Source organism: Cottoperca gobio, chromosome 7, assembly GCF_900634415.1.
Source record: "Cottoperca gobio chromosome 7, fCotGob3.1, whole genome shotgun sequence".
Classification (NCBI taxonomy): domain Eukaryota; kingdom Metazoa; phylum Chordata; class Actinopteri; order Perciformes; family Bovichtidae; genus Cottoperca; species Cottoperca gobio.
In genome coordinates, this window is record NC_041361.1 from 883722 (window position 1) to 1004932 (window position 121211).

The 121211-nt window shown below is 41.3% G+C and overlaps 5 protein-coding genes and 3 long non-coding RNA genes across 12 annotated transcripts; 1 reads left to right on the plus strand and 7 right to left on the minus strand.

The window, feature by feature from the left end:
• Positions 1–16821: 16821 nt before the first annotated feature.
• On the minus strand, positions 16822–23699 carry mrgbp (MRG/MORF4L binding protein). The gene is made up of 5 exons (XM_029435231.1): positions 23456–23699; positions 22379–22500; positions 22199–22280; positions 18086–18160; positions 16822–17089 (listed from the first exon to the last, which is right to left on the minus strand). Exons 1-5 carry the CDS (start codon positions 23595–23597, stop codon positions 16860–16862), a joined length of 651 nt encoding a protein of 216 aa, XP_029291091.1. The 5' UTR covers positions 23598–23699; the 3' UTR covers positions 16822–16859.
• A 1297-nt stretch (positions 23700–24996) lies between these two features.
• hm13 (histocompatibility (minor) 13) lies at positions 24997–38570 on the minus strand. 3 transcript variants are annotated; one of them, XM_029435203.1, is made up of 12 exons: positions 38125–38568; positions 35406–35441; positions 32871–32969; positions 32687–32769; positions 32499–32587; positions 31665–31750; positions 31110–31235; positions 30455–30512; positions 30187–30307; positions 29979–30081; positions 29397–29482; positions 24997–27715 (listed from the first exon to the last, which is right to left on the minus strand). In XM_029435203.1, the coding sequence occupies exons 1-12, from the start codon at positions 38341–38343 to the stop codon at positions 27643–27645; spliced, it is 1179 nt and encodes a 392-aa protein (XP_029291063.1). In that variant the 5' UTR covers positions 38344–38568; the 3' UTR covers positions 24997–27642. The 3 variants fall into 3 exon arrangements, with proteins under 3 accessions (XP_029291063.1, XP_029291064.1, XP_029291065.1); XM_029435204.1 differs by lacking the exon at positions 35406–35441 and having other exon boundaries at positions 38125–38567; XM_029435205.1 differs by lacking the exons at positions 24997–27715; positions 35406–35441 and adding an exon at positions 27748–28370 and having other exon boundaries at positions 38125–38570.
• Positions 38571–42870: 4300 nt separating this feature from the next.
• On the minus strand, positions 42871–45454 carry LOC115010572 (C-type lectin-like). The gene is made up of 4 exons (XM_029435232.1): positions 45264–45454; positions 44463–44801; positions 44059–44156; positions 42871–43280 (listed from the first exon to the last, which is right to left on the minus strand). Exons 2-4 carry the CDS (start codon positions 44764–44766, stop codon positions 43137–43139), a joined length of 546 nt encoding a protein of 181 aa, XP_029291092.1. The 5' UTR covers positions 44767–44801; positions 45264–45454; the 3' UTR covers positions 42871–43136.
• Positions 45455–49343: 3889 nt separating this feature from the next.
• On the minus strand, positions 49344–51177 carry LOC115010582 (uncharacterized). Its single transcript, XR_003832493.1, has 3 exons — positions 51090–51177; positions 49560–49631; positions 49344–49438 (listed from the first exon to the last, which is right to left on the minus strand). It is a non-coding gene; the product is annotated as an uncharacterized LOC115010582 (long non-coding RNA).
• A 3552-nt stretch (positions 51178–54729) lies between these two features.
• LOC115010556 (dynein regulatory complex subunit 7-like) lies at positions 54730–79833 on the minus strand. 2 transcript variants are annotated; one of them, XM_029435193.1, is made up of 18 exons: positions 79698–79833; positions 69452–69585; positions 68765–68933; positions 65280–65405; positions 64921–65115; positions 64646–64786; positions 63680–63898; positions 63456–63593; positions 62573–62642; positions 61610–61738; positions 61344–61472; positions 60315–60529; positions 59861–60076; positions 59627–59737; positions 58968–59078; positions 57641–57835; positions 57039–57178; positions 54730–55623 (listed from the first exon to the last, which is right to left on the minus strand). In XM_029435193.1, exons 2-18 carry the CDS (start codon positions 69583–69585, stop codon positions 55536–55538), a joined length of 2526 nt encoding a protein of 841 aa, XP_029291053.1. In that variant the 5' UTR covers positions 79698–79833; the 3' UTR covers positions 54730–55535. The 2 variants fall into 2 exon arrangements, with proteins under 2 accessions (XP_029291053.1, XP_029291052.1); XM_029435192.1 differs by lacking the exon at positions 79698–79833 and having other exon boundaries at positions 69452–69818.
• An 898-nt stretch (positions 79834–80731) lies between these two features.
• Positions 80732–85581, minus strand: LOC115010584 (uncharacterized). Its single transcript, XR_003832494.1, has 3 exons — positions 85531–85581; positions 82634–82731; positions 80732–81123 (listed from the first exon to the last, which is right to left on the minus strand). It is a non-coding gene; the product is annotated as an uncharacterized LOC115010584 (long non-coding RNA).
• Positions 85582–97098: 11517 nt separating this feature from the next.
• On the minus strand, positions 97099–113730 carry LOC115010585 (uncharacterized). The gene is made up of 3 exons (XR_003832495.1): positions 113692–113730; positions 99064–99160; positions 97099–97167 (listed from the first exon to the last, which is right to left on the minus strand). It is a non-coding gene; the product is annotated as an uncharacterized LOC115010585 (long non-coding RNA).
• On the plus strand, positions 101485–117055 carry edem2 (ER degradation enhancer, mannosidase alpha-like 2). Of its 2 annotated transcripts, XM_029435195.1 has the most exons (11): positions 101485–101698; positions 107475–107585; positions 112400–112439; positions 112582–112687; positions 112774–112899; positions 113312–113523; positions 113712–113853; positions 113999–114123; positions 114200–114344; positions 115414–115535; positions 115900–117055. In XM_029435195.1, exons 1-11 carry the CDS (start codon positions 101607–101609, stop codon positions 116380–116382), a joined length of 1704 nt encoding a protein of 567 aa, XP_029291055.1. In that variant the 5' UTR covers positions 101485–101606; the 3' UTR covers positions 116383–117055. The 2 variants fall into 2 exon arrangements, with proteins under 2 accessions (XP_029291055.1, XP_029291056.1); XM_029435196.1 differs by lacking the exons at positions 101485–101698; positions 107475–107585 and adding an exon at positions 108171–108222.
• The last annotated feature ends 4156 nt before the right edge of the window (positions 117056–121211 follow it).

Consider the following 121211-nt stretch of genomic DNA (forward strand, 5'->3'; position numbering starts at 1 on the left):
CAGTTCTTCTGGACAATAATTTCTTTTCCTAAAAACACGCCAAGATATTTCAGGCCGTCAGTTCTCCAGGTGAGGCTCTGGGGAAGAACTGGGAGACTGCCACGCCACGCCACCCGACAGCGAGGGCCTCACTTTTCTTCCAATTTACCTTCGTTGCCAATGTTACACTAAAACTATCTACTATATCTGTTAAAATGTCCGCATCTCTCTGGCTTTTAATAAAAACAATAATATCATCTGCGTATGCGGATAAAACAAATCTGCTATTAAAACCAGGTAAAACCAGACCTTGTAGATTGGAGCGTATTTTGCAGAGGAGAGGTTCCAGGGAGAGCGCATAGAGCATCCCCGACAGAGCACAGCCCTGCCGGACCCCTCTACACACTCTAAAAGGAGCACACAGAGTACCATTAAACTTCAGCACACTCTCAACTTCACTGTACAACACCTTGATCTTGCCTATGAAACCAGCGCTGAACCCAAACTTCTCCATTACTTTCCAGAGGAAGTTGTTCTCAACGCAGCCTTTTCCTGGTCTAGAGAAATCAGACCAGTATCAAAGCCCAATGAGCTGGAGACCTCCAAAACATCTCGAATTAGGTAGACATTGTCTACCATGGACCTGCCGGGCACACAGTAGGTCTTGTCCCGGGGGATGACCTGCTCCATAGCCCCCCCCAGCCTGGTGGCCAGAGCCTTGGACAGACGCTTGTAATCCACACACAGCAAAGACACAGGGTGCCAGTTTCCGATGTCCTGCAGGTTTCCTTTCTTGGGCAGGAGCGTTATCACGGCCCTGCGGCAGGACATCGGCATGGAACCAGAGGTCAGACTCTCGTTAAAAACATCTAAAAGATCTGTTGCTAAAATGTCCCAATATGCTTTAAAAAACTCAACAGTGAGGCCGTCGATACCGGGAGCCCGCCATCCTTGCATTTTCTGCAGAGCAGCCTGTAGTCAACGGCCCCTCCAGCTGTGAGTTGGTTTCCTCGGCTACCTGAGGTAGTCCACCTAAAAACCCCTCTAAAAGCGTTTCCTCCCCCACATACTCACTCGAGTATAGGGAGGAATAAAAACTCACAGCCCGTGTTCTGATCTGGCTTGGTTCCGTTATCTCTTGCCCTGTGACTGAGAGCAGTGAGTGGATTACCCTCTTCTGTCCGTTCTTCTTCTCCAGGTCGAAGAAGAAGCTAGATGGAGCATCCATTTCGGTAGCGTTTTGGAACCGGGACCGGACCAGTGCGCCCTGGACTTTAACGTCTAGCAGGTCGGCTAATGCCATTTTTTTTTACTTTGAGGATTTCAATATATCCTCGATCTCCTGTGGACTCACTTATTTGTTCTAGTTCCACCATATCACCCTCCAGGTCTTTCATAGATCTGGTGATGTCATGTGTGACATTGAGGGTGTGCTGCTGACAAAGCATTTTAAGTTCAGTCTTACCATGGTCCCACCACTGCCTAAGACTGTTAAAATCACCCTTCCTCTGCCTAAAAACACTCCAGAAATAAATAAAAGCTTCTCTAAAATTTTTATCAAATGTTAAAACTGAGTTAAAGTGCCAGTATGCGCTTCTTGGCAACACATTTTTAATAAAAACATTACATAAAAGCAAAGAGTGATCTGTAAAACCAACAGGTATAATATTACACATTTTAAAAATGTTAAAATTATGTTTAAAACAATAAATACGATCTAACCTGGCAGAGGAAATCCTATTTTCTCTGCAATGGGACCATATGTATTGTTTAGCCTCTGCGTTCATCCTCCGCCATACATCCACCAGACCATGAGAGCGGACCAGCTGCCTCAGAACATGCTGGGACGCTGGATGCGGCTCTGCGTGGTTCCGATCTAAAAAAGCATTTTCTGTACAGTTAAAATCCCCCCCCAAGAATAAAAAATCCTACGAGGCACAGCTATTTAAAACATCATTAATTTTTTGTAAAAACAACTTCCTCTCTGCACCGATTGTTGGGGCATACACATTTATAAAAACAACATTAAAAAGGTCAAACCGGGCTTTTACTAAAAGCAACCTCCCCTCGATAAAATGCTCGACCTCCAGTGAGACTGGAGTAAAAGATTTGGAGAAGAGGAAGCCCACTCCTCCACTAAGAGATGTGTTATGGCTTAAAATGACTTCCCCTTCCCACTCCCTCCTCCAGTCTATCTCGTTAAAGCCGTCGCTGTGCGTCTCCTGTAAAAAAAGGACATCAATGTGTTTTAATTTTGCAGTTTCATATATTTGTGTCCTTTTTTTAAAAACTCTGGCGCCGTTCACATTTAAAACACCCATTTTAAAAGTATCCATGGCTGAGATGTTAAAATAAGAAAAAATAAAAACAAATAAATAAATTAAGACACCCATCATCACTGTTTATTTGTTTTTTTACTCTAAGCACAAGTTTTTTTAATCTATAAACCTCCTGCTCAATGAGGCCAGACTCTTTTTGGCTCATATGGAATCTGGTTGAGCTAATAAAAGCGAGTAAATCCAGAAAGTAATCCTCCACTTTTACTCCGTGTTGGTTTTTTGTGTGTTGGAGAAAAACTTTCAACATTTCAACTGGGTACATTTTTGTTTTCTGGCTGTTGCTCAGAGTAAAACCAGGGATGTCGCTGCTGTCTGACACACACTCCTCTTCACTAAAACTGTCTTCTGCCTGTCCCTGCTTCCTGCCTGTCTGTCCTTCCTCCCCGACTTTACTGTTCTTGGTTCACTGGATGCATTCTTACTTTTCTTTTTCCATTTTGTGGTTTTTGTTTTGTTACCTCTTCCTCCATCTCAGCCTCTTCTACCTGCTCACTCCACGGAACCTGTATTTTTTCTGTCCCCTCCCCTTCTACACCACCCATTTCCTCTACTACTACATCGCCCGCTTCCTTTACCTCTTCTACTCTTACCTCACTCACCTCCTCTGCATCTTCCACCTCCTTTACTACATCACTCACCTCCTTTACCTCTTCTACTCTTACCTCACTCACCTCCTCTGCACCACCCACCTCCTCAGCACCACCTACCTCTTCCACACCACCCATCTCCTCTACCTCTTCTCCTCCCATACCACCTGACTCCCCCTGCAGTTTCTCTCCCTGTTTTTTTGTTTTTTTCCCCCATTTTTTTTCCACCACACCAAGTGAATTAACACCACCTATCCCGTGTACAAAGCTGGACACAGCAGCTGCGCGTCTTGACACGGCGCTTGGAGCGGCCACCGGCCGCCCCAGCGGAGAGCCCTCCTCCGAAGCCGCGGCCCCTCCCGGCGAAGAGCCCCCCGCCGGGGGAGCGGCAGCCGCTCCTCCAGGATCAGGCGGAGCTGGACCCCCGCGCTTCGGACAGGCTCTCGTGGTGTGTCCCTCCTCCCCGCAACCAAAACATTTCATAACCGATGAAGTTGCAAATATCACGTATTCATAATCATCTACTTTAACGTGGAAGCGGAGGTTGAGCTCCGCATCTCAGTTATTAAGTATCATATACAGCTGTCTTCGGTGAGACACTACTGCTTCAGCAACTGAGATTTACATCCAGACAGAATCTTTTTTACCAGGGAAACATCTTTCCCGTGTCTGGATAGTTCTCTGCTGAGAAACTCATCAGTTATGAACGGAGGGACATTTGATATTACAACTTTGGTTGCGGGCAGAGTGAGTGGCATCACCTGCACAAACACTCCGCTCACCGTAATACCTGTCTCGATGATGCGGTGCACTCGCTCCACCTGGTCCAGGAAGATGACAACTGCCCCGTTCATCCATGCCAGAGACTTCACACTGCCATGTCCGACCTTGTCTCCCACAGCTAACCCGATCTCCTCAACGCTACACGGGAAGCCGGCTGATATTTTGATCCCGTGCTTCCTCGTGAGCTTGGTATAGTCTCCATTTGCCATGACGTCAGACGCTGGCCGGCAGAACACCGGCAGGAGAAAAACACCCAAGAGCACCCCGACTATCCACCAAAACGCACCAAAAAGTAAACTAAATCAAACTGTCACCAATGAACTAAGTTAAATCAAACCCATTATTAAATAAAGAAAGAAAAGGAAAGTATCGAAATAGCACCCGCTCAGCGTCTCACTCACACAACCAAACTCCCAGCATGCACCGAGAGAGAGAGAGAGAGACATAGAAAGAGAGAAAGAGAGAGAGACAGAGAGAGAGAGAGAGAGAGAGAGAGAGAGAGAGAGAGAGAGAAAGAGAGAAAGAGAGAGAGAGACATAGAAAGAGAGAGAGACATAGAAAGAGAGAAAGAGAGAGAGAGACATAGAAAGAGAGACATATAAAGAGAGAGAGAGAGAGAGAGAGACATAGAAAGAGAGAGAGAGAGAGAGAGAGACATAGAAAGAGAGAAAGAGAGAGAGACAGAGAGACAGAGAGACAGAGAGAGAGTTTTGAATAATGAATGAGTTGTTTACAGTCTAAAAGAGCTGGACCACACACACACACCTTCTCTTTTTGCTCCAAGTGGTGATGCATAGCGATAATGAAAAACAACCATCCAAATCATGACACCAACCTCAGTCTTTCATACAAAACACACACACACACACACACGTGTGTTTGCTCTGACACCAATAGTCATTGATGCGGTTCAGGATTATACAAAGACTTGTAGAGTTGTCTCTTCTACCAGCTAAAAAGACGGAGGCCCCCAGTGTGTGTGAGAGTGAGAGAGTGAGAGAGAGAGTGAGAGAGTGAGAGAGAGTGTGTGTGTGTGTGTGTGTTATTTGTCTTGTCCCAATTAGCCCTTAGACACACAACACGCATATAGTCAGCTGTCCTGTGAGGTTGTTTAATTTGGTTTTCATGTAAATCATTTTTGGTGTATTTTGTTTAAAAGCTCATCGTCTGTAATATAGAAAATCAAAACATAATCCATTAAAGTTTGCAACACTCGTAGTTTCCTTCTCGGTGTTTTGGGGGTTTTAGCGCTGCCTGAGATAATAAAATGGAGACATTCAGAGATTGGTTTAATAGAGGTCCAGGAAGTTCCTCCATCCAGTCAACGGGTGTTTTGAGGACTTGGTTTATGACCATGTTCCGTGTTGTGGCTGCAGGTACCGTGTGTACAACAGGTACATGGGGGCTTGAGACTAACGGAGTCCCATCGATGCATTAAAACATCCAAAAGGACGCAGAAAACTTACCATCGACACTCAAATCCGTGTTGAAATCCTCTCAAGCAGCGCGAGCCAACGTGCGCTGTTAGCGGCCGGTAACGGGGGTGCTGTTGACCTGCATTATGGTGCGTTCAAGCTCTATTCAGTAAAAAATGAGTATTGGCTGAAGGTAAATAAGTGTGTGTGTGTGGCGAAGGTACATTTTAAAGTCATCAAGATGTGTTTAAATAGAATCTTGTACATTTTGATTTGAATGAGAAACTTGAATAAATACAATTGTTTGAAGAAGATGTTTTTACATAAATATAAAATACATTTTAGAAAAAGGGATTATGACCCAAGGTAAACTTCCTTACTAAAACCAGTACGTAATACAGAGTGTGTGTTTAGGTACATGAGATGTATTGTTTTGTTCTTGACCGTGGTTGCGGATTGGGTCTTGAGAATCGTGGAATTTCACCGTTATTGGTATTAACCACTCAATATCTGTGCGGGACATCCCGAGCACTCATGGTGCACTCGGGCGGTTTGCAGCGTTGTTCTATAGTGAAATTATCGCTGCACAGGTTGTACAAAAAGACTGTTGTCACCACTAGTTGGCAGGACAAGCCAGATTATTCTCTCATTAAATGAACAGATGTGGAGTTCGTGTTGATGAAAACTTTGGAAGCTCTTGACTTCAGAGATATCGACAGACGACCATCTTTCAAGAAATTCAGAAATGAACTTGTCAAAAGTTCAGAGTCAAACTGGAGCAGATTGAGTCCCCAGCTGCTGAAGCTGCTCTGCTCATTAGCATTCTCTCTCTCTCTCACACACACACACACACACACGCACGCACCATCAGCTGTTTGACTCATTAGTGTGTTAACCACCAACCAGTGCACGTACACACAAACACACACAAGACCGTCTTTGTAATCATCGTATGCTACACAACAGGAGGCCTGGGACCCCGAGAGAGTGTGTGTGTGTGTGTGTGTATGTATGTGTGTGTGTGTGTATGTGTATGTGTGTAGGTGTGTGTGTGTGTGTGTGTATGTGTGTGTGTGGTTTGATTAAAAAGCCCTTTTGTGGTTTTGAGATGCTAATCTTTCTATTATCAGCAGGATAAAGAGGAGTTTAGCTGCTTAAAGACAAACAAATGACTTCTGGCACACACACACACCATACATGGCTAATGAGCGCTTTGTGTGAGAGCCTCTATGTGTGTGTGTGTCCGTAGATTTTTGTTTTTTTAACAAACTGACAGAGAAACGTCTAAATCTGCCTCAGCTCTCAGGCTTCACAACTATACGAACACAACACCTGAAGAAACAATCCCATCATGTCAGCGACAGGAAGCATTCATGACATCACTTCTCATGTCAGCTTACATCCAGAGGCCAACTGTGATGTCAGTGTTGAAGCTGAAAGGCAGGTCGAGTATGTGGCGCAAAGTCCAAACTCCTCTCAGAAAAACTAACTGGATCCAAAAAGCTTTCAGGAGGATGGATTTAGTGTTTCAGCCGCAACGGGCAGCTACTCAGCTCAGTCTGTTATTTCACACAAACAACCCTTTAAAACCATTTTTACTTGCTTATCACCAACTCTGCAGTTCCCCTCATCTCTACAAAACTGCTCAGCAGCAAACATCAGCCGACACTGTAAAGAGACCAGCTGGTGAATACAGTTTCTCAGGAGCCGGTTGTGACCAGACTGTATACAAAAAGTGGACGTAGTCGTCACCCATTAGTTTTTGAACTACGGTTTTTAAACCTCAAGTGGCATTTGGACCGTGGCCATCTTGTTTTCTTTTGGAAGCAGCAGTGACACGACAGGGTGGAGCAAAGTACATTTCATGAGGTGAAGAAACACGGTGAAAAGGGTTAAAGTTGTAAGACGATAAACAAGGACCAAACCGTGGTAGTGACCTGTCAATCACAAGGTAGCCCCGCCCTAAATCATACGCTGCTTTAACAAGCATTTTATTCTAAATGGGACAAAAATGGACCAAATGAATATCATGCTGAATAGAAGAAGACTTGAAACTAGAGATTGAGACATAAACTTATTAGGGAAATGTTTACCGAGGTTATAAATTTAGTAAAACGTCAGGGCATTTTCTCATAGACTTCTATACAATCTGACTTCTTTTTGCAACCAGTGGAGCCCCCTGTTGGACATTAGAGAGAATGCAGGTTTAAGGCTCTTCAGCATTGGCTTCACTTTTCAGAACCTGAAGGTGCCGCCTGGTAGAGACCAAGAACAGAGAGAGAATATCGGACTTGGATTCATCAGGTGGAAACAAAATGTAGGTGTATCTAGTACAACTTAGTTTACCTTAAATCTCTTAGAAATTGTGTCCACAGCCTTTATTTTCCTCAGCTGAGCAGGGTGCCAGCTTTTAATCAAGCAGGCAAGGCCTTTACTTCTAATTCACTGTGTTTAAAAAGTATATTTGCTCATGTTTTAGAATGATAACATTATGGCATTACGCCGTCAATACAAACTCAACACTTCCTGTATCCGTTTCAAATTAAAAGCCCTGTAGCGATGGACAAAATCCCTTAATATCCCAACAAAGCTTTTATTGTGACACAATTTGCAGGAATGTGTTGTTGACTTGCACACTTTCAATGAGTATTCTAGAACAAAAGTGTTGAAAATAGTATAATTATATTGTGGAATAAAGTGATGTGAATGTATATTATGGTTAGTTTTCAGCAGGAGTTTTTACGGACTTGCTTTTGTTTCCCTGTATTTGGCGCACCATCAATCTCACTGTGGGACCTGCCTATGTCCGATGTGGCTTCAGGTGCTGCAGAGCAAAGCAAAGATTCAAGAGTAGATAGTAACACTAACTTCATTCAGCTGGAAAGATAGTAATTCTGTCTGACTCACAACAAGTTCAGGTGAAAGCATGATATCAATCATCTAAATGGTAGTTAAATTAATTAATAGTTTTGGCCGTGCAACCGAGCCAGCGAAGAGGAAATGAAAGAGAAGAATTATGTGAAGAGAAGATGGGAAAGGAATGAGAAAGAGAGAAAGAATACACGTTATGTACATAAAACATGTACAAAAATAATCTATATTTTTATGTTGCATTCGAAGTCTTCCTGGTGATGAGTTCAGTGACCCGTCAACCACCAGAGTGACTCAGACCCGCATGGCTGCCCACTCACTGTAACACATATAGGAGCCTCTGCTAAATGCCCCCACTGTAAACATTATGTAATATGTATATGTGCCCAACCACACGGACTCTTACTGTGAAACCTGCTGCCTCATACATGCCTCTCAGTGTACGCTGAATGCAGCTGCACGTTCAGCAATAAACCCATGAAATTGGAGGACAAACCTGCTTAAATTTAAATAACTCATATTTGTGGAAAATGTACAACTTCTGTAACTAAAGAAAAAATCTGGTTCTAGCCCTGTGATTCACTGCCAATATATATATATATATATATATATATATATATATATATATATATATATATATATATATATATATATATATATATATATATATATATATATATATTTATTGACTGAATAACATTCAGTCAATCTAGTCTGAAAAGAAGCCAAAATATCACCTTGTTTTCAATGTTACAAATCACAAATAAACGTCTATAATATTCCATCTCCTCTTTCTTGTCAATGAAAATGAAAAATGTTTTTCTTTCAATCATTGTTGTCTCGTCAACATTAATCGATTTGACTTGAATGCTCAGACTTTTAGTCCACTATTAGAATCTGAATAAAAACTAAAACAGGAAAAGGATGAAAAACTAACGGGGACATTGAACACTTATTTAAGACTTAATTAACACTATGTGCCCGGGGATGCACGTCACAGCAGGTGTATGGATCAGGAGTGGGAAGTTGTTTGGAGCGACTGCTGGTTTTGAACGAGCACTGAACTGGTAAGATGGTTTTTGAGGTTTGAGGTCTGACACGGTCGGTCATCGTCCTGCACATGGATGTAAACAGGAGGGCAGAGGGTTCGAGGAGCTGCTAATGCTCTGAATGGAATATGAAGTCCTAAGTAAGTCTGTTAATGTCCCAGAGGAAACCTAGGAGGAGAATAATTCATGACTCTTCCACGTTATATCACACTCAGGTTCTCTGGGCGATGAGGACTTTCTGCTCCTCGTCCCAGCTCCTCTTTTCATCTACCCTCACTCTCTTCTTCACTTTGTGTTTCCTTCAGTTTCAGTTCAATTCCCACTAGGTGAGATGCACGTCCACTTCAAAGACTAAAACAGCATTACTATTCTGCAGGAGAGATGAGCAGACAGAGTTGGACAGACAGACAGAGAAAAATATGGAAATAAATGGAGAAAGGGTAAAAGGTGAGAGGCAAAGAGTAGGAGTAGGACGATGCCAATGTGGTGGGAGGATGTTTCAGAAACTATCCTGTGTTTCAGTGGGTGAAAACATCCCATCTCGTCCTGCAGCTCCAGGTCAACACCCACACAACACAAGTTTGCACACAAACGGCTTCAGAAGGCTTGGAGACATGTCCGCAACAACCACAGCAGCTGGTTTTAAAAAGGATCGGTTTACTCAAATTTACCCCCAAAAATGTCCCCGCTTACCCCGATAGATGCATCCTAGTAAATGTATTCTCTGTAGCGCCCTCAAAAAACATACGATGAAGCAACAAAGCAAAGTCCAGACACCACCGCTCTCTGCATTTATAAAATGACGATGATTCATATGTAGGGACGAGAGTGATCGGTCATATCGGCAATATTCAGGAAAATATGCGATCGAGAGATCGACATTAATACTTTCTAGTCGCTGAACGGCGATAAGAAACCAACGAGATTTACTTTTTGGGATTCTTTATTCAGTAAACTCACAATGGACGCACCATCTCATTATTGTGATGATGCTACATTGTGGCTAGTTAACGTTAGCTGTTAGCAGCCGGTGGGTAGCCCAGTCGTGCAGAGTTAAATAACTGAGCTAACAGCTAACAGCTAACGGAGGTTCCATTGAGTTATATTATGATGCGTTCAAGCTCTATTCAGTACAAATGAGTATTAGGTCAATTATAATGTTAATATATGCGTTTATATAATCTTGTAAAGTGTTAAGTTTGGCAAGAAACATGAATAAATACAGTTGTTGAAGTTGAATGAAAGGTTTTCACTTAACATCTTTCTTTTGGGACGCTGGTGAGAAAAGTTCATCTTGTGCTGTTTACCAGCTGCTAGAAACAAACAAACAAAACAATAACAAAAGGTATCAGCTGTTATTGGCATAATGTGACGGTGGGAACAGAAATGTGATCGGGCATCTCTGTTCATACGTGTCCGAGATTTAAATGTAGTGCTGACTGTAGTGAGTCTGTGATACTGAGCAGAGAACCACAGTTTGATTGACTCACAGTGAATATATTCATCCATTTCATTATTAACACTGAACTACAGGTGTGTATATGATTTATATGTTTGTGTATTTTGTGTGTGTGTGTGTTCACAGCGCTGCCTCGTACATGTTTATTCATAAATCATCTCATGTTTATTCATACTGGATTATGTAAACAAGTAGGCAGGCAGGCAGGCACGCAGGCAGGCACACACACACACACACACACACACACACACACACACACACACACACACACACACACACACACACACACACACACACACACACACACACACTTTAATTTAAGGTCTTTTTATTACATTGCATAAATAATATAATTTTCTTTAAAAAATTGCCACCTGCAAAACTAGTGGAGAACACTTTCTTGAAATCTTTTTTTAAAATAGATTCTTTAACATTTAAAACACCTTCCTGTCACACAAATATTCTAAAAATGATCAAAGCCACTTAAACTCAGAATACATTAATGTTATAGCGTTGAATCATTAGCTACATGTATGGATATAATATATTTATGAAGAATTTCAGTATCATAAAATATAATGTCTGTGTTTTAATCATATAAAGAATACATTTGAGTTTTGCCTTTGACATGACGTCAACACGCTTACCTCTTCACCTCTCAATGTTTTAAGTTTAAAATGACACATTGAACCTTTAAGGAGATTAGTTCCTTTGGTATGCAGCCGGTTTAACAGTCCTGCAGTGTGAAACCCTTCAACACGACGGAGAAGTGTGAACAACAGTGTGTGTTAGTCAGTCTTTCAACTCTGCTGCAGCCTGCAATACATTCACCACAGGCTCTTAGATATGATTTAAAGCACGACCAACAGTGGACCTCAACAATGTCCCCCGTACGCTCGCAGGTCCACGGTCAGTGAATGCCGAGGCGCACACACACACACACACACACACACACACACACACACACACACTCTCAGCGGTTGATGAATATTCATGTAGCATTTCTGTCGTTCGTTCTCACACTCGATCGTTCCGTCTTCCTCTCCGTCACACTGACGCTCCGGCTGGATTGACACTCGTCCCCACTAAGCTCTTCTTTCTCTCTCCTCCTCTACTTTATTATTTATATCCTTTCTTTTTCTTTCTGTTTGCTCCCACCAGGCTGCCATTACTTCTGGACTCCTTCCTCACTTACTGTCTCCACACTTTCTTCTGTATCTTCTCTCCTCTTTGCATAACTCATTTCCTTATCCCTCAATCCTTCCTCCTTCCTTATCCACTTCCTTGTCTCCTCTTCCCTATCTTCATTTTTAAGACCGTTTTTAGATTTTAGTATTTAGATCCTATACTTAATAAAAAGTACAGATATTATAATCCTGCATGGAGAATGTTTAAGGAAATGTAGTATTACCAGGAAATGGCCCCTGTGAGTGTATTAAGGATATCTTTCTAAATGGAAATAATAAAGAACAAATGTGAGTTCAGTACTTGAGTACATGTAGGCGACCAAGTTACATTCCACCACTGCTCCTTTTACAGCAGGCGATACCACTTCATCATAACAGAACATGGCACCTTGAACTTTGACCTCTGGCTCATATCTCTGCGGGGCAAAGGATTGTGGGGCTTGCATACTGCAAAATGTGACTGATGCAGCAGGACATCCTGGTATTCTTGGCATACTGCATGTGACATATGAAATCTTTTCTGGCACGCTAACTAGTGTGGTAGTATGAGTATAGGTGCGCAGGGGGTGCACGACTGCACATATCATCCGTTAGATATACGACTTACTTGTGTCAGCTCACGCGTGGATACAGATCCCTTTTAAAAACCAAACATAAGCAAAGATTCATCATCAAAAAGTACCAATGCACACAAACCTACACTCCCCCCTTCCACACAGCTGGAGACACAATGCGACTTGATAAAAGACGTTATAACTTCATCATAAAAGCCCTTCTGCAAATTAGCATCTATTTTAATCTGTGCATATTGTATCTGTCCCTTATTAAATAAAACATGAATAAATGATACAGGCGCTTAGTTTGACAAACAACAACAAGTAAACTGAACTTGGTGTCTATAATTGGTGGAGTTGCCCTTTTTAAAAAGGGGGTTTCAAAATAAAAGTTCGATTTTATATGGAAAAAGTTATTTTGAGAGAAATGTCAGACTTTTTACTAATTGGACAGCTGTTATTTAAGAAAGGATAAAGACACACACAAACATCCCACAGTAGGCTATTACAGTTAGTTATTAAAGCTGATGACGTTTGACAGCAGAGCCAGAAAGAAGTCAGTCAACAAACACACACACACACACACACACACACACACACACACACACACACACACACACACACACACACACACACACACACACACGTGACTCACTTTATATGACGCTGAAGCTCTTTCTCTTCACTTCCTGAAGGTCCAGGTCACACAGTGTTCTACTGAAGCTGTAGTTGATATAGTCATTTAGAAAATAAGCTAACGGCTGCCTGAAACTTTAAATGCCTTGGTTAACTTTCTCTTTCTACAGTGTATTTGGTTCAAGGTTTTGGTTTAAGTTCACATTAATGTCCAGTTGTTCTCGGTTCCTCAGCAGCAGTAGACAGAGACCGTCTGACACCTAATCAGAGGTGATTAACTCCACCTGGCGTCTTGTTCTGCCTCGCTACTGTCCGGGTGTAATACCCTGACTCACCACTAACTCACACTGTCATTCACCAGCATGTAGAACTGAGGGGGCGCTGTTTCACTGCCTGCTACAAATGTAATGGAATAACTGTGAATAAAGACAATGAAATAATAATAATAATAATAATAATAATAATAATAATAATAATAATAATAATAATAATAATAATAATATATATATTATTATTATTATTATTATTATTATTATAAAATTATAATAATAATTATAATAAGAGCCAAATATTATAAATTAATCGATTTTAAAATCCACATAATAATCTTTTTTTAATAATTCATTAATTAATAATGAATAATTAATCATTCTTAAAGCAAAACTCACCGTTTTCAGCTTCTTCTTTTCTTTTTAACCTTTTTTTTTCCAAATTAGAATCAGGTTTATTACCAAGTGGGATTTATGGGTGTTTGTTGCATAACAATAAGTAAGAGCTAGTAAGAGAAAAGACTAAATAAGTACTGCAAAACTCATGAATAATAAATAGAAATATGTAATAAAATGGATGTTTTTTAAATGAACTGAGTTGTACAGTGTTTAACAGGAAGATTACAACTATGCAAAAATACACTATACTATACAGTACACTATATATATTAAAATAATGAATCTCTTGGTAATTAGAATCAGATTCAGAGAATCAGAGCTGTACAGTTGTTTGTTTCTTCTGAATATGAAGCTGTGAGTGTGTGAGTGTGTGTGGGTGTGTGTGTGTGAGACACTGAAGAGAGGAAAGATAAGAGCTTTTTCATTGTGTCATTTTAATTAATGTAGCAAACAAATTATCTCTGTACATTTAAAATGTCCCCTTTGAAAATACAGCCAAAGTTTTTCTGAGGAAGAATAAAAGACGACATCAAAAAGGCTGTACAGATCAAATCTGGACTCCCGCAGTTTGTTCCTCGACTGTGACCTTCACCTGACCTTTATCTGTCGGACACGTTCAGACTCCAGCGTTACATCCTTCAGCTGCTGTTTGCTCATTTGTGAATTGCTGAACCACAAATTGAAAGAAATCAACACATTGAACACAAAGTGAAGATATTTTGAAATGGTTGTTTTTCTGTTGCTGATGTTAAACAGTAGTTTCGTCCCACAGCAGGAGGACAGCGCCCCCCTGTGCTCACATTGACGCACTGCAGCTTCCTATTCGTCATTTTATTGTGACATTTGGTTTCAAACTGTGGAAGCTTTCATTTATAAGACAATAAAAGTCGACTGGAATTGTTCAGATTTTGACCTGACAGCACGCTGAGAGCAAAGTCACAGGAACATGAACATATTGTTTATTCCACATATTTATATTTCATTAGAGTATTTAATATCCTGTGTGTATAGTTTACTTATTCCTGCATTATATTTGCACCTTTTTCATATCTTAAGTACACGGTGTGTTGCATTGTTGCAATAAAGACTTTAAATAATAAAGACAATAAATACAAAACCGTACTCTCTCACTCAAACGTATTCAATAACAGATCCAAACAGGAAACCATAAACGGACCGGAAGTGTTAAGAAAAGGGAAACCGGTGCGCAGTGTCAGTTTGTTTCTTCGGAAGTTTATAGCATTTACTTTTTAAACTTGTCTTTTGAGCGTCTGTGGAACAAATCTTTAACGTATGAACAAAGTAGAGACATAAAAACAGAAGTAAAAGTCCTCGATTGAAAATGTAACAGAAATAAGTTATATTTTATATTAGTTATTGATGTGTAAACAAATTGTTATTGCTCATTTTAACTGCTTTATGTACATTTAAGTAGTTAATCAATACAAATGCATCTTTGAAATGATGGTTAGCAGGCAGAGAATGAGTGAAGTGAGATGAAGAGCATTCCATATAAAGTAGAATAACATGGAAATACAAAAGTGGTTCAAAACTGTACAGAAGTAAATGTACTTAGTTACTTTCCACGGCCGCTGTCGAAGCATGAGAAGAGGAGACGTTACTGATCATCTTTAATGACACAAACATCAGCTCATCATACATCAATAAATTAACATGTCGCTGAGAAATTAAAGGGAACATTTTATTTGAATGGTCTGAAGATGAAACCATCAGCGTGTCATTCCCCCGTTTTGCTGAGACTACACAAAGAAACTGAAATACTAAATATATATATCGAGTACTTTCAACATACCGCGACACCGACGCTCTGCAGTCACGTGACTGTCGGCGTCAGACTGCACAAAATAAGACCAAAAGGAAAAGAACAGGAAAACAGAAAATACTCAGTAAGCTTACAAAATGTTATAACATCCATGTTGGACAAAAGTAATACGGTAGCTGAGATTTATTGCATTATATTTAACAGTCGGACGATAAAAACCTCAAAAACCGCCAAATGACCTTCAGTCAGCTGCTGACCGACGGACTTTAGATGAACCGAGTCTTCCCTCTAGTCCCAAACAAACCCGACCTGCTCCAGCTAACGTTATATGAAATAATAATAATGACAAGAATAAAAACAGCATTATTAAAGCACCAACATTAAAATGCTGTTTGGTTACCTTGATAAGAGACCTCGGAGATCATGCCGACGTTGCACCTTTAATACAAACACAGATCTCTCAGGATGCTGTTTGCAGCATGTTTTTAGAACATCAAATGTAAATAAAAACATATTTCATGATTTCTTTCACATGCACTGGACTTGTCTTGTGTGCAGGCTGCATACAGACACGACCTGAAGGAGGCGGAGCCTGTGTGCAGGCTGCATACAGACACGACCTGAAGGAGGCGGAGCCTGTGTGCAGGCTGCATACAGACACGACCTGAAGGAGGCGGAGCCTGTGTGCAGGCTGCATACAGACACGACCTGAAGGAGGTGGAGCCTGTGTGCAGGCTGCATACAGACACGACCTGAAGGAGGCGGAGCCTGTGTGCAGCCCGACACACCAAATCCTTGCTCTTAAAAAAGGAGAATTTCACTGATTTTCCACCTCAGTGTTTCCAGGTGTTGGGGAGCTCTACTGCAGATGTTTTATAGCAGTATAAAGTATTTAGTGTCTCCAGAGGAGTCTGATAAATGTCCTCGAGTGAGGAAGACGTTACACGTTTGAAAAGCAAAACAATCTGAGAGAAAGAGGGGCGCTCACCTCTGCAGCTGCTCCTCTGTGCTGCAGGCCAGAGGCTCCACGACACATTAGCCGCTACTAGCACAACACACCTCAAACCTTGCAATCTCGAGGTGCATTGTGGGTAATGTAGGCAGCAGGTTTTTTTTGACAAAAACAAGAACAAGCGAGGGATAAAAAAAGACTCTCTGACTCTGCAGCGGGAGTCCGACAGTGTTATAGGAGTGCAATTCTGAATCTTTTAAAGCTCATTGCTGTGAGCGCACGGTAAAAAACTGAAGGCGACCCAGAGAGACTAAATCAAACACCCTGGTCTAAAATAACAAATGAATAAAAAGACAAAGAACAACTGAGACACATTTTGCTGACGTTGGGGTCAGATATCAGGCAGCATCATGTGGCTGCACTGAAGCGTCTCCTCCAGCGTGTTGCTGTTTGCAGCGAGTGTCTCGCAGGTTGGATTCCTGTGGCGTCAGATTCTTCTTTACTTCTTTTTTTGTCATTGTTACTGCAGCTGTCCCCCCCCCCCCCCCCCCCCTCTCCTCCACACACACACACACTGTGTCTCTCTGTGTCCACCTCTCAGGTGCGTCTCCTCTTGGCTCCTCCCGGACTCGCGGGGTTGGAAGACGACAGCAGTTTCTCGGCCGCTCGACTCCTCTTCCTCTTCTCCGCCTCCTTCCCTCCGCCTCCCCCTCCTCCCCCTCCTGCTGCCGCTCCTCCTTCACTGCCTCCCTTCTCCTTGTCTCGCTCTCTCTCCTTGTCCCGACTGCTGCTCGTTCGCTCCGAAGTCTTCACTGATGAGTTACTGCCTGAAGACGGAGAGAGAGAGAGAGACAGGAAGTCATATCAACCTGAATATTAAAACAATGGATCTCAAGAACATATTTTATTTTCTGTAAAGCTCTGATGCAGGAATCTAACATGGACAGAAGTCATTCAGCTGAACCTTCAGCTACAGGCTGCTGCACCTGACGACACCATAAAGGAAGGCAGACAGACACGCAGACAGACACGCAGACAGACATGCAGACAGACATGCAGACAGACACGCAGACAGACACGCAGACAGACACGCAGACAGACACGCAGACAGACACGCAGACAGATATGCAGGCAGACATGCAGACATGCAGACAGACACACAGACATGCAGACAGACAGACAGACACGCAGACACACAGACAGACACACAGACATGCAGACAGACAGACAGACACACAGACATGCAGACACACAGACATGCAGACAGACAGACATGCAGACAGACATGCAGACATGCAGACAGACATGCAGACACACAGACATGCAGACACACAGACAGACATGCAGACACGCAGACACACAGACCTGCAGACACACAGACATGCAGACAGACACACAGACATGCAGACAGACACACAGACATGCAGACAGACAGACATGCAGACAGACATGCAGACACACAGACATGCAGACAGACAGACATGCAGACAGACAGACAGACATGCAGACAGACAGAATTAATCCCAAATTGGGGAATTCTTGTGTTACAGCAGCAGTTTATCAGACTACTAAATATATACACAAACACTAGAAAGATATATCTATAGAATATCTATACAATACACAATATAAATACACTATACCAAACTATTACAACTAAAATATAAACATAGATTGGACGTACTCTATATATTGTTTTGTTCTTTAATGAATCATTTAAATGCAATGAGTTTGGGTTTACAGTATTAAACAGTGGAGTCTGTTTAAACTACACAGCTGGGAGGTGTTGTCGAGGTTACTGCTGTTGACAGAGAGACGAGTACCTTCTTCATGTGTAGCTGGAGGTTCCCTCTCCATCCTGAACTCCTCTTTGGTCTCCTCCTCTGAGCCCAGCTTCCCTACAGACAGAGAGACGATTTAAAGAGTCTTAAAATCCCCTACGAGTCAAACGCTTCTGACTCCAGGCGGTTGCATCAAAAGCACCGACTGTTAATCCTCTTTAAAGGTCCGACGTGAGCGACGTGTAGGGACAGAACTCCTCCAGCACTAGTTTTAGTTCAGACTGAAATGTGCTTCATCCCTCGTGTTCTCCTCTGACTTCTCTTCCAGCGCCATCGTTAAAGTACTAAAGTAGGAACGCAGGGTTTTATCTATCGATTCATTTATTTTTATTTCCTTCAGGGAATCAGAATTGTGTTTAAGCCGAACAGGTTTCCACATACAATGAATAATAATGTTTTTCTTTCTTAAAGCGAGAAACATTTTTAAAAACCGTTATAAAATCTAAAAATGTGAACAAGAGACATAAATATACAAACAAGGAAATACAATAAGAATCTGACAAATGACAATATAACATGTACACTATAACATGTACACTATAACATGTACACTATAACATGTACAATATAACATGTACACTATAACATGTACACTATATAACATGTACAATATAACATGTACAATATAACATGTACAATATAACATGTACGCTATAACATGTACACAATATAACATGTACGCTATAACATGTACAATATAACATGTACACTATAACATGTACAATAGATCATGTACACTATATAACATGTACACTATAACATGTACACTATAACATGTACACTATAACATGTACAATATAAAATGTACACTATATAACATGTACAATATAACATGTACGCTATAACATGTACAATATAACATGTACACTATAACATGTACACTATAACATGTACAATAGATCATGTACACTATAACATGTACAATATAACATGTACACTATAATATGTACACGATAACATGTACACTATAACATGTACACTATAACATGTACAATAGATCATGTACACTATAACATGTACACTATAACATGTACACTATAACATGTACACTATAACATGTACACTATAACATGTACAATAGATCATGTACACTATAACATGTACACGATAACATGTACAATATAACATGTACACTATAATATGTACACTATAACATGTACACTATAACATGTACAATATAACATGTACACTATAACATGTACACTATACAACATGTACACTATAACATGTACACTATAACATATACACTATAACATGTACACTATAACATGTACACTATAACATGTACACTATAACATGTACAATAGATCATGTACACTATAACATGTACACGATAACATGTACAATATAACATGTACAATAGATCATGTACACTATAACATGTACACGATAACATGTACAATATAACATGTACAATATAACATGTACACTATAATATGTACACTATAACATGTACACTATAACATGTACAATAGATCATGTACACTATAACATGTACAATATAACATGTACGCTATAACATGTACAATATAACATGTACACTATAACATGTACAATAGATCATGTACAATAGATCATGTACACTATAACATGTACACTATATAACATGTACACTATAACATGTACAATATAACACGTACACTATAACACGTACACTATAACATGTACACTATAACATGTACACTATAACATGTACAATAGATCATGTACACTATAACATGTACAATATAACATGTACACTATAATATGTACACGATAACATGTACACTATAACATGTACAATAGATCATGTACACTATAACATGTACACTATAACATGTACACGATAACATGTACACGATAACATGTACACTATAATATGTACACTATAACATGTACAATATAACATGTACAATATAACATGTACACTATAACATGTACAATAGATCATGTACAATAGATCATGTACACTATAACATGTACACTATATAACATGTACACTATAACATGTACAATATAACACGTACACAATAACATGTACACAATAACATGTACAATAGATCATGTACAATAGATCATGTACACTATAACATGTACAATATATAACATGTACAATATATAACATGTACACTATAACATGTACACTATAACATGTACAATATATCATGTACACTATAACATGTACAATAGATCATGTACAATATAACATGTACGCTATAACATGTACAATATAACATGTACACTATAACATGTACAATAGATCATGTACAATAGATCATGTACACTATAACATGTACACTATATAACATGTACACTATAACATGTACAATATAACACGTACACAATAACATGTACACTATAACATGTACACTATAACATGTACAATATAACATGTACACTATAACATGTACAATAGATCATGTACAATAGATCATGTACACTATAACATGTACACTATATAACATGTACACTATAACATGTACAATATAACACGTACACTATAACACATACACTATAACATGTACACTATAATATGTACACGATAACATGTACACGATAACATGTACACGATAACATGTACACTATAATATGTACACTATAACATGTACAATATAACATGTACACGATAACATGTACACGATAACATGTACACGATAACATGTACACTATAATATGTACACGATAACATGTACACTATAACATGTACAATAGATCATGTACAATAGATCATGTACACTATAACATGTACAATATATAACATGTACACTATAACATGTACACTATAACATGTACACTATAACATGTACAATATAACATGTACAATATATAACATGTACAATATATAACATGTACACTATAACATGTACACTATAACATGTACACTATAACATATACAATATATAACATGTACAATATATAACATGTACACTATAACATGTACACTATAACATGTACACTATAACATGTACACTATAACATGTACACTATAACATATACAATATATAACATGTACACTATAACATGTACACTATAACATATACAATATATAACATGTACAATATATAACATGTACAATATATAACATGTACACTATAACATGTACACTATAACATGTACACTATAACATGTACAATATATCTGAAAGAGCAGTTAGGGTCGAAGTGTTGTGGACAAATGTGCATATAAACGACAGGTGATTTGAACAGAAGGTACTGAGCGTGCCAGAGGGAGGAAAAAAAGATTGTCTGGAATGGAAACAACGAAAAAATGCTTCTAAAAAACGGTGTGTGTGTGTGTGTGTGTGTGTGTGTGTGTGTGTGTGTGTGTGTGTGTGTGTGTGTGTGTGGACCGGCCATCAGAGTGGAGAGCGACGCGAGCAGCTCTATGAGGCTGAGGCACAGCAGCACTTTGAACTCAAAGCCAACATGCTGAACACAACGTTCAACAACTTAGTTTAGTGTGTTGGCGTGCATTCACCAGTCAGCAGTAAACACACAGCACACGTGCGGCTGATGGGAACGCCATTAGTTCTGCAGGTATCGAATCATAAACCAAAGTATCGGACAGATTTAAACTTTGATCAGAGGAAGTGATTTCACTTCATCCTGAGGGAACATGAATATATATTGAAATATTTGCTGTTGTTGTGTATTGTAGTACACTGTGCACATTTTTACTTTGACTTCTCCATGTTTACATAAATATTTATTCTAAAATGGAGCAACTAAGGCAAAATCTAATTAGTTATTAATTACTTAATAGTTGTTGACATATTGCCCTCAAAACAGAAAGTGTCGACCTCATGGTGGCACAAGATGCCAAAGAGTCATCCCGAGGGGAACGAGGACCGACTGACGGCCACATGACGAACATGCTGTCAACAGCACTTACAACCACCATGTTTATACACACTGTATACACACACACACACGTCGGGGGTCTGAAGACGAGAACAGAGCTTTAAAGATGGTTGTGCTCCACACGAGAGAATACAAACAGCTCATGGTGTAGTGATGGCACCACATCCTCACATCTCACCAACTATTTATGTGTGAAAAGTATAAAAAACAGACGCCAAATTATTGTTATTGTTATAATAGAGATCCTTATTCTCACCTTCTTTCACCTCCTGGATGATGTCATCAGGCAGAGAGAAACTCTTCTCTGTGTTTGGGAACGGCAAAATCTCCGACTCGTGCTGCATGACACGCAGAAACACACACACACACATTCAGAGAGGATGAGCACAGGCAGCTCATGCACAGACACAGTGTGTGTATACGAGTGTGTCCTCACCAGAGCCTGCATGTCGTACATCGTTCCCAGATGATCCCAGATGACGGAGGAGGAAACCTGTCGTCCGATGTTCTGGCTGAACTTGTCTCGGATACAGATCATGTGGAAGTGACGGTTCACTCCTGAAGAGAGACAGAGTTACACATCTATGTGCACACGACACACTAACTGCATACAGTATAATACGCTGTGTGCACAGCACAGCTACAAAGTGCTTTATATGGTTGAACCAGGATAAGAACTGCAATGATACAAGAATAAAAATCAGAACATTTGAAATACAAGAATAAAAATGGTGTTTACTTTCTACAGCACAAGTTTCCAGTTAGTATACAAGACGTCAATGTACCATCTTACAATTATAGCAAATTACAAGAGAGACGCAGTGCTTGTGAAAACAAATGTATTTAATATGCACAACAACAAGTGATGTCAAATGGTATTAAAATTAGATTTTGAAGACAGGGCCTTGTAACTATGTAAAGGTTAGAAGCTGTCCTCACGATGTATATTGTACCTTAGTGGAGCATATTAATAGACAGAATCGAACCACATAGAAGTGTAATTGATAAAACTTCCACAAACTTGTATTATAAGTTAAAAACTTATAATATTGCCTGAGGCTTATAGGACCCCTGAGGGTCTGAGGGGGGGGGGGTTACCTTCAACTTTATATTTCTATTAATATCAATACAGAAACATCATATAATAGTAAAACACTGACAGGGAACATTTCACTGCACGACTACGCCAACTTTTACTTTACACACACACACAGCACATTTGGAGAAACGTTTGTAGTTAAGCATTAGGATGTGGTGGCGTGTTGTTGTTGTTGTTTTTAATGTAGCTGCGTTTGTCTCTGATCTGCTTTGTAATCAGTTTAAACTCCATTATGTCCAAGAAAACATCCAACTACAGAAATAACAATATTTTCGGGACCACTCAGAGGTACTTCGGAGACTCAAAGACTGTCCGTGACCCCCAGTTTGGGAAACACTGGAGTAAACTGGCAGAACTGGACAGCCGTTAACGGCTCTAGCAGCTAACATGCTAACAACGTTAGCTGTGTCTTACCGACGGGTTTGTGTCCGATCATCGCGTGAAACAGACAGACCTCCACCTCGTGGCTCCAGACCACCGAGTCCTCCCCGGTAACCAACCCCGAGTCTGGAGGCTTCTCGTCGGTCTGATTCAGTGTCACATCTGCTTCCCCCATTTTCAACTAAAAAGGCTAAAAACAGGCAGAAAGAAGCTAACAGAGCAGCTATGAACAGAATGCCGCCGGCAGCCGGAAATACGATACTACGTCCGGGTATTATTATTTCAGAATAAACGTCTAACGTCTCCGGCACATAAATCTGTCAGGAAACTTCATTTGGACCACAAGCAATTGTATGCAATTAAGTAAATATCAAACAAATGTAAATATATGTACAAATTAAAAAAGAAATGAAAGATTTGACACCCGAAAGTTTACCAAAACATTTGCGTTTTTTCAGAATAAAAGACTAAAAGTCCCTGGTATCTCATACCATCTGTCCGAAAGGTTAAGTTAGTTTGCTCCCTAGGCAACTAAATAAGTAAATAAAAGACAATAATATACAAACAAATAAAGGTAATAAAGGAAAGTCCGATATGGCAGCCGAAGTTATAATAGTTCTGGTCTTTCTTTCAGAACAAAACCATAATGTCAGAAGGTCAACAAATTAGAAAGTCTTTCATTGTGTGTAATGTAATATCAGCCATTCGTGGGTTATGTTTGGATCTTAAATCACTCGCAGAAGAAAATTGATTGATGGGAAATCTTTGCGTAATTGTTGGCTTTGTGATCTCGTGTCTTTTGTTTGTGAGATTTTTACACTATAATTTAGTCTTAATGGGACATTTTCTTTGTACAGACTTGTCATTAATGTTGGATAAGTCTATTGACATGGAACAATCTGAATTTCATCAAATTATTTGACAAATATTTAAATGTAAACTTTTTATCACTTAGTACTATTTTTTATTTTACGCTCGTCTGCAGTGAAATATATATATTTTAAATAATATGTAATGTTATATTTTTCTATAATTGCTCAGAACATAACCTGACATGATTGTTGTGGGTTCACTGGAACAGTTTGAGTGTTCAGTTGCAAGATTAAAACTATTATGGCTGTTATTTACGAGCCGCAGATCTGTAGGTGTGGATGTGCGTCGTCCCTGTTAAACGTGGAGTTACTCAGGGATCTATTCTAGCTCCTCTGTTGTTCTCTGGACACTGCATTTACTTTAAACAGACAAGTATACTGAAGAAAACCATGTCTGAATACTTAGATACTGTCATTATATAAAATGTTGTGTCAAAACAAGCAAAAATGCAATTTCAAACATTTTAGTTTTGCTGCTCTTTATGTAAAGTCTCAATACTTTAATTTATAAATCAAAAGGATGCTGAAAAACGAATTATTAAATGTTCCCAGAAACATTTAAAAGAAAATTGGGGATGCAGCTTTTTGCAATTATGCACCAAAGCAAAGGAGCTACACAAATAAAGCTTATTATTATTATTATTATTATTATTATTATTATTATTATTTAAAACTGCTGTCAAAAACCAGACTGACTCAGAGTTATGCTTCTCTATACGGTGATCAAAACTTTTATTGCAAATAAAACAGATACAGTTTGGGCCGTAAAATGACCTCCTGCACAAACGCAACCAGAGAGAAAAAGAAAGAAAAACATTTCAGGTACATTATATTTAAAATGGTGAGAGGCTACTGAACGTCACAGAGCTGAATATGAGCATGATACGTCTATTTATTTTAATGGTTTACATCAAAATACAAAACTGTGCATCTCTTAATAAAGCAACAACATCGAGAATAACAATGTGAGGCTGAACCGTCAGAGCAGCTTTCCTCAAGCATCCAGAAACTTAAACATCTGCTTTACATTTTCAAAATGTGAGCAAGACATCAAAATTAAAAACACACCAAATCTTTGTGACTACCACGTGGTGTCCTGGAGGAAAGACTTTAAATTAAATAAAAAATGCTTCTCCCAATGCCATTAAATAATAACTGTCCAATTAATAAAAAGTAGTACACATTGAGTTCTGTGATGAAGTCAGAAGAATGTTGAAAGAGAAGTCTACTGACGTTTAAAGAGTCTTTTATAGATCATCTCTTCTCATGTTATTTTTAACCATTTGTTTTTATGCGTCTCTTAACGTTACGGAAGTTTGATATTAAATTGCTGAAGAAGCCCTTTAATACCAACAATCTTTTAGACATAAAAGCAAAAGTGATGCTTGAACATCTGCATGAAGACAAACATCAGCTGCTGCTCGACTCAGTCCAGAGATGTTTGTCATGTCCGACAAAGTGTCGACTGTAGCAGATCTTTTGTTACTAACATTTTAGAACTCATGGAGTCTCAGATCGGATGTTGAACTCAAAGTGTCTCTGATGAAATCATGGCTTTCTAAAACAAGGAACACAAAAAGAAGAATGTGTTGATGAATAAATCGTTTGGTATAATGTCTTCTTTTGTCAGATGTCTATCATAACTGAGAATGCTTGTGGAAAAACACCTACGCTCCCGTCTCCTCGGCTCATTCTAACCGCTTATAGGATGAGGAGGCCACGGGGCCCCGCCCCTCGCAGCCTCTCCACCTATAAGATCAGAGAACGAGGACTGGAAGTATTCAGCAGAGGAGGTTCAGTTTCCCTCCTCCTCCCTTTACTCCTCACGTTCATCTCTCAGGCCAGAACTTTAAGACAAAAGTGCAGATTGTTTTACTTACATTTCTTCTGGTTAAATAATGAAGTAAACTCTGCAGACTAAGAAAAAGTAGCCGAGTGTGGGGGAAACATTTTGTCCCTTTGGTTCGCAACTACAGCTGAATTAGCGTGCATGCTCTAAAACATTCACAAAGGTCATGTATAACACTTACTATTTAGAGCACAACACATGTTCTGGACAAATGAACCATAACCGTGTTTTCAAACCATCATGAATTGGAACCAAAGTCTTCCAGGAAGGAAGAAAGGACAAGGAAAATAAAATCGAATACATTTCAGCCTATAATGTGCGTTAAAGGCTACAGCGACCAGCTGCTTTAGGAAGTTACTGAGGCTTTAACTAAATGAAACTAACTATATATCCGTGAGGTGTTTAAGATGTATGTAGCAACACTTTATTGGTTTGGATCTGAACATCAAATGTGTTTACAATAAGGGAACGATTAGTTGCTCGGCTTTAAGTGTAAGAAAAGAAAACTTAAAACAAAAAAAAGAGCAAATAACACAACAAAGACTGACTGATAATAAAATGACCTCCATCACTGAATGTGACGTAAAGCTGCAAATGGTCACTGCAGGTTTAAAGAGGACATATTAGCCCCACAGGACAAATCAGTGGGAATTATTTCCTGGCAGGCAGCTGGGATAGAGAACCGATCTCTACGTACAGTACAGCTTTGACAAAAGATCAAATAACTGGATACAATCAAAAACTTCTAACTGGATTTCATCTTAAAAATCTGGCCTTTAACAAAAAAACTGAACCGAACCAACAGAAAACACTGATGTGAGAAAGCAGAAGGCAGAATGAGAAATAAACCCAGAGACAAAGAACCACACACACCTGCATGATTGACAGGAGGAGGAGTGGTGTCGATTGGAGAAGTTACACCTGGATTATTCAAATGAAGGAGAATCGTGGTTCTTTGTTTGAAGGCTTTAAAAGAAGAAGAAAACGACAGAAGCACTTATTTCACTGGCTGAGTTTGTCCACTGTTGAGGCCGTTTGAAGACCGAACGCTCTTTCGAAACAGTGGAAGTTTAGTTTCCTGATCTATCTGAGCCGACAAGCTGCAAACACACGAGGAGGTCAGATGTGGTGATGCTGCGGCTGCTTCACATGCAGACTATGAACATACAATAAAACCAAGAGGACACTCTGTGGGTGTTTTTGGGAGAAAGCCGCGGAGGACTTGTGTTCCTGTGCGAGGGCAGCTGAGAGACAGAGAGAGGAATCACGGCAGGTCTGTCGTAACGCAACGACCTTTAAATTACAAACACCACCACAGGTAGCACGACAGCAGCCGTTACCACGGGGACCAGCGGCCGCTTCCACGGTTACCAGAGACAAACAACGCTGGCTACGTGAGCCCCGTTTCCCCCTGTGACGAACAGGAAGCTGGAGAGGTGGGAGCGGGCTGGATGAGAAGTGTTTGGGGGGGGGGGGGGGGGGGGGGGCAGCGATGGATGCTATTGGTCCTTCTTCTCTGATTCCGAGTCGTCTTCTTTAGCCTCCGTGTCCTCAGGAGGGGTCTCCTCGTAACTGTAGAGGGACACGACAGGAGATATAACCACAACAATCATAATGAGAATCAGCAGAACACATGGAACATACCCAGGATGCACCTCCCTTCTCGCTCACAGTGTCTGCAGCATCGTGAACATGGACTACTGTCAGCAGAGCGGCGTATCGTACAAAGGAAGACGCTGAATATTAAAGACTAAAAGATTTGCGTAAAAAATATTGAATACTGAAATAACTTTATATTTATTTATGTTATTTGGGAGTTAACTTGAATATATTCACTATGAACAAGACTTTGCCTGAAGTTTAATATTTAAAATGTAATGTTTGTAACAATCATTTCTGAGAACACACGGAGATAATTTAGTTTGATGGAGTGATGCAGTACATGTACATGTGGTGACACACAGAGCGACAGGCGGATGGAGCGACGACAGCACGTGTTAGCAGGTCGATTACCTGCCCAGGTGAGACAAGAGGAGGGGGAGGGGCAAAGAGAGAGGGGCGGGGCCTCTACATGGCGGTGGGCTGTAACCGCCGGCGACGGGGGGAGGAGCCTGTCACCGTAGAGACGGCATCCATGGAGCCAGCCAGGCTGGCGGGCGAGCCGCTGACGGTTGGGAAGGAAGTGAGCCTGGGAGAGCCAGGGAGAACCTCCTCTGACGACTCAAAGCTAACCACGGGGGAGACGGGAAACAGAGGGAGGGGAGGAAGAGAGGAAAGAATGGATGGGTAGGGAAAGGTAGCGGAGAAAATAAGAATAAAAAATATAGGGGAGGTAAAGAGAGGACGGGAAAGGTGATAAGAAAAATTAAGAAAAAAAGGGAAGAGAGAAAGAATGTGGTAAGTTTCTATCTTAAACTCTAACGTTAAAAACTACGACAGAACGACTAAAATATTTGAGAAATGACAGAGATGGAGAATAAAGGAGGAGACAGGACGAGAAAGAAGAGGTGAGGTGATGAAGGAGCCGAGGAGGAGGGAAGATGGCAAGAACAAAAAGGAAAGAGGAGGACGAGTGATGGGACTGAACCAGGATTAGGAAGTGAAATGATGAGTTCTGGAGAAGCAGGTGGGCGGGCGACAGACAGACAGACAGACAGACAGGCAGGCAGACAGGCAGACAGGCAGGCAGGCAGACAATCTGCTCTCAACATTACAAGCTCCCGAAAATAAAATGATGCAACGTCTCAAGTCCTCTGAAGGGAGGGATTTGGTTATTTCGGCACTTTACAGCAGCTGACAGCCAGTTTACACAAATGTTCCTCTTTTTGAGTTTTGGGCAGATAAATAGTTTATTGTTTTAAAAGAAAGTCAAAAGGTTTTCACTCCAAACAAACAAAGCAACCAGCTGATAGACGTCAGCGCAGACACCATTAAACCTGGTTCTATTGTATTTAAAATACATTTCATTATTTTAGTACTAAAAGCCAAGAAATGCAAATCTTCACATTGTTAGATATTTGAGGAAATGTTTTACAACATAAGACTTACGAATACAAAAAGAAGTCTCGATGAGGTTTGACTTTGATGCTGTTCTGGACAATAACAACGACGGGGTTTGTTCCAGAAGCTTCTCAGCGCCGCTCGCATCAAATATCTCACAACATGAACCAGTGAGACTAAAGTCTGGAGCCCAAACGCCAACAAACGAATCATCACATGGCTACCAGGATGTGTGGTTGCCGTGGTTACTCACCTGAACAGCTCCGTGAACTCTCCTCTGATCAGCGCTACGATGACGGGGAAGCCGATGCAGGCTGGGACCAGGTAGAGCAGAGCGGGCTACACAAACACACACAATATAAGCTCGTTATGAATTTTTATTACACGGCTTTGTTGAGTACTGGACTCTGATTGGTCCATTACGGCCGTCTACGGTCATTCTTTATGGAGTGGTCCGCTGGGGCAGCAGCATCTCGGCCGCTGAACAGAAACTGGAACCATTTAGTGAAAAGGGGCAAACGTCGGTGAGGCCACGTTGTAATGAGACAGGAAGCTTAATTACAATGCTTCATCAGTCTGGACAGCAGTCGAGCGTCGGTGTAGCAGCCGTGGCTTACGTTACGCTTCAGGTGCTTTTCCATGCAGACAATAAAAACAAACATCCTGCCCCATTACAAATCCAAGAATATTCTCTGCACAAAGACCTGTGAACATCTTTAAGGAGGGTGTTGGTCTGACAAAGGTTCCATCTTTGGTTTTCAGTGCTTGTTTGGACAAACACTTTCCATATGACCCCCACCTGGCAGTGCATGACCTCTGACCCCTTGCCTCGTACCTGTGCGTGTTTGAAGGTGTGCATGACGAAGATGGTGAGACCCAGTCCGAAGATGTAGGCCAGGAAACTAGAGTAGAAATATGTTCTGCTGTTCCTCTTCAGGCTGCAGGTAGAAAGACAAGTTTTAACAAATAAAAATGGAGATGAAGAAGACGACAGATCCTGATCCGTCATTATCAACAGTAGAAGAAGAGAGGGCGGGTGTTACCTGACGTCAAAGCGCAGCAGCAGGGCGATGAAGATACCTGGGATGACGATGTCCCCCAGACCCAGCATGGCAAAGTTACTGGCGTCAAGTCCTCTCTCCAGCAAGTCCTGAGGAAACACCACTGAGGAGACACACGCGTCATTCAATGAGCATAACAACTCTTTCTAAAAATAACCACACACCACGTGAGCACTGAGGCGGTGCCTCGTGTATGCAGACAGTCGTGCGGACATTCACTTAAAAACGGCCCACGATCTCACATGCTTACATTTGATTGGTGCTTCAAAGGACTTGGCGACGGTTACCATGACGTTGGTCCCAAACACCTGGAGAAGAAAGAATTTGAAAAGATAAATTATGTTGAATTTGTTGTGAACATCATCAGACATTTTAAAGTCCCTCTATTCCATACATGCAGAAAAGATGTATGGATAAATGCCAATATACAAATATTTGTATTATGTTGAATGAGTTAAATATTATTTTGGTTTCTAGAACATTTGCAGCTGGACTCGTTTCTGAATGGCTTCCTCCATTAAGGTTTGTAGATAAAGTACTTGTTTTATTCCTGGCAGCATCTTAGAGTATTAAACAAATTAAAACAAACACAAAACACATGGATTGTTCTGATTAAAATGAGCCCGTCTGGCTGGATGCATTTACACGATGACTCATGTTCATTAATGTGCATCGTCTCTTTTTACATGAATACAAAATAACTTAAATAAAAGGTTGGAGACCTGTTTACTGTATATATGCATGTGAGGTGGATGTAGTGCAACAATAAATGCAAAGAATACCTCACATTACTGCAGCTGCTGCTGTCAGCCAATCAGAGCATTCAGTTCTGAGTCGTTCTTAACTCAACTCATTTTCATTAAACTTGTAACGTATTGTAAGTGAATGTGTGAACAGTGTCTCACCCAGAACACGTCGTAGACGAACAGCCCCCCCAGCAGGATGCAGCCGGTACTGACGTTGTTCAGGTGGAGCAGCTCAACTCCATTCAGGGCAAACGCCAGGCCAAACACGTTATTGGCTATCCAGTGCTGTGATGTCACAAAACACAATCAATCAAATGTTATTTATATAGCCCAATATCACAAATTACACATTTGTCTCAGTGTGCTTTACAGACTGTACAGCATGTGACCCCCGTGTCCTCAGACCCTCGCACAAGGAAACACTCCCCAGAAGAAACCGCACAATTAAAAAGAGGAAAATGGAAGAAAGCTCCGGGAGAGACCGAGGAGGATCCTCTCACAGGACGCACAGACGTGCAGTAGATTAGACATTAAGACTGCGATGTGACCTAAACGTCTGTGATTGGTTACTCAGTACTGTGACATCGTAACACACAAATACGACACCGGCTCTGTGCAGCTCTGTGCAGCTCTGTGATGTCATGAGGACAGGTGTCACTCACAATCACTGAGATATTTAATCTTTATCTTTCAAGTGAACTCGTCAGACTTTACCTTTTTGAGCAGGTACCAGACTCCCACCAAGCTGCTGATGACCAGACACACCAGGTTCTTTGTGTCAAACTCATAGTTGACTATTTCTGCAGAGACAGAGAGGTTTGAGAGGTCAGATTAAAATAAATAAACTTTATTGTGAGTCAGGTCTCAGATATTTCTGCCTCCAACACAATCAGGTGGAAGTGACTTGAATTGAGTTTGTAGAGTGTACGGCTCTGAAAACAGATTTAAGAACATCAGCCGCGTGTCTTCACAGAAAGTTGAAAGAAGTCCTGATGAAAATGATCTCCTGTGTGTTCTGTGGATTATCCAGAGCAACACATACGTGTACGTGCACAAAACATTCCAGTTATTGACCTTATTCTGAAACGGACAATATTCCTACTAAGACTAATATTCCTGTTGCAGTCGTCGAAGGTTTCCCCCGGGAGCCGACGCGTTGCTGTTGCACATATTCAAAGAACCTGTTGATGTCCAAGTCTCTCTTAATGTTTTTCTTTCCGACCAGAAATGTGGACTTTTCTTTTGGGCATGAATCTCCACCTACATCTCCACCAGCATCTCCACCAGCATCTCCACCAGCATCTCCACCAGCATCTCCACCAGCATCTCCACCAGCATGTCCACCAGCATGTCCACCTACATCTCCACCAGCATCTCCACCAGCATCTCCACCACCAGCATCTCCACCTACATCTCCACCTACATCTCCGCTACATCTCCACCTACATCTCCACCTACATCTCCACCAGTATCTCCACCAGCATCTCCACCAGCATCTCCACCAACATCTCCACCTACATCTCCACCTACATCTCCACCAGCTCTCACCTTCTTTGGACTCTTCGGCGCCCTGAGTGAAGAGCAGCTGGTACTGTTTGTTGGAGAAAGAATGTGGAAAGATTCTGGACATCAGAGGACTACGAGACAGAAACAAGAAGAAATGATTAATCACCTAGAAGATCATTTAACTTGCACGTGTCATATTTCCCAACACATCCGTCTGAAGGTTGCTTTACCTCATGGTGTGAGACAGAGCCAGGACGCCCAGGCCGAAGAAGTAGACAGACAGCAGCATGTTGATGTACTCTTGAGAAAATACCTGCATGAGAACACATGACACTGAGTGTGGCTGTGGATGCATCTATCCAAACCCTCGCTACACGAGGCCCCTGCAGGAGGGCTGAGGAAACCCTGTGTTACCTTGAAGAAAAGGTAGAGCCCAAACAGAGTGCAGCTGGCGATGATGGGAAACCTGGCTGCGTCTCGACTGGTGATCGTTTCTGGCATGTCTGATGCATTCTGGGAGGAGAGAGACAGATAAATACGGCGATTAGAAAAGTACATGTGTCTTTGAAAGAGATGTTGTGGCACCCAGTGTTCATTTAAACAAAAACAAACGCTATTTTTTAAGTTAGTTAAACCAAGAAACGCAGTTAAATTGTGCCACCAAAAAGTATTAAAATAAACTCAGCGGAGGTTAGTCAAACACAGCTTCATGCATTTAACAAACAACTCTTTCTACTTTAACATGTAATATTTTATGTAAAAGGGATCATTGTTTATTAAGACTTAGTGTAATTTCTATAGGTAATAATTCTGTTAAATAAATAAAAATCTGGCAACAGAGCGACTTAATAAAAAGTATATATATTGATGTCCCAAGGGTCAAATAGTGAAGGAGCAGAATACAACTTATCCTCAACACAGAACACGCTCTATACTAATAATAACTGCTGGTGTTTCCCGTCTGACGTCTCCGTCAGTGATCGTCACGGTGTCCCCGGAGCTCATGCAGTGTTATTATTACTGCATGACGGACTACAGTGCAGAGTTTTAATCAACCAGAATGATCCTTTAAGTCCTGCTCCTTTCGTGAGGTGGATGGGAGCCTTGTATTGTGACAGCGATGGGACAGATCATGGATGTAGCAATGTAGCATTATTATGACTTAAAGAGGAGTACAGAGTACATACAGTAGAGTACCAGAGAGGTTAGCTGGCCGATACGCTGCAAGTCTTTCCCTCAGCCTCGTGCAGATGTGTGTCTGCATGTGACCCGCTTCTCCTTCCACGTCAACCAGGAAGAAGCAGGGAATTAAACTCCATAATGGCGCAGATGTAACCACGTTGAACAATCCTGTTTGTGTTGGCTGCTTCAGTCAGTTTCCACCAGAGCAGGGGGGCTAAACATGCGGCCCGCGGGCCAAAACCGGCGGGATGACTTTGCAAAGTGTAAAACTGAGTTTTGATCATAAAGTAAAATCCTGTTCCAGATACCTGTGACTACATGTGTCTTTGTAGACACCGATCTGTACGTTGTAACGCACGTGTGTAAACGATCAACTGATAATATTGTTGAAATGTAAACTTGTTGATAATGTTTTGTAAAAAGCTTGTACGTGTACTTTTGAAGGGAAACATTGTGAGTTGTTGTTATTTACAGGTCGTCGTGCTGTGATGTTACTGCTCCGGCCCACTTGAGATCAGATTTGACCCCCGTAGAGAGTCACTTATCAAAAATTCAAATTGTCGTTTGAATTTGGGGGGAAATAAAATGTAAGATTCAAACATTGTAAGACCAACAGAGCGTTTGAACTAGTTTGCACTATTGCATGCTCTATTGTCGGATCTGTAAACTAAACTAATCAATAAAAAAAGGACACTAGCGAGCAAAGCAACCCTTTTATTATTATTATTATTATTATTATTAAAGCGCACCTGAGCTGCTCACCTGTACAGCCTCGTCTGAGTACCGACTCAGGACACAGAGTGCAGCTGTTTGACGCGACACAGTAAAATATAAACCCGACTGTAGGGATGTGCCGCCTTTACTTTTAAAACATATGTTCCTGTGTTCTGTAGTCATTCACCTCAAACAAGTTCCTTAAGTTGAATAAAGTAATTCATCGTACTAAAATGAGTAAGTCTTTTATCAACGCTAATGATTAGAACTCGTCAACATCGACACATTCTTGTTATTGTGGTTACAGAAACGTTCTGTGCCGTCAGTTCGCAGCAAGCAGGAGTTTTTTGACCGCAGTGAAAATGTTGTTTTTGAAAGAATAAACTAACAAATATTGATCGACGCAGAATACTTTGTTAGATAAAAACATGTTTGATTCCATCTACCTTTAAATCAGTCCATTGTGACTTTTGAGCAACGCTCTGGAGTTATTTGAGATGTTTGGATCACACAAAACGGAAACAATTCTAATAATATTAGTGTAGCCTAATATTAATCTGCAGCGTCGCAGACACACTGAGCGGTACTGCTGCCAAAGACAAACAGACGGAGTGACTACAGCAGACTGACAGAGAAGTCTGAGAGTCACCTTCATCTATATTCTCCTCCATCTACTCCCCCGAGAGAGAAACTGGGACAGAGGAGGAGAGAGAGAAAGATGAGCAAAATGATGGGAAAGTTAAAAGGAGATGAAGACAAATAATAATTGCAAAAGAATCAGACCTGTAGCTTATTTAGGAACACATATGCAAGTGTCCCAAATCAGAATTAAATCCCACGTTATGAAAATAACAGATCTGAGTCTCATTAGTGCAGAAATTGTTTTTGATTTGAGCCACTTTTGCCTGCAGTCTGTAGCCAAAGTGTCCTCGAGCAAGGCAGGGCAGGGACTCCTCATCACTCACTGTTAGTGAGCTAAACACCTCCACTGTTATTTACTGTTGTGTTAGTGCTGTGTGTGTATTTGGTGCTCACAGCGGCTCTCATACTCACTCTGAACCCAGAATCGTAATCATTTTCTCCAAGCTCCTACAGACAGACAGACAGACAGACAGACAGAATGGATGGACAGACAGATGTGCACAGACAGACAGGGAGAGAGAGGGATCAAAGAGGAGGACTGGAAGCAGGGCCCCGACATCTAAATGAACAGGAAACATCTCGTCATTGTTGATATCCAAGAAGAAAACAGTTTAAATGATTATGTTTTATTGTATCTGACTTCATTATAGAGATGACTGACAGGAGAGAGAAACAGGAAGAATGAAGAAGAAGAAAAGCAGAAAGGATGACATGCAACAAAGTTCAGGAGCCAGATTTAAACCCAGTTACACCACACCTGAGACAATACCTCAGAACATACGAGACTATACTCAGATTTACTTGCCTTTTCTCAAACTGTGTCTCTACTGGCCACCATACATTCTCACTGCGAGCCTAACATATTACATTACTGTCAACAAGCCTGTAATCACTGTCACACTAAATATACATTTTCCATCTATAACTCTTTTTTAAATGCAAACTAATATTCTCATTCTGATTGGGCCTGTAAGAAAATGTAGAGGAATTACTGAAGACTACAAACTGACTGAAACACATTTGACACAAGAAGAAACAACTAAACTGCCTTCACTCAAAATGTGCTTTTACAATATTAAATCAAAATGTGTTGCAGAAATCAATGTGATGCTGCTGACGGCAATGTGTGAACTCGTTGTTCCTGTCAGACACAAAGTCAGAAACTAAATCAATCATATGCTGTGCACAAATAATGTGATACAGCCGCCATATTTTAGTTTAAAGAAGGTCTCCTTTACATATTCAAATAAATGCATTTAAAGCCAATGTATTTGAATGCATTTCACTAACGTGCAACTGAATCTCTACCAACACATTCATTCAGATTAATCAATTAACTGTGTGGTCTATAAACTGTAGTCGTACAACTCCTTGTGCAACATACAGTAAAACAAAATCTAAAATATATTAGATGTATTCTCACAGAAGACTAGGACAACTGCAAATCTTCACAGAAGCTGCAACCAGTGAGATGAAAAGTCACTTAAACGCTTAATAAATCCTGTCATTGATCAACTTCAGCTCTGGAGTGACACATATCATGTGTTAACACACCACAGGTGAATTTAATATTTTCAGGTAACTGGATTCATTTAAAAACAGAGGTTTTCAATAATACATTCGCCTCAAGCCTCAGAACTAAAGAGCTGAAGTCAATTCTCCTCCTCCAGCGTCACCGAGCGCGTGTGGCCTTCAGTGATCATCATCATAAGCTGAACTACCTGCAGCAGCTGCTCCTCTTAATGCAGTCAACAGCTGCATGTAAAAGATACATCCGTTTATTCCACACATTTATACATCATTACAGTATTTAATTCCACTGTACACTATTTAAAATGGTCTGTTTCATCTTATTTCTGCATTTTACTGGCACCATTAAGTCTCTTGCACTAGTTATAACTTTATTTCATATTGTATGCTGCGTTGCTGGAGGAGCCTGGCACTTAAGACTTCCAATACTGTCACAAGTCATGCCTTCAAACTCTTGCTTAAGTAAAAGTATATTAGTATTAGCATCAAAATATAATTTAAAATAGGCTACCAAAAGTAAAAGTACTAATTATGCAATATGCAGAAGCTCCCATTTCTCAACAATATAAATTATATTTTTGTTTTATAAATATTGATGCATTAGTGCGTTGGTAACTTTGTTGCAGCTGGAGAAGGTGGAGCTAATTTATATATCACATTTGTATACATTATAATAATTCATCATAATCTGCAAAGTTATTCAAACTAAATCTAGAGGAGGAAAAAGAAAAACATATTTGCTTCTGAGATGTAGTGGAGTAGAAGTATAAAGTGTACTTTCCATCTTCAAGTCATCACCACAGTGAAACCATCACCAACTCCATGCTGCAGACAGGATGTGGTTTTTTACTAAACTGCGCATGTCTGCAAAACCCCCCCAAAAAGTGCAAATAAATGCCTGATGTACACGTCACACACCTGAAGCTGTACAACTGCTCAGCTATCAGCCACTTTAACCTACTCTATCATGTCTTTAATGTCACACACATAACGGGATTTAAAAGTGATATGTTCCCTTCTCACTGTATATCGTGTGTTTCTGGCCGACTCCCTGCGAACCTGTCCAGGTGACTTCTTCTGGCCTGGTTCCTCAGCCAGGTAAGAAGTGTGACAGCAGGTAAACACCAGGGGACACAAGTGTAAATAGACACCTGGGTACGCGATCATCATCACCATCAAGAGTGACCATCACCGCACAAACCACCGAAAAGTACAACCACAAATAGTGAATACTTTTGTTTTTGTCCATTTAAAAACACCCTAAATGAACCAGCACACGGTCCCGGACACGACAGAGAACACGCAACAAGTTGACAATATAACCGTTACATTGCGCACAGTTGTAACGTTAGTTCGACCTTATTTCCGCTCATTTTTAATTATATTAATTACACTTTTAAATAAATATAAGGCTTTGTTTAGCTGTAGCCTTGGATTTGATCAGTGTTTAGTCAGAGCAATATTATTTAGGACATTTTGAATTAAGCTGTTAGCTAGCCGTTAGCTGAACTAGCTAGCCGGTGGAGGCTAACGGCAGACGGGCTGAAGAGAAGCCGCATCACCGAGGTCCGTTCAGGGGGGGGCTCCCGCTCCAAGTTACCTTAGATTTGGAGCAGGTGACGGACCGCAGGGCTCCGAAGAAGATGGGAAGCAGCGCCATGAACACCAGGCTGCCATATGCCAGCGCGGTGCCCTCCGGACTGGCCACGAATTTAGCCGTAGCGTTGAGCGCCTCGGTCCCGTTGGAGTCCGTGGCGTTCAGGATAGCGGCGGCGGCGGCCTCTGGGGCCGAGGCCTGGACTAGCTCTGCCTCGGACATGGTTCAGAAACGGGCTTCAGTGGCGGGCCGCGGGCAGTGCTGGAGCGGCGGCAGAGACTGACAGACGGGTGGTGGTGGAAGCTGCTGTGTGTTTCTCATTCATCTACAGCTGCAGCTGCTGTTAGTCTCCTTAAGGCCACGTTTCCTAAAACACTGAGCAGAGAGGAGGCAGCAGCGAAGAGGTCTCACTCTGCCGCTGTTTCCGGGGACCGTAAACCTCACTGACAAGCTCTTTACTTTGTCATATGCACTTTGTTCTCAGGCTTTCTCCAACAATGCTACTGCATTATGTATACAGATGAGAATTAGAAAAATAAGACATATATAGTGCAGAAGTAAAAACACAATACATATCATATATATTACAAAAGAGCTTAATGCAGAAGTTTCTACAATTATTTTAGGGTTATTTAGTTTTTATGGTCTTTAGTTTGTCTTAGTTGCTTTGTAGGTTGTAAATGTTACTGTATAATGCATGCACTTTTTCTAATCAAGACGCTGTGTTAGTTAACATATATTTTAAATCTGTTATAGCCGTGTATAGCCCCCGATTCTCAAGCTTCAGATGTCTTATCAGGGTGTCTCATTTTACATGTCTCCATTATGTCTAGTGATTGTACCATGATGATATAATAAACTATGATACTATCATAAACTGGTGTGCAGTAGTGATGAAATAAATAAACTGGAATATAGACAGGATAAAAACAAAATATACTGTGATGTGTGCAGATATAAACAGGTAGTAATATATATATATATATATATATATATATATATATATATATATATATATATATATATATATATATATATGTATATGTATATATATAGAGAGGTAGTAACATTAAGTCTGCTTTCATGCAAAATGTCAGAATCGGAATCAGCTTTTATGTTCATTGATACATATAAGTGAAAATGATGTTTATAACCTATATAAAGATATGAATAAATATAAAATATGTACAGTACAATGCGTAGTGAAATTATTTTGTGCCCAGCTCAAGAAAGCCACTATTAGAAGAAATAGACTAGAATAAGGGTAGTCATTTTACAAAATAAACAATAAAACAATATAACAGCACATTTCAGATAAATGTTTGTATAAAAAAAACTGAATAAATATTGAATGGAAGGATATGTACATTTTGTACTTTGTAATTTTGCTGATGAGTTCTCAGTCGTTAGTTTCAAGTCTTCTTCGATACAGCATGATGTTCGTTCAGTAAATGATGGTCCTATTTGAGTAAAATATACGATAAAGCAGTGAATGCTTTAGGGCGGGGCTACCTTGTGATTGACAGGTCGCTACCACGGTTTGGGTGCTCTCCGTGTTTTCTTCTTACAACTTTAACCCTTTCACAGTGTGATTTCAGTTCATAAAAGTTCATGATAACAAATGTATTTTTCAGTGATCGGTTGTACTTTGTGTCACTGCTGGTTGAAAAAAAAACAAGATGGCAACGGCCAAAATGCCAAACTCAAGGCTTCAATACAGTAGTCCAGTCCAGTATGCTACCTGGCTCAGGGTCGGCTGACCAATTTCCAATTTCATCGTCCAATAACCTTGAATGATAATAGTCTTGGTTTCATCAGGGTGGTGTCTGAGGCTGTTTCAAAGTTTCCTTATACACGGTCCATTCCAGTCATGTGACCACCATAGATACCAAATATACAAGATGATGATGTTATTTTGCATACTTACTCCTCCTCATGCCTGATTAATGGACTGTATATACTGTATATAAGGAAACCAGAAGTGGCCTCAGACACCAACCTGATACAGGCAATCACCTCTTTGTTGAATTAAACATGTAATGGAGAAGACTTGTGCAATTTGTTTGAATTCTTATGGACTTGTATTGAAGCTCGCCATGGTTTACACCTCGCTTTGTGTTAATACTTCAAATCTAACCATCAAAATGAACATGAACAGAGACAGTGGTGTTGATATTAAAATTATAATTCTCTTGTATTTGGTTTTGAAAAAGGTGAACCAGAACAAATCACTTGAAGAAGTCACCTTGTGCTCTGGGAAACCATCGCAAATTTAAAATATTGTACTTTCTATTCCTGTCCAATCATTGGACAGTTACTAGCTACTTTTATTTTCAATCACATAACAAAATATTAAAACACTTCTAAGTAAGACATGACAATAGAACAATATAATAATATTAATACATAATAATAACAGTAATATAACTGACATATAATATAACAATTCAATGAACCAAACTTTTATTATAGTTGTACACAATAAGACAAATGCGATAATATCATACAGTGCACTTACATCATACGTGCAACTGTATTTAAGTTATTAAGAATACATTTGAAATTGTTGAGCTTATATATATAAATATATCGTTTTTTGCTTTGCACATTCACATTCTCTCATCCGCTCTGTTTCACGAAGGGCGGGGGCTTCACTCCCGACACACACACACACACACACACACACACACAAACACGTGCGCACACACCTACAGTCACAGTCAGAGTGAACTAAAAGAAAATCCGCGCCACGCAACTGGCCTTAAAAAGTACAACATCCCACAATATGTAGCAGAGCAAAGCAAAAGAGTGAGGAGCAAATGTTGCCATTATATGATGAAATTGATCCCTAGTTGACCAAAAACTTTAAATAAAATAAAATATGGACATAGCTACTTCTATTTCTCATTGTCAGTTTAGCTTCGTACAAGGAACAGTTAAATAAAAGGACGTTTCAAGTCTGAGCTCCTGCTGGGAAGGTTGGGAATGTTTTTTGCACATGAAATAGTTATTTAAGACTGGATACTCAGTCAAACTGGACAAGTAAACGCCTTATTTCGACATTGAGAACTCAAGCGTGCCTGAAATCTGGAAGGCCAGATGTTTTTGTTTAGCTGAAGTTTGATACATCTTGCCAAAAATAGACGATCTCGACAGTCAGCGAGGAAGCAACGTTTCTTCCTCGTTAGTGGAATATGTGGTTCTCAGCGGCAGAACCACAGCAGCGCCTGCAGGTGCTGAGGAGGGCAGAGGAAACTCTCGATGATATATAACAGAGAATAGTTTGCCAAAAGATTTATAAAACTTTTCATATATCCATGTTCTTGCTGGATAAAAAGTCAATATACGACAGCTTCTGGCAGACAACAACAATGCCGACGAATGCGCAAAAAGGGGAAACGTTGCCATTATAAACACGAATAAAACGGACCGTTACCTTGATTAAAATACAGATTTCACTAGGTTTGAAAATTGTTGGAAATATTTGGCATCTAAGTACCTCATCAAAATATATGTCATAGGTCTCGTCGTTTTTAGACAATTTAAAGCAGAAATGTAACATATACCTTTACCATTAAAAAATCTCTGTTAATAACTGTGGAAGTTGTGGAATTTTAATTAAGCTAACGTTAGCTAACACAACAACAACAACAACAACAACAACAACAACAACAACGGACAGAGTCAAGTGAAAATAAGACATAAATGAGTGACTTACAAGAACTATTAAATATATATATTAAAGTATATAAAGTATTTAAAGCTGTACTCACCCAGTCCTACAGAAATTAACGGGTTTTGTTTGGAGGATCTTTTCTGTTTAGCTCACTAACGTCTCGAGCGTTGAGAGTACTCCGTGTCCATGGTAACAGCCTGACGTGATGACGTGTGACACGTTGCCTTCACGTGCTCTCAGAGATAATTAAACTTTATACACACGGTGTAGATAACGAGGACGTTCATTGTTTAAAGTCAGGAAAAGACCATTCTGGTATATTGAAGCTACAATATTGTGGAAAGTTTTCAATATTAAAAAAGATCAAGAAATAAATAATCATACGAATGAAATAAATAAATGAACCAACAATGTGAGAAATAATTTAACAAATCATTCAAACTCAATAACATTACTTTATTGGATATAGTTTTTATTTCATTATGACATTTCCCCCAAAGACACTTTCAAAACCAAAAGATATTTAGTTCATGATCATTTGTGACAAAACAAGCATCAAGTCTTAATATTTAAGAAGCTGGAACCAGCGGAGATTTAGCATTTTATCTTAGAAGATGTTACAGTCACTTAAGAAAAGTCACATGTTTGCATCTCTAACAAAGTGACAGCATAAGAATAATACATACAATTAATATTAACATTACAGGTCATCTTTTTTATTTATTTATTTTTTATTCTTACAATATTATCTTACCTATTAATTTAATCATATCTGATCTATAAAATGTCAGAAAATAGAAAAGTTCCCTGTTATAAAACCCCAGAAACAAAGCAGATGAATAATAAATGTCTTGTTTTAATCAGCATACATGTAATTATCTTTCTGTAAACTACTTTTAAGATATTCTGAGACATAACAGCGAGACAACACATTTGTGATGCAATATTACTCTCAAATTAAGAAATATTTATCTTCTCATGTAAATAGATTTTAAAGATTCTTCACAACGTCATCTTTTTTATTGGTGATTTTTCCACTGGAGTTGCCTTCAGTGAAATCTTATTTTATCTTATAGTTTCTTATCATATTGTATTTAATCTAATCATATAAAATGTCAGAACATAGTAAAGATGCCTGTCATTATATCCCACAGGTCAAGCAGATAAATGCAACAGTCTAAAGAACACAGACATGAAGTTCATGACCATATATAACAAAGAAAAGCATCAAATCAGAATAGTTGTGACTAATCGACTAATCAGCTGATTGTTCAGCTCTATTCTGAGCCGTTACATGACGACTTAGAGGAAAGAAAGAAAAACAGACAGAGATTCCACATTAAAGCTCATCCTTCGTCTTCTCCTCCTCCTTCGTCTTCTCCTCCTCCTTCGTCTTCTTCTCCTTGTAGAAGACTTTTCCATCAGGCTGCTTCTTCCAGTTCACTTGGATGTTCTCATCCAATCCTTTCAGCTTCTGTTTGATCTGAGATACAAAACTCCTCATCATCATCATCATCATCATCATCATCATCATCATCATCATCCTGATCATCACCATCCTCATCATCACCATCCTCATCATCATCATCATCATCATCCTCATCATTTTCATCATCCTCATCATCATCATCCTCATCATCATCATCCTCATCCTCATCATCATCCTCATCCTCATCATCCTCATCCTCTTCATCATCCTCTTCATCATCCTCATCATCCTCATCATCCTCATCATCATCCTCATCATCATCATCATCCTCATCCTCATCATCCTCATCATCCTCCTCTTCATCCTCATTATCCTCATCCTCCTCTTCATCATCCTCCTCATCCTCCTCATCATCATCCTCATCCTCATCTTCATCCTCATCCTCCTCATCCTCCTCCTCATCATCATCATCCTCATCATCCTCCTCTTTCTCATCCTCTTCATCATCCTCCTCATCCTCCTCAACATCCTGCATATGTATGACTGATTGTTATTTGAGCAGCGCTCTGCTGAAGTCCTGTCCTGTATTTGGACAAAGTGTTGTAATGTATAATGGAAACAGCTTTTCAATGTCATTTACTGAATGTTCTTATTTTGCAGAGTTTAATATGTTTAAATATCTCTTCATGTGTTTCCTACCTCTTCTGTCTCTTGTACTGCTGTAATGTGAATTCCCCCTCTGGAGATCAATAAAGTTTTATCTCATTTGAATTTGCTTTAAAGATTCATCTGGTTGTTCTGTTTCTTCATAAAAGTATAAAAGATGATTTACCGTCAGCAACATGTTCTCCAGCACAGCAGGGTCGTCCAGATCCACAGAGGAGCTTTTCTTCACCTTCAGTTTGAACAATTTCAACTCTTGCTTTGGAACTGAAGACACAAACAAACTTCATCAGTCACAACATTTATTGTTGGTTCTTTTTTCAGCAGACTCAGTTTTTCCATATAATTCTGACATTCCTCTGGATTTCATGTGTTTAAACAGTGACAGAGAAAATGTGGTATTTTCAGCATTAAGTCAAAGTGATCATCTGCATATGATCAACATCATTAGAGTTCAACTTTATCATCCAGAATTAGATATTTTGTGTTGTTTCGTTATATTATCATTCAGGACATTTGATGCTAAAGTGAAGTTTAATCTAAATACTATTTGAATCATGGGTTACCACTCACGTGGACTGTAGTAGCAGATGAACGGGTACTTCCCCTCACAGGGAACGTCCCACCATCGTCCAAAGGAGTTGAATCGTGCAACCACACAAGCCTCATTGTTCCCATTAGGTTCCCCAGCCTCCCAGAAGCTAAATGTAGAGTCACTTCCATCCGACCACTTCCAGGAGTCTCTGGAAAGTCCGATCCAGGCTGTGCCCCCAGCAGGTACCAGATCCTGTATCTTCTGGTTCTCTGCCATGTTCCTCACACTGGCCAGGTCTGTGTAGTTTGCTCTGCAGTAGCTCTGGGCCTCAGTCCATGTCATCGGGATGTTGATGAAGACAAATGTCACATTCGGTCCTGAAAATGGACGACAGTGAAGTTCTGTGTAGAGGCACCATAACATACAGCCTGCCATCAGTAACACATCTGTGGTGCCTTTATAATATATAATATATGATCTTTAAATCACTGATATATAAGAAATCACATCAATGAAGTCATTCATTTGTAAACATTAAAATGTAAGACATCATCTTAATAAATGTTATTGAGTATTTCTTATCAGTCTCTCCACATGAATATAAATATATTAATAATTAAACAAAGAAAAGAGGAGCGACAGGCAGCAATGCTAGCAGGTAGAGAATACCTTTGCTGCCATATGTTTACTTATTATTTGCTTCTCAGTCGCCTGTAAAGGACTTTGAATTGAACTAAACTGTATGAACTGATTGACTGATACTATATAGGCTCAAAATAAAATAAAATAAATGAAGAGACAGAAAAGAGAAGAGAAACTTCACAAGTTAGTATTCTCACCTCTGACATCTAAGCAGATTGTCAGACGAGATTCCTTCACAACTGTCGTCCCACCATTGTCCCAGATGATCAATCAGTGTGCAGTGTTCTTTCCCTAAATAGTTGTCTGGTTGTCCAGGAGTCCCACAGTCTGAACTCTGTCTCTCCGGGTCTGTAGAAACTTCTGTCTGACAGTGACCACCTCCAGCTGTCCAGGTCATCGTAAAGACCTATCCAGATGTGCTGAAAGCAATATTTCATTGTGATATAAAGAATTAGACCCTGCTCTAGCTTTTGTTCAATGCAACATATTTACATAAACTTTGCATTCACAGTCTTGATACTGCCCATCAGTCTGATCCTCTACGACTTTATTACAGGATTTCATGATTCCTTTGGCTCAACTTTCAAAACAGTTTCAATTTGAAAGCTCTTAAAGATCAGGTTCACATTCTTTGTGTCTTAAAACAATATTCAGGTGTCATATAAGATAGAAACATGTTCATCATTCCTCCTCTTCATACTGGACTATAAGAGACGCTCTTGTGAAGCACTTTAATGTAAGTGATGAAGGATAACGTCCACTGCAGCTCAAAAGGGAAACACTGTCTGGTGAAACACAATGAGGGAGTTTTATACTAAAACACTTTATACTTCTACTCGACTACATTTTAGAGACATTGTGTACTTTTTACTGCGATACAGTTTAGTTATTAGTTACTATGTCGGGTCAGATTTTAACCTTTCAGACCACCTGTCACCAACATAATTATTAAAAAGGACTTTGAAATGAAAGAGATAGAAAAGTGAACTCACACGGCCGTAACGTGTCTTTTTAATTCTGCTTAAATCCACCATGTTGTTCAGGGTGTTCACATCCTCCATGTTGTGTACAGTGACCAGGTCCGTGTATTTCTCTCTGCAGTAACTTTGTGCTTCAGTCATGTTCTTCAGATCATAAATAAAATGGAACTGACGTTCAGCATGTGATGAGACAGCACACAGCCCTGTAGTGACACACACATGCACATTGATTAGATTTAGGCTGTAACTTGACTTTGTAACATCACATTTCAGTGTATTCAGACGTGTCATTGTAACTCAGTGTGGAGTTTAACATTTACATTTTACTCTAGTACTTTACATACCAGCAGAATTGTTTAGTATTTAGTAGTATTTCTGTGTTATGCTGCTTCATACTTCTACTACAGAACATTTTACACGGAAATATTTTTAAGATTTTACCTTAAAACAAATGATAGTAATCTTAAAATACAGTTAATCATTCTGTATTAAACTTAGTTTCTCCTCTTCTTATATGAATCATCTCACAACGCCTCAGATCTACCAGGTGACCCTCTGGAGGGGCCTGACCCTCAGGTTGGGAACCACTGGACTAAACTAGCCAACTGTACACAAAGTAGTTAAAACTCCATCTGGAGCAGCTCCAACAGTAACGCTGCTCTAACATTGATCAGCATTAACAATCTAATGATGTCACATAGAATCAGATATCAGTCACTGGAGACATGTTACTGCTCAATGACTACTTTTACTGCTGATACATTAAGTACATTCAGGTACGTCAAGCCTGTCTTAAAACAATTCTCACAGGACAAAATGTACATCAAACAGGTTTTCGTGGATACAAGCGTCTGAAATGAGTTTGTCGGGTGTCTGGAGGAGCTCAGACCTCCGGAGGGAGTTAAGCTGCTCCTTTGAGACAAAAGAGGCCCGTTGAGGTTTTACATTGTTGTGTTGGTTATTTTACTAAAGTAAAGGATCCGAGTACTTTTCTACCACTGAGTAAGTTATCTTCAGATATGGGTGAAAGCCCAGATCTAGCATCAGGGCAGATCTACCAGGGGCCAATGTGCCTGAGGGCTCCTGCATTTAGAACAAATACAAATAGAATGAGGTGGTTCACTGTTGTTCACTAGTGCAGGTATAAATGGTACCTGTGTACATTTTAATTGATTTATCCCTCGTTTAGTTTAAAGGATAATGGAGAGCTGTGGATCCTGCATCTTTCAGACGGATTCAAGATCAGTGTTCGTCTGCACATTAATTATAATATAACTGAAGTGCATCACAATAGTGTTCAGATAAGAGTTCTGTTGCCACAATGATGTCTCAATGTACTGTAATCAAATAATATAAACACGTATAAAACACTTGCCTGGTGCAGCCATGATGAGCAGAAGAACTACGTCCATCGTTGTTTGCTCTCTGTTCATTTGATGTGTGTTGCAGCTGTTGAAAGAGTGTATTGTGTGAGACATACAAGGCTTAAAGTACGACAGCATCATTTGAATTCATGCAAATTGTCCAACAATGCACCTCACCACATCTAATGTTAAGACGACAGGCCCATGGACGCACAGACGGGTGCAAGTACCTTTGACCGGCAGCACGCCGCACAACAAAGCTCGCCTGCTTCCTTCATCTCAAAGGATTCACCAGCTGAGCTAAGAGCTGAGAGCTAAGTAGCCGTTCCATTCATGAACTGAACTTCCACTGGGCATAGTATATGATTTAGTATACATGAAGTTTACACGGCTAAGTAAGCATAGAACTGCTATACTGTTGTGAATGTATGTACATGTGTTGATTAGTTTGTTATTCCCTCAACTGTATTGTGTAATCTGTTGTATTGAGCTAATAGGTAACCAGAGGTTGTTTCAGCATGTGATATGTTAGTATTGTACACACAGACAGAGCATGAACACTAACCATCTTCTTAACCCGGCTCCATCACCATACACGTTACCATCTCACAGTAATTTGTGGATTTGTCTTTTTAACATCACGACACACACAGCTAAAGACTCAAAGCTCCCGCTTCATATGTTCCCTTTTGTTCTACACACGTATGTGCACACGTACGCAGAGCACGTGGAGACGGTCTCAGGACCGCACACGCATTATTTTCGGCGCCCTCCGGACAGGCACACACACTGTCTCTCTCTTTTACACACACACCCACACACACACTGTCTCTCTCTTTCACACACACACACACACACACACACACACACACACACACACACACACACACACACGCACACACACACGCACACACACTCTGTCTCTCTCTTTCACACACACACACACACACTGTCTCTCTCTTTCTCTCACACACACACACACACACACACACACACACACACACACACACACACACACACACACTCTGTCTCTCTCTTTCACACACACACACTCTGTCTCTCTCTTTCACACACACACACACACACTGTCTCTCTCTTTCACACACACACACACACACACACACACTGTCTCTCTCTTTCTCTCACACACACACACACACACACACACACACACACACACACACACACACACACACACACACACACACTCTGTCTCTCTCTTTCACACACACACACACACACTCTGTCTCTCTCTTTCACACACACACACACACACTCTGTCTCTCTCTTTCACACACACACACACACACACACACACACTGTCTCTCTCTTCCACACACACACACACACACACACACAGTCTCTCTCTTTCACACACACACACAGACACACACACACACACCCACACTCCCACACACACACAGACACACACACACACACACACCCACACTCCCACACACACACACAGATAAGTTCACACAATCTGAAAACAGAGAGAAGTCTTGATGAATTGAAGTAAATGGAGGCTGCGCTTAACAACAGCAAAACTGTATCAAACATCTGTTTACAAACTCTCACATAACTCGTGCAGTATAATCAAGTAGTGATGAGTAGTATAGTTTGTAAACTGATGTTTTGATATTTTTGCTGTTCCAGTGTTCCAGCACCAGTTATATGAGTCATGTGGACGAGCAGACTGCTGTCACGCAGCTCAGTTGCTCTGAGGGATCACATTTGACTTTCAAATTATTTTGTGTTTGTATGAAGTTAGAAAGACCAAACCAGCCATGGAAGTATTCAAATCCTCTTCAGTAAAATGAGCTGATCTAGTACAATACATCTCTTGTCTTCGTATGAGATACCACGCTGTAAACATACTCCATTACAAGTAAAAGTCCTGCGTGTATGTAGAGTTTAGCTTAAGAACATTATAAGGAGCTGCTCAGCATGTTCCTGGGTAACGCTCACAGCCCTCTCATCTCGCTCAGCGTGCCTCTGAGCAAGGCACCACACAACCGCGCCTACATCCTAAAGACACATAAAGAATGAAAAACAAAGCCTAAAGGATTTCAAATCAACATCGATGTGATGACTTTTCTCAGAGTACGATCGAGCCATTCAGAACTACACCCGGTTTGACGACTGGTACCTGTGGGTCCAGATGCACAAAGGAACCGTCTCCATGCCAGTTTTCCAGTCTCTGGAGGCCTTCTGGCCCGGCCTGCAGGTACAAACAGTACACTGAACTTAAGCTTCTGATAAATGCATAATGCTGGTAAATATTCATTTCCTTTGTGTTTCAGTCTCTCCTGGGGAACTTGGACAGCGCAGTGAGAACCTTCCAGAACTATTACTCTGTGTGGAGACAGGTTGGAGGTCTGCCGGAGTTTTACAGCATCCCTCAGGGTTACACTGTGGAGAGAGAGGGATACCCACTGAGGCCAGGTGTTACGCCTCAGACACAGGGAAGGAAGACTCATACGCACGACTCCGGACACAATGGTAAAGTGTAAAAAAAACAATACTTTACTTCAATAAAACAGAATCTTAACTGAAAGCTCTCACTAGGAGGATAAACAAAGTTCTCTGAAAAAACACACTGGTACTTGGCACACTGGCACACACATGCTATGACAAGGATAAGACAAGATGAACTGACACATGACAAGGGGTGACAGGACAATTTATACAAGAGGTGAGTGGGAACAGGTGGAAACAATCAGGGGCGGGGCATACGCTGACGATGGTGGGAAACCACACAAGGACAGGAAGTAAACACAAGACATGACACAAGGGAGGTGAACTCTACAAAATAAAACAGGAACACAAATCCAGAGTCATGACACCAGGTCAGTCCACCTACCTGTTACCCAGCAATGACGTGGAGAAGGAGGGAAACATATCAGCACACAGACACAGAAAGTCCCTTTAAATAAAGACGCTCTAGAGTCCTTGGAGGACAGAAACATCAAAGAACTTCCATAAAACTCTAAATTAATATTATTTTCTTACTTTAAAACCAACATCAGTCCTGATAATAAATACTAAATATTCATTTAAAAGTGTTAACCCTTTAAATGTGAGTTTGTTTACATAATACCTGCATAACATTCTTTATATTTTCTATCTACTAAATACAAGGGAAACCTTTCTTTAACAGTCTGGGATATTTCAATGATGAGCAACAACATTGATTTTGATCCATTGCATCAAACACATAATACAGCAGCAGTGCCCCTCGTGGAAACCATGGGAACAGCACGTGTTTGCTCCGAAGGGCAAACATGAGAAAACGGCTCAATTTGGTGGAAAACAGTAAAAAGTACAATTTTGAAAGCAGGGCTCCAGATTGAAGCCTGATATGATAGAAAGCATGAATTATTCTGTAATGGTTGTGTGTTCAAATATTGTGGTTTTAATGGGTTTCAATCAATCAAGGCTGTGAGTTTATTATAGACTTATTATAGGAGCTGAGGTTCAACTTCTAATTCAGGAAATAGAAAAGAAAACTCACACCTTTGCTAAAATGTTTGCCCTGCGCATTAACACAGCCAACATGATCAAAAACAAAAAATACTCTTAGTGAGGCATAAGGGTTAAGATACACTTTTAAATAAACACAAAGATGAACCACATTTTAACGTTGCATTAAAACTTGGACGGATTGTTGTGGTCCTACCTGTTCCCATGAGCTCTCTGTTGTCACGGTGACAGGGGCTGTTCTGGTCCTCACTCTTCCTCTCCGACATGAAGGCGCCGCCCTGAGAAGATGACCACTTCCTTCTACAACAGCAGCAGCAGTCAGTGAAACACAAAACTTAGACACAACTTTCCTCCAGCTGCTCATCCAGCTGCTGTGTGTGTGTGTGTGTGTGTGTGTGTGTGTGTGTGTGTGTGTGTGTATGTGTGTGTGTGTGTGTGTGTGTGTGTGTGTGTGTGTGTGTGTTGGTGTGTGGGTGTGTGTGTATGTGTGTGGGTGTGTGTGTGTGTGTGTGTGTGTGTCTGTGTGTGTGTGTGTGTGGGTGTGTGTGTGTGTGTGTGTGTGTGTGTGTGTGTCTGTGTGTGTGTGTGTAGGTGCGTGTGTGTGTGTGTGTGTGTGTGTGTGTGTCTCTGTGTGTGTGTGTGTATGTGTGTGTGGGAGTGTGTGTGTGTGTGTGTGTGTGTGTGTGTCCACACCAGTTCTTGTGGCGGTCTCGGGCTTCTAGCTGAGCTCCAACCTCAAAGGTGATTCCTGACCTGTCCGGGGGAGTCTTCATCTGGCACAAAGAGAAAAACAACTATTATAAATGTATTTTTTCTGTCTTATACATATTTACATGATAAAGTTTGTTCTACGGTTCGTGGACAGTCCTTCTTATATATTTTATATTTCATATGTCTGTTTGTTTGAGCCTGAAACACTTTGATTGCTCAAAAGTGTGTCTGGTGTCACTCTGTGTAAACGTTGTTCTTGTGCATTTAGGTAAGAGCTTTGTCATCAACATGAATCTGTCCAACAACACACTAAGCTCTGTCAGCAAAGAAGAGAACAATGTTAACTTTGCATTCTTTGCAATGTTTATGTTGCTTTAAATGCCAACATGTGCAGAATAGAGATCAACATAGGCCGTCTCGCTGACTTCAACAAATTCCCAGAGTCTGCAAATATAAATTCACAATTCATATTGTTATTTTGCCAAATACTGCACCTTACCCCATCTCATCTCATCTCATTCTTAAGTGGCAGACAAACCCTTTTCCCAGCTGTGATAGGCTCGCTAGCGTCGGGGTTGGCCGTTCTCTTCTCACGATGTCTATCTTGTCTTGAAAAGTTCGTCTTGAAAATGGCGTTGTAATGATATCTGCGACCACATCGATCTCTTCTCCTCCTTCAGCCATTGTGGGTTGAAAAAAACAGCTTGTAGAAATCTAGACAAATTAGCTCGTTCAAAGTTTGCTAGCTCTGCATAGCTCTGCCTCTCAATAGTGCGTATCCAATCAAAAGACGTGGACGTGCCGACGTTATCGTACGCCTGCTAGCTGACCCCGGTGTCCCCAACTCGACATCTGATTGGTTAACACCACAGTTTTGTCTCCGTTCACTTTAAGCTACAGGCGCCCGCACTGTAGCTTCTGAAGGCCTCAGGGCAGATCTCTTGGACCCTGGCAACACATCATGGCTGAAATATGATTGGATAAAAACTCTAACATAAAGGCCAGACCTCCAAATCTCCATCTGAGGCTGGAAGCAGCGCAACCAAGAGGAAAGCTATGAAATGAAGAGAATAGACTATGGGGAATAATTTAATACATATTTGTGGAAAAATATATAAAAATGAAATGTATATTCTGATGATGTTTAGGCCAGCAGAGAAGACCTTGCTGGCCCTGACGGCCCACCACTGAGTAGCTCTGTGAAATGTCACAGTGAAAGCAGCGAGTTCAATGTCGCCCTACGGGCTGTCATGGGAGCGGGCCCCTTTATAAAACTGTCCCCGCTGCTCAAACGTAATTATGAGCGTTAAAATGTGTCAAAATTAAATATGCTAAAATGAAGCATTATCTGATGCTAACTTTTGGTGAATTTAGGACAAATCTGCGGACGCGACTCAGAATAAGAATAATTTTTATTGCCATGTAGGTTTTCACCTACAAGGAATTTGCTCTGGTTTAGCTGGTGCATAAATATAAAGAAATAACAATTAACAATATATACAAAATACAAACAGTACAGATAACGTACAACACAAGGACAGATAAACAAAGTAAAAACTGTATTTTGGATGTTTTGTTCCACTAGCCCGACAGAAGACATGTTATGGAAGCAAAATAGCCCACACCCACAACATAGTTTACTGTATGTTTTTGAGCTTATATAATATATAATTATAATTTAATATTTTTATGTTTATTTATCCCAATTCTTGCTAAACAAATATTATGTTTATCTACTTATTTGAATTAATATTCTTGTTTCTTTGGACCATTATGTTGAGTAAATGTCTGCAATGTTTGTATATTTAGAGGTTTTCTTTTTCAATAAACATCATAAACATCTTTTATTAATTCTGTTCTGAAATCCAAAGTGTTTTAGAGGGTTGTGCGTACAAGTTCCTGATACGGAAACTTTTTCTATTATTGACAAAGCACATTCTGAATTTATGACCCCAAAGGTCACAGAAACCTATTTAAAAATAATTCATAAAGTTTACTAATTTGCAGTGGACCCTTGTACCTTTTGTAAAGAAACAGACGAAACATTAGAACACTTTGTTCTCATCATGTCCTGTGTTCATGTACTGGTCCACCTGCTGCTCACCCACTTCCACCTGAGAAATGTTACACGCTAAACATCCACACAAAATATAAGTAGATATATTGGCTAATACTAGCAATAAATATTGGCAATCTCAATTAAAAAATAGCATTATTAAAAAGTAATATTTGTAAAATCCCACTTAGTATGTTTCTTGTTCTCTTGACTTAATAAACAGCCAAGTCAAACTAATGTAGCTTTGCTAATTGTTCCAGAGGCAAACTGGGTCAAACAGCAACAGCGACTCTAAGAGGCTGAAATGTTTATTACGCTTCACCATTTACAGCCATGTCAAAGTCAGTGGATACAAGTCCAGACATGTGTTAAAGAAACTTTGCAGACTGTTCCCAGAGTCCAGTCTAAACACGGAGAAGCAACATTTAGTGAGAAACACTTCCAGAACATTCGTGCTGACTTTGAATACCTTTACACCCGGGTTGAGTTCTCATTTTATCAGTTCTTATCTTTTGTTTAAAAGTTATTTTAATTTGCATTTTAAAGTTTTATGCTTTATATTTATTTTTATTTATAAACTGACGACTCCTGACGTTTTATGGATTTTGCAAAACAATGACTACAGAACAACTGATTAACTGTACAATTAACCCAAATAGTGAACGCAATAACTGCAGGACGTTTGGGTAAAATGTTGCATCAGAGATGAGGTTTCCTGTTATTATTAGGTACTTTTAATACAATGTTCTGTCTGTATTATGTTTAAATATATATATATATATTTTAACACTTATAAATACTTAATATACGTACTTTGTTTTAGTTGTTTTATTCTGTGTTTTCTTCACCCTGATGCTCGACCATTCTTCTATTAGCTCTTTGGTTGTTTTAACTGTTCTAATGCTGGACGAGACTGTTTAGCACAACGACTCTGTGAATATAACAGACTGTGTTCTTCACCGTGTCTTTATCCTGTGAGGTTTAAAATATTAAATATTAATCCAGATTTAAAGATAACAATTTAGTTTTCTTCACAGAAATGAATGAAATCCAGAGATAGAGGCCAACGATGTGGTGTCTTATACCCCTTTAAATGAAGAATGCTTCACGACCCTACGAGATGTTATAATCTGATATATTTAGACTTTATTATTCTTTATACTGTGAACTTTTGCACATTCCTTGCAGAATGTACCTGCACAAAACTGTACAGCTCTACATTTTAAAAACAGATATATTATTCCAACGTTAAATCATTTTATTTGTTCATTTGTTCTTGTTTAGATTGATTTATAGTGTTTTATGTTTAAGGAGAAATAAACACGCTGACCTGTTGAAGAAGCTGTCAGTTATTTTATATCGATACATTGCTGTGAATTTGTTTTTAACTATCATTTGTTTAACATTTATTTATTTACAAGTAGTTTTTAATGTTTGAAGTGAAATAAAATACATTTATAAATACATGTGTGCTGCCTGTCTCACTATTCGGAAACATCCATAATGGAAGGCATTGAATGTCTGAATTCAATTCATGACGTTGTTGCATTTGATTCGTTTAGATTTTCTGATTGCTATTCTTATATATATATAAAGAAGAAAGGAATATAAAATAATGTGTCGAGCTCTTCATACAGCAGCTGCCTCAGATATGAGACTGTCCCTGGGGTACAGATAATAGAGATAATATATTTACTCCAGTCCTCCAATAGAAATATCTTTAATGTGCTTTGTAGCTCGACTGCACCAGATCAAGTTGCTTCTGCAGGTTTATTTGCACAGCATGTTGTGCTCCGAACACATGGGCATGTGCGAAGGAGGATTTCTAAATCCTTCTCTAGAGGAAAGTATGCACATGTATAACATTCAGGTGACTCAGCAGAGCAGGTGAGGGGCCAGTCGAGGGTCTCGTTTCAGCTTCCAATCAAGAGTTTGGTACTTTTGAGGAGCTGCTTCCTTGTGCCTGGAACAAACACACGTGAATAATCAGATACACACACCCTTTGCTTTTGGGCCAAAACGCTTGCCGTTAATCTTCTGCAGTAACAGCGAGCAGAGTGATGCTTTTTCATAATTATATGACTTTGAATGGTTAGAATGTTAAAAATAAATACATTTTATAGAGTGGTGCAGCACTGAGCATTTGACCACTTCTGGTTCTCTCAAAGTCAACGTTTCTTTTTATGGGTTTTTGGGTAGAGGCCTGAAATAAATGTGGTTAACACAAGATAAAAAGATTTTAAAGTTTTGTTCTTCAACATAAAATACGTCAGTAAATATCCCACTTGTGAATTTTGAAGCTTTTACATGTCTTACAGGTTAGGTGGCTTATGAGACTACACAACGTTGTGAACACGAGCCCTCCTTTAGTTTAGTGGTGGTGACGTGAAGTCATGTGACCGGTGTGCAGTTTGTTTGTAGCCTAACGTTAGCTTTTTACTTCTAGTGATTGCATCTACGCTTTAGAAATCATCAAAGTGGTGTTAATATGTGGAGATTATCCTGCTGAACTAAAGGTGTAAGTATAATAAACTTATTTTCTGCCATAATTCAAAGTCTAATGGAAAAATCCCTTTTGGCTTTTTGTCGAGGGAACCAGTGCGATGCTAACTTCTGGGTCGGCCTACAAATATGTGTGTGTGTGTGTGTGCGTGCGTGCGTGCGTGTGTGCGTGTGTGTGTGTGTCTGTGTGTGTGTGTGTGTGTCTGTGTCTGTGTCTATGTGTGCTTGTGTGTGTGGGTGTCTGTGTGTGTGTGTGTCTGTGTGTGTGTCTGTGTGTGTCTGTGTGTGTGTGTGTGTGTGTCTGTGTGTGTTAGTGTGTCTGTGTGTGTGTGTGTGTGTGTGTGTTTGTGTGTGTTTGTCTGTGTGTGTGTGTCTGTGTGTGTGTCTGTGTGTCTGTGTGTGTGTGTGTGTGTGTGTGTGTGTGTTGTGTGTGTTGTCTGTGTGTGTGTGTCTGTGTGTGTGTCTGTGTGTCTGTGTGTGTGTGTGTGTGTGTGTGTGTGTGTGTGTGTGTGTGTGTGTGTGTGTGTGTGTGTGTGTGTGTGTGTGTGTGTGTGTGTGTGTATGTGTGTGTGTGTGTGTGTGTGTGTGTGTGTGTGTGTGTGTGTGTGTTTGTCTGTGTGTGTGTGTCTGTGTGTGTGTCTGTGTGTCTGTGTGTGTGTGTGTGTTTGTCTGTGTGTGTGTGTGTGTATGTGTGTGTGTGTGTGTGTGTGTGTGTGTGTATATGTGTGTGTGTGTGTGTGTGTGTGTGTGTGTGTGTGTGTGTGTGTGTGTGTGTGTGTATGTGTGTGTGTGTGTGTGTGTGTGTGTGTGTGTGTGTGTGTGCGTGTGTGTGTGTGTGTGTGTGTGTGTGTGTGTGTGTGTGTGTGTGTGTAGTACATGTTGAGGTGTTTCTTGGCGGCATGTATTCGTAGTGTTTTCTCAGAGCAGTAGGTCTGGTACTCTTCCTCCTGCTGCTCCGTCATGTTGAGCTGCTTCTTGTGGTACCACTGCTGTTTCCTCTGCAGTTCCTGTGTCTCCTAAACAAAGAAACTACATCTTTAAGGTCTTTGTCCAGCATTGGATAAAAGATGCACAATAACGTAATAACAACTTCATCTTTAACTTTTACACTAAAGATATTAGTGTAGGCAGGTGGAGAGAGAGTTAATATTGTATCTTTAACATCAACACCTCCATATGGCCACACCCTCATTATGAATACATGGTAGAAGGTCACCTTCAGAAAAATGCTATGAACTCCAGTATATTCAACCTTTAGTCAAACTGAAACGCACTGCTACCTTGAATTAAAGATTTCTCTAAGTTTGAACTTTGAATATTGTTGGAAACATTTGGGATAATGTAAGTACACAATTCAGTAAAATATTTAACATAGATCGAGTCGCTTTTAGACATATTAATGTGGAAATGTTACATGTTATACGTTAAAGTTCCTGCAGTGAATAAGGGATATAATATACATCATGAGTGAACTTTACCTTTTCATAGCGTTCCTGAATGAGGTCGGCGTGCTCCACCAGTCTCTGTTTAAACTCGGCCAAACAGTCCTGGTGGAGCTGCTTGGCGTCTTCGGCGCTCAGAGTCTCTGTGTTGTCCAGCCGAATGAGGAGAGGAGCCAGGATGTCCTTCTCCTTCTCCTGCAGCCACCGCTGCTCCTCCGCATCCAGACGCTCCTGCAACGGCAGAGAAATGGTCGACAAAGGACGTCACAGACACGTGTTTGGCTTTCCTGAAGGTGTTAGCCTGCTTGGACGTATTCAACTCTACTTTTGTCAGAAAAAGGTGTTTTTTGGCTGTTGAAACTGAACGACATTGTCAAAGGCCATTTTAAATGTCTTTAATATATAGTAGTTATTCAGTTGGTAGGTAAATAGATACCTAGTGATGGAGCAGTAATACCACAGTGTAGAAATACTCTGTAACAAGTCAAAGTCCTGCATTCTTACTTCAAGTAATGATCTCAAAGATGTTCATCTCAACACATTTCTGTTGTATCTTTGGCTGAACGCGGCAACACAATGGTGACTGAGCCTCCGGCCCACTGATGAAGCTTTTGTATTTGCAGTGTTTTACGTCTGTGGCGACAAAAATCACAAGCAGCATCTCCAGGAAGTGAGATCCACAAACACCTGCAACTCCCACCAAAGAGAATTGCTTTGTGGATCGAAGTACAAAAGTATTTGCATGAAAATGTATTTAAAGTACCAAAAGTAAAAGTTGTCATTCTACTGAATAACACATTTCAGAATGATATATGTTACCGTATATCATTGAAGCTAAACATTGAGTTAAAGGACGACTTTATATACTGCCGGGGAGCTTAATCCATAATCATTTAAAAGGTGATTTATATTTTGTATTAATGATCTTGACATTGAAAAGTAGTCAATAATAAGTAACTAATGTTGTCCGGGAACCATCACCTTACCGCGGTGGAGAGGTTTGTGTGTCCCTATGAACCATCACCTGTGTTGTCTGGAGCCTAGTGCTCCTGGTAGGGTCTCCCAAGGCAAATTGGTCTCAGGCGAGGGGCCAGACTAAGTATGGTTCAAAACGACTTCATGAAACAGAGGGAAAGAGAAGGAGAGATAATAGTCAATAATAAGTAACTAATGTTGTCGGAGAAATGTAGTGGAGTCAAAAGTCCAATATTTACCTTTAAGTATAAAGTAGCAACAATCTGAATTAAAGTGCCTCACTCCACTCACACACCACTGGCAGGTTGGTAGGTAAGTGTTGTCTCGAAGGGAAAGGGTCAACAGGAAGGTAGGAAACAGTTGCTGTTCAATGGGAATCTTGTCTCACCATTTCCTGTCTCTGGCTGCGGGCCCTGGCAGCTCCGGTTGTCGTCCACGGGGAGAAGTGAAGCTGAATGTCTCCCTCCTCCTGCTCTCTGCAGGCCACGATGTCTCTCACCTGCTCACACATTCACGTCTTTAACTTGAGTGAAAGTAGTAAACACCAAGATGTATTAGAAACTCCAGCATCATGGACGTTTCCCAGGTGCATCACATTGTCAGCTCTTCATGAGGACCTGACTGTGATTAACTGGGAGAGGTTTGACTGAGGGAGTCTGCAGCGACTGCTGGAGGGTTATACTCTGGATTCTGCAGGTCACGCATGCTTTGTAACAAATGCAGGCTCACGCACTCCCCATTACATTTTATATAAATCTTTAGGATGGTCCTCTTATTGCCAAGACATTGTTAGGCAAACTACCAACTTCTATCTCTGCAATAAGGACAGAGGGTCGTATGCTGTACAGATGTAACTGAGACACATAGGGTTCTATAAATAACATGTGAGTGATTGATTCATCTCCATCCTTTAATCCCTTCTTATTACTATGGGAACCACACCGTTTCTTTTCCTTATGTGTGCAGGTGTCCAGAAACCATGAATATTATGGGATGAATTGGGACACCACTGTACTGTGACTCCAGCTGACACTGAGGACACGTTACCTCTTTCTTAGATTCCCTGATCTGGAGAAGCACCTTGTCCTCATCCTTCATCAGGGCCACCAGCATCTCATGTAGAGCCAAAGTTTTAAGAGGCTCCTCGGATGGATCCACCTGAACGCCCACACAGACACAAATGTTGTGATTGTTGGAGAGTGAGAAACAGGAACAGCTCTGAGACTTTTACTTTGAAAGGCTGTGAAACCTGCTGTATGTCTTAGTGTGTGTTTGTTGTACCTGGAAGCTGGAGACCATGTCTTGTGTGAAGTCCTCGGCCTTCTTATTTTCTGTTGACTCTCGCGGTTTGATGAAGCTTCTCTTTGAAGGGATGAATCTGTGATCCTCTAAGTGATAGGTCAACTCGATACGTCTTTGAGCCAATAGGAACACTCGCTCGGCCACGTCTTCGTTGGCCGGCTTGGATCTGTTCCTGTGGAAACGCTCCACCACTTTCTGTACACACACACACACACACACACACACACACACACACACACACACACACACAGTGACCAGCTGAGAGAAACAGACAGGACGTCAGAAGGAATGAAAGATGTTGGACTAACATAATATAAAAAACATTTCACCTGAAATGATTCTCAACTATCCTGAGCGACTGATATCATTTATAAAATGATGGTAAAATGACCCCAGTGTGAATTTGTTTTGCTTTATGTTTACATCATTTTACCTGAACTGGTCGGTCATCCAGATTAATGTTGGAATCTGGTTTTGAAAGCTGTGTGTCGAAGACAGCGTGCCGGTAACAGAGGAAGTCCTTCCGGCCCTCGAAGAACTCTGTCATTTCACCTGGTGACTCCACCCTCCGCACCAGATCTTCAACACCAACATTGCTGAACTCCATCTCACGCTCCGTGTCTGTGCTCTTGGATGTGTACCTGTGAACTGAGCAAAACCCGTAACACTGAGGGAACAACGTTTAAGATCAAAGGCCATCGAAGCCCAGAGGGGATTTTATTAAAATGATATTTTAAACTTGAAACTGAAAATGTAATTCCACAATATCATCATTGAGCGCTGTACATCCTGTCCACACGTCAGCAGGCCTAACATTGTGTTGTCAGGCTCTTGTTGGTTCTGTTATAAGAGCTGTCCCTCTTGTCTCTATGTACTACATGCTCTGTTTCTATCTACATTTATTTTGACTACTTTTATGGTTGATTGTATTTTCTATGCTTTTATTCTTAACGTCTGTGCTTTTACTTATTGGACTACAGATGAAAAATGTACTTTCTGGCTAACTCATATTTTCAGAAGTGTTATTACAGTGTTCCTACAGCTGAAGGCAAGTTAGACACAAATATTAATTATGTTTAATGTCAGAAACGAGCTCTATTATCCTGCAGAGTTTAAACACTTGCTTCACAAAGTACACCGTGCCTCACATACATTATCTGGTACCAGTGTCAGCCGTGCTGCATAATGAACATGAACAAATGAAATGAACATCTGTAAAAACGTAGCGAGCAGCTGCCAGATTGTGAGCACGCAGAGGAAGCTACGCACATGGCGGACACAGTATAACAACAGGAGGAGGAAAGAATGTCATTTAGTTATCCCACATAAAACAACCGTTACTGAATGAGGGTTGAAGACGCTCCATTATGTTTCAGTTTGTTTTGTTGTTGTTTGTAAACAGATGTGTGCTACAGGTCAGTTACATGTGTCTTTGGTTCAGTGAACTTTTAACTGGATTTACATAAAAGGTGGAAACGTTGTACACGTTTGAAGCTTTCTGTGATGAAGCTGTCGACCTCGTTGACCTCCCTCTCCTCCAGGTGGTCGTTTCTGTGCTGATACCACTCCTTCACCATGACGACATCAGTGCCTTCAACACACACACACACACACACACACACACACACACACACACACACACACACACACACACACACAGCTTGTCTCTTTGTGCTGAAAACAACTGAACTGTTCTTTAGAAGTCATCCGTTTCTCCTGAACACTCACAGTTCAGGTCTTTGTATGTAGTCAGTCGTGTGATCAGCCCGTCTGACATCAGGTTCGGTGCAAACTTCTCCAGCTTTGCTTTTCTGTACTGGGTCACCTTCTGTGTTCCCGGCCAGCAGGTCTCCAGGTCTGCAGACGAACGCAGAGGCAGCAGTTTGTGGAGGTTTTACAGCATCATGTGTTTGTGTATTTTATTACACCCTCTTGGAAATCCCACTGTGACGCTAACTCCCCCGGGAGAAACTGTGGAAATCTAAATGCAAATGATCTCCGTGTTTTCTGGGATTGCCCTGTTATTAAATATTTGTGGAGAGCGATACATAATGTCTATAATGCCCCTGGAGAGTAAGACCTTATTTTTGGGACTCATATCTCAAGAAGGATTTATTCATTTAATGATTAATTAAGGATTAATTCACGGATGGATATTACAATGGACATTTACAAAATGGAGAAGATAACAGCATATTTTACCCACAAGTGGAAAACTGTTGACTATGTAACGCTCCAGAGGCAAGCTTTCATTTAGCAAAAGTATGATTATATGGTGGAGAAACCATCACTCCCTAATTGTTTGTCACAAACCTTAAAATGGGAATTTCATACGTACAATAAATGGATGATGGACATACAATATTATAATATTTATGGGATTGTGTTTGATGCTGAATGCTATTTAAAAGATATACTGAGAAGACGTTAGAGAGCGGCTGGATATCAGCACTGATCTGTGTCTTTGTGCACTTTATTTGAATAGAAGTCATTAAGGTGTTTCATGTTTCTGTCTTGATGCTTTAATGTTTTGTCAGTTTTGTCAGCTGTGATCCTGAACATCTCCATCTTTATAGATGTCATAAAATAAACACTACGTTGCAAACAAACAGGTAAAGAGCGTACAGGGTGATGTACAGAATCAGCACACGGCACCATCAGGTAAATACTGCTCGTGTGGACTTCCTCTACCTTGTTTTGAGATCGGGATGTCACTGACCCAGGATCGTGGCATCTCAAAAGCTCGGGGCTGCTCCTCCTCCTTCATAAACAACAAAGTGTTGAACTTCATTCATCCTAAAATCATGTTTCAGTTTCATTTAGCTGTAAATTGTATTATTCTTTCTTTCTTGTTACCTATAATGACAAACAGGTGATAAGAGTGTGTTTGTTGAGGCCTGTTTGCAGCAGGACGGTGTGTGTGGGGTTGAGTCAGAATAAACTGCAGTGTGTGTGTTCATGGTACTGAAGGAACATGTCAGTGCAACAGTGAGGCTCACTGATGTGTTAATAGTTGTTGGACAGTAATGGAGCTCTGTGGCCCAGAGGAAGAAGAGACACACACACACACACACACACACACACACACACACACACACACACACACACACACAATACTTGTTAGTCGATACATTCACCGCTGCTTTCAATCTTTTAATGGGATTTATTGACACTAATAAAAATATCATCCTTATCTTCAAAGGTGTTTTCCTGCCTGCTGACGATTATTTTCTAGATTAATCGCTTGGTCTAATTTTATAAACTTGTGAAAAATGTCCATCCCAGTTTCTCCAAGTCCAAGATGAAGTCTTTAAATGTCTCGTCTTTCAGTCCAAACCCCAAAGATATTCACTTTAATATCATGTGGAAACAGAAAAACATTTTTGGCCATTTTTACATGAAAAGTTACTTTAACAATTAATCGATTAACTAAATAGTCGGTGCTTATTTTCCTGTCGGTTGAATAATCGCTGCAGCTCTACTTTTAGGTCTTAATATCCACTATCAAAACTACTACATAGGGTGAGGGTATAAACTCATATACACACACAGAGAAAAACACACATACACACACCTCCACATCATTGGTGATTTTGCTCATCAGCTTACTCTCCTTTTTCTTCAACACATCAAGAATCAGCTGCTTTTTGTAGGTTGCACCGAACAGGACTGGCTCCCATATCTTTAAGTCTTCCAGGTCATACACCATATCCTACACACACACACACACACACACACTTTCAGATGTATTGTCTCTATTGTTTCGGACGAGTGTGTGTGGAGTTGTCGTGGACTCACAGCGCAGCCGTTCCTGCAGTCCTGCATGTTGACGTAGTAGTTGAGATTGTTCCACACGCTCTCGATGCCCAGGAAGTTGTCATTGTCAGTGGTGTAGCTGTTCCCGGTCAGCGGGTCGATGAAGAAGTTCTCCTGGACGCTCCGACTCCCTGACAGCACCAGCACCCAACAGTGCACCCGCAGTCCTCGCAGGGGGTCAGCAGGTCGCTGCTCACTCTCCTGTTCATAAAGGGAAAGAAAAGGTCAAAGGAGGGAGAGTAGAGACGGAAGGCTTTAATATCTAACTTGAAGCTTTATTTCAGGATGCTTGCTCATGTGTGCTGCGATGTCAGAACAGTGCAGTTTGGCTTTTATTAGAAGTGTACGGAGCCGCCATTATCTCTATCTGTTCAACCAACAAGAAGCTCTTTCTCTGTGTCTGTAGTGGAAGACTGGAGGTGGGCCACTTTTATACAAAGTCACGTTAAATCAGGGAAATGTTGTATTTTTTAATCTAATATTTGCTTCAATAAATTATGAAATATATTTCCATCGTCACATTATTTGTGTACGTGTGTCTCTAGCTTTTATTACAGCAACAATATTATTAAACATCTTTTTGAATTATGATCAGCTGTGAAACACAATGTGATGAACTCAGAACTCCGGTTACTGTGTGTTTACTTTAGAGTCTTATTCGTTATTTGACACCATGCAGACTTCATGTGTCACCTCTTGTGGAACAGCACAAGATTACATTCTCTGTTCCTGACAACAATATGACTTTTTATGGTGTTTATGAATCTATTAATGACAGTCTAATGATTTATAATGTTTTAGTAACTATGCCACGAGAGAAATGATCGATATTTGAGAGTAATTTCAACTCATTCTCTGAGAACAAGGTCTGTGAATGGTATATAGCTCACACAGGGACTCACTGTCTAACTGTGGAGTGTTGCTTTACCAGTACAAACATCATGTTACCTGTAGTTTGTGTTTCTGAAACCTCGCAGCCTCTGCATCCTGTTTCTTCTTCTCCTGCTGCGTCACAAAGTTACTCTTCAGCTCCCTCAGAGGTTTCACTGTGTATTTGTTCTCCTGCGGCTCCTGCTCTGAGATCACACTCTGCACATACAAACACAAAGCACAAGCAGACAGACACATTCATATCTGTGAGTCACCGATCTATCTGACAAGCTGGTTACCGCTCTTTATATGTGCAGCAGTATGCAGTCATGAACACTGAACACAGCACTGACCTTGACCTCAGTGTCCAGCAGGGGGCACTCCTGCAGACTCTGGTCCAGCAGACACATCTCTTTGACAGCGTAGCCGCTGACACAGTAAACGTCGTAGTGGGCCCCGAGCAGCAGGCTGCACAGCAGGGTGGCACATTCAAAACATGTGGCTCTCTGACTCTGCAGAACCGAGCTGGAGGAGAACAAATACCTGGGCTGGGACAGCAACACACAAGGACAGATTTCTGAATGGGCCTGCTGGGCACAGGTTAGGGGGTCCCTGAGCCAGATCTTCTGTTTGAAGTTATTATTATTATTCCAACACCTACTTAAATAAGTGGACCAAATGATTATGTGGTCACTCGTGTTGCTCTTCTCACCAGGCCTTCAGGCGGCTCCAAAGGGTCCAGAGACAGGAAGTTAGTCACGAAGGAGGCACAGCCCCCCCAGGTGAGAAGTTCAGGGAACACTGTCGGTGTGGGCCGAAGCGTCATGGACACAAACTTCTGAATATTAGAAAAACCAACACTGGACTCAGACAGAGGTACATTAGTATATGGAAGGATGGTGATAAGAAAACACAATAAGTTGATGAACTTACATTCTCAGGATAATCGTGAAAATCTCAACAGTGACTTGAAAACGTCCAGATTGCTATCAAGGTAAAGAAGTGACAAATAGAGCCTGATATAAAGAAAAACATGTCTTCATGTACACAGGGGGTGTCACAGTCCCATCTGTATACCTAGTGTTTTCCGGTCCATGTTTTCCCTGTCTCTTTGTGTGTGTGTGTGTGTGTGTGTGTGTGTGTGTGTGTGTGTGTGTGTGTGTGTGTGTGTGTGTGTGTGTATGTGGCAGGGGCACGGTCAAAGACTTCAGCAGCTGATCTCATTCAACCCATCAACTCCAATCTGCTCACCTGTCTACAATCAACTCATCCCAGCACAGTTTATCTACCCCAGTCTTCCAGTCACTCATCGCCAGGTTGTTGTTTCTACTACCCCAGATCACTGCATAACTTGTCGCTCAACTTCTGCCTGCCTACCTCCCTCCCTGCCTGCCTGCCTGCCTGCCTGCCTGCCTGCCTGCCTACCTGCCTGCCTGCCTGCTGTACCATTATTCTCTACCATTATACTAACCAGTATTGCTTTAATAAACTATTTAAACTTACTCCGTTTCCAGAGTCTAGTGTTCTGCGCCTGGGTCTCCTCTGGACGTACACATAACAGAACAATCTGGCCAACATGAACCCAGCAGACATTGACTCGCTCCGTGAGGCTCTCGCTAACCAGGGTGTTCTCGTGGGTCGCCATGACCAATCACTCCGTGAGGTAATGAACAATATTCAATCACTATCTACCAACATGGCACAGCTGGGACATCAGCTGAGCCTGGTTTCTACTCACCTCACGCCTTCTGCTCCGACCAACCCTCTGGAGACTTTAGCCTCATCCTCCAGCACGTGAGCCTAACATTCCCACTCCCAATCGTTATTCAGGAGACTTGGGGACATGTAGGTTTTTTTGTTACAGTGTTCGCTAGACTTTGAGCAGCAGCCCGCTACATATGTTTGTGACAGGGCCAAGATAAGTTACATTATTGGGCTACTCACTGATCGAGGTCTAGCCTGGGGTTCAGCTATATGGGAGGGTCAGGGTCCTCTTTGTTTTTCACTCCCAGAGTTTTTATTGGAGATGAGGAAAGTGTTTGATCACCCGGTCAGCGGTAGGGAGGCGTCACAACGTCTTCTTGCCTTACGACAAGGGTCCCGTAGTGTAGCCGAATTTTCAGTTGAGTTTCGTACACTAGCAGCTGAGGTTGGTTGGAACGACTCAGCTCTCTAGGGAGTTTTTCGTACAGGGTTAGAGGATGCTGTTAAAGATGAGTTAGCGGTGAGGGACGAGTGAGCCAACTTGGACGACTTTGTGTCGTTAGCCATAAGATTGGACAACTGTCTTAGGGAACGACGCAGGGAAAGGGCTAGTCGGTCCTCAGGGTTGTCTTCTTCTCAGGTAGTTCCTCCTTCTCCAGCTAGACTCGGTGCAGCTCTTGTTGTTTACCCTAATACCAACCAGGTAGTCTCCTCTTCCCACCTATCTTCTGTGGAGCCGATGCAACTAGGCATAGCCCGACTCACTCCCGAAGAACGTCTCAGAAGACTCAAGGAGAGACTCTGTATGTATTGCGCTCACTCCGGCCATTTCCTGGCCTCCTGTCCCCAGCGACCAAAAGAGGGAGCTCGTCAGTAAGGATGGGGATACTGGCGAGCAAGACCACTTCTTCTGCCCCACAAGACCGAAGACCCCTGCAGGCCACATTGTTGGTGAATCAACAAGCTATCTCCCTGCCAGCCCTGGTTGATTCTGGAGCAGATGAGAGTTTCCTGGACGCCCAATTAGTGGTCTCGGCCGGTATCGCTACTCAACCTCTGTCAACGCCCCTATCTGCTGGGTTGAATGGAAGGTTCCTGGCCCAGGTCACTCATATCACTGAACCACTTCATATCATCCTGTCAGGCAACCACCATGAAGAGATAAGGTTTCATGTTATGCCTTCTCCCCACACACTCCTAGTACTAGGCCAGCCTTGGTTGAAATTGCACAACCCCCACATAGACTGGTTAACTGGTCAAGTCAAGAGCTGGAGCTCCGTTTGTCACTCCTCCTGCCTGCAGTCTGCACTTTCCCCAGCGGGTTGCACCTGACCCACATCCAAACGCGAGTCAGTACACTTGTCTGCAGTTCCTGCTGTTTATCATAACCTGGGAGAGGTCTTTAGTAAACAGCGGGCCCTGTTTCTGCCTCCTCATCGACCTTACGACTGTGCCATTGACACTCTTCCCGACGCTCCTCTACCTTCAAGCCGCCTATTCAACCTGTCCCGACCTGAGGCCATGGAGGTCTACATCCGGGACTCTCTCGCGGCTGGTCTCATAAGACCATCTTCATCCCCTGTGGGAGCGGGCTTCTTTTTTGTGGCTAAGAAGGACAAATCGCTTCGGCCATGTATTGATTATCGGGGTCTGAACAACATTACTATTAAGAACAAGTATCCCCTGCCCCTCATCAATTCAGCTTTCGAGCCATTACATGGTGCTACCGTCTTCTCCAAGCTCGACCTCAGGAACGCTTACCATTTGGTCCGCATACGGCAGGGGGATGATTGGAAGATGGCATTTAACACCCCCCTTGGTCATTTTGAATACCTGGTGATGCCATTTGGACTCACCAATGCACCCGCCGTTTTCCAGGCTCTAGTGAACGATGTCCCTCGAGACCTGCTGAATTGTTCTGTATTTGTTTATCTGGACGACATCCTGATTTTATTTTTTTCGCACTTTGGAGGAGCATGTACAACTTATGATTACCTTATTTAAGAATGTTCTGTTTTTAATTTTTTCTTTTTTTTGTTCACTGTCTAATTTATATAAATATATTTTATATTTAATGTTTGTTTATATTTTAGATTCTCTTTTTGTTTTGACGTGTGTGATTTTTTAAACATATTTATTAAGCGTTGTTGAAGAGAGCCTGAGATGCAAGAAGTTGAACTTCACTAAAAAGATGTTCTATCTGTGATGCAATAAAAATATTAGTTTGTTTCTTTACAAAATTCAATGTTAAGTGATTTCCAGTATGTGTTAGTGACTTTCAAGACTTTTATGCATATTTTGAGGATTATCAGGATAATGTCGTAAATCAGTTATTGTGGATAATGGTGACATGAAAAGTTTATATTGTCCCGTGTCTCCTATATGGGCTGTTTGAAGATGTAGGGACGGGGTGGCGTTTCTCTCCCCGAGAGAGGAAAAGAGAAGAAAGTTGATGCAGAAACTCGTCCAGTAAATTGAGATTGTTAGTTTTACCTTAACGCCACATTCGTTGACAGGGCAGAGCAGCAGCGGTTTGCGGTCGGGATACAAGTGTGAATACTGACGCTGGAAGTTGTCGCCGATGGCCAACAGTCGACTCTCGTCGGGGAAGTTAATTCTGTAGGACTCTGGACACAGCCCGTCTGCCTGGTCCACCTTCAGACTGGTGAAGGACAGCAGGAGAAGACAGTCAAATAAATCTAATAATAATCTAAATCATCACAATCTTTGATGTAATTAGATGCTGAATCATTTTAACCAGATCTGCACACCAGACATTTATAATTGGCCTGTAAACATTTCTTTACATTATTTTTACTCATCTCAGTACAAAATCTAAATATTAAGTCCATGTGAACTATAGTGAGAAAGAAACTGATGAAACTATTGACTTGATCGTCTTTTTACCTCATTTAATTTGTCTTGTAAAGCACTTTGAGCTAAATCTCTTGTAGGAAAGGTGCTCTTAAAATAAAGTTTATTATTAATATTATAAAACTATTTAGAGATTTAACTTCGTAAAATACTTAAATGACTAATTGTTACAGCCCTAAATGTATTAATATATATATTGAATGCAACAGTTAGTAGTTGTTTAGTCATTTGAAGGCACAGACTCACTTTGTATGGCCTCCTTCAGTGTGTGAGTGTGTTGTGTGTTTATAAGTGGTGGACACTCACAGAAGCTCCTGAGGAGCTGAAACATGGAGAGTTCCCTCCAGCTTCTTCGGCTCCTCCTCCTCCTCCTCCTCCTCCTCTCGTGTCTCTCCTCCTCTGACTTGCTCCTCACTGTCTGACTCCAGTACAGTCTCCATCTTTAATAAAAGTGTGAAATGTGAGCCACAGAACAGCCGGTCAGAAACAAAGGATGTTCTCATGAACCTGACGAGCAGCTCATGATGAATCATCACTGTCCTGTCGCCTACAGAGACTTTGCTTCCTGTGTTTGTGTGTCGTGGATGTTTGTTTGCTGTGGTCTTGTTTTTGTGCTGTTTGTATTCTGTAACTTTATATCTGCACTGATCAGGAGTTGTGCTCTTAATGTCGTTGTATTCTGTACAATGACAATAAAGGCTTTTTATCATATTTCTATTCTGCTTGTAAAGATATTTCAGGTCGTCTCTCATTTAAAGACACGATGGGGATAAAGATATGCAAAGATTACTTATTTTGCATTAAAGTGAAATTCAATATTGCAAACCCAACATGGAAAACACTTCAGCCAATTGTACATGTTATATTGTACCACACACCTGGTCCGTATTCTGAATATTTATCTGAATTCTCAGAGTTTTTATCAAATTTAGACATTCAAACATCCATCCATCCGTTCGTCCATCCATCCATCCATCCATCCATCCATCCGTCCGTCCATCCATCCATCCATCTGTCCATCCGTCCATCCATCCATCCGTCCATCCATCCATCCATCCATCCATCCATCCGTCGTCCACCGCTTATCCGGGATCGGGTCGCGGGGACAGCAGCTCCAGTAAGGAACCCCAAACTTCCCTTCTCCGGGCCACATCCTCCAGCTCTGACTGGGGGATCCTGAGGCGTTCCCAGGCCAGTGAGGAGATATAATCTCTCCACCGAGTCCTGGGTCTTCCCCGGGGTCTCCTCCCAGCTGGACGTGCCTGGAACACCTCGCTAGGGAGGCACCCAGGGGGCATCCTTACTAGATGCCCGAACCACCTCAACTGGCTCCTTTCAACGTAAAAGAGCTGCGGCTCTACTCCGAGTCTCTCACGGATGGCTGAGCATCTCACCCGATCTCTAAGGGAGACGCCACCCGTCTGAGAAAACACATTTCGGCCGCTTGTACCCGTGATCTCGTTCTTTCACATTCAAACAGTTAAAGTTATTATTGTAGATGACTTTAATGTCCATGTGACGTCGATAGTAACAGCCTTAATACTGTGTTTATCTCATTGTTGGATCTGATTGTGTTCAGTCAGAATGTACATAGACACACTCACTGTTTTAACCCTCGACCTTGTTCTGACACATGACATTGAACATTTGTTAGTCTTTCAACATAATCCTCTTTTATCGGACCATTTTATAATAACTTTTGAAGTCCTGTTCCTGGACTACAAGTTACTAGGCAACAGTTCCCACACTAGATGTCTTTATGATAGTGCTGTAGTTACATTTAAGGAAGTGATTCCATCAGCATTTAATTCACACCATGTCTCAATGTAACGGAGGACTCTTTAGTCCCAACCCCGACATTGATGGTCTTGTTGATCGTGCTGCAGGCTCACTGTGAATGACACTGGACTCTGTCGCTCCTCTAAAAAAGAAGTTAATGACACAAAGAAAGCTCCACGGCACAACCCCGAAACTGCAAACTGAAGCAGAAGTCGAGAAAACTAGAAAGGAAATGGCGTTCCTCCAAGGTGGAAGAATCTCTTCTAGTCTGTAGATAATGTTAAAACATCTCAGAAGGCTCTCCGTAATGCCAGAGCAGCGTATTCCTCATCATTAACAGAAGAGAATAAGAACAACACCAGGTTTCTTTACAGCACTGAGGACGACAGAGAGCCACAGCTCTACTGAGCTCACTATTCCCACATCCCTTAGTAGTGAGACTTCATGAGCTTCTTTAACCATACAATTATAATTATTAGAGACTAAATGAATCACCTCCTGCCCTCAGCCTGTACAGATGTATCTTCTACCAGCTTAAAAACAGCTGTAAAACCTGATTATATATATATTTAAGCAATAGCTCACGACAGGCCGTGGTATAAGGGGGTTGTCGATCTCTGCTTCGCGTCGGGCCGAACCACGCCCCTTAACTGTGATATAATGACCATATATCACGGTCTGAAGTGAGCTATTGCTTTTATAAAACGGTTACCAAGTGTGGCAATATGAAAGAAAAATACACACTCCAATTCAAATAGTTTTTATTATTAAATAATGATGTTCAAAATAAAATAGTCCCCCGTTGCCTGCTGCACAAAACATAGTGCGAGGTGGTTGCTATGCAACAACACTAACAGCTAGCGAACATATTTGCTCTACCTGCTCTTCAGTAGCTCTGCATGTCGTCTTTTAGGGGCTCTCTTCTCTGGAGATAGGCACTGATCGATCCACTCCTCCAGAGTAAAGCTTTGTAAGTTTGTTTCTAAACGGACCTAATTTAACAGCTGTAACGGTTGTAGCTTTTTCTCCGCCGCGGAGGGATACTGACTTGTTGTGAAAAGTAACTACAATTCTACCTGTGATATACGCTCATTATACCACGGCTAAGAACCAATCAGATTGCTTGATTTGACATGTCCGTTTTATAAATATATATATATATATATATATATATATATATATATATATATATATATAGACTGCTTTTCTCTCATCGACTTTCAACAACTAACTTCAACTTCTTCTTCTAAGCCATCAACCTGTCTCTTGTACCTGATTCCAACTAAACTGTTAAAAAACGTTTCACCCTTAATCAACACTTGTTTAAATGAAATATGATCCACCTGTCTTTACTATCAGGCTGTGTACCACAGTCAGTTAAAGTAGCTTCATAACAAACCTCTTCTTAAAAAGCCCAGTCTTGATCCAGACGTTTAAGCCAACTATAGATCAATCAAGAAACACCGGTAAAAATCACCGGTAGCGTTAATAACTGTGGAATGTGAATTAAGCTAACGTTACAATAACAAACTGTGTTAGCGTTAAGTTACAAGAACTATTAAATATATATATTAAAGTATATAAAGTGAAGGGTAGAAAAAGTAGAAGAACTCGGAGCTTGAATGTCGAATCAAAACAGCAATCTTCTGGTGCAATCGATATATTTATTTAACGTGATAAGTCAAACATAGAAGATATTCTCAGCTGAGGACACTTTTCACTTCGCCGTTTCCATAGACTGCATGGCTCAAAGAGCCCCCATGTTGCTGTCTCACGGCTCCGCTCCAAGTGTGCACAAAGAGTTGTAAACATCGCATTTAAAACATGGAGTAGGCGTTGACCTTCTCCTCATTGGTCCCAGTTTGGCGCCTACACGCTCCTTCGTCAGCAGTCAGGAAGTGATGGTTTGTTTGACCTGTTACTCTTAAAGGGGAAGTGCCCCTATTATGTTTGCAATACATTCAGTGCAGAAAATACATAATTGTGCAGAAAATACATAATTGTGCAGAAAATACATAATAGTGCAGAAACATATTCGTAGTGTCATAATACATATTGATTGAGGTAGACAAATACATGTGATAGTCTTTCCAGTGTGGATTAATACAAATCAGGATTAATTTACCTGACAATTCCCCCTTTACACACCATTTATGGTGTGTATAATCTCCAGTAAATATAAGGCACCGAGTGGTGTACAAATTCAGCATATGGTATACAAGAATACATTCATAGTGCACTTGTTTTTATTCCAGTCATAAAAAGTACCTTCTGTATAAAACCAAAGAACTTCATTTGTTATTCCAGCATAAAGACAATTAGCTTCAGTATAATAAAAAACACTTCCAGTAAAAGACAGTAAATATTAGTAAACTTTTAATGTCTGTATAAGACTGTAATATCTGTATACGACTGAGAGACTGTAACTACAGTAAAGTCAGTGGCTTCGGTATGGCAGCAAAGAACACTTTGTAGAGTTATTCACACGAAATCATCTTCCTCCTGGCTGTCGTGTTCCTGCTCTATATCATAGTCTATGAGTAACTTGGTTTGCTCTTGCATAAAAAACTGACCTTTCTCAGTTTCTTTCTCTTTGGTCAGGGCAGTGGTGATCAGTCTAGTGGTCAGGGTGTGGATACATGGAATGCAACAGCATCCACATAGGATTAGTATTCCTATCATTATCGGTATGAACAACACCAACATCTTATACTGACCAAACCAACGCTCCAGGGGGCCTGTGAAGTAATTCTCTACCCCACTGTTTGATGCTAGCTCTTTGCTGAGTCTGTCAAGTCCTTTCAAAGCTCTGGTAAAGGATCCATCAGGGGCTGTGTTATTTGGGATGAAAGTACAACACAGAGCCAAACAATTTGCAGACACCCCCTTTTTCAGCTAGCACCATGTCTAATGCAATTCCGTTCTGTAATCAGGCTAGTTCTATCAAATTGCATAAATCTGTGGAGAGGGGCTGATACTCGTGTACATTTGTTTTGTGATTGTGGAATCAATCAATCTCGTCATGCGGCTTCTAATTTATGGTATATAACAACATCCACATACAGTAAGTATTCAGAATCAGAATAATCTTTCTTGTCATGTAGGTTTTCACCTACAAAGAATTTGCTCTGGGTTAGCTGGTACATGAATATAAAAAATGCATAAATATTTACAAAATATAATCTGTGGAGATAATGTACAGATTGATATTGATATAGCTATTAATGCTGAAGATACCAGTGACATGAGAACTCTCCATCTCCTGAACCATCTTTCCATAGCATCACCAGACTAATTCTCTACCCCTGAATTCTCTGCTAATTCGTTATATAATGTTGTCAATCTTTGTAAGGCTCTAGTAACTGATCTCTCTGAAACAGTATTATTTGATATAATTGTGCAACAGGATGATCCAACATGGCACACACACACCTCCTTTCTCTGCTAGGAGCACTGTCTAAAGACATTCTATCATGTCAATAAGCTGGAAGCTGCTTGTTGTTCAGCTTGTCCCTTAACGGCATCCCTTGTAACAATTAATAAACCTCTGTTAGATGCAATGAATGTAATTAATCCACATTCTTATTGGTAGTTGCCCATCATAAAAACAATGAGTCAAAACCTGCTCCAATTTGATCTCTGGCACTCCCCGGGGGACTCCTACTGCATCTCTTGTATGCTGTGGAGCTGAAGCTCTCCCCAGGTGCTGTGTTTCTCTTCAGCCGAGTTCAAGCTCACAAGAGTTTGACCTGTTGTGGGCCAAACATAGAAACACTCGACCAGTGTCATCAATGCACATATTTCAGTCTTGTGCTATTGGTTCTGTGAGTTGGAAATCTCTTAATTTGCAAATTGGGCTGAGTGGTTCTGTTACACTGTGCATCATTGTTAACAGACAGGTTTACTCTGTTATTGGTCCGAGTATTACTGGGACTGGGCTTAAAGCAAGGAGGGGCCTGACTGGTACACACACACACACACACTATATTTACTGAGCTAGTGGTATACAGTTTGCAGTCAAGCCACATATTCTTCTCCACGCTATTCTATTTCTTACTGTAGTAACTTGATATCCTTTCCCACTGACTGCTTGGAGATTGCAGTCTTCTTGTTGTCTACCTTTATCCTAAAGTGTCCTTGTGGACCTGCTCCTAAAACCTCAGCTGCCTAAAACAAACAGTCTCTAATCTCTGGGATGCGATGAAACGATGGTGAGGAATAATGGATCACAATCATTTATTTTCTTACATGTCACTCCTCTCCGTGGCAGACGTGCTCCTCTGCCCACCTGATCTGTTCTGCATATTGTTAGAGGAGAGGGACAGGTTATTATGTCACAGAAATCAAATTTGATGTGGTTGTGCAGTCTCAGGTGTACAGGGCTATACTCACCCTCCTGTGATGACTCTGACCCCCATTTCACAGTCCCCTTCTAAAACTTCGGGTTGTTGAATCTTCACTGATGGTGAGACAAGCGCCCCTATGGGTACCACCTCCCTGTGTAGTCAGACTTCACCACGAAGAGGTCCAGTTTCTGCTTTATGGAGTCAGTGTCTCTCACAGGAGTGGTGATATATTTATGTGTCACCAGGATATATTTTTCTCTCCCTCTTCTTCCTTTCCCAATGGTGGTATATTTCTAAATATGGCTCTGATAGTTTTCCCGGCACAGATAGGGAAACTTGGCATGATCTCCGGTGTTCTTTTATACCATTAGTCTTTCACACTTATTTACATCAACACTGATTATTGTACCGTACATGCTCTTATTCTGTCTAATGTTTTATGTCTTTGCAGTGCAAGTACTTTGACCTGCAATTCTTACATAAAGCTTATTATCATCATTATTATTATTATCATCCTTTACACACATTACCTTATTTTACAGTTCATTTAGCTGTAAACACTTTAGCTACTGTCATAGCGTCTACTGTATGTGTTGGAAATACTTCAGCTCATTTTATACACGTCTATAATCGTTAAACTATATTTATTTCCTTCATATTTATTTAGTTCAGAATATCCATTTCAGCACATCTGCATGGATTTTATTGGAGTCGGCATTCGGCCTTTGAATCAAATGCTATGAATATACTCTATTAATATAATACTCAATATAATACTCCCCCTTTTGAGACATGGTCAAATACCGTGTCTCAATACACACATTTATATATGTTCTTGGTAGTACTGAGTTCTTCTCTGGTCAAGTATTCTTTCGTCAGTTGTCTCTGTCTTGTATGTAATTATTCTTAGTCCAAACGGCTTGTTCTTACTTTGTAGCTGCATTCTGCATCTCTTTCAATATCTCTGTCTTGTGTTCTGGTGTATTTGTCTTCTCATTTACATATTGTTGTCTACTGAAACTGGATCAGTTCTTATCATATGTGTTGTGCCTTTATATAAAGCAATATACTTTGGTAGCTGTACTGCCTTCAATAAGTCTTCTATTAGAGTGAGTAATATTAGTCAATTAATTAGTAAGTAATATTAGTCAGTCAGTCAGTTAGTCACTGTTACCCTACCGCTATTATGTACTTGTTGAGCAAACACATGTTGTTGAACATGCATAGTTACCGTCTGTGTAGATATCTACAACTTTGTCTTTCTTTTATCTGCACGTCTCTGTCAATGCTATCAGTTCTGCTGCTCTGCTGACAGATGATTGGGTAGAGCTTCTGCTTTTAATACGTCGGTCTGTGTCACTACAGAGATCTTGTCACATTCGGATCCTCTAGGTTACTTTACATGATCCGTTAACAAACATTTCTATCTCTGGTTCCTCTTAGGGAATGTCAGTCAAGTCTGGTCTTGGTGAAGTTCCTTGTCCGTCTCTGTCGTTTAGTCATGTGGTTCTCCGTCCTCAGCTGTTGGAAATAATGTAGATGGATCAAAGTTGTACATTATTCTATAGTCAGATGCGGTTGTGAAAACAAAACTGACACTGCATGTGTCACTGTTAAAGTCAATGGCCTGAATAACACTTGATGCAGAGGCCTGACCTGCCATTGAAGCTGCAGTTACTGCTCATGTGCGGTCAGGCATTGCCTTATCTACTGGGTCTAATTGTGAAGAGTAGTGAACCACTGGTCTACTCTTATCTCCATGGTTCTGTGTTAATACTAATGTCATAAAGTCTGCTGTTTAAATAAAAGGCTTCTTATAGTCTGGTATTTCTAAAACAGATGAGTTTACCAAAACTTTATTTTCTTAAATAATTTTTCAGCTGTTTCATTCCCTATTATCTTACAAACTCTCTTCACCATATTTCTTCCTCATGACATTTACGATCGGACCCTCAGGAGCTTCTAGCTCCCTACACTGTTTAGCACCCATACTAAACTCTCAGAAGATTCTATCTCCCTACTATTCGTCTGTCGACGATTATAGTCTTTCACAAAATGTCATGAGGTTTGCTTAATATTTTTGGGAGAGGTGGGAACGGACAGCCATCCAAGAGGGAATCACGCCGGCCTTTTACAGAGGGATACAAAGAAGCCGTGACCGTGTGTGTTAAATGGGTTATGCTGACACTTCTTGCTTAAACAGATACCATCTCTAATATGGCCTGATACTAAAGTCTTTTATTATTATTTTTTATTCTGAACGTAATCCATCATTAGCTGATTGTTTTTATTTTACGCTCTTTATTCTGAGTATTTTGCGGCTCTGTTCTGCTCTAATCATTTCTGTCTGCTCCAGAATTACACAAAAAGTTTACATATCTGTCATCCACACACTTATTAAACATGTTTTCTCAAAAACATATAAGAGACAGTTTTCTACACTTTCCAATTCAGCCTCCTTTAATTGACTGATAGTGTGTGTGAATGCAGATATACGACCTGGTTCCGGAAGTGTGGATCCCTGTTGCTGGGGAGTCATGTTCTCTTGTCAGTCCTTTTTCTCACGTCCGGTCTACAGTCTGGGGTTCTGGTTTCACATTTTTCTTCTCTTTAGCTTTCATCAATTCAATTGGATTTTTAATTGTAATTTACCAATTTGTCTGCTGGTGCACGGTTTTAAATTTAGGTGCGCTTTAATTGCCGTCCTATAGGTGGAGGTGTTTAAATTTTGTAAAGTTTCTATAAACTTTTAGTTGTAGTCTCAATTTTGTCCACCAGAGGCATTTAGCTATCAACCGGATGTGGGTCTTTTTTTTAATTCCCACCGGATGAAGAAGGATAGAAAATGGAGGTTTCTTTGTTCTAAATTTTCTCTCCTTCCAGTTTGGAGAACACTCGTAACATCAAGTAGGCGGAATTAGCGACCCAGCATCACTTGGCCACAGTTAGCTGGTCCTAATCTCTGAGGCCTTTCACAAAAACGTCTCCTTTCACGTTTTTCCAACTCAAAACTACTTCACATACACTCCACGGTTCTCTTTGATTTCACAACCGTCCACCAGTCAGTTTGAACAGTTTACCTGTTCTACAAACTCCAATGCATTAGCTAAATATCAGCGCTAGCTTAGCCTCGCCTTAGGCCTGCTTTAGACACACTTTACTCACAACAATACAACAATACAACAAATCTTAACATGTTTTACACTATGCTTGCCGTAAAGGAGATGATATACAACATCTGAGACTATGAGGCGATCGTCATCAGTTCTCACGTAATTCAGGATTATAATCACTATCCTCCTTTGGTAAACAACACTAGCTTCTAAGCCACGCTTCCCCTAAGTCTTTTAATTAAACTATACCTATCTGCCTTCCAAAGGACTTCTTTAACATTACACTAACTAAGCTTTCTTAGCTACCTTCCTTAGGTGTTTTCGTATTAAACTACATCAATGCAAGCTTACCATAAGCTTTATCCGGTACCAGACCGGACACCCACCTTGGGATTTCTTTGATTAATATGAGCTCTAGGCCCTAACCAGAACTATGCTGGAACCCTCCATAGGCTTTTAATAAATATCGTTAACACAATTAATATCTTCGATGCTTGCTCTTATCACTTGTATTTCAACATTCAGGATTGCTTTTTATCGTTTAACAGCAGTTTTAATAGCTATGACCGTCGAGCATTGTTGCTGGCATTCATTAATAAGTTTTCCTAGTCTACCTGCAGTGAATATTTGATTTAACCGGTGTTCACTCTCACCTGATCTTTTGCACGTGCAATGAATACCAGACAACGATACTCGGCGATCGTTCTTCACTTCTCCTTTCGGGAGCCCACCCAGGGACGCCAAATTGAAGGGTAGAAAAAGTAGAAGAACTCGGAGCTTGAATGTCGAATCAAAACAGCAATCTTCTGGTGCAATCGATATATTTATTTAACGTGATAAGTCAAACATAGAAGATATTCTCAGCTGAGGACACTTTTCACTTCGCCGTTTCCATAGACTGCATGGCTCAAAGAGCCCCCATGTTGCTGTCTCACGGCTCCGCTCCAAGTGTGCACAAAGAGTTGTAAACATCGCATTTAAAACATGGAGTAGGCGTTGACCTTCTCCTCATCGGTCCCAGTTTGGCGCCTACACGCTCCTTCGTCAGCAGTCAGGAAGTGATGGTTTGTTTGACCTGTTACTCTTAAAGGGGAAGTGCCCCTATTATGTTTGCAATACATTCAGTGCAGAAAATACATAATTGTGCAGAAAATACATAATTGTGCAGAAAATACATAATAGTGCAGAAACATATTCGTAGTGTCATAATACATATTGATTGAGGTAGACAAATACATGTGATAGTCTTTCCAGTGTGGATTAATACAAATCAGGATTAATTTATCTGACAAAAGTATTTAAAGCTGTACTCACCCAGTCCTACAGAAATTAACGGGTTTTGTTTGGAGGATCTTTTCTGTTTAGCTCACTAACGTCTCGAGCGTTGAGAGTACTCCGTGTCCATGGTAACAGCCTGACGTGATGACGTGTGACACGTTGCCTTCACGTGCTCTCAGAGATAATTAAACTTTATACACACGGTGTAGATAACGAGGACGTTCATTGTTTAAAGTCAGGAAAAGACCATTCTGGTATATTGAAGCTACAATATTGTGGAAAGTTTTCAATATTAAAAAAGATCAAGAAATAAATAATCATACGAATGAAATAAATAAATGAACCAACAATGTGAGAAATAATTTAACAAATCATTCAAACTCAATAACATTACTTTATTGGATATAGTTTTTATTTCATTTTCCCCCAAAGACACTTTCAAAACCAAAAGATATTTAGTTCATGATCATTTGTGACAAAACAAGCATCAAGTCTTAATATTTAAGAAGCTGGAACCAGCGGAGATTTAGCATTTTATCTTAGAAGATGTTACAGTCACTTAAGAAAAGTCACATGTTTGCATCTCTAACAAAGTGACAGCATAAGAATAATACATACAATTATGTTTCTATAAATCTCATATGAAAAACATTAAATTCACTTTAAAATATATTTTAAAGATTCTTCAAAACATTAAAGGTCATCTTTTTTATTTATTTATTTTTTATTCTTACAATATTATCTTACCTATTAATTTAATCATATCTGATCTATAAAATGTCAGAAAATAGAAAAGTTCCCTGTTATAAAACCCCAGAAACAAAGCAGATGAATAATAAACGTCTTGTTTTAATCAGCATACATGTAATTATCTTTCTGTAAACTCATTTTAAGATATTCTGAGACATAACAGCGAGACAACAACACATTTGTGATGCAATATTACTCTCAAATTAAGAAATATTTATCTTTCTCATGTAAATAGATTTTAAAGATTCTTCACAACGTCATCTTTTTTATTGGTGATTTTTCCACTGGAGTTGCCTTCAGTGAAATCTTATTTTATCTTATAGTTTCTTATCATATTGTATTTAATCTAATCATATAAAATGTCAGAACATAGTAAAGATGCCTGTCATTATATCCCACAGGTCAAGCAGATAAATGCAACAGTCTAAAGAACACAGACATGAAGTTCATGACCATATATAACAAAGAAAAGCATCAAATCAGAATAGTTGTGACTAATCGACTAATCAGCTGATTGTTCAGCTCTATTCTGAGCCGTTACATGACGACTTAGAGGAAAGAAAGAAAAACAGACAGAGATTCCACATTAAAGCTCATCCTTCGTCTTCTCCTCCTCCTTCGTCTTCTTCTCCTTGTAGAAGACTTTTCCATCAGGCTGCTTCTTCCAGTTCACTTGGATGTTCTCATCCAATCCTTTCAGCTTCTGTTTGATCTGAGATACAAAACTCCTCCTCACCATCACCATCATCATCATCATCATTATCCTCATCATCACCATCCTCATCATCCTCATCATCATCCTCATCATCCTCATCATCATCCTCATCATCACCATCACCATCCTCATCATCCTCATCATCATCTTCTTCATCATCCTCATCACCATCCTCATCATCCTCATCCTCTTCTTCATCATCCTCATCATTATCATCCTCATCATCCTCATCCTCACCATCCTCATCATCACCATCCTCATCATTCTCTTCATCATCATCATCATCATCCTCACCATCCTCATCCTTATCATCATCATCACCATCCTCATCATTCTCTTCATCATCATCATCCTCAACATCCTCATCATCATCATCATCACCATCATCCTCATCATCATCATCATCATCATCCTCATCATCATCCTCTTCATCATCCTCACCATCCTCATCATCACCATCCTCATCATCCTCATCATCCTCATCATAATCATCATCATCATCATCATCCTCATCCTCATCATCATCGTCCTCATCATCCTCATCATCCTCATCCTCTTCTTCATCATCCTCATCATTATCATCCTCATCATCCTCATCCTCACCATCCTCATCCTTATCATCATCATCACCATCCTCATCATTCTCTTCATCATCATCATCATCATCCTCAACATCCTCATCATCCTCTTCATCATCCTAATCATCATCATCATCATCATCATCATCATCATCATCATCATCCTCATCCTCATCATCATCCTCATCATCCTCATCATCATCCTCATCATCCTCACCATCATCATCATCCTCATCCTCATCATCCTCATCATCCTCATCATCCTCTTCATCATCATCCTCTTCATCATCATCCTCTTCATCATCATCATCATCATCATCATCATCCTCATCATCATCATCATCATCCTCATCCTCATCATCATCATCATCATCCTCATCCTCTTCATCCTCTTCATCCTCTTCATCATCCTTATCCTCCTCATCCTCATCATCATCATCATCCTCATCATCATCATCCTCATCATCATCATCATCATCACCATCCTCATCACCATCATCATCATCCTCATCATCATCATCCTCATCATCATCCTCCTCATCATCATCATCATCATCCTCATCATCCTCATCATCATCCTCATCATCCTCATCCTCTTCATCATCCTCCTCATCCTCCTCAACATCCTGCATATGTATGACTGATTGTTATTTGAGCAGCGCTCTGCTGAAGTCCTGTCCTGTATTTGGACAAAGTGTTGTAATGTATAATGGAAACAGCTTTTCAATGTCATTTACTGAATGTTCTTATTTTGCAGAGTTTAATATGTTTAAATATCTCTTCATGTGTTTCCTACCTCTTCTGTCTCTTGTACTGCTGTAATGTGAATTCCCCCTCTGGAGATCAATAAAGTTTTATCTCATTTGAATTTGCTTTAAAGATTCATCTGGTTGTTCTGTTTCTTCATAAAAGTATAAAAGATGATTTACCGTCAGCAACATGTTCTCCAGCACAGCAGGGTCGTCCAGATCCACAGAGGAGCTTTTCTCCACCTTCAGTTTGAACAATTTCAACTCTTGCTTTGGAACTGAAGACACAAACAAACTTCATCAGTCACAACATTTATTGTTGGTTCTTTTTTCAGCAGACTCAGTTTTTCCATATAATTCTGACATTCCTCTGGATTTCATGTGTTTAAACAGTGACAGTGACCTCTCTGGGAACCATCACCTTATCGTGGTGGAGAGGTTTGTGTGTCCCTATGAACCTGAGAGCTGTGTTGTCTGGAGCCTAGTGCTCCTGGTAGGGTCTCCCAAGGCAAATTGGTCTCAGGTGAGGGGCCAGACTAAGAATGGTTAAAAAACGACTTCATGAAAGAAAGGGAAAGGAAAGGAGAGACCCTGCCCGAAGGAAGCCCGGGGCCCCCGTCTGGAGCCAGGCCCAGAGGGAGGGCCCGACAGCGAGCGCCTGGTGGCCGGGTTTGCCACGGAGCCCGGTCAGGCACAGCCCGAAGAAGCTACGTGGTGCCTCCCATCCATCCATCCTGTGGGCCCACCACTCATGGGAAAAACCGCTGGGGTCGGGTGCGCTGTCACATGGGTGGCGGTGATGGTCAGGGACCTCGACGGACAAGACCCGGGCAGCAGAGGCTGGCTCTGGGGACGTGGGGGAAGGAGCCGGAACTAGTGCGGGAGGTGGAGCGCTACCAGTTGGATCTGGTGGGGCTTACCTCCACGCACAGTCTTGGCTCTGGAACCGTACTCCTGGATAGGGGTTGGACTCTATTCTTCTCCGGAGTTGCGCAAGGTGTGAGGCGTCGGGGATACTCACTAGCCCCCGGCTGAGCGCCGCTACGTTGGAGTTTATCCCGGTGGACGAGAGGGTCGCCTCCCTACGCCTTCGGGTTATGGGGGGGAAAACTCTGACTGTTGTTTGTGCCTATGCCCCAAACCGCAGTTCTGAGTATTCGGCCTTCTTGGAGACCCTGAATGGAGCCCTGCAGGGGGCTCCAGTAGGGGACTCCGTAGTCTTGCTGGGAGACTTCAACGCACACGTGGGAAATGATGGAGACACCTGGAGAGGCGTGATTGGGAGGAAGGGCCTCCCTGATCTAAACCCGAATGGTCGTTTGTTGTTGGACTTCTGTGCTAGCCATGGAATGGCCATAACAAACACCATGTTCGAACATAAGGATGCTCATAAGTGCACGTGGTACCAGAGCACCCTAGGCCAAAGGTCAATGATCGATTTCGTAATCGTATCATCTGATCTGAGGCCGCATGTTTTGGACACTCGGGTGAAGAGAGGGGCGGAGCTGTCGACTGATCACCATCTGGTGGTGAGTTGGATCAAGGGGTGGGGGAAGACTCTGGACAAACCTGGTAAACCCAAACGGGTAGTGCGGGTGAACTGGGAACGTCTGGAGGAAGCCCCTGTCCTGGGGATCTTTAACTCACACCTCCGGTGGAGCTTTTCAGCCATCCCTGTGGAGGTTGGGGGCATTGAACCTGAGTGGGCGATGTTCAAAACCGCAAGGATCCTGGAGGGGGCCTGGGAGTACGCCCATCCGGTCTACATGTGTTTTGTGGATCTGGAGAAGGCGTATGACCGGGTCCCCCGGGTGATACTGTGGAAGGTGCTGCGGGAGTATGGGGTGAGGGGGTCACTTTTGAGGGCCATCCAATCCCTGTACGCCCAAAGCGAGAGTTGTGTCCGGATACTCGGCAGTAAGTCGGACTCGTTTCCCGTGAATGTTGGCCTCCGCCAGGGCTGCGCTTTATCACCAATCCTGTTCGTGATTTTCATGGATAGGATATCGAGGCGTAGTCGTGGAGGAGAGGGGTTGCAGTTCGGTGACCTGAGGATCTCATCGCTGCTCTTTGCAGATGATGTGGTCCTTATGGCATCATCGGTCTGTGACCTTCAACAGTCACTGGATTGGTTCGCAGCCGAGTGTGAAGCGGTTGGGATGAGGATCAGCACCTCCAAATCTGAGGCCATGGCTCTCAGCAGGAAACCGGTGGATTGCCTACTCCGGGTAGGGAATGAGCCATTACCCCAAGTGAAGGAGTTCAAGTACCTCGGGGTCTTGTTCGCGAGTGAGGGGACAATGGAGCGAGAGATTGGCCGGAGAATCGGAGCAGCGGGGGCGGTACTGCAGTCGCTTTACCGCACCGTTGTGACGAAAAGAGAGCTGAGCCAGAAGGCAAAGCTCTCAATCTACCGGTCGATCTTCGTTCCTACCCTCACCTATGGTCATGAAGGCTGGGTCATGACCGAAAGAACGAGATCACGGGTACAAGCGGCCAAAATGGGTTTTCTCAGACGGGTGGCTGGCGTCTCCCTTGGAGATAGGGTGAGAAGCTCAGCCATCCGTGAGAGACTCGGAGTAGAGCCGCTGCTCCTTTACGTTGAAAGGAGCCAGTTGAGGTCGGTTCGGGCATCTAGTAAGGATGCCACCTGGGCGCCTCCCTAGGGAGGTGTTCCAGGCACGTCCAGCTAGGAGGAGACCCCGGGGAAGACCCAGGACTCGGTGGAGAGATTACATCTCCTCACTGGCCTGGGAACGCCTCAGGATCCCCCAGTCGGAGCTGGAGGATGTGGCCCGGAGAAGGGAAGATTGGGGTTCCTTACTGGAGCTGCTGCCCCCGCGACCCGATCCCGGATAAGCGGTAGACGATGGATGGATGGATGGATGGAGAGAAAATGTGGTATTTTCAGCATTAAGTCAAAGTGATCATCTGCATATGATCAACATCATTAGAGTTCAACTTTATCATCCAGAATTAGATATTTTGTGTTGTTTTCGTTATATTATCATTCAGGACATTTGATGCTAAAGTGAAGTTTAATCTAAATACTATTTGAATCATGGGTTACCACTCACGTGGACTGTAGCAGATGAACGGGTTCTTCCTCCCACAGGAAACAGTCCGCCCATTTTCCAGAGGATCTGAAGTCTGCAACCACACAAGCCTTATTGATCCGATATTTGTTAGGTTCCCCAGCATTCCAGAACCTAAATGTGGAGTCACTTCCATCTGACCACTTCGAGAAGTCTCTGGAAAGTCCGATCCAGGCTTTGCCCCCAGCAGGTACCAGATCCTGTATCTTCTGGTTCTCTGCCATGTTCCTCACACTGGCCAGGTCTGTGTAGTTTGCTCTGCAGTAGCTCTGGGCCTCAGTCCATGTCATCCGGATGTTGATCAAGACAAATGTCACATTCAGTCCTGAAAATGGACGACAGTGAAGTTCTGTGTAGAGGCACCATAACATACAGCCTGCCATTAGTAACACATCTGTGGTGCCTTTATAATATATAATATATGATCTTTAAATCACTGATATATAAGAAATCACATCAATGAAGTCATTCATTTGTAAACATTAAAATGTAAGACATCATCTTAATAAATGTTATTGAGTATTTCTTATCAGTCTCTCCACATGAATATAAATATATTAATATTTAAACAAAGAAAAGAGGAGCGACAGGCAGCAATGCTAGCAGGAAGAGAATACCTTTGCTGCCATATGTTTACTTATTATTTGCTTCTCAGTCGCCTGTAAAGGACTTTGAATTGAACTAAACTGTATGAACTGATTGACTGATACTACATAGGCTCAAAATAAAATAAAATAAATGAAGAGAAAGAAAAGAGAAGAGAAACTTCACAAGTTAGTATTCTCACCTCTGACATCTAAGCAGATTGTCAGATGAGATTCTTCACAACTGTCGTCATTCCATCGTCCCAGATGATTAATGAACGTGCAGTTTTGGTTCCCTAAATAGTTGTTTGGTTGTTCAGGACCCCACAGTCTGAACTCTGTCTCTCCGGGTCGGTAGAAACTTCTGTCTGACAGTGACCACCTCCAGCTGTCCAGGTCATCGTAAAGACCTATCCAGGTGAGCTGAAAGCAATATTTCATTGTGATATAAAGAATTAGACCCTGCTCTAGCTTTTGTTCAATGCAACATATTTACATAAACTTTGCATTCACAGTCTTGATACTGCCCATCAGTCTGATCCTCTACGACTTTATTACAGGATTTCATGATTCCTTTGGCTCAACTTTCAAAACAGTTTCAATTTGAAAGCTCTTAAAGATCAGGTTCACATTCTTTGTGTCTTAAAACAATATTCAGGTGTCATATAAGATAGAAACATGTTCATCATTCCTCCTCTTCATACTGGACTATAAGAGACGCTCTTGTGAAGCACTTTAATGTAAGTGATGAAGGATAACGTCCACTGCAGTTCAAAAGGGAAACACTGTCTGGTGAAACACAATGAGGGAGTTTTATACTAAAACACTTTATACTTCTACTCGACTACATTTTAGAGACATTGTGTACTTTTTACTGCGATACAGTTTAGTTATTAGTTACTATGTCGGGTCAGATTTTAACCTTTCAGACCACCTGTCACCAACATAATTATTAAAAAGGACTTTGAAATGAAAGAGATAGAAAAGTGAACTCACACGGGCCGTAAGGTATGTTTTTCATTCTGCTTAAATCCACCATGTTGTTCAGGGTGTTCACATCCTCCATGTTGTGTACAGTGACCAGGTCCGTGTATTTCTCTCTGCAGTAACTTTGTGCTTCAGTCATGGTCTTCGGATCATAAATAAAATGGAACTGACGTTCAGCATGTGATGAGACAGCACACAGCCCTGTAGTGACACACACATGCACATTGATTAGATTTAGGCTGTAACTTGACTTTGTAACATCACATTTCAGTGTATTCAGACGTGTCATTGTAACTCATTGTGGAGTTTAACATTTACATTTTACTCTAGTACTTTACATACCAGCAGAATTGTTTAGTATTTAGTAGTATTTCTGTTTTATGCTGCTTCATACTTCTACTACAGAACATTTTACACTGAAATATTTTTAAGATTTTACCTTAAAACAAATGATAGTAATCTTAAAATACAGTTAATCATTCTGTATTAAACTTAGTTTCTCCTCTTCTTATATGAATCATCTCACAACGCCTCAGATCTACCAGGTGACCCTCTGGAGGGGCCTGACCCTCAGGTTGGGAACCACTGGACTAAACTAGCCAACTGTACACAAAGTAGTTAAAACTCCATCTGGAGCAGCTCCAACAGTAACGCTGCTCTAACATTGATCAGCATTAACAATCTAATGATGTCACATAGAATCAGATATCAGTCACTGGAGACATGTTACTGCTCAATGACTACTTTTACTGCTGATACATTAAGTACATTCAGGTACGTCAAGCCTGTCTTAAAACAATTCTCACAGGACAAAATGTACATCAAACAGGTTTTCGTGGATACAAGCGTCTGAAATGAGTTTGTCGGGTGTCTGGAGGAGCTCAGACCTCCGGAGGGAGTTAAGCTGCTCCTTTGAGACAAAAGAGGCCCGTTGAGGTTTTACATTGTTTTGTTGGTTATTTTACTAAAGTAAAGGATCCGAGTACTTTTCTACCACTGAGTAAGTTATCTTCAGATATGGGTGAAAGCCCAGATCTAGCATCAGGGCAGATCTACCAGGGGCCAATGTGCCTGAGGGCTCCTGCCTTTAGAACAAATACCAATAGAATGAGGTGATTCACTGTTGTTCACTAGTGCAGGTATAAATGGTGCCTGTGTACATTTTAATTGATTTATCCCTCGTTTAGTTTAAAGGATAATGGAGAGCTGTGGATCCTGCATCTTTCAGACGGATTCAAGATCAGTGTTCGTCTGCACATTAATTATAATATAACTGAAGTGCGTCACAATAGTGTTCAGATAAGAGTTCTGTTGCCACAATGATGTCTCAATGTACTGTAATAAAATAATATAAACACATATAAAACACTTGCCTGGTGCAGCCATGATGAGCAGAAGAACTACGTCCATCGTTGTTTGCTCTCTGTTCATTTGATGTGTGTTGCGGCTGTTGAAAGAGTGTATTGTGTAAGACATGCAAGGCTTAAAGTACGCCAGCATCATTTGACTTCATGCAAATGGTCCAACAATGCACCTCACCACATCTAATCTTAAGACGACAGGCCCATGGACGCACAGACGGGTGCAAGTACCTTTTCTACTTACAGAACGTGTCGTCTGAAACCAGCAGTGACAGTTGTGCTGCGCGATGCGTCGCTTTGTGTGGTGTAAGATAGAGAGGGCCCTAAGAGTCTACAGTCAGGATAGCAGCTCTGCAAGGTTGAACTTGGGCTAAATGCTCACACGCTGATAATAAGCAGGTTTAGTGTTCACCTTGTTTACAATTCACCTATTGTTGGAGAAAATGTTCATCCAGCAAGTACTTTATACCTAGCATAAATGATAAAACTCTGCACTCACAGCAGGTCTGGAGCACGGTGACAATGCTGAATGAGCAGGTTCTTTTTAGAGGGAAACATTAAGTTACCAAATTAACCCAGACATGACAGATTTACTTTAAGACTAGAACTAGACCAGAACTTCAACAGTTTATAGGATTTAAAGTGTTCGAGGAAGAGGTCCAGACTTCACTTCTGGCCGGAGAAAATACATTTTCCTCACACTATTAGCATGCTAACATTTGCTTATTAGCACTAAACACAAAGTGCAGCTGAGGCTGATGGTAATGTTGTTCATTTTGAAGTTATTTTATCATAAATCAAAAAATTGGACCAAAGATCAAAAACATCAGTTCATCCTCTGGGGACCATGAATGTGTGCAGCAGGTTTCACATCCAAAAGTTGGTGAAGATGTTTCAATAAAGATCTAAAACGTCGACTTCATGGTGGAGCTAGTGGAAAAGTCAGAGGATCAACAAAGGTCTTAAAATGCCTCCACTTGGGACCCTAAATATCCGTAGTAAATGTCCTGACAATTGCTCTTATTGTTATCAAGATGTTTCAGACTGAACCACAAAAGTAAACCTAACTGTGGCTTTAGAGTAAAAGTCAAGGATTCACCAAAGTCAGTAGGATTCATCCTCTGGGGATCATGAATGTCTGAACATAATTTCCATCCAACACATCCAATAGTTGTTGAGATATTTCAGTCTGGACCAAAGTGGTGGACCAACAGACTGACTCTGCCTTCCCTAGAGCTGCTAGCATGGCTTAACATTAACAGAGAGGGAAATAGAAAAGATAAGAAAATGTATTAGTTACTTTATTCTCCTTTCTGCTTCTTTAACACAAGTGTAAGTGTTGGGATCCTCACAGCATTCAGATTGAGCTGTCGGACTGAATTTCTCATGATCCTTTGAATCAAGACCCTCCCTTGTTGTAGAATTATTTATTCGGCAAGTACTTTGTATCAAACATAAGATGAAAGTGTGTAAAATGACAATGATGTTCAATGTACATAGTCTTGTGTATGAAAGGATATACATGTATATCTTCATGGAGAAGCGGGGAGGGGCATATATGAGAAGTGTAGTGTAAGGGAGGAAGTGCAGATATGACGTCGTAGGTTCAGAGTAAGTTCATGTTTGAAAAAGCTCCGTATGGCAGAAACATGTGCTGGCGTATACGAGTCCAAATATGTCCAACTTTTCATCGGATCGGAAAAGTGAAGCGCATGTCTAACCTATTGATAGCGTATCACTTACTTATACAAAATGTATCAGACGAATGCCCAACGAATGCATAACGTATACAAAATATCGGCAACATGCTGGTGTACGTTGATATAAGGCATAAGTAGTATTCGTTAAGAGCAGGCGGTGTTACGCTGGGGTGCGTTGTTGAACGCTGAGGCCGTGAAAATGTTTTGAGCATGTTCAAAATGTTCGGACGTACGTGTGCTTCATAAGTTATGCAGACGTTAGACATAAGTTTGTTACGTTAGACATACGTGAATACGTGTTTCTACAGTACAGCTAGCGTTTTGAGAGCTTATTGGGGTTTGAATATAGTATGTAGGGTCCCTGTGAGAAGCTCATCCTCACTTCTTCACAGCACGTCTTGATAAATACATCAACCCAGCATCAGAGAGCATGGAGGATGCTGAGAGGCTGCGACAAGAGTACATTCTGTTCTCCAGCATCAGCATGATGTGCACCAATTGGCACTTTTCCAGCTCCGTTGGCCAGACGCTCTTATACCTTTTGTATAAGTAAGTAATACGCTATCAATAGGGTTGACATACGTATTATAATTCGTTATGTATACGTCAACAAAAACACAGCTGTGGAAAAGTTGGACGTATTTGGAATTTTGAGTTACTTTTCATATACGCCTGGCATATGTTTCTTCCATACGGAGCTGTGTGACAGGGCCCTAAGCACAAAATGGTGGAGGAATACTGAGGATGGGGTTTTGAGACTCTAGCAAAGACTGTACCGCACCAACCAGCTTCACGCTATCACGACATGTGAAGAATACGGCCTCAGGCCCCACAGATGCAGACGCTGAATCAGGAGTTTGAGAGACAGGTGGCGCTCCATGATTTATGGATATGAAAAAGTAGATGGTGGGAAACTGAGGACCTTATGACCTTTTATTTCCACGAGAGATATGGGGGGTATAAAGGGAAACACAGAACGTAAGAATTGTAGTGCTTTCAGCTGGCTGAAACCTATTTATGTAAGAATAAACTCTGTGTATTCAACTTGATTCTTCTTCAGTGAACTTAATTGAATATGTTGTAACTTTAAAGACTAGAACTAAACCAGAACTTCTACAGCTTATTAAAATGAAAGCGTTTGAGGAAGAGGTCCAAACTTCTTTTTGGCGCGAAGGAAGATACTTTTTCCCCCGACACCCTCACATCCTGCAACCTGACGTCACCTTTCACACGTAGGTGTGAAAACTCAGCTGATATACCCAAAACACAGCCATGTCTTCTTTCTCTTCCCAGGACGGAACATCCTGGTGCATCAGTCCAGTGGAAGCACAGCTGAAACAGCACAAAGACACAAGGACTCGACCGGCAGCACGCCGCACAACAAAGCTTCCTTCATCTCAAAGGATTCACCAGCTGAGCTAAGAGCTGAGAGCTCAGTAGCCTTTCCATTCATGAACTGAACTTCCACTGGGCATAGTATATGATTTAGTATACATGAAGTTTACACGGCTTAGTAAACATTGAACTGCTATACTGTTGTAAATGTATAGCAGAATAAACAAATGCCCTTTTTCTTATTTCTGTTCAGACATTTGGGACAAAAAGCAACAAGAAGTCCTGAGAACACAAAGAGGTTTTGTCCGGCACTTTTCTGCGTGGTTGAGACACAAAGACTGTATGTGAGCAGAAGACCAAGAATTGCTTTATATATTAATGTGTACCAATGTCAGAGCCTACAGGTGGTCAGAGCAAACTCTAAACTTTACTTTAATGAACCTCAGGGAAGCAAAGTAGGCTGTGTCAACCACATGAATACAGTGAGCAGAGGTATGCATACATTAACACAATAAACTGAGCTCTAAACAGACTAGTTACCAGCCCGATGTCAGTTCTGGTCTTTCACAGTGCTCTCAGTGCTCTCAGGGCTTGGCGGGCTGCGTTCTCAAACGTTGCGTCTCCTGCTAGTCGACTCAGCGTGGCGAACTCCAGGATGAAGGTTCCCACGCCGGCGGTACAAGTGACGGGTGTTTCGGTGGACTGACTCCGTTCAGCAGGTTCACCGTACCGTACGGCATGCCGGTGGGAGTCTGGAACGATGACATCATCAAACAACGTGTTATTGCTGCAGCAGATACAGCACAGGGATTCTTGTTGCATTTTAAGAAATGATGTAGTTACAGAGCACAACAAATGCAAACAAGCTCCAGCACACTTTCTTACTTGAAAGATAAATGTATCCATTTTGGTACTACACCTTTAACAGACGAACTTTAGTACCAACACTTTTTTTGTTGAAGTTTGACAGTGTTCAGGAGTTTATCTGCAACTGTTGAGCTCCTCGTCCCTCTCATACACATCTGTCTCATGAAAGAGATGTGCACAGTGTTTGTGTGCTCATAGTTACAGAGCAGACACAATAAAATACAATTAATGTAAGATAAAAGACAAAACAGATACAATGTGACTTCATAGGATATAGTTAACAGATGAGGGAAACATTATAGCAAGAAAGAAATAAAGAAACGTGTCGAACAGACGTGTCCTCAAAACAACTTCTGATCTCAGTTTAAATTTGCAAAAATTTGCATTTAGTTTGGTTTGGTAGCACATAAACAAATTGAAGCCTATTTGTTTATATATATATATATTGCACTTTAAAAATACTACATTACAACTAAAGGTCTTGCATAAAACCACTGGTCGTCGACTCGATTTGCAAAAAGACTGGAATCTCAGTGCACATCCAACTTTACACTGAACACCTACACCTCTACAAGAACGCTCTCTCCACCGCAAATACCTCCTACTACTCCAACCTCATCAGCACTGGTAAAAATAACACCAGAACCCTCTTTTTATTTTATTTAGCCTTTATTTATACAGATAAAAAATCTCATTGAGACACAGGGTTTCATTCTCAAGAGAGACCTGATCAAATGGCAACAGCACCATACAAGTTACAGACGTACAGGACACTAAACAAAGAGGCAACAGTCAAATAAAGCATCATAAAGAAACCATAAAAGTGCATTTTCAATGACAAGAACAAACACCGACAGCTGATTTCTCTAGATTTTTTTAAATGAGTTTAAAATCTCCTCGGGGTATCAAGCTGGACAGCTTAAGTTCCTGCTGAAGCGTGTTCAAGGTTGAGGGGGCAGAGTATGAAAAGGCCTTTTTTCCAAGTTCCGTGCGAATTGACAGAGTGATGTAGTTTTGAGATTGTAGCCCATAGCTGTACTGTTTGTGTGATATGTAGATGGAGGGCAGTCCAAGCATAGATGTGTAGATGAATTTGTACCAGTGCAGAAATCTGCACACTGATAATGATGTCCAGTTGACTAGAGCAGTGGCCCCCAACCACCGGTCCGGTCCGTACCGCATTTGGTACCGGGCCGCACAGAAAGAATGAATAAAAAAATATTTTATTTTGAAAGAGGTTTTATTTTGGAAAATCACCAGATACATCCATCTCAGTCACGTGATACTTTACTTCAAAATGTAAGCGCACAAGCAACAATGAGTGGAAAACAAACGTCTTTAAGGAGCTTTTTTGGAAAATACCCAATGAGGAGGCAGAAGAAGAAGAGCCTTCCAAGAAATAGAAAGCTGCATTTAAAAGACAATATCAGAAGTTCTACTTAAAATACGCGTTTATCGCTACAGGTGATTCTCATGCGCCACTCTGCATAATACACAGGCTCGCACATGAGGCAACGAAGCCTTCAAAACTGCTTCCGCACCTTGAGACCAAGCACCCGCCATTAAAAGACAAGCCCTTGGCGTTTTTTGAAAGAAAAAAACATGAACAAGAAGGACATAAACAATTACTGATGGTCACCACATCAACACATGCGAGTGCACTGAGGGCATCATACTTAGTGACTAACCGTATTGCTAAGAGAAGAAACCTTTTACTATAGGTAGTGTGCAAACACGTGACAAAACTGTGTGACGTATGTGTGCGACGCCATTTTGGATGAAAAACAAATCAACAATGGCGTCGAAAGCGAACAACAATACAACTCCGACTTCAAAGTATTGTGACTCTCTGGAGTCCTCTGCAACTCACACGTGAACGGGCGCCGTCTTGTTTGTGTATATCATCCAACATGGCTGATTTACGGGTTGGGAATTAAGCGTGATGTCACATGCCCCTATATTGGACTGGCTCGTTGCAGAGACACAAGCTCAGGGCTCCGTCTAATTCAGCGTAATGGTGAGTTTTTTTTATACACTTTATATTTGTTTTTATGCCGGTCGTATAATTTTATTTCGTCATATTTATCCCCCCACACTTTGAAGGCCGGTCCTTAAAAATATTGTCTTACATGAAACCGGTCCGTGGCGCATAAAAGGATGGGGACCGCTGGATTAGAAAGTACAGTGTGCAACGGTGTGTGAGGGGTTTACAGTTGGTTATGAACCTCAGAGCAGATGAAGTATAGTCCATAGTCCAAGAGCGGCAAGAATGTGGCAGCTACAAGCCGTTTTCTAGCACTGGTGGAGAAGCAGGCCTTGTTTCTAAAAAAAGAAGCCCAGCTTTTAATTTCAGTTTCCTGAAAAGATTTTGAAGCAGAGGTTGTCGTCAATAGTGATGCCGAAGTATTTGTAGGTGTTGACAATTTCAATGGGGGTACCCTCTTGTCAACAGTCAGCCACCTACAACCTGCTACAACTCTCCCTCCAGATGTCTCCACCCACCACCACAACGACTTCCTGCAATTCTTTGACACCAAAATCAACATCATCCACCATCAGCTGACCTCATCCTGCACTTCCAAGTGATCCACCTTGGATGGTTACCACCGGCCAACCATTCACCAGCACCCTGTAACGGTACGATCAAGACGGAAGGGAGGTGGGACTCAATTGCATGACACAGAGGCAGACAAGTGTTGAATGGGAATAGTCTTTACTGAAAACTTTGCAGTTGCTATGGTACACGCATAGACAGTTGATCATACAAATTATCAAGGGGTAATCCAGGAGCAGAGTCGGGTCACGGAAACAGGTTTGGTACACGGGCAGATACTCAGCGTAGCAGTACAGCAGACAAGGATCAGGCAAGGGCAGAATCGAGTCACGGAAACAAGGTTGAGGAAGCCGGGGAATCAAACGCTTGGGAAACAGGAAGACGGGACTAATGCTGGAACTCTTGACATCGAAGTACGAAGACGAACTGGCAACGAGAGACAAACAAAACAGACTCTATATACACACCAAGTACTGAGAGGGAACGAGACACAGGTGAGGACACTAACGAACAGATTGGGGACACCTGGGGGTAGGAAGTAGAAACAACAGAGAACAGGTAATTAACAAAGTAAAACAGGAAGTACAAACACAACACAAAACATCTAACGAACAGGCCGACTTGGACTGTAAGGAATCTGGGTGTGACACTGGACGACCAACTGTCCTTCAGTGCCAACATCGCTGCAACAACCCGTTCCTGCAGACGCACTCTTTATAACATCAGGAGGATACGTCCCCTGCTGACTCAGAAGGCAACGCAGGTTTTTGTCCAGGCTCTTGTCATCTCACACCTTGACTACTGCAACTACCTCCTTGCTCATTCAGAATGCAGCAGCCCGACAGGTCTTTAACCTCCCCAAGTTCGCCCACACTGCACCGCTCTTCCGCTCCCTTCACTGTGTCGGCCCAAATCTGCTTCAAGACGCTGGTGCTGGCCTACCGTGCTGTGAATGGATCAGGCCCTTCCTAAATCCAGGCCGTAGTTAAACCATACACCCCAGCTCGCTCACCTCGCTCTGCATCGGCCAATCGGCTCGCTACTCCCTCACTGCGAGCGGGACACAGATTCCCCTCAAACAAAACCCGCCTGTTTGCTACCCTGGCTCCAAAATGGTGGAACAAGCTCCCCATTGATGTCAGGTCAGCAGAAAGCTGTCACACCTTCCGTCGCAGACTGAAAACTCACCTGTTTCAACTTTACTTCAGCCAATGAAGTAGAAAAATAAATAAAATAAATCTGTTCTTTGTATGTTGCACTTACATTGGTTTGGCTTATTTGAGGCTATTGTTCTGCACTTAAATGATTTCACCTATTTGAAGCTAATGTACTAAAGATATCAGCTGTTCGGAGTTCAATCCTCATGATTGTTTGCACTTATTGTAAGTCGCTTTGGACAAAAGCGCCAGCTAAATGAACTGTAATGTAACATGTGCATCATTTAGGTGCCAGCCATGAACTAACAAAAAATAAATGAATAAATATTCATCCATGGTGGGATGATGGGGGATAAATAGAGGGATAATGTGAGAGGTCATGAGGTGTTCAGGGAGTTATCTATACATGTTGAAATCAACAGGGAGGCTAACAAATGAATTTGAAGGAACAATTGTCCAGACACATGAAATCAGTGGCATTACTAACAGCTTCCAGTTCCAGCTATAGTAGCTGTGGTACTTGTACTTGTGAGACGTCTGTAATACTAATGGAACTATTTTAGCCTGAGCAGTCACAGTAGTGGTAGTGCTGTAGTTATAGAACCAATGGTCCTTGTAGTATCAGTTTTATATGAGGTTGTTGATTGTTACCGGTTTGTAAGGGCTTCAAGCTTAAGCTCATACGATTTCAATACTCTTATTAAATTAATCACACATCCGCTACACAACTCAGTGTACGAGTTGCCAGGTTCAGGTGCATCTGCCAAATAAAAACATTTGGTATTTCATTAATTTATAATGAGTAACCACTTATTCATATTTAATCTAGCCGATGATCGATGGATGAAAAAAGGAAGGAATTTGCACGCGCACATCTTTCACTTCCTGACAGCTGACACACCAACAGCAGAAATCTACCTGTGCTCGTGTGTTTCCCTCACTTCTTTGTGTTTTATTCAATTTCCTGTGTCCCTGCTCCCGTGTGCGTGACCCTGTTAGTTTGGGTGCTGAGCGATGCGGCGGCTCGTCAGTTCACTGAGGAGGAGATGGCTGCTGTCAGGTAACACAGAGACACTGAAACACATCCAGAGAAATACAGTGAAGTATTCAGTAGTTTACTTCAGTAAAAGTACTAATACCACACTGTGAAAAGACTCCACTACAAGTTAAAGTACTGCATTCAAATCCTTACATAGTAAAAGGAAAAGTATGTGAGTATAATCAGCAATATGTACTTCAAATTATGAAAGTAAAAAATATTAATTTTGCAGTAAATTTTCCCTGTTAGTGTTTCACTATTATATCTTATGTTTCTGTATTAATATTCCTGCTGCATTAATGTGTGTGTTACATGTTCCTGCTGCATTAAAGTGTGTGTTACATGTTCCTGTTACATTAATGTGTGTGTTACATGTTCCTGCTGCATTAATGTGTGTGTTACATGTTCCTGCTGCATTAATGTGTGTGTTACATGTTCCTGCTGCATTAATGTGTGTGTTACATGTTTCTGCTACATTAATGTGTGTGTTACATGTTCCTGTTACATTAATGTGTGTGTGTTACATGTTCCTGCTGCATTAAAGTGTGTGTTACATGTTCCTGTTACATTAATGTGTGTGTTACATGTTCCTGCTGCATTAATGTGTGTGTTACATGTTCCTGCTGCATTAATGTGTGTGTTACATGTTCCTGCTGCATTAATGTGTGTGTTACATGTTTCTGCTACATTAATGTGTGTGTTACATGTTTCTGCTGCATTAATGTGTGTGTTACATGTTCCTGCTACATTAATGTGTGTGTTACATGTTTCTGCTACATTAATGTGTGTGTTACATGTTCCTGCTGCATTAATGTGTGTGTTACATGTTCCTGCTGCATTAATGTGTGTGTTACATGTTCCTGTTACATTAATGTGTGTGTTACATGTTCCTGCTACATTAATGTGTGTGTTACATGTTTCTGCTGCATTAATTTGTGTGTTGCATTTTCCTGCTGCATTAATGTGTGTGTTACATGTTCCTGTTACATTGTGTGTGTTACATGTTCCTGTTACATGAATGTGTGTGTTACATGTTCCTGTTACATTAATGTGTGTGTTACATGTTCCTGTTACATTAATGTGTGTGTTACATGTTCCTGCTGCATTAATGTGTGTGTTACATGTTCCTGTTACATTAATGTGTGTGTTACATGTTCCTGTTACATTAATGTGTGTGTTGCATGTTCCTGCTGCATTAATGTGTGTGTTGCATGTTCCTGTTACATTAATGTGTGTGTTACATGTTCCTGTTACATTAATGTGTGTGTTACATGTTCCTGCTGCATTAATGTGTGTGTTGCATGTTCCTGCAGTGTGATGATTCATGAACACCGCAGGTCTGCTCATATTTTTAGTCTTTTACTTTAACTTTACATTTCTTCATTAGATGCTTCTGACACAAGAAAACAGTTTTTATCATTTGATGATTACATTTTATATTTATAATTGTAAAGTCTGTAAATCGTTTGTTCAAATGTTTGTTCTTTAGCTGCAATTTCTGTTTTTGTATAACGTCAAGATCTTGTTATCTTTTGCGGATGATATTCAATATTGTCAAATAGAAATGAGCCAATAATGAATTATCTCCCCTCAATCTTTCCCCAACAGTTTCTCGCTCACTCTCATTGATGCTCTCGACACTCTTCTGGTAAGATCTGAAGAAAAAAAAATGTCATTCTGTAAACGTCTTAGATGACGTCTGATTATTATCAGAGACAAACTTTAGACTCCTGTCTGTGTGAAAGTGTGTTAAAGACTTTGACGTCAACGCCTCCGTGTTCAAAACCAACATCAGAGGGAGAGAGGAGGGGGCGGAGGAATTGTACCTTCATGTTAAGTAGTCAAACTAGCCTGTGTGTGTGTGTGTGTGTGTGTGTGTGTGTGTGTGTGTGTGTGTGTGTGTGTGTGTGTGTGGTCTGCTGTCGGCTCACCTGTTAGCAGGACGTGCAGGGATGGACCTTGAGCCCGGTTGGCCCTGTTCAGGACCGCTGCTGATGATGGCCGAGGACGCTGCTCGAAAATTGTTGCCTGGTATAAACACACACACACACACACACACACCTTTCATAAGTCACTAGAATAAATTACACAAATAGGCTTCAATTTGTTTATGTGCTACCAAACTAAATGCAAATCTTTGCAAATCTGAACTGCGATCGGAAGTTGTTTGGAGGACACGTCTGTTCTCACTCGATGTTTGTTAGTTTGATGAATAAGAATAAGTTCGTGTCACCAAAGTGAAGTGAGGGCAGATCTATGCACTGATCCCATATTCCAGAAGAAAGACACTTTATCGTAATAATAAGCGAGTCAACAATTAAATACATTACAAGGGATTAAAGGATGATAACTTAACTAACTCCAAATGTAAGAATCTGGTTAAGGAAAAATATGTAATGTAAAAGATGTGTAAACTGTGTGAGGTTTACAACACACAACATTTCTGATGATCCCTCGGTTAGATGTGACAGTTAAGACGATTGTGTGTGTTTGTGTATCTCTGCTACCCGCTTGTTGTTTCTTTCTTTCTTGATATAATGTTTCCCTCATCTGTCAACTATATCCTATGAAGTCACATTGTATCTGTTTTGTTTATTATTATTTAATCTTATATTAAATGTATTTTATTGTGTATGTCTGTAACTATGAGCACACAAACACTGTGCACATCTGCAAATAAACTCCTGAACACTGAAAACAAAAAGTTTTGGTACTAAAGTTGGTCTGTTAAAGGTGTAGTACCAAAATGAATACATTTATTTTTCAAGTAAGAAAGTGTGCTGGAGCTTGTTTGCATTTGTTGTGCTCTGTAATGTTGAGGGAAAAGATGAAGTATAGGAGCTTAAATGTCGAATCAAAACAGCAATCTTCTAGTTAAATCGATATATTTATTAACGTGATAAGTCAAACATAGAAAATACTCTTAGCTGAGGACACCAATCACATCACCGTTACCACAGACTGGATGGCTAAGATGCATCCAGGTTGCTGTCTCACGGGTCCGCTCAGGTGTGTTCAAAGAGTTGTAAAACATCACATCTAACACATGGAGTAGGCGTTGTCCTCCTCCTCATTGGTCGCCGTTGGCGCCATCAGGCTTCTCCGTCAGCAGAGTCAGGAAGTGATGGTTGTTGACCTGTTGTCTTAAAGGGGAAGTGTTCCTACAGTCAATATTATGTTTGTAATACACACAGTATTGTGCTTGTAATACATACAGTGCAGAAAATGCATAATAGTGCAGAAATACATATTGATTGAGGTAGACAAATACATATGATAGTCTTTCAAGTGCGGATTAATGCAATCAGGAGTAATTTACTTCACAGTAACCACATCATTTCTTAAAATGCAAAAAGAATCCCTGTGCTGTATCTGCTGCAGTAATAACACGTTGTTTGATGGTTGTTTGTAGTATCAGTAATATATGAGGTTGATGACAGGATTTAGTGATTGTTACCGGTTTGTAAGGGCTTCACATCAACACAAGCAACATTAGCATCAAACCATTACCATGAAATTAACTGTCAAACTGCAGCAGGATCAGAGGTCAGTAGTTGTAGTCAATGTCATAGCTGATGTCAGCATCACTGTAGTAACATTAGCAGTAGTGAAAGTAGCAGCAGGAAAAGCAGCAGTGTCAGTAATAGTACTAATTATACCAGAAGTGGAAAAAGCTAAAGTAACTACGGCATTAGTAAACATTAATAAATAATGCAAGAAGTAGTAACAACATAAGTAGTTGTGGGGTATATTTAAATATATACATCAGACTTGAGTGAAAACCTTAGATGTGTAAAGGTTGGGCCAGAGGTGACTTTATTTCAGATTTTTCAGCAGCTGTTTATGTCAAAAGAGTCTTAATTGAGCTCATACGATTTCAATACTCTTATTAAATTAAACACACATCCGCTACACAACTCAGTGTACGAGTTGCCAGGTTCAGGTGCATCTGCCAAATAAAAACATTTTGTCATCCATTCATTTATAATGAGTAACCACTTATTCATATTTAATCTAGCCGATGATCGATGGATGAAAAAAGGAAGGAATTTTCATTATTAGTTGATATTGTGTCAGACAGGAGATTAACTCTTGTTGTGAATGAATTCATTGAAACTTATAACGTTTATCAACGTTTTGTTTTTTTACCACCAAAACAAGACCTAGCTAATGTAGCTATTCTGTTATCAGTTAGCTCATATTCTCTAACGGTTTCTTCCGTTTGTTTGGTGGATTTTTAAATGAGCTAAAACTGTAAAAAATAACGGCTTGCTCTTGAACGCAACTCAACTCAGTTTATACGTCACGGGAACGGCCGACGCATGCGCACATCGTTCACTTCCTGACAGCTGACACAACAACAGCAGAAATCTACCTGTGCTCGTGTGTTTCCTTCACTTCTTTGTGTTTTATTCAATTTCCTGTATCTGTATTCACCTGTGGCTCGCTCCCGGGTGTCCACTCGTGTCTCCCGATGCGATCTCCCGTGTGCGTGACCCTGTTAGTTTGGCTGCTGAGCGATGCGGCGGCTCGTCAGTTCACTGAGGAGGAGATGGCTGCTGTCAGGTAACACAGACACACTGAAACACATCCAGAGAAATACAGTGAAGTATTCAGTAGTTTACTTCAGTAAAAGTACTAATGCCACACTGTGAAAAGACTCCACTACAAGTTAAAGTACTGCATTCAAATCCTTACATAGTAAAAGGAAAAATATGCGAGTATAATCAGCAATATGTACTTCAAATTATGAATATAGATTTTGCAGTAAATTTTCCCTGTCAGTGTTTCACTATTAGATCTGATGTTTCTGTATTAATATTCCTGCTGCATTAATGTGTGTGTTACATGTTCCTGCTGCATTAATGTGTGTGTTACATGTTCCTGTTACATTAATGTGTGTGTTACATGTTCCTGTTACATTAAAGTGTGTGTTACATATTCCTGCTGCATTAATGTGTGTGTTACATGTTCCTGCTGCATTGTGTGTGTTACATGTTCCTGTTACATTAATGTGTGTGTTGCATGTTCCTGCTGCATTAATGTGTGTGTTACATGTTCCTGTTACATTAATGTGTGTGTTACATGTTCCTGTTACATTAATGTGTGTGTTACATGTTCATGTTACATTCATGTGTGTGTTACATGTTCCTGTTACATTAATGTGTGTGTTACATGTTCCTGCTGCATTAATGTGTGTTACATGTTCCTGTTACATTAATGTGTGTGTTGCATGTTCCTGCTGCATTAATGTGTGTGTTACATGTTCCGGTTACATTGTGTGTGTTGCATGTTCCTGCTGCATTAATGTGTGTGTTACATGTTCCTGTTGCATTAATGTGTGTGTTACATGTTCCTGTTACATTAATGTGTGTTACATGTTCCTGTTACATTAATGTGTGTGTTGCATGTTCCTGCTGCATTAATGTGTGTGTTACATGTTCCTGCTGCATTAATGCGTGTGTTACATGTTCCTGTTACATTAATGTGTGTGTTACATGTTACCGTTACATTAATGTGTGTGTTACATGTTCCTGTTGCATTAATGTGTGTGTTACATGTTCCTGTTACATTAAAGTGTGTGTTACATATTCCTGCTGCATTAATGTGTGTGTTACATGTTCCTGCTGCATTGTGTGTGTTACATGTTCCTGTTACATTAATGTGTGTGTTGTATGTTCCTGCTGCATTAATGTGTGTGTTACATGTTCATGTTACATTAATGTGTGTGTTACATGTTCATGTTACATTAATGTGTGTGTTGCATGTTCCTGTTGCATTAATGTGTGTTACATGTTCCTGCTGCATTAATGTGTGTGTTACATGTTCCTGTTGCATTAATGTGTGTGTTACATGTTCCTGTTACATTAATGTGTGTTACATGTTCCTGTTACATTAATGTGTGTGTTGCATGTTCCTGCTGCATTAATGTGTGTGTTACATGTTCCTGCTGCATTAATGCGTGTGTTACATGTTCCTGTTACGTTAATGTGTGTGTTACATGTTACCGTTACATTAATGTGTGTGTTACATGTTCCTGTTGCATTAATGTGTGTGTTACATGTTCCTGTTACATTAAAGTGTGTGTTACATGTTCCTGCTGCATTAATGTGTGTTACATGTTCCTGCTGCATTGTGTGTGTTACATGTTCCTGTTACATTAATGTGTGTGTTGTATGTTCCTGCTGCATTAATGTGTGTGTTACATGTTCATGTTACATTAATGTGTGTGTTACATGTTCCTGCTGCATTAATGTGTGTGTTACATGTTCATGTTACATTAATGTGTGTGTTACATGTTCATGTTACATTAATGTGTGTGTTACATGTTCATGTTACATTAATGTGTGTGTTACATGTTCCTGCTGCATTAATGTGTGTGTTACATGTTCATGTTACATTAATGTGTGTGTTACATGTTCATGTTACATTAATGTGTGTGTTGCATGTTCCTGTTACATTAATGTGTGTATTACATGTTCCTGCTACATTAATGTGTGTGTTACATGTTCCTGTTACATTAATGTGTGTGTTGCATGTTCCTGTTGCATTAATGTGTGTTACATGTTCCTGTTACATTAATGTGTGTGTTACATGTTCCTGCTGCATTAATGTGTGTGTTACATGTTCCTGCTGCATTAATGTGTGTGTTACATGTTCCTGTTGCATTAATGTGTGTGTTACATGTTCCTGTTACATTGTGTGTGTTACATGTTCCTGCTGCATTCATGTGTGTGTTATATGTTCCTGTTGCATTAATGTGTGTTACATGTTCCTGCTGCATTAATGTGTGTGTTGCATGTTCCTGTTACATTAATGTGTGTGTTACATGTTCCTGTTACATTAATGTGTGTGTTGCATGTTCCTGCTGCATTAATGTGTGTGTTACATGTTCCTGCTGCATTAATGTGTGTGTTACATGTTCCTGTTACATTGTGTGTGTTACATGTTCCTGTTACATTAATGTGTGTGTTGCATGTTCCTGCTGCATTAATGTGTGTGTTACATGTTCCTGCTGCATTAATGTGTGTTACATGTTCCTGTTACATTAATGTGTGTGTTGCATGTTCCTGTTACATTAATGTGTGTATTACATGTTCCTGCTGCATTAATGTGTGTGTTACATGTTCCTGTTACATTAATGTGTGTATTACATGTTCCTGCTGCATTAATGTGTGTGTTGCATGTTCCTGTTACATTAATGTGTGTATTACATGTTCCTGCTGCATTAATGTGTGTGTTGCATGTTCCTGCTGCATTAATGTGTGTGTTACATGTTCCTGTTGCATTAATGTGTGTTACATGTTCCTGTTACATTAATGTGTGTGTTGCATGTTCCTGCTGCATTAATGTGTGTGTTACATGTTCCTGCTGCATTAATGCGTGTGTTACATGTTCCTGTTACATTAATGTGTGTTACATGTTACCGTTACATTAATGTGTGTGTTACATGTTCCTGTTGCATTAATGTGTGTGTTACATGTTCCTGTTACATTAAAGTGTGTGTTACATATTCCTGCTGCATTAATGTGTGTGTTACATGTTCCTGCTGCATTGTGTGTGTTACATGTTCCTGTTACATTAATGTGTGTGTTGCATGTTCCTGCTGCATTAATGTGTGTGTTACATGTTCCTGTTACATTAATGTGTGTGTTGCATGTTCCTGCTGCATTAATGTGTGTGTTACATGTTCATGTTACATTAATGTGTGTGTTACATGTTCATGTTACATTAATGTGTGTGTTGCATGTTCCTGTTACATTAATGTGTGTATTACATGTTCCTGCTACATTAATATGTGTGTTACATGTTCCTGTTACATTAATGTGTGTGTTGCATGTTCCTGTTGCATTAATGTGTGTTACATGTTCCTGCTGCATTAATGTGTGTGTTACATGTTCCTGCTGCATTAATGTGTGTGTTACATGTTCCTGTTGCATTAATGTGTGTGTTACATGTTCCTGTTACATTGTGTGTGTTACATGTTCCTGCTGCATTAATGTGTGTGTTACATGTTCCTGTTGCATTAATGTGTGTTACATGTTCCTGCTGCATTAATGTGTGTGTTGCATGTTCCTGTTGCATTAATGTGTGTTACATGTTCCTGCTGCATTAATGTGTGTGTTGCATGTTCCTGTTACATTAATGTGTGTGTTACATGTTCCTGTTACATTAATGTGTGTGTTGCATGTTCCTGCTGCATTAATGTGTGTTACATGTTCCTGTTACATTAATGTGTGTGTTGCATGTTCCTGCTGCATTAATGTGTGTGTTACATGTTCATGTTACATTAATGTGTGTGTTACATGTTCATGTTACATTAATGTGTGTGTTGCATGTTCCTGTTACATTAATGTGTGTTACATGTTCCTGCTACATTAATATGTGTGTTACATGTTCCTGTTACATTAATGTGTGTGTTGCATGTTCCTGTTGCATTAATGTGTGTTACATGTTCCTGTTACATTAATGTGTGTGTTACATGTTCCTGTTACATTGTGTGTGTTACATGTTCCTGCTGCATTAATGTGTGTGTTATATGTTCCTGTTGCATTAATGTGTGTTACATATTCCTGCTGCATTGTGTGTGTTGCATGTTCCTGTTACATTAATGTGTGTGTGTTACATGTTCCTGTTACATTAATGTGTGTGTTGCATGTTCCTGCTGCATTAATGTGTGTGTTACATGTTCCTGCTGCATTAATGTGTGTGTTACATGTTCCTGTTACATGTTCCTGTTACATTAATGTGTGTTGCATGTTCCTGCTGCATTAATGTGTGTGTTGCATGTTCCTGCTGCATTAATGTGTGTGTTACATGTTCCTGTTACATTGTGTGTTACATGTTCCTGCTGCATTAATGTGTGTTGCATGTTCCTGCTGCATTAATGTGTGTGTTACATGTTCCTGTTACATTGTGTGTGTTACATGTTCCTGCTGCATTAATGTGTGTTGCATGTTCCTGCTGCATTAATGTGTGTGTTACATGTTCCTGCTGCAGTTGTTTTACCTCCTTTACATCCTGTTTGTAGTGTAATCTACACAATGCATCATATTCTATAAGATCATCATATGTTTGTATCTTTGTCTCTTTCCTGTGAGAACCACGCGTCTCTGAAAAGTCAACTTTTCATGAGTTTCCCAGAAAAACAGCCTGTTTACAGCTTTGTGACGATGCATTTTCCAGCTGATCCAAGAGGCTTTTTAAAGACTATCTGAAGAAGGAGGATAATCGTATCAACACATAAAGGAAACTTCATCCTTCAGTTTATCACAAACACTCAACACATATAGAGATACATGGTTTAACTGGACAGGAAAACTGACAAGTAACTAAAGCTGTCAGACAAATATAGAGGAAAAACCACAATATATCTGAGATGTAAAGTATAAGTATAAAGTTGCATACAAATGAAATACTCAAGTACTTTAGAAACAAGAGCATCTTCAGAAAATGGTCATGGTAAAGGAATTAAATGTTTCTCTAATTATTAATAATACATTATACTTGTATAGCACTTTTCTAATAACTCAAAGACGCTTAGTACATAGTAATTAACAACACAAGCTGCATTTTAAAGTAGATTTCAGTGGAGGAAGAAGACTGAAATGAAGATCTTTTACATGAGGAAAAGTAGCAATATCTAAATGTACTCTTCCTGAAATAAAACAGTTGCACGATTAATCAGAAATTGTGAGATCAATTAATCGTTTTGCTTGCATTTTTCAAGATATTGTCAAAAATGTATTGTTGCATCAGATGAGACGGTTTCCCACAGTTCCTGAACAGTTGACATTTTGATCCTGTTTGAATTGTGCCATGAATTACACATATGATGTTTGTCAGTTTAAAAGATAATTTGCGAGTCATGAAATTCGCAGTTTGTCGCACAATATACATCACCAACGCGGCCGCCACCATTGCACATTTCACTTTGTTCTTCCAGCCATGTTGAGAGCTGCAGCTCTGTTAGTTGGTTTCTCGCTGCAGGCATCGTCACTTCAGGGAGAGAAAGTTATGACGTCACTTACGCACCTTTTGGGTGTTCAGTCTTTCTAATGACGTATTTTCACACTCAACAGTTTCTTTCAAAATGAGTCTTTCTTGACTTACCAAGTCCTTTGTGTAACTCATGGCTCAATTCCAACGGGATCAAATTTTTATTTTGTGTCTCGCCGTTTAACTTCCATACATATTTTCCCCATATTAAGGTCCCATGGAGGGACTTCACCTCGATGTCTATAAAGTTTACAAAATGAACTAAAGAATCAATGAATGTCAGACTTGAAATGAAAAACTGTCATTAACCTGCATCCTGTCTGCAACCTGCTTCATTCTCCAGACAGCGCATCAAATCCATGTTCTACCATGCCTACAACAGTTACCTTGACAACGCTTTCCCTTACGACGAGCTCCGCCCACTCACCTGTGATGGACAGGACACCTGGGGCAGGTAAGGTGACATGCTGAAAAATGATACCCTCAAACTTAATAAATAGATTTTAAAAATACCGCAGGTCTGCTCATATTTTTAGTCTTTTACTTTATTTATTCATTAGATGGTTCTGACACAAGAAAACAGTTTTTATCTTTTGATGATTACATTTTATATTTACAATTGTAAAGTCTGTAAATCGTTTGTTCAAATGTTTGTTCTTTAGCTGCAATTTCTGTTTTTGTAAGGGTCGCTGGAACCGAAAGAACTGAACCCAAAAGCACGACAGACAGAATATAATATAGTTCAGTTTACTCAGTAATCCAGGCAGGGTCAAATACCGGTAAATCAGTCCAAAGGGCAAACAAATCCAGTAAGGAGCAGGCAGAAGAATGGGAGTCCAGAAACAGGCAGGGTCAAAACGGGCAGGTCAGGAAAACTAAACAGGTAAACTAGACGATCGCTTGGCAGGAAAACACAAGACAATCTGGCAGGGAACAAGTGGGAGAGAACTGTATATATCCTCTGAGAGAACTAATGAGGGAATGAGAAGCAGGTGAGGAGATGGGCTGTGGAAACCAGGTGAGGAGAATAAGTTGATTGCAGGCAGTGAGGATGAACCAGGATCTGAAATGATAAGAGAATTACTGACAAGGTGAATACAAACTAATAGTGGGTGGAACGTGTGACAGAACCCCCACCCCTCTAGGGACGGCTCCTGACGTCCCACCAGGTTGACCAGGATGAGCCCGGTGAAAGTCACTGATGAGGGACGACCCCAAAATGTGGCGGGTCGGAACCCATGAGCGCTCCTCAGGACCATAACCCTTCCAGTCCACTAGGTACTGCACTCCCCTACCACGTCGCCGGGATTTGAGGAGGCGACGAACCGAGTAAACAGGTCCCCCTTCGATGAGCCGGGGGGGTGGCGGGGGTCTGGGGGAGGGCTGAAACAGGCTCTCTTTTAACAGGCTTGACTTTGGATACATGGAATGTGGGGTGAACCCTCATGGAAGGCGGTACACGAAGACGGACAGCAGCAGGATTGATGACCCTTGAGACGGGGAATGGACCCACAAAACGTGGAGCCAACTTCTTGGATTCTACTCTGAGGGGTAGATCCTTTGTAGACAACCAGACCCGTTCCCCCGGCGTGTACAGGGGGGGCAGGAATGCGACGTTGGTTGGCGGATTGTTGGTAACGATCTGAAGAGCGCAGGAGTGTGAGGCGAGCCTGTCTCCATGTGCGTCGACACCGACCTACACAGAGGGAACGCTGGCCTCACGTTCCTGCTCTGGGAAGAGTGGTGGCTGGTATCCCCGAGAGCACTGGAAGGGTGAGAGAGTGTGTTGTGGGCATACTCGATCCACAAGAGCTGCTTAGACCAGGAGTAGGGGTTGCGGCAAGCGAGGCAGCGTATAGCTGTCTCCATCTCTTGGTTTATTCTTTCTGCCTGACCATTGGATTGGGGGTGAAAACCGGATGACAGACTGACAGGGGCCCCCAGCAGCCTGCAAAACTCAGCCCAAAAGCGAGAGGTGAATTGTGGACCACGGTCAGAGACCACATCACAGGGCAGACCATGAAGTCGGAACACCTGTTGGAGCATAATCTCCGCTGTTTCTTTGGCAGTAGGAAATTTGGTAAGTGGAATGAATTGAGCAGACTTGGAAAATCGATCAACGACAGTGAGTATGACTGCGTTACCGTCAGAGAGTGGTAGGCCAGTGACAAAATCCAACGAGATGTGGGACCATGGACGAGCTGGAACTGGCAAGGGGTGGAGAAGACCGGAGGGGGCCTGGTGAGACGTCTTGTTTTGAGAGCAGACCGGACAGGCCGCGACAAATCCTCTGGTGTCCGCCTCCATGGAAGACCACCAGAAGCGTTGACGAAGCAGCGCTAGGGTGCGTCTCACCCCAGGGTGACAAGCCAGGCGAGACGAATGACCCCACTGGAGGACCTGAGCACGGAGACTGGCAGGAACAAACAAACTGTCATCTGGACAAGCACTGGGAGCAGGATGTTCAGCGTGGGAGCGCTTTACCTTGTCCTCCACGTCCCAAGTTACTGCACCGATGACACATGCAGAAGGAAGGATACCTTCCGGACTGGATGGAAAACTCTCCGACTGGAATTGACGGGAAAGGGCATTGGGTCTCACATTCTTTGAACCCGGTCTGTAGGAAAGTGAAAAGTCAAAACGGTTAAAGAAGAGAGCCCACCTTGCTTGACGAGAGTTCAGCCGCCTGGCTGAACGGATGTACTCCAGGTTTTTGTGGTCTGTCCAGACCACAAATGGCTGCTCTGTTCCCTCCTCCAGTGCCAGTTTTACTGCCAACAACTCCCTATTCCCAATATTATAATTCTTCTCTGCCGGAGACAGCTTCCGGGAGAAGAAGGCATAAGGATGAACCTTCTGATACTCAGCCGATCGCTGAGAAAGAACTGCCCCCACACCGGTGTCCGAAGTATCCACCTCCACGATAAACTGGAGAGTGGGATCTGGGAATATGAGAATGGGAGCTGAAGTGAAACGTAACTTCAATTTACAGAAGGCCTCCTCTGCCACAGGGGACCATCGGAAGAGCACTTTCTGGGAGGTGAGGGCGGTGAGGGGGGCTGCCACCGAGCTAATTACGGATGAACCTCCGGTAGAAGTTGTCAAAACCCAGGAAATGTTGAAGCTCCTTTCGTGTTGAAGGAGACAACCAGTCAGTGACAGCCTTGGTCGGATCCATCTGGATGTTACCTGCGTTGACGATGAATCCCAGGAATGATACTTCTGAGGTGTGGAATTCACACTTCTCAGCCTTTACAAACAGACGGTTCTCCAAAAGCCTCTGGAGAACTAGGCGTGCATGAGTCACATGCTCCTGCTTAGATTTGGAGAAAATCAGAATGTCATCCAGGTACACAAAGACACATGCGTTGAGCAGATCCCGAAGAACATCATTGACTAATCCCTGGAAGACTGCAGGAACATTAGTGAGACCAAATGGCATGACTAGATATTCATAATGTCTACTAGGAGTATTGAAGGCCGTCTTCCACTCGTCCCCCTCCCTGATTCTCACCACATGGTAAGCGTTGCGGAGGTCGAGCTTGGAGAACATAGTAGCACCTTGTAACAGTTCGAAAGCAGAGGAAACTAACGGGAGAGGGTACTGGTTCTTGATGGTGATGTTATTGAGTCCTCTGTAGTCAATGCACGGACGCAGGGTCTTGTCCTTCTTTCCCACAAAGAAAAACCCAGCTCCGGCTGGAGACGAAGATGGTCGGATAATTCCTGCAGCCAAGGAGTCATTGATGTACCTCTCCATGGCCTTGGTCTCAGGAGCCGATAGCGAGAAGAGTCGACCTCTGGGAGGGGAAGTACTTAGACGCAGGTCAATAGCGCAGTCATAGATTCGATGTGGTGGCAAGGCGGTGGCCCACGTCTTATTAAACACATCCTTAAGATCCAGATAATCCTTGGGAACTCCAGAAAGATCTGGAAACTCAGAGGTGACAGGCAGACTAGGAGTAGATGGGGTTGCAGACTTAAGACAGACAGCATGACAATGAGCACTCCACTGTAATATAGTTCCTGAAGACCAGTCTATGTGTGGATTATGTCTCCTTAGCCAAGGAAACCCCAAAATTACAGGCTGATGTGGAGCATGGATAAGGTGAAAGGTGAGACTCTCGCTGTGATTACCTGACAAGGTCATCTGGAGTGGAGTCGAGCGGTGTGTAACCCTGCAGAGTAGACGACCATCTAGTTCTGTGGCATTAATGGGCCTCTCCAGAGCCTCCCGACCTAGTCCCAGCTGAGAGGCAAGAGCATCAGCACCAGAGTCAATGAGGACAGAAACTGTGTGTCTTATGCACGAGCAATATAGCTGGGCCTGTGTCAACGGTCGAGAGGGCATTTCAAAGTTAGTAAGTCGGCTCACCAGCGCCCTCTGGATGACTGGTGAGCCCTGTCTTTTACAGGACAGGAGGAAACAAAATGACCATCCTGACCGCAGTACAAACAGCTGTTCTCCCGCAGGCGGCGCTGTCGTTCTGCCGTGGACAACTGAGTCCGTCCAAGCTGCATTGGCTCTGGAGAGCCGGAAAGAGTGTCGGTAACTTGCTCAGTAGCATGCCCCAGTGAGTGGAAAGATTGATGAAACGGGGCTTGAGGAACAGCAGACCGAGCCCTCTCTTGTCTTCGTTCCCGCAGACGTCCATCGATACGGATGGAGAGAGCCACCAGCTCATCCAAATCAGTCGGACAATCCCGAGCCGCTAATTCATCCTTGATGCGGTCTGACAGACCGTGGTAGAAAACATCGAGAAGTGAGGCAGAGTTCCAGCTCAATTTACTCAGTAATCCAGGCAGGGTCAAATACCGGTAAATCAGTCCAAAAGGCAAACAAATCCAGTAAGGAGCAGGCAGAAGAATCGGAGTCCAGAAACAGGCAGGCAGGGTCAAAACGGCAGGTCAGGAAAACTAAACAGGTAAACTAGAGCTTGGCAGGAAAACACAAGACAATCTGGCAGGGAACAAGTGGGAGAGAACTGGTATATATCCTCTGAGAGAACTAATGAGGGAATGAGAAGCAGGTGAGGAGATGGGCTGTGGAAACCAGGTGAGGGGAATAAGTTGATTGCAGGCAGTGAGGATGAACCAGGATCTGAAATGATAAGAGAATTACTGACAAGGTGAAAACAAACTAATAGTGGGTGGAACGTGTGACAGTTTTTGTGTCAAGATCTTGTTATCTTTTGCGGATGATATTCAATATTGTCAAATAGAAATGAGCCAATAATGAATTATCTCCCCTCAATCTTTCCCCTACAGTTTCTCGCTCACTCTCATTGATGCTCTCGACACTCTTCTGGTAAGATCTGAATAAAAAAGAAATGTCATTCTGTAAACGTCTTAGATGACGTCTGATTATTATCAGAGACAAACTTTAGACTCCTGTCTGTGTGAAAGTGTGTTAAAGAGTTCAGGTGTCATTTCAAAATGTTTGTCTGAAGGTTTTAGGAAACCACTCAGAGTTTCAGCGCGTGGCGTCGCTCCTCCAAGACACCGCGGACTTTGACATCGACGTTAACGCCTCCGTGTTCGAAACCAACATCAGAGGTAGAGAGAAGAGGGCGGAGGAATTGTACCTTCATGTTAAGTAGTCAAACTAACGTGTGTGCGTGTGCGTGTGCGTGCGTGTATAGTGGTGGGTGGTCTGCTGTCGGCTCACCTGTTAGCAGGTCGTGCAGGGATGGACCTCGAGCCCGGTTGGCCCTGTTCAGGACCGCTGCTGAGGATGGCTGAGGACGCTGCTCGAAAGCTGTTGCCAGGTATAAACACACACACACAGTCTTGTGTTTCCCCCTCACCGGGCCTGCATTATTATCACCCAATTGTGGGGTCCACGCACGTGTATTTTATTGTGTCTGCTCTGTAACTATGAGCACACAAACACTGTGCACATCTCTTTCATGAGACAGATGTGTATGAGAGGGACGAGGAGCTCAACAGTTGCAGATAAACTCCTGAACACTGTCAAACTTCAACAAAAAAAGTGTTGGTACTAAAGTTCGTCTGTTAAAGGTGTAGTACCAAAATTAATACATTTATCTTTCAAGTAAGAAAGTGTGCTGGAGCATGTTTGCATTTGTTGTGCTCTGTAACTACATCATTTCTTAAAATGCAACAAGAATCCCTGTGCTGTATCTGCTGCAGCAATAACACGTTGTTTGATGATGTCAGCATTCCAGACTCCCACCGGCATGCCGTACGGTACGGTGAACCTGCTGAACGGCGTCAGTCCCACTGAAACACCCGTCACTTGTACCGCCGGCGTGGGAACCTTCATCCTGGAGTTCGCCACGCTGAGTCGACTAACAGGAGACGCAACATATGAGAACGCAGCGCGTCGAGCCCTGAGAGCACTGTGGAAGACCAGATCTGACATCGGGCTGGTAACTAGTCTGTTTAGAGCTCAGTTTATTGTGTTAATGTATGCATACCTCTGCTCACTGTCTTCATGTGGTTGACACAGCCTACTTTGCTTCCCTGAGGTTTGAATGTATCAATGTAGAAAGCAAAAGTACAGGAAGGATCTTTGGACACCTGTCTGTCTCGCTCACCTGTCTGTCTCTCTGTCCAGGTGGGGAACCACATTGACATCCTGTCTAAGAAGTGGGTTGCTCAGGATGCGGGTATCGGAGCGGGGGTCGACTCCTACTTTGAGTATCTGGTGAAAGGAGCCATCATGCTGCAGGACGAGGAGCTGCTCAGCATGTTCTTGGGTAACGCTCACAGCCCTCTCATCTCGCTCAGCGTGCCTCTGAGCAAGGCACCACACAACCGCGCCTACATCCTAAAGACACATAAAGAATGAAAAACAAAGCCTAAAGGATTTCAAATCAACATCGATGTGATGATTTTTCTCAGAGTACGATCGAGCCATTCAGAACTACACCCGGTTTGACGACTGGTACTTGTGGGTCCAGATGCACAAAGGAACCGTCTCCATGCCAGTTTTCCAGTCTCTGGAGGCCTTCTGGCCCGGCCTGCAGGTACAAACAGTACACTGAACTTAAGCTTCTGATAAATGCATAATGCTGGTAAATATTCATTTCCTTTGTGTTCCAGTCTCTCCTGGGGAACTTGGACAGCGCAGTGAGAACCTTCCAGAACTATTACTCTGTGTGGAGACAGTTTGGAGGTCTGCCGGAGTTTTACAGCATCCCTCAGGGTTACACTGTGGACAAGAGAGAGGGATACCCACTGAGGCCAGGTCAGTCCACCTACCTGTTACCCAGCAATGACGTGGAGAAGGAGGGAAACATATCAGCACACAGACACAGAAAGTCCCTTTAAATAAAGACGCTCTAGAGTCCTTGGAGGACAGAAACATCAAAGAACTTCCATAAAACTATAAATTAATATTATTTTCTTACTTTAAAACCAACATCAGTCCTGATAATAAATACTAAATATTAATTTAAATAGTGTTAACCCTTTAAATGTGAGTTTGTTGACATAATACCTGCATAACATTCTTTATATTTTCTATCTACTAAATACAAGGGAAACATTTCTTTAACAATCTAGAATAGTGGTTCTCAACCTTTTTTGGGCCAGCGCACCCATATCCATTAACCAGGTCCCTTACCCTTCTTATAATATTTTTCTTATTATTAGGCGGCTATATTATGTTATTATAAAAACTCAAATTCTCTGAGATTGAAGTTGCATAATAAAATTTCAAAATAATAATAAATATTATATTATTAAACAAATGTTTTGTTGTTTTTACCTTCAATTGCCCTGATACACCATGTACCCAGGGAGCAAACAAAGACATTATATTCATGAGAAAACGGCTCAGTTTGGTGGAAAATAGTAAAAAGTACAATTTTGAAAGCAGGGCTCCAGATTGAAGCCTGATATGATAGAAAGCATGAATTATTCTGTGATGATCGTGTGTTCAAAGATTAACTCGCAGCCAGTCAGCATTTCAATGTGGACATTTGTGTCCTGAAGGCTCACAGTTTATTATAGACTTATTATAGGAGCTGAGGTTCAACTTTCAAAATAAAACAACTCAACCCTTTTTGAAATTGATGCCATACGCATTAACACAGAAAATGTTCGAAAATAAATAATAAAAAAGCCAAAAATGTCCGTAATGATGCAAAAGTGATAAAGTGTTTTAATTTGGTTATTCAAAGATTCACATAAATTAATTAAAGCCTTTATTTTGGTAGGTGAGGCAGACTTTGTAATTTGCAGCAGCTGACCACTAAACAGCTAATGTATGTGTTCAATAACTCCTCCCTGGCTGTGTGTTTTATTTATTCCAGAGTTGATAGAGAGTGCTATGTACCTGTTCAGGGCGACAGGTGACCACACCTACCTCCAGCTGGGCCTCGACGCTCTGGAGTCCATCGAGAAGATCACCAGGACGCCCTGCGGATACGCCAGCGTAAGATCCGTCATTTTTCAGGCGAAGAGACCAAACTTTAGTCTGAAGTTTATTTGGTCATTCATATAAAACTCCTCGACAACATGCTGGTATGAACAACGCGGTGACAATGCTAACATGCTGATGTTTAATAATATTAATAATATACATAATATTTACCATGATCCCCATCTGCGATTAGTGCTAAAATTAGCAAGTGATGTCATTAGTTTTGCAGGTATTGGGTCATAAATTAAAGTCAGAGGATCACCAGTTACTGCAGTTCATCCTCTGGATCATGTTTGTCTGAACCAAATTTCATGGTTTAGTTATTTAGTTAATGGAAACAGTTTGAATGTTTTTAAATCAAACATCCTCCCTGCAGGTTAAAGACCTGCGGGATCACCAGCTGGACAACCGGATGGAGTCTTTCTTTCTCGCTGAAACCATCAAGTACCTCTACCTGCTCTTTGACCCCGCCCACTTCCTGCACGGCGGGGGAGCAGAGGGGGACGGGTCCTGGGAGGAGGGGGGCGAGGAGGGGCAGTGTGTTTTAGGGGCGGGGGGGTTCATCTTCAACACGGAGGCTCACCCTCTCGACCCGGCGGCGCTCTACTGCTGCAGCCGCCACGCCCAGGACCGACGGGAGCTCCGAGACGTCCTGCTCAGCCTATCGGAGCCCGCGGAAAAGTCCAGCAGCAAATCAAAGCCACCCAACCAACAGACAGAAAGCCCTCCCCCCGGCCAATCGGACAGCATTGCTCTCAAACCAGGCGAGAAGAAGACGCCCCCCCTGCTGTCCTGCCCCGTTCAGCCGTTCAGCGCTCGACTCTCCATCCTGGGACAAGTTTTCACCGATAACACCTGACACCTGGATCACATGTTGGCACTCGATCATCTGCTTTTTGAGATGGCGGCTGCCTCTTTCTAACTGTTAACTTTTTTATTTTATGCTATCATGTGAAAAACAACATGTCGGCTTTCAGGGAACAAAGACACAAACAGCCAGCAGGATGTTTGAACATCACAATTGGAGTTATGAGGATCCAAAGAAGAAAAGGCCATAAGACACTCTTCTTGCTAAAAGCCTTTCATCAGATATTTCTTGTTCAAATTCTAAAAACACAAACAGCCTTCTTCAGGGTGAACAAGCATCGTCTGTATTTTTAGATTTTCACCATGAAATATCCATCTGATTAAAGGCTTCTTCACTTTTACCAGTTCAAGTCCAATTTAGGGGAGAAAAAACTAATAATTCCTAAACAGATTTTCCACCATCCATTAAATCTGTGTAGATGTTTGGAGCTGCCAGCAGGTGGCAGTGTCTGTGCTTCTCAACCTGCATCAGGATCCCGCAGGGACCTCCAGAGCCAGTTTTGTGAGACAGGGGATTATGAGATGATATACAAGATTAGAGAAAATATATTTCATATTTATTCATTGCAGAAAATAATTTATGTTAAATACATATTTGTATAGCTTTTTATGTGAACAAATGTTTCCTTCTGACGGAATGATGAATAAAATTACCTGAAAAACAACTATTGTTTTGCTTGAATCACTTTACACGTGCAGCCTTTGACCAGCAGTTCATTTTGTGGTGATTAATGTCATTCAAGTTACTTCTAATACTATTACAAGTTAAAAGTTACATGACAAGCAAACAAATCAGCTTCATCTACGGGGGTTCTCAACAGGGGCGTTCAGAAAATGTACGGACCATTTGGCCCTCGAGGTCCAAAAAAATGAATCCAAATCTAGTCAGCAATAGAATAAAACGGGCTTTGTTTTTCCTGGCCAAGGTCAGGGTCCTTGAACAGAACACGAGCGGAACGTGTCATCACGTGGTCAGGTCATGTGAAAAAACGTCAATATTAAATGACATTGACATCAGCAAACGCAGCATGGCGAGTGTAAAAAAGGGTAAGGTGGATGTGGAATGTAACGTGAGAAATGGACAAATTATTATTTCTTAGTGGAAGTAAAAGGCCAGTGTGCCTAGTTTGTGCGGACGCGCCTGTGGTGATGAGCGAGGCAAAGTCCTTCTATGTGTAAATGTACTTGGCAATAAACCAAATTCTGAATTGATTCTGACCAGGCAACTTTGTGTTGTTTTTGGACTTTTATTTTGCTGAGCGATAAAGTGCTTCTTGAAAAAAAAAGAAAAAAACAGCGCTGCCCCCTCAGCCGCCACTGCTCGACACAATGCATAATACACTATGAATAAAACTAAACGGAATTAATGGTAACAAACTGTTAGATCCGCGTAGGTCGCGCCCTGGTCCCTCACGGGCGAGTCTCGACCAACTCTCCAACTAACGGGTCCGAGTCCTAATCCTATCAAGTTCTTCCTTAACTATAATACTGCGACTATTTAAGATGTTAGCGAGGAGACTTAGCCTAGTGTCTACTGCCTGTATACAACCGTCTATCCCGCTTGCACCAATAATCCCGCCAAATTGAATAGCAATGTGAATTTGGCGGCTACCACCGGTCACGGTCGTCTGACTGTGAGGCTTCTTGGTTCTAGCCTTACTGCAGCATGGATTGCTTCTTTTAGTTTATCCAGGTTGCGCTGATCAGTAGCAGTCCATACCCAGTCTATTTTGTTCTTTTTATCCGTTTCGCCCTCTCTTTTTCTTAGGCAGGCATACAGTGGTCTGGCATACTTTTGCTACTGTGGAACATGATCTCTTACATAGTTGCAGAGTCCCAAAATCTTCTGTAGCTCGTTTTCTGTAGTCGGGGGAATCATTTAGTTTACTTTCTCTCGGTAGCCGTCAGAGAGTCCTAGGTCTGCTGCTACTTGGAAACCTAGGTAGTTCACTTGAAACTGTCCAAATTAGCATTTCTTCAGGTTAAGCCTTAGTCCTGCTGTGGTGAGTCTTTCCACAACCTTCGTCAGTCTTGCTAGGTGGCTCCTACGTCTCCTAGTACGTCCATTACGGCTGATTGGAACACATTCGGTGAATTTTTGTATCCTTGAGGGAGTCTCTACCAGACGTACGCCTTTCCTTTGTGCGTCAACGCCTTCTTTCCCTGTGATTGTTTTGCCAATCTCAGGGAAAATAATCCATTCGCCAAATCTATGCAAGATTTGTACTTCTTAACTTGTAGCGTCTTTAGGGACCCTTGAGGGTTAATTAGGCTGGCCCGGTTAGCATTTGGTTGGTTGAGGGCTTTGAAATGAATCACTGGCCTCCAGCCTCCTCCTGCTGCTTCAGGCTTTTTAACGGCCTGAATCGGGCTTTTTGTTATTGGGTCTTCTTTTATAATCTCCAAGGGACTTAGTTCTTTTACTATCACATCCATTTCTTGCACAGCTCCTGGGTTTAATGGATACTGCCGAACTGGAGGGTGTACCCCTCCTCCGATGGTGTGCACATAGTTAGATCCCAAATCTCCACAGTCATTTTTTAATCGGGCTACTTTTGCTGTAGTGATGATTTGTCTTAGCGTTTTCCTCCCAGCCGGGGAGAAATCACTTTCTTGGAGCTTCTGCTCAGTTACTGCAGGAATGTCGACTGATTTGTACCATTCCTTTTTTCCTCGTGGCTCTTGGGTGGGTCCTATGCGGACCAATCTTGATTGTAGAACGCCAAGACACTTCCTTACTGAACTGCGGTGCTTTCTGGGTTTATTCAATTCTCTGAGGTCTCTGATTGTTATATATTATATATATTATTGTGTGGGCCTTTTAGCCACATTACTCCTTTCCAAATTCCGTATGGCACTTTTTCAACTGTTCCTGTGGCCAACTGTACTTTTAGGTGCCCTGCTGTTTCAAGGAGTTCGCAGGTCATCGACACCTCTGCTCCGGAGTCCACTAGGTAGGGGGTTTCTTCCACATTCGTGTAGATTTCATCCCCCTCCCAGTAGGCATTCTCCAATGTGACCCGCTCCTTCAACTCCATTATTTCCATGCCCTCCCGGCTGTCTCTTGTTCCCGGACAACTCGGAGGGCAGTCTCTTTGTTCTGATGTTAGCCTGCTGTAGTCCTCTGGTGATAAATATTCACCTTTCTTTGTAGGCCCGGCTTTTACAGTTGTCGCAGGCTTTGGTGTTTGTTGTCTCCTCGGAGGTGGAGGTGCATCCCGGTTGAGGGGCTGTTGATCTTGGTAGGGGGAGGACTTGTTTCGATAAGGAGCTGGTTTATTCTGGTATGGTTCGGGTCTGTTCGGATAAGGAGCTGGTTTGTTCTGGTATCGGGGGAAGGGCTTTTCTCTGGGCTCGGTGTCTCGGGATTCGGCTGATGGACGACTCCTGATTGTTGTGGGTTGTGACCCTTTTCTCCTTTTGTCATTCATATATTGGGCAAGATCGTATGCATCCACGGCGAGATCTATTTCCGTCACTGTCTGCCCCTTTGGAGACATCTTCACAAAAGAGATTCCTCCTCGGGTCCCATCTGTGACTACCTTGAGGGCTTTCACGTATCTCTCTGTTGGCATCTTCTGTTGTACTTCAAGCCATATTTGGTTTTACCTTGTGTTAACCCTGCCGTTCATTTGGTTAGGTATGCGTCTTCATCTCGGTAGTCCTCCAGGACTATCTTCTGGCAGTATTCCGCAGGATTTGATAGCCGGTTACTTTCATCAGCCACAGTCTCTTCGAGCCTTCGTTTTGTGTGATGTTTTCGACCTGTTCCCATACCGTCGTCAGAAAGTCGCTGACCGTTTCCGGTTCATCTTTCGCCTTGACCAGCTGCGTTATAGCAATTTAAATGTCTACTGTTTAATTATGTACAAGTTCCCTATGTTAAACAAGCCAACTGTCATTTGATGTTAATATGGGAGTGTTGGTTAGATCAAACCAGGGCCAACTGCCATTTCATGTTAATACAAGACACACACGCATCCTGATTAGACTGATTAACTCACTGAGACAGAATATTGAGGACTCAATATTCTGTTTACATAACTATTACCATACAAGCATCAAAGGGCAGTTTGGCCCGGTCCCCTGTGGTTTTTCATCACCTAGTCTCCAGACCAAGTTGTATAAAATGTCTACGTGTTCTCTTCCAACCTGGGCTCTCCTACAGACTACACCAGTGCTCTGTAGGACTGGTACCTTTGAAATCTCAAATAAATGTAAAAAGACAACTGTCTCTATCACCATTTATTTGACTTTATATACATCTCTCCAGAGTAAAGCAGGAAAACTTCCACAACAACTTGGTGTCAGAAGTGGGATCATCGCAAGTTTCGTCTGGAACAGCAGGACGCTGAATTCTTGAAATTCTCCTCTACCCCGACATCAAAATGAAGGGAAGAGAGGGCTAGCGCCTGACTGGAACTGACCTAACTACGCATGATCCAACAAACTCAAACTCCTCCATAAAATATTAATTTTAATATACATTTTAATATATTATATTTCTATTTTTTAAAACTAAAGTAAGCAAACCTCATGACATTTTGTGAAAGACTATAAAGAGAAGTAGGGAGTTTAGAGTCTCCTGAGAAGTAGGGAGTTTTAGAATCTCCTGAGAAGTAGGGAGTTTTAGAGTCTCCTGAGAGTAGGAAGTTAGAGTCTTCTGAGAGTAGGAAGTTAGAGTCTTCTGAGAGTAGGAAGTTAGAGTCTTCTGAGAGTTAATAGTGCGATATTATTTTAATATTGCAACAAAGGGAGTTCGAGTCTCCTAAAAGTTAACAGTGCGGTATTATTTTAGCTGCAATAGTTTAGTATGGGTGC

Excerpts from the sequence above, each read along its gene's own strand:
- LOC115010572 (XM_029435232.1), bottom strand. The coding sequence starts at position 44,766 with ATGACATGGACTGAGGCCCAGAGCTACTGCAGAGCAAACTACACAGAC. Across the intron at positions 44,157-44,462 it reads CATCTGCTACTACAGTCCAC|TTCCAAAGCAAGAGTTGAAA; the intron begins GTGAGTGGTAAC and ends TTGTGTCTTCAG. Across the intron at positions 43,281-44,058 it reads TGGAGAACATGTTGCTGACG|ATCAAACAGAAGCTGAAAGG; the intron begins GTAAATCATCTT and ends TTTGTATCTCAG.
- edem2 (XM_029435195.1), top strand. The coding sequence starts at position 101,607 with ATGCGATCTCCCGTGTGCGTGACCCTGTTAGTTTGGCTGCTGAGCGAT. Across the intron at positions 107,586-112,399 it reads GGACAGGACACCTGGGGCAG|TTTCTCGCTCACTCTCATTG; the intron begins GTAAGGTGACAT and ends TTTCCCCTACAG. Across the intron at positions 115,536-115,899 it reads CGCCCTGCGGATACGCCAGC|GTTAAAGACCTGCGGGATCA; the intron begins GTAAGATCCGTC and ends TCCTCCCTGCAG.
- mrgbp (XM_029435231.1), bottom strand. The coding sequence starts at position 23,597 with ATGGGGGAAGCAGATGTGACACTGAATCAGACCGACGAGAAGCCTCCA. Across the intron at positions 22,281-22,378 it reads TGTACGACATGCAGGCTCTG|CACGAGTCGGAGATTTTGCC; the intron begins GTGAGGACACAC and ends CGTGTCATGCAG. Across the intron at positions 18,161-22,198 it reads CATCCAGGAGGTGAAAGAAG|GGAAGCTGGGCTCAGAGGAG; the intron begins GTGAGAATAAGG and ends CTCTGTCTGTAG.
- LOC115010556 (XM_029435192.1), bottom strand. The coding sequence starts at position 69,678 with ATGATTCATCATGAGCTGCTCGTCAGGTTCATGAGAACATCCTTTGTT. Across the intron at positions 63,899-64,645 it reads TTCAGAAACACAAACTACAG|GAGAGTGAGCAGCGACCTGC; the intron begins GTAACATGATGT and ends CTTTATGAACAG. Across the intron at positions 61,473-61,609 it reads TACATACAAAGACCTGAACT|GCACTGATGTCGTCATGGTG; the intron begins GTGAGTGTTCAG and ends TGTGTGTTGAAG.
- hm13 (XM_029435205.1), bottom strand. The coding sequence starts at position 38,343 with ATGTCCGAGGCAGAGCTAGTCCAGGCCTCGGCCCCAGAGGCCGCCGCC. Across the intron at positions 29,483-29,978 it reads ACACCTTCAAACACGCACAG|CCCGCTCTGCTCTACCTGGT; the intron begins GTACGAGGCAAG and ends GTGTTTGTGTAG. Across the intron at positions 28,371-29,396 it reads GAGTTCACGGAGCTGTTCAG|CTTTGAGTCGTCAGAGGAGG; the intron begins GTGAGTAACCAC and ends CCCCGTGGTTAG.